The sequence below is a fragment of the Staurois parvus genome, unplaced genomic scaffold (genome assembly GCF_062004578.1).
Source record: "Staurois parvus isolate SC_StPar_1 unplaced genomic scaffold, SC_StPar_1.0 ptg000549l, whole genome shotgun sequence".
Classification (NCBI taxonomy): domain Eukaryota; kingdom Metazoa; phylum Chordata; class Amphibia; order Anura; family Ranidae; genus Staurois; species Staurois parvus.
In genome coordinates this window covers 10,317,192-10,432,135 of record NW_028318345.1, presented here as the reverse complement: position 1 = coordinate 10,432,135, position 114,944 = coordinate 10,317,192, and the positions used below count along the sequence as shown (strand labels likewise).

The 114,944-nt window shown below is 41.5% G+C and overlaps 1 protein-coding gene across 1 annotated transcript; it reads right to left on the bottom strand.

Moving 5' to 3' along the window:
• Window positions 1–13,706: 13,706 nt before the first annotated feature.
• On the bottom strand, window positions 13,707–112,569 carry CEP78 (centrosomal protein 78). The gene is made up of 16 exons (XM_089691102.1): window positions 112,429–112,569; window positions 106,751–107,023; window positions 104,948–105,123; window positions 102,768–102,840; window positions 86,908–87,011; window positions 82,615–82,789; window positions 78,686–78,799; window positions 77,873–77,937; window positions 68,720–68,816; window positions 62,638–62,770; window positions 61,370–61,409; window positions 43,591–43,728; window positions 38,468–38,545; window positions 22,863–23,029; window positions 15,366–15,513; window positions 13,707–14,657 (listed from the first exon to the last, which is right to left on the bottom strand). Exons 2-16 carry the CDS (start codon window positions 107,001–107,003, stop codon window positions 14,163–14,165), a joined length of 2,256 nt encoding a protein of 751 aa, XP_089547228.1. The 5' UTR covers window positions 107,004–107,023; window positions 112,429–112,569; the 3' UTR covers window positions 13,707–14,162.
• Between the last annotated feature and the right edge of the window lie 2,375 nt (window positions 112,570–114,944).

The window sequence follows — 114,944 nt, the reverse complement described above, 5'->3', positions numbered from 1 at the left end:
AGGGGTGATGTTTCTCAATATATATATGTGATTTTGCACAGCCCTGTTGCCCTGTAGCAGTAGTTCTCCTATAGGGCAGTCGGAAAGCAGTTAAAAAAGTCCCTGACCCTTTCCAAAAAATGCAATGGGTGAAAACGCAGAGATGTGAATGTGTCCCATAGGAAATTATGTTAAATGTACTGCTGTGAGTTTCTGCAAAACGCAATGGAAAACTCATAGGTGTGAACCTAGACTTAGGCTGCTTTTACATTGATCCATTTCTTTTCCTCTTTTGCATTAAGGCCCCCCATCCATCCGGCAGATCGGATCAGATGACAGTAGGGTGGAAACGGACATGCGGCCCGTGACCATCTGACCGCCCCATAGAAAATAGTGGTCTGTGTCTGCTCTGCAAAAATGGACAGGGACCTGTCATCTGCCTGCTCAGCAGGGATCAGCAGAGAGATCTCCCACTGAGCAGGTGGATTCGCTGAGATTTCCGCCCCATCTGAAAGGGGTCTAAATAGAGTGGAAGAAAAACGTGTGACCATGTAATCCTGTGGAACTCTTAACACTGATCTGTTATGGATCCACTACATTTTTTAAAATCCTGCTTGCTGCATTTTTGGTGCAATAAAAAACTGCACCAAAAATGCACCTCCCCATTGAAGTGAATGGAAAACACAAAAAAAATGCATGAAAAACATACCTGCATTGGGTTCTTGATGCATTTTTTGAGTCACATGTTCTTTAAAAACACACCACAAACGCAGTAAAAACACAACAAAAATGCATATGCGTTTTTGCTACGGATCAGTGTGAAAGCCTCAGAGCAGGGTTCATGAGCATAAGGCCTCATGCACACTGGACGTTATAAAAACGCCAGTAATGTTAGCTATAGAATGCCACGTTAAAAACACGAGTTGTGTCACGTTTATTCATTTTGGATTAGCGTGTTTTAGCAAAACTATATTCCCACAAAAGCTTGAGGCTCAAAAATGCTCATAAACGCCGGATAGCCAGGTTTTTTTAGTGTTTTTCTGGATTAGACAGTTAAAAATCTCCTCTAGAAACCCATTAGTTGTGGGGTTTTTTCCAGTCAGAAAATGCCCCTGCCAAAAAAAACACCGAATAAAGCCTATGTGTATGGACACATAGTTTAACATGCGGAGGAGTCTACTGACTGTAGAAAGAAAAACTCTAGAAGCCAAAAACAGCAGCTGTAAAAATGCCCAGTGTGCATGAGGACTAAAAAATACCCCAGACCTGTGTTTACATAGGAGTTTTCCAGCCTAATTTAAGCCTGTAGGTGCATAAATGATACTAATATGGGGCACGTCAATTTGTTCTAATGGCTAAAATATATTGATCACTTACCTACTGGACACTTTCACCCCCTTCATGCCAAGACCAATTTTCAGCTTTCAGCACTGTCACACTTTGAATGACAATTTGCACGGTCATGCAACACTACCCAAACCAAATTTTTTATCATTTTATTTTGAAACATACAGTGCTCGGAATAAATGAGTACACCCCTTTTGAAAAGTAAGATTTTTAATCAATATCTCAATGAATGCAAGAACAATTATCAAAATTTTGACAAAACTGAGTTTTATAGAACATTTGATTAGCTCATTACATGAAAGTAAGGTTAATAATATAACTTAGACTACAAAATCTTCAGTTTTACCAAAATTAGTTGATGCAAAAATGAATACACCCCACAACAAAATCTACTCCATCTAGTATTTTGTATGACCTCCATGATTTCTAAGGACAGCACCAAGTCTTCTAGGCATGGAATTAACAAGTTGGCGACATATTGCAACATCTATCTTTTTCCATTCTTCAAGAACGACCTCTTTTAGAGCCTGGATGCTGAAGAGTGATGCTCAGCCTGTCTCTTCAGAATTCCTCATAGGTGTTCGATTGGGTTCAGATCAGGAAACATACTTGGCCAATGAATGACTTTCACCTTCTTCTTCAGAAATGCAACAGTGGCCTTAGATGTGTGTTTTGGACCATTGTCATGTTGGAAAAGTGCATGACAACCAAGGTCACGGAGTGATGGTAGCCTATTCTCTATCAATATAGAGCAGTATATCTGTGAATTCATGATACCATCAATGAAATGCAGCTCCCCGACACCAGCAGCCCCATAGAAGGACACTGCCACCATCATATTTCACTGTAGGCACCATGCATTTTTCTGTGTGGATGGATCTACTCGTCACCTTTTTGACGCCATACCGTTTTGAAGCTATCAATTTCAGAAACATTTATCTTGGTCTAATTACTCCAGAGTACAGAGTCCCAGTAGTCTTCTTTTTCTGGATGGACCCTGGCATATTTTTGACAGGATTTTTTGTGCATGGGCTTTAGGAGGGGCTTCCTTCGTGGATGACACCCATACATATCATTCCTCTGCAGTGTACGCCGTGATGTGTCACGGGAAGCAATCACTAGTTTGGCTTTCTACTTTAGCTAACTGCAGTGACCTTGCATGGCAATTGTTATCTTTGTTAAATTTTGGTATCATTTTTGTTACAGTATTCTCACTGATCAGTAAAGCTTTGCTGATCTCTGAAAGGATCTATATAACCTCCATTGTGTTGGTGTACGCCATTTTAAGTATTAAGTTAGCTTTTTGCAGATATATTAGAAGTTTAATTAAACTGTTTTAGTTTGCTCAAGGATGTATAAACAAAAGATAAGATGACCCTGAAGTTTTCTTTGTCCGGCTAATTCTTAGAAAGATAGCAAAAACTGTTTATACCAAGAAATGTATATGTCATGTCTCATGTAGTTAGCTCATGATGGAAACATACAAGTTACAGTTTTGAAACTCGCTCCCCCCCCCCTTATTTTTCTGTATCCTATATAATCTTAGTAATGTCTAATAAACTTTGAACATCTTTGAACATAAGCTGCCTGCTGTTATTCCGTGTTCATGGGGTGTTCCCAGAATTCTGCTGATAAACCAGGAATCTCTCCACAGACCAGGGGTCTCTGAGGGGATAAAGAAAATCGATCCTTTCAATCTCCTTGTAGCCTTCACCTTTCTTGTGCAAAGAAATATTTTTCTTTCTCAGGCCTTGTCACATTTCTGTTCCATGTGGTGCCATTGCTGACAGCCTGAAATGGGAAGGGATTTTAAGTAATGCCCTATTATAATCAACTGTCTGCCAAACACCTGTTTAACAATAATTCAACTACAGGTGAGTCTAATTATTCATTAATTTGGATTTTGTTGTCTAAACTTTAGCTTTGCTCTTAATGCAGGCCATAGACTGTTCGTTTATCAGCCGATTTTTCTTCCAAAAAAACAAAACATTGGTCATTCTGTTGCCACCAATGATTGCAAAAATTGGCAAAGGGGTGAAAACGTGTGAGTACACGAAACATGTCAGGGGAATCCCTCTATGTGACGCTGACCTTTCCTATGGATCATCTACAAGAATTATGTGTTTGATGTGAGTGCCTCTTTTTGAATATTTTGGATTCTACCCAATAAAGGCTATATTACACTATTAGCATCATCTTGCTTCCCTGGCTTGTTATTACACGAGCCTCCTTAAGGTGGATCTACATCTAGAGTCTGAGTGACGTTGGACCCATTGGTGAGTCCTGAGGTGGAATGGGAGCGTGATTAATTAACACCTCTGAGAGTCCGCCAAGGCGTCCTGATGACATCATACCGGTGACCAGACCCTGATGTTTTCTACACATTACATACAATGCGCAGTTTGTATGTAGTTCTGGTAAGCACATTATAAAACCATTACTACAAAGGATTTGCTATTGTCTCACCTGACCTGCGGGGCTACTTGGTGGACTTTTATATCACCGTATAGAGCATTTCTAACATATATGAATTTTGGTTTCTGGAGGACTTCTTATCTGGGACTATATTAATCTCTTCTTATTATTCATGATTTTATATAATAACATCTAGCGCTGCATATTTAAATGTTTTAAATCACATGGTAGAGCCTACGTCATCAGCTTTTTATCATGATCGGTGATCTGCTGTGTCTGAGGGACACAGTGCACCACCAATCGTTGTCCTGCATGCGCAGCTAGAGAGGGAGAATGTCATATGAAGTGCTCCAAGAACAAGAGAACTCCCTCCTGTCCGTCATTTCCATATATGGCAGGCAGGAGGCGGTTAATTATTTTGGTCAGATATTCCCAAAAGGTTTATCACTTATCCTAAAGGCATGCAGACCTGCAGACAACAAACAGCTTTTTCTTCAGGGCAGAAACTGATAGGAATCTGCAACAAAGTTTATTAAAATCTCTGCAATGTACATTGATCACCCAGAGAACTTATTCCTCAACAAATGTGAAGTTACCCCTTGAGCCTGGGTTCACACTCTAGCTCGCATGTGAATTGCACAGGAACCACACCGCAATCCTGTGCAATTCACATTCAATTCTGTGCAGTGCAATTTGAGCCAATTCGTTTTGGAGTCTTTTTTGGAGTCACACTGGAACTGGATCACATGGTCATTTTGTACCATGTGATACGGTGCAGGCAAATGCACTACATTTGCGACCTGCATTTGGGGTGGCGTTAAGTTTGAATTGACACCTGCAGCAAACGGCAAAGCACAGTGTAACTACAGTGTGGTGAGCATTTCCAGTACCGCATTGCAGTTGCACTGTATTTTGCATATGTGTGAAAGAGGGGAAAAAAACGTACTGGAACACATAAAAAAACGCACATAAATGTGCATGCAGATAGGCATCCAAAATGCATCTGGGCTGTGTTTCTTTAGTGTGAAACCAGCCCTGAATCTCTGACAACTACGTCATTATGTCACCTTCCGGAGAAGCAAGGGAGAATGTAAACAGCACACCGAGGATCACCAATATGGGTCCAAAAGTTTTAATGAACGATCACATCGTTACAGCAAGGCAACGTTTCAGAGTCTCGCAGGACCCCTTCATCAGGCATGTGGTCACATGCCTGATGAAGGGGTCCTGCGAGACTACAAAACGTTGCCTTGCTGTAACTAAGTGATCGTTTATTAAAACTTTTGGACCCATGTTGGTGATCCTCGGTGTGCTGGTGATATTCTCCCTTGCTGATTCTGTTTGGTTCCAGGTGACGGTCGCTGCAGCACTCACTTATACACACAGCCATTTTTAACACAGGAATGTGTGCGTTTGGATTGTACACTTACCTTCAGGAGAAGGACACTGGGCACAAATAACAAAAGCACATCATAGGGGCAGTCCCTGACATTGTCAGGGTAGCCATCAGAAATTTTGGGGCCCCTTACACAGCTTTAGGCCTCCAGGCATGACCACCAACAATTCCCAGGGCCAGCCCAATCAATGGCTGTCCCACTGGCAGGGCTGCATAGTAGTATTTTAGGAGGTAAGGGATCATCAGTCCACCTGGGGCTATAGGAACATAAAGTGTATTACATGTGAATCTTCACCTTCTGGAACCCCAAATAAAATTTAGTATGTGATATTGAAAGCCCTGTAGACCAGTGGACTGGATATTAGTAGGTAATGTCTAGAAGTAATAAAATTCCTTCGGTAGCAAAGTGAACTTTATTGTGGCAATTCTTCCCATTAACAGAAGGGAGTGGACCACATGTCCATTTCATAAGACAATACAGTAAAGAGATTGGTACAATTTGTCTTATATAACATTGTGATGTTTGATGTGAGTTTAATCCCCAGGTATGATAAAGAATGAGGTTGCCAGGAGAAGAGAAACTAGATCTTAGGGTCCTTTCACATGGGCGGACCCGTTTAGTGGATCCGCTTGCTCAGTGGGGTATCTCCCCGCTGGGGAAGTGGATGACAGGTCCTTGTCCACTTTGCTGCTGCAGAATGCTCTTCTGAAAGAATGGTCAAACATTCCCATAGACTCACTCCTAAACCTTGTGGACAGCCTTCCCAGAAGAGTTGAAGCTGTTATAGCAGCAAAGGGAGGGCCAACTCAATATTGAATCCTACGGACTAAGACTGGGATGCCATTAAAGTTCATGTGCATGTCTGTAAAGGCAGGCATCCTAATACTTTTGGCAATATAGTGTACAGGTGCATCTCACTAAATTAAAATATCATCAAAACGTTAATTTATTTCAGTAGTTCAGTTCAAAAAGTGAAACATATATTGTATAGATTCATTACACACAGAGGGATATATTTCAAGCATTTCTTTCTTTTAATTTTGATGATTATGGCTTACAGCTAGTGAAAACCCAAATCCAGTATCTCAGAAAATTAGAATATTACATAAGACCAATAAAAAAAAAGAATTTTTAATATAGAAGTGTTGGCTTACTAAAAAGTATGTCCATGTACAGTATATTATCATAATCATCGAAATTAAAAGAAATAAATGCTTGAAATATATCAGTCATGAATCTATATAACACTTGTGCTTCACTTTTTGAATTGAATTACTGAAATAAAAATAGCTTTTTGGTAATATTCTATCTTATTGAGATGTACCTGTATGTTTGTCTATGGTGGCATATAATCTATCTCCATGGCTCATTATCCTGGAATAAGCCATGTACGTCTTATTTTTGGAAGTGAGACCGTACTTAGTAACGATGACCGATCTCCAGCACAACTGCTAAAAGTGGTAATACGGGGTCCAGCACCCTGTAAGCTCAGAGCCTGCCAGCTGCACACAGCTCTGATACACAGGGCCACTGATAAGGGGTTACCTACGGTCCTCCTGTACGGAGCCCAGGTTCCTGCAGTTCAGCATGGGGCCCATTGGCGGAGAGCAGCTTTTTACTTTAGGGCACAGCAAAGTAATCTCCTGTTTTGCAGAAACAACAAAAAACGTCTGTGGACCCCCTTTGTTCAGCTGGCGCCAGGGAAGGAATGGGACTTTTTAATGTTTTTCAGGCACAGGCAGCATAATCCTTGTACTGCAGTCCTGACAATTAAAATCCTGGCCTCTTCCATATCAATCCACTGGGGCATGTAATTGCCAGGAACTTCAGCAAAAAGATTACTCCACCTGTGACCAAAAAACATTAAATACTCCAGACGGAGTAATCCTTGTGCTATGGTTCACGGCAATTACATGCCCCGGCGGATTGATATAGAAGAGGGGACCGGGACTTTTTTGATATGGAGCAGTGTGATAGTAGCCTATCTTCCAGTGTTTGACAGGGCATTCCATAGGACTGTCTTTCCTTGCTTTTCCTTTATTCACACCAGTCCTGGTACTAACTGATGCTGCTATGATGTTGTAGCAAGCTCTGGTTGACTCTTCCTTTGTCACTTGATGTTGGAATCGAAGTGTGAGTCTGTCTTCCTGTTCTTGACAGGGTGTTCCATGGGACTGTCTTGCCTTACTTTCCGTTTAGTTACACCAGTCCTGGTACTATCTGATGCTGCCCTGATATTGTAAGGAGGTTTGATTTTGGATTTGGTCATATTTTGGCAGATTCTCCAGCCACTTGTGGGAAGTGTTTTGTGAAAGTCAAGAGATATGGGGGAAAAACGGCAAGCAAACGTATTAAAACGCAAACCACAGAATCAAAAACGTGACATAAAGCAGGAAAATCTCATATGCGTTTTTGATGCATTTTTTATAAAGCAGTATGAAAGTGAGTAGAGACAGGAAGTGAGAGCCCAAATAAATCCTCCTTTTCCAGCCTTGGTGTGCCAGAGGGTGCGGTGTTGCCAGAACAGTCATTGACATCTAAAATCAGGGGATCCATATAGCAGCGGCTCCTTCGTAGGAACATTGGAATGAATAACAGGGACTGTTTTAAAGTGGATGTTTATGAGAAAAATGATTTAAAGGGCCTTAATCTGGTAAGGTGCATGGAATGATACCATTGAACACCTGCATGGGGTGGAATTTAAGTGGTTAAAGGGATACACACTGTTTTGGTGGGATGGAAATGTGAGTAGTTTGATGTTTATGAATCACTGTGTATAAGCGTTATTAAACTGTATTAGTCTTTTGTCTTTCTGGGGAGCACTTGCACAAGGCACACTAGAGAGGAATGAAATGGAGTGTTTTTAAAGAAATTGTTCATTAAAAGCACAGAATTTTGGAAGTCCGGTAAGGAGCGTGCTGGGCGACACACGCCTGGTGGATTTTCTGTGGGTATTAATGGGAAATAAAGAATAAATATGTTATAATTTGAGTGACTTTCTGTCTGGAATAGGGAGATATAGAAAAACAATATTGCACTATATTGGTATTTTTTGTTTTGGGAACATCATTTGGAGTTTGCTAGAAGACGTCACATGAAGTAACATACACAACAGGAAGCACAGAGCTAAAGACACTTTGACAGTAATTGATTGAACACTTCCCGAAGAATCTGGAGGGTAAGGGTACATAAAGAAAGATAATAGGAGGAAACTTACATGCTTACACATTGACACTGATTTTTATTGATAAAGTAAGCACATAGAATGCGAGATCACTGTAAAGGCCAGTTCACACCCCAAAAAGGCACTCCGACTGCATTGCAGATACGTATTTGCTTACAGTTCACACCACACACAGTTCTGGTGCAGTTTTGATGCAGTTTGCCATGTTCCAGTAGAATTCTGTGCAGAACACATGCAGCATGTTCTACTTTTTTTTCTGCACCGGAAACTGACTGGAACTGACTGCACTGGTGTGAACTAGGGCTGTTGGAATACATAGAGCATACTGTGCATGCATTTTTGATGCAGAAAAAAAATGCACTGGACTGCATCTAGTGTGAACTAGCCCTAAAGGAGGATTGAAAGTCCACAGGGGGGATAAGAAGTGAAGCAACAGGAAGAAGTTGGAGGTTGCATTGCATCTAATCAGTTATACGGAGACAATATTGAACTGATCATTCTGGTTTATGAGAGCACTGTTCACTTTATTTATTGACATTTCTTACTGTGAGGGGAGCAGATTGAATCCAGCTGTTAAGGGAAGAAATATAGATTAATTACACATCGTTTGTGTTTAATGTTGAGTTCCAGTGCGCTGATAGGATATACACTACTGAACAAAATTAAAGGAATGCTTTTTAATCAGAGTATAGCATCAAGTCAATTAAACTCCTGGGATATTGATCTGGTTAGTTAAGTAGCAGAGGGGGTTGTTAATCAGTTTCAGCTGCTTTGGTGTTAATGAAATTAATAATAGGCGCACTAGATGGGCAACAATGAGACAACCCCCAAAACAGGAATAGTTTTACAGGTGGAGGCCACTGACATTTTTTTCCCTACTCATCTTTTCTGACTGTTTTTCATTAGTTTTGCATTTGGCTAAGGTCAGTGTCACTACTTGTAGCATGAGGCGATACCTGGATCCTACAGAGGTTGCACAAGCAGTCCAACTCCTCCAGGATGGCACATCAATATGTGCCATTGCCAGAAGGTCTGCTGTGTCTCCCAGCACAGTCTTAGGAGCATGAAGGAGATTCCAGGAGACAGACAGTTACTCCAGGCGAGCTGGACAGGGCCGTGGAAGGTCCTTAGCCCATCAGGACCCGTATCTGCTCCTTTGTTGAAGGAGGAACAGGATGAGCACTGGCAGAGCCCTACAAAATTACCTCCAGCACGCCACTGGTGTGAATATCTCTGACCAAACAATTAGAAACATACTTCATGCAGGTGGCCTGAGGGCCTGACGTCCTCTAGTAGGCCCTGTGCTCACTTGCCTGGCACCAAAGAGCTTGATTGGCATTTGCCATTGAACACCAGGAGTTGTAGGTCCTCCACTGGCACCCTGTGCTTTTCACAGATGAGAGCAGGTTCACCCTGAGCACATGTGACAGGCATGAAAGGGTCTGGAGAAGCCATGGAGATTGTTATGCAGCCTGTAACATTGTTCAGCAGGACCATTCTAGTGGTGGGTCAGTGATGGTCTGGGTAGGCATATCCATGGAGGGACGCACACACCTCTACAGGATAGACAATGGCACCCTGACTGCCATTAGGTTTCGAGATGAAATCCTTGAACCCATTATCAGACCCTCTCTGGTGCAGTGGGTCCTGGGTTCCTCCTGGTGCATGACAATGCCCGGCCTCATGTGGCGAGAGTATGCAGGCAGCTCCTGGAGGATGAAGGAATTGATACCATTTAATGGCCCTCGTGCTCACCTGATCTAAATCCAATAGAACACCTCTGGGATATCATGTTTCGGTCAATCCAACGCCGCCAGATTGCACCTCAGACTATCAAGGAGCTCAGTGATGCCCTGGTCCAGATCTGGGAGGAAATACCCCAGGACACCATCTGTCGTCTCATTAGGAGAATGCCTTGACATTGTCAGACATGCATACAACCACGTGGGGGGCCATACAAACTACTGAATACCATTTTGAGTTGCTGCAATGAAATTTCAGCAACATGGACTAGCCTGCTGCATCATTTTTTCATTTTGATTTTAGGGGTGTCTGAATTCAGTCCTCTGTAGGTTGATCATTTTCATTTCCATCAAAAGATGGGGCATCCTTACGTTCTTAACACATTACCCAGTCCATATCAGTATAGATATCCACCATGATATTTTTCCCCATTGAAATCTGATGTCTTTTCAAAGTGTTCCTTTAATTTTTTTTTTGAGCAGTGTATTTAATATTCTTAGTATAAGTGGACTCTAGATTCTTGCCTACACTGTCATCACAGATAGCAACATGGCAGAGTATACCCCTCTTCTACAAAGAAAGTTGGCACAATAGTACATGGCAGTGGAATGTAGGCTTTATTAGATAGAGGTAAAATACATCCAGCAAACATCAATGCATTTCAGCCATTATGGCCTTACTCAATGCATTGACATTTTCTGGCTGCAGTTTACCATTGTACTTAATAAAGCCTACATTTCACTGCCATGTACTGTTGTGCTGGCCTTCTTCATGGATTTAGCACTTTTTAGGCTTCAGCAACATGCAGCAGAGCACCAGTATCCCAGCCATTGAAAGATTTTGAGAATTGTAGCACTCCACTGCTCACCTGTCATGCCCTTCTTCTAATCTGAATGCCAGTTTTTATGATTCTGCATTAACTTTCAGGACAAAACCTGGTGCTAATGCTCCTGTGACCACTACTTATGTGTTTCATCCAGTAAGTGATAGTAATAGATTGATAACAGATAGTACTGGAGTGACTATAACCATATTGCAGAACAGGGAGAAATGTGTCAGTGGAGGAGTAAATGTAGATCATGTAAAATGTAGATCATGTATCGCAATACATTTTCATAAGTAAGAAATTCCTTATGTGTAGTTATTTCTCCTTTACCACCGGGAGGTTTGATGAACCATGTGGTTTAAATGCAGGGCAGAGCGCTCCTTAGTTTTATGGGTCTTGGGAGTGTCTCTGTTCATGTCATCTTTATCACATGCTTAGGATATGAAGAACCACGTGTGGTGTATGTGCACAGACATGACCTCAATGAACTCCACTTGGCTTTTTTTCTCAACACTAACTACCAAGTACTCTATTATACCTTTAGCTACAGGTTAAACATTACTTAAATACAGTACAGAGTTGCAGACTTTGCGGAAAGCATAAAACAGTTCAACCATTCACAAAAACTGCTATCTAGGAAAAAAGAAACCTTCTCTATGTACTTTTCAGGTTAGCCTGCTGGATTCAAGCTACATTTTTTTTTAAATTTAGATGTCTATAAGGAAAATGCTTGCTAAGGAATATCTGTATAATTGGTAAGATGGAAATTTTAAAACAGATTGAGAGTTTCAAAATACATTGGAGAATGCTCATCCAACTCCTACAGTTAGATAAGAGATTGATTGATTCCCCCAACCCCTGAAGCAATGTTCAGCCCTCTCCAAACCTGCTTGAGGAAACAGTCCATTGGTCTGACTGCATTTACGAGACCTATCTATATTGTTTATCCACTTGAAGCAAGCTAGAGCTGGAACCTTCCCTAGACACAAATATACACATTCACCTGGCAACCAAATTGTGCATTCATGGTTAACCACTGTTCACTGGTTTTGAATACAATTGGTTGAGTCCCAGATATTCTGGCAGGTTTCTTAAAATACACTGCTCCATTTTTAAAATATTGTTTAATACAAACATAGGCCTTTTCTGTCACCCATTACATATGGCCAAAATACTCCCAATGTTTATCTACCTGCGTGTTGACTTATTTTCTGGACATAGGCTAAAACAAAATGGCTATTAAGTTTATCTTTCTCTATCTATATGGGACCCCTTAGTGTGGAAACATGTAGGTGCTCCTTTCTTCCCAGAAATGTCAGATTAGACCAATTTCACCTGCATTACATAATTTTGGCTGTGTAAAAACAAAACAATTATCTCAACTGGCCACTGTATCCCAATCTGCCTGCAGTCACTAAACATTTATGATACAGCAAAAAAGTAGACCCACTATCTAAATGTATGCTGTGAGAAGGGAGAATTCCTCCATGTTTCTATATGCAATATATCTTCTCCAGAAAGGAAAATCTTTTATGTCTGGTCAAAAATTAACTTTAAAGTGGAATGGATTTTACAAAAAAATCAAAACAAATAAAACCCCCCCAAAAACTCCATAGACTACAAAGGGCTTCCTGTAGATCAGTACTGTAGCTTGCCAGCTACAAATAAACTATATAAACAATGCCAAGCTCCACAAAGACCTTGCTGTCTGAAACAAGGAAGCGACTGTGCTGATGTCAGTATATACACTATATGCCAAAAGTCTGTGAACACCTGTCAGGAATGGACTTGCCAATAATGGTGGGACTCACCTGCCTTGTGGGCTGCAGTACCAGGGCTGGCCAGCGGGTGCTCTCAGCAATCAGAGACTCACCCCTGCAATCAGCCAAACACCTGAAGCTGATTGCAGGGGTTGTATTTAAGGAATGGCCAGACTCACAGTCAGGGCCTTGGCGTGTGTTTTTCCATGGGCCCCTGTACCTTGTATCCTGTATTCCTGTTCCTGTCTGACTTGTTACCGACCCTGCCTGATCCTGACCTCTGCTGACTTCTCCTGCTTGATCCCTGGCTTGTGACCCTGACCATTCTCTGTCCGACCCTCTGTACCGCGCTGCACGTGAGTTACTGAACCCAGCTTGTGACCCCGACCACTCTCCCGCCTGTTCCTGGTACTCCGTTTGCCCGTTTGCTACTGACCCGGCCTGCCTGACTACTCTTTGTATTGTATGTATTGTTATCGGTGGGTGGTTTGGTTTGTTTGCACTGTGTTTATGTTTAGTCTTGCACCGCGTTTTGTATTGTTAGTCTTAATAAATTATATTGTTTATACCATATCTGAAGCCTGCGTTTCCCTGTGTCAGTCCACACACCTCTGGCCATACCTGGAGCCCTGACAACACCTGACCATCACACCTATATGAGCTTGTGGACATTTCCATTCCAAAACTCTGACCAATTATATGTACAGTAGTCATCACTGACACTCTTTTGTGGCAATACCAGCCTCTAGTCTTCTGGGAAGCTTTTCACAAGATTTTTGAAGTGCGTCTGTGGAAAATTGTGCCTATTTTGGTGCAGATCTACATAGAAACCAATCCGTTTTCAAGTTTTTTGTCAAAGTTTAATTGAACAAGCTGAATTTAGAAGTTGATTGGCTACCATGCACCAGATTTTGCACTCTCCAGTTTTAGTAAATCAACCCCAATATGTGGTGGAGAGGACAAGGGAAACCTTTGGGTAGGTTATTGCTATATGAACAAATTAAACCACACTTATTTGAAAATAAAATTACAATAATGTGATAACACAGACAAAATATAGAAATCATTTTATTTACAAGAAAAATATGTAATAAACCACAGTAATAAATATTTAAAAAAATACAATTTACCTCCCAATCAGGACTAGATCAAATACGTTTACAAAAATATAAAAATGGCAAGTCGTAAACAAGAAGATCAAAAAGGTTTGCTGAAAACAATCACTTTGACTTGTGCCACATTTAAAAAACAAAAGCCATCTAGTAGTCTTATTACTCCAAAACATTGTCAGTTGAATATGTACTCCGCAGCCAAATTTAATTTATTTTTGCCAACTCTATCAGCTGTTCAAAGCAGTCATTTTCAGGTTTTGTTTTTTTTTTTCTTGAAGAGTATTTTAACTGTGTGGAGCAAATCTGGGAACATCTTCAACATTTCAACATGGCTCATTCATTTTTAGTTACACATTCAGCAAAAGAAAGAGGATTAAACTGTAAGTCAAGGTTCGTGGCTTAATCTAAACCACTGTGGCTGTTGCTGCTGGAGTGAAGATTTTCTGGGATATCTGATTCTTGAACGCTGACATCAGAAAAAGGTGAACTTTTGTGACCGTTTTGATGCCCAGTTTCCTCAGAACAAATCTTGTATGAGCCCACGGAAGGATTTCTTTTTGAAGATTGCCTTCTGTCCTTTCCGCTAGATGATTCTTTGGATTTTTTACTTGCACTACTCTTTTTGCTTTTGCTGGAATCTGATGTTGAGCACTCGTTACCAGCTCCTTTCTTTTCCGACAGGTAGGCTCTTTTTAAACCATCTGTATTCTGCTGTTCAGAAGCAATCGTGCTGTTCTTGTGTGACTCCAAATCCTTTATAGGAAGATCAAACGCTTTGCTCTTCAAGCTGCTAGCATGAATTTCATCTGATTCACCAGGAGGAGGAAAGGCTGTTGCAGTCATGACACAGGGTTCTACAGAAAGTTTTGGGGGGGCATCTTCCAAATCCCGTTTCTAAGCCATGAAACAAAAATGAGCAAAAAAAAAAAAAAGATAAAGTTTAACTAAAGCAAAACATTTTTTACATTTTGGATAGAGTGCAGAGGGATTAGAACACCTGTCAAGTTTTTATTGCTGTCTGTGCCCCAAGTAAATATGATATGCTTTCCTATCTGTTTACTAATGCTAGCAGAATAAGGAATTAAAGTAGTAAGGGCATATGATTCATGTAGCATTTTCTTCCTGGAATCCATCTGCCTTTAGCTCATACATGCAGGCAGGAGTGTGTGCTTAGCTGAAAAAAACCCTCCTCCCCTCCCTAAGGCACCTGGGATGTATGATGTAATTTGCCTAGGCCTGGAAATCAGGAAGCAACTGAAGAAATGTAAAAAAAAAAAGTTTTAAACAAGTAAATATGATATGCTTTCCTATCGATTTACTAATTCTAGCAGCATAAGGAATAAAAATTGTCAATGTTGATCGAGAGTGAAGTTCCACTTTAAGACATACTGAATATGTGTCAGGGTTCACTCTCAGTATATGATGGGGGCAACAAAAGAATTACTGTTTTATCTGCAATTAGGATCACATGTAGCCAGTTTAAATGCAGTAGGATTAGAGCTTTTTTTCCAGAATTTCTAAAGAATGATGGGTAAGAATTATGGAAAGCGTAGTGAAAGAAATTATCAGCCATCATCTATGGATATTCTAATTTCAAATTACCTGATCAACTAGGAAGGTTTTTTGCAGGTCATTGTGGGTTTCAGAGGAGGGTGGTTGGGTTTTTCCAATTGTAGAAGACAGCTGTGGATCTCCTGGCAGAGCAAAGTCAGACTGTTCAATACCTGCCATACTGGCAAGCTGACCTAAGCTGAATAGAAAAAACCAAATAAGGATTTTTAGAATGCAATGAGCAAAAAATGAATCACTATATGAATTAATTTACTATTGCTATTGTAAATTCTATGCTGAACAGCAACTCTGATTTGAACGAAGAAGAGATAAAATAAAAAGATAGAAAGACAGACATTAAAGTCAAATTTTAGCCATTTTTTTTGTTAATCCGGCAAAAAATATAAAAAAATTGAGCACAGTTCTAAAAGTGTGTTTAGGCCTGGTTCACACAATGCAATTTCAAATGTGACTTGAGTGGCACAGAATTGTGTGTCAATGCAAATCACATTGTTTTCAATGGTGCCTGTTCACATGAATGCAGCAGAGCACATGGTAATTTTGAAAAAGGGTCCTGTGCTACTTTGGTGTAATTTCAGTGTCATCTTGGCCCCATAGAATATGCAAAACAAATCTAAAATGCAACCAAGTCACACTACATAATAGCACTGAAAATCAGATCAAATCTCAGTCGCAGTAGTGTAGTAGTAAGATAAAAGCGTTAAAAATGGGAATATAGGCAGCATAAGTGTTAAAAAAAACGTTATGTCTGTGTACAGGTGTGTGTGTGTGTATATATATATATATATATATATATATATATATATATATATATATATATATATATATATATCTGTATGGGGCAGCCATATGCAGGCTCTGCTTCGCGCAAAGTAGTGCTGCACAATGACTGTCCTTTAACTGCTTTACAAGTAAACCAGAAAGTTTTGAAAATTATACAGAAAGAGTAAACCGTTCCTGTTTGGTATTACAACATTCAAACAGGCAAACACCTGTTTCAGATCAGGCAGCCACTGACTTTTCCAGATGTGCCAAACATCTAAGAGATCCAGTTATTTGATGACTGGGCAAGTGCCTGGTATACAGGAGACAGTAGAAGTAGAGAAATATTGTTTAATCTTCTATACAGTACATTCCACATGAGAGCAAACACCTACAAGCACAAGGATCTGCCCACCGCACACCATGGCAGGTGAGGTTTGCCTAATGTTGAGCTGCAACAGCAAGTATAAGGCTGCTGTAATTACTCTGCCAGTTGCTTTTGTGTGGAGTTCCATTTTATTGATCCAAACACTCAATATACCAGTTTGAAAAGATCATAGCCATTGATAGAAATGCAAACCTACGGATTTCTACATCACCATTTACAGAAAGTTTATTTTCTATCAGCATAATCAAGCCGTGTAAATTTTACAGCAGAAAATAAAATATGATTTAGTTTTGGCAGATCAGCAGCTTTCAACATTAAGATCTTAGTGAAGGACAGAATCTCTGGTGGCAATAGCTCGGGTGTCTGTTGAAGCAAATATGGGATTCCAGAGGTGAATTAATGTTAGGCATTAGGTTAGCATAATAAGTGTTAAGGTTTAATAAATATATTCATGTTACATAGGGGGTCAAGTGTTTTTATTTCAATTAGTTCATTATAATAACTTTAAACCTTTTGCTCTGGTTCACATTGAATACGAATTTGAAATTGTGCAACTTCACTTGAAGTTGCACGATTTCAAAGTCACGTCAGTGTGACTTCAGGTGCAACTTGCAGGACATCTGTGCGACTTCATGCAAGTCACACCAGAATTCGGCAAAGGTAGCGCAGGAACTACTTTACAAATTGGTGTGACTCCGACCAAGTCGGAGTCTCAATGATTAGAACGATTCCATTGCCGATCATAGGGTGTGACTTGTAATGCAAGTTGACAGTGGCAGATCACATGACAAGTTACATCAGTGTGAACTAGGGCAGTGGTGGGCAACCTTTTTTTTCAACTGAGCCAAATCTCGCCAAAACCACGATTGAAATTTATTTTGAGAGCCACATTTTTAAAACTGAAAATACATAGGATGGTACACTGTTTTTAGTTTCAATAAGTTTTTATAGTAATTCATCCCCCATAGTAATTCATCCCCCATATAGTAATTCATCCCCCATATAGTAATTCATTCCCCATATAGTAATTCATCCCCCATATAGTAATTCATCCCCCATATAGTAATTCATCCCCCATATAGTAATTCATCCCCCATATAGTAATACATCCCCCATATAGTAATTCATCCCCCATATAGTAATACATCCCCCATATAGTAATTCATCCCCCATATAGTAATTCATCCCCCATAGTAATTCATCCCCCATATAGTAATTCATCCCCCATATAGTAATTCATCCCCCATATAGTAATACATCCCCCATTTAGTAATTCATCCCCCATTTAGTAATTCATCCCCCATATAGTAATTCATCCCCCCTATAGTAATTCATCCCCCCTATAGTAATTCATCCCCCATATAGTAATTCATCCCCCATATAGTAATTCATCCCTCATATAGTAGTAGTAAGTAAGTAGCAAGTAGTAAGCCAAGTCCCCCCTGTGTCAATTCACTTACCTTTGCTCCGCGCGTTCCTCTTGCCGTGTTGCCGCGCCGTTCCGGTCTTCAGGGCGGACTGTGAGAGGAGCCTAGCTCCTCTCACGTTCGTCACGCTGCCCCGCCTACACACATCCTGACAGCCAATCACTGGCTATCAGGATGTGAGTGGCAGCGAGACTGGCCAATCACTGCATTTGAGCGCGCTGCCCTGGCTGTTTTTTTTTTTTCATCACGCTGCAGAGTCCCTGCTGCCCGAGATGAGGGAGGGGAGCGGGCGCCCGGCACACAAGAGCCGCATTAAAGCGTGTAAAGAGCCGCATGTGGCTCGCGAGCCGCGGCTTGCCGACCACTGAACTAGGGGTTTAAGAAAAAATGGAAAGGGGAATTAACACTGTACAACTTCCGCATCCCCCCAGTACATGCTGTACTTCTGTGAATGCTGAGCTGTCAGCAACCACACAGTCAGTGCAGCAGTTCCAGTACTTGAAATCCACGTTCTTCTCCCTTTTCTCTGTGCAGTGCTTCTGGGACAGATCAGAGCATTTCTGATTGGTCAGCTCTGTCACAAAGTATCACTCTGATTTGTCCTAGAAGTGCTGCACAGAGAAAATGGAGAAGAGCGTGTTTTTCAAAACCCCAGACCACTGCAGCAGCGGTATGAGCACTAACAGCTCAGTATCTATGGAGGTAAGTACAGCAGGGACCGGGGGAAGCTGGGGTGTGGGTGGTGGGGTTGTGAAGCCAGTATGGTGTTAGTTCACCTTTTAATTTTTTTCTGTGAAGGTGAACTAATGCTTTAAAGACCAGAGTTACTAACCATACATACACTATATTGCCAAAAGTATTGGGACACCTGCCTTTACATGCACATGAACTTTAATGGCATCCCAGTCTTAGTCTGTAGGATTTAATATTGAGTTGGCCCACCCTTCGCAGCTATAACAGCTTCAAGTCTTCTGGGAAGGCTGTCCACAAGGTTTAGGAGTGTTTCTATGGGAATGTTTGACCATTTTGGTATAGGTATTTCCCTTATGTACAGCCCTGGCCAAAAGTTTTGAGAATGACACAAATAATAATTTTCACAAAGTCTGCTGCCTCTGTTTTTATGATGGCAATTTGTTTATACTGCAGAATGTCATGAAGAGTGATCAGATGAATTGCACCTAATTGCAAAGTCCCTCTTTGCCATGAAAATGAACTTCATCCCAAAAAAAAAAAAAAATCACTGCATTTCAACCCTGCCACAAAAGGACCAGCTGACATCACGCCAGTGATTCTCTCGTTAACACAGGTGTCAGTGTTGATGAGGACAAGGCTGGAGATCACTTTGTCATGCTGACCGAGTTAGAATAACAGACTGGATTCTTTAAGAGGAGAGTGGTGCTTGAAATCATTGTTCTTTCTCTGTCAACCATGGTTACCTGCAAGCAAACATGTGCAATTATCATTGCTTTGCACAAAAATGATTCACAGGCAAGGATATTGCTGCTACTAAGATTGCACCTAAGTCAACCATTTATCGGCTCATCAAGAACTCGAAGGAGAAAGGTTCAGTTGTGAGAAAGGCTTCAGGTTGCCCAAAAAAGTCCAGAAAACGCCAGGACCGTCTCCTAAAGTTGATTCAGCTGCGGGATTGGGACATCACCAGTACAGAGCTAGCTCAGGAATGGCATCAGGCAGGTATGAGTGCATCTGTATGCACAATAAGGCGAAGACTTTTGGAGGATGGGCAGCAAAGAAGTTACTTCTCTCCAGGAAAAACAGCAGGGACAGACTGATATTCTTCAAAAGGTACAAGGACTGGACTGCTGAGGAATGGGGTAAAGTCATTTTCTCTGATGAATCCACTTTCCAATTGTATGAGGTATCCAGAAAAAAAACTTGTCTGGAGAAGAAAAAGATGAGCACTACAATCAGTCCTGTGTCATGCCAACTGTTAAGCATCCTGAGACCATTTATGTGTGGGGTTGCTTCTCAGCCAAGGGAGTGGGCTTACTTACAATTTTGCCTAAGAACACAGCAATGAATAAAGAATGGAAAAAAAACATCTGCTGAGCGCAACCTCTCCCAACCATCTAAGAACAGTTTGGTGACGGACAATGCCTCTTCCAGAATGATGGAGCACCTTGCCATAAGGCAAAAGTAATAACTAAGTGGCTTGGGGAACAAAAACATTGATCACAAGTTCTCAATGGGATTAAGGTCTGGGGAGTTTCCTGGCCATGGACCCAAAATTTCAATCCTCAAGAGGCGAGTGAACAAAACCCCCCACCACAAAAACTGATAAATTACAAGCATTGACTATGCAAGAATGGGCTGCCATCAGTCAGGATGTAGCCCAGAAGTTGATTGACAGCATGCCAGGGCAAATTGCAGAAGTCTTGAAAAAGAAGGGTCAACACTACAAATATTGACTCTTTGCAGAAACTTAATGTAATTGTCAATACAAACCTTTGACACTTATGAAATGCTTGTAATTATACTTCAGTATACCATAGTAACATTTGACATAAAGATCTATAAACACAGAAGCAGCAGACTTTGTGAAAATTAATATTTGTGTCATTCTCAAAACATTTGGCCGTGGCTGTATTGGGGCCATAGGTGCATTGGTTCACGAAGGTGCTATTCATTTTGAATGACACCCCAAAGCCCCCAACAGCTGCGATGTGCTGCAAAAAATACAGCAACCCTTATTTTTCAATTCTTTGCAGCTTATTCATTTTAAAATGGGCTGCCTAATGTAGCACTATTCAATGCACGTAAATGTGTGCACTGTGGTGCGGGTTGTTGTAGTGTAAGTGGGCCCTTAGCGTTCAAACAAAAGTAGAATTACATTTTTGAATCAGGTTAAAAATACTAGGCAGTTTAAAGGTTAATGATACTTGCTTGGGCAGTTTTTTGTTTGTTTTAATTTTTAGTGCAGAAAACCATGCACTGAAAAAAAAAGAGGATGCATTTTTTTTTACTTCAGTCCTAGGGGATCACATTTTCAGAGTAATTTCCACATTAGGTATAACAGCCAATTGCCTGTAGATGATCAGGCCTCGTATTAGTAGCATTTTCCACTAGGCACATTAAATATTCATTTAAATAGATTACACAGAAGACCTGATGTGCACTGTAAACTGGCTACAGCACTATTATCCAGCAGAGCTAACAATTAACATAATCAGGCAGAGTCAGAAACAAAAGTATCAGGCTGGGTTATTTCTCATGAAGTTATTGCAGCCAAGCACTACCTGGCAAACAGCTCCCTAGCAAACATAATACAAAGTCCATTTATAATTCTCAATGTTTTATATATTCTTCAATATATAAGTTAATAAAATGGTGATCTTATAAGCTCACACAAACACACACTAGAAGGTATGCAGAACCACATAGCAGTGTGGAATGTATACATCAGGGCTGCATAAATGTAAATGACAGGGTCGATTAAACAAATCTGTTAGCTCTGGCCACTTCAGCCACCTTATAAAAAGGCAATACAGGAAATGAGACTACTGTTCTAAAACAATATAAAACAACAGTATACCACTCATTTTGATGCATCATTGGACAAATCATAATGGCACCATTCGGAGCCTAGGCCTAAACAATCACCTGAAGTCAGTCAGTACCCTCCCCCCTCAGGATCCTCCACTGCAACAACCAGCGGTGTATTTTAGTTTTGTGCTGCCATAGGCAAGACTAAAATCGGGTGTCCCCCCCCCCCCAATCTAAATTTGTCCCACCCCTTCCTGTTTAAGATCCACCCCTTCACCTGTAAACCCCACCTCTTCCTCTTTAGGCTCCACCTCTTCATATTAGCACTCCACCCCTTCATAGAAAGGGGTTATTGTTTAACCTCTTCGTGCCGGCTGCACGCAAATGTGCGGCCTCCCGACGTCTGGGCCTTGACGCCGAGCGGCTGCACATTTGCGTGCAATTAAGAAAAACATATGTGCTGAGAGCGTGCAACCTGCGAGCTCCCATAACACATCCGGTACTCACGGAAAGGTCCCGATTGGGACCTTTCCCAATCATGTGACCGCCGTGATTCTGTCACGTGACCCTAAAACCCCGCCCCGCCTCCCGGCTTCTGAAACCCTTAAAGGGCTGGGAGGCACCAGCGCCAAGGGGTTAAGGTGGGGAGGAAGTTATTGTTTAGGGTGGAGAGGCAAGGAGGGGGGTATTGTTTAGGGTGGAGAGGCGGGGGAGGGGGGTTATTGTTTAGGGTGGAAATGTGTTATTTGTTTAGGACAGGGAACAGCAAGTCGCTGGGAAGAAGCTCAGACTGAGCTAAGGGGGCAGGGCTGGCGTGGGAGGAGATGTGGCAGGTGTGGAAGGAGACACTGTATGTTGAGACACTTAACCCTTGCCGTAGCTGTAGCACCTGATAGCATCATCCATGGGTGCAATGTATGTCCGAGGCCCATGTTCAGTGAATACCCTGCACCCATGGACAATATGCCACTTGCCTGGGGGGGCGACACCACCCCCCTGATAAATGCCACCTTGTTTGCCTCAAGCTAGATACGCCTGTGGCAACAACTACATAGGTATGTCGGACTGACAAATTCCATTTGGCACATGGTCAGCTCCGTTAACATCCGCTACCATTAATGATTAAATAAGGTTTGAAATTTGACAGATGTGGGTATTCTGTGAAAACAACTATATTGTGTAAAGAGCAATTAATGTAATTACATATACAGTAACACAGACTTTATAAGAGCGTATGTATTCTAGCAGATTCTGTATCTGCATCCAGTGGTGGCAGTGGTCGGTACAATATTCCATTAGTAGTGGTGAAAGTCTAGAACGAGAAAGGTAATCTGCACACAAAGATAGACAATCATTCTTGTACACCAAATCTAGTGCATCAACGTTCCACAGTGAAATAATTAGACCCAACTGATGCCTGTATTATAAAGCACATTATACAATTACCCTGCGTCTTTTAAAAGATCCAGGAAAGCATGGAATTTACTGAAGGATTTTTCTATGCTGTCAAGAACTCCTTCATCCTCCAAAAGCACAGACGTTACCGTTCGTGTTTCAAGTGTTTCTGAAAGACTACGATTGATTCGCCTTAATCGAGTATTTTCAACTTCCAGCTGAAAAAACATACAAAACAAGAGTTAAAAGCTAATATTTTTTCTCATAAGTTGTTATGGATTTTAAGGCCTTTTTACTCCTTCTGGAACTTTTAGTTTCCTGGGTGTGTCAGAACTTCTGTGTTAGACTCAGAACAAGCATACAGCATTTAAAACAAGAGAAAAGTTGTAATTCTTTATCTCAGTGACCCTTCCACCACTATTCTTTAAAGTTTAGCAGCAGAAATATACTCAGCTGATCATTATCTCCCACACACCAGTAACAAGTCAATAATTCAGGTAAATGAGTGACTCCCTGGGGTGAAATTCACTTTTAGGGCCGTACACACCATAGAAATGCAGTATGGATGCGTTTCTGCATGCGCAATGTTGACACTTTTTTACCCATTTTGGTGCATTTTTGATGGGTTACAGATTATTTTTTTCCCTTTCTTTTTTGGGTCATTTGGGATCCAGTGCGTTTTTGATGCATTTTACAGCAATCCAGTACAGTTCTGTGCAGGGAACATGCAGCATGGTCTACTTTTTTTTCTGGATATGGAACAAATTGGAACTGCAAGCACTGGTGCGAACCATGTAATCTACTTTATGTGCATTCTGGATGCAAAAAAAAAAACAAACAGACTTACCGATAACTCCTTTTCTATAAGTCTTCCAGGACAGCCACCTTGAGACATAGAACTCCGGGACAGGAAACATACAAGTTAGGGTGGGAAATCCCACCTGTCCTGGAAGACTTACAGTCAGGTCCATAAATATTGGGACATCGACACAATTATAACATTTTTGACTCTATACACCACCACAATAGATTTGAAATGAAACGAACAAGATGTGCTTTAACTACAGACTGTCAGCTTTAATTAGAGGGTATTTACATCCAAATCAGGTGAACGGTGTAGGTATTACAACAGTTTGCATATGTGCCTCCCACTTGTTAAGGGACCAAAAGTAATGGGACAGAATAATAATCATAAATCAAACTTTCACTTTTTAATACTTGGTTGCAAATCCTTTGCAGCCAATTACAGCCTGAAGTCTGGAACGCATAGACATCACCAGACGCTGGGTTTCATCCCTGGTGATGCTCTGCCAGGCCTCTACTGCAACTGTCTTCAGTTCCTGCTTGTTCTTGGGGCATTTTCCCTTCAGTTTTGTCTTCAGCAAGTGAAATGCATGCTCAATCGGATTCAGGTCAGGTAATTGACTTGGCCATTGCATAACATTCCACTTCTTTCCCTTAAAAAACTCTTTGGTTGCTTTTGCAGTCTGCTTTGGGTCATTGTCCATCTGCACTGTGAAGCGGCGTCCAATGAGTTGTGAAGCATTTGGCTGAATATGAGCGGATAATATTGCCCGAAACACTTCACAATTCATTCGGCTGCTTTTGTCAGCAGTCACATCATCAATAAATACAAGAGAACCAGTTCCATTGGCAGCCATACATGCCCACGCCATGACACTACCACCACCATGCTTCACTGATGAGGTGGTATGCTTAGGATCATGAGCAGTTCCTTTCCTTCGCCATACTCTTCTCTTCCCATCACTCTGGTACAAGTTGATCTTGGTCTCATCTGTCCATAGGATGTTGTTCCAGAACTGTGAAGGCTTTTTTAGATGTCGTTTGGCAAACTCTAATCTGGCCTTCCTGTTTTTGAGGCTCACCAATGGTTTCCATCTTGTGGTGAACCCTCTGTATTCACTCTGGTGAAGTCTTCTCTTGATTGTTGACTTTGACACACATACACCTACCTCCTGGAGAGTGTTCTTGATCTGGCCAACTTTTGTGAAAGGTGTTTTCTTCACCAGGGAAAGAATTCTTCTGTCATCCACCACAGTTGTTTTCCGTGGTCTTCCGGGTCTTTTGGTGTTGCTGAGCTCACCTGTGCGTTCCTTCTTTTTAAGAATGTTCCAAACAGTTGTTTTGGCCACGCCTAATGTTTTTGCTATCTCTCTGATGGGTTTGTTTTGTTTTTTCAGCCTAATGATGGCTTGCTTCACTGATAGTGACAGCTCTTTGGATCTCATCTTGAGAGTTGACAGCAACAGATTCCAAATGCAAATAGCACACTTGAAATGAACTCTGGACCTTTTATCTGCTCATTGTAATTGGGATAATGAGGGAATAACACACACCTGGCCATGGAACAGCTCAGAAGCCAATTGTCCCATTACTTTTGGTCCCTTAACAAGTGGGAGGCACATATGCAAACTGTTGTAATTCCTACACCGTTCACCTGATTTGGATGTAAATACCCTCAAATTAAAGCTGACAGTCTGCAGTAAAGCACATCTTGTTCGTTTCATTTCAAATTCATTGTGGTGGTGTATAGAGCCAAACATGTTATAATTGTGTCGATGTTCCAATATTTATGGACCTGACTGTATAGAAAAGGTGTTACCGGTAAATCTAACTCTGGTTTTTAAAAAACGTCTTCCAGGACAGCCCCCTTGATACGATAATCAAGTACCTACCCACTGGGGCGGGGCTAGGAACTGGAGGGCTTTGCGCCCAAGTGCCTGATCTTTGCTAGAAGGCAGATCCTGGCGATAATGCTTCATGATAGTAGAAAAGCTGGACCAAGTGGCCGCCTTACAGATCTGTTCTGGCAAGGCACCGGCTCTCTCTGCCCAGGATGCTGACAAGGATCTGGTTGAGTGTGCATTAAATGGGGGTTGAATTTCTAATAAATTATATGATTCCGTGATAGCCATCCTAATCCATCTAGCTATGGTGGGTGTGGAAGCCTTGGAACCTTTCTGTGCCCCTGCAAAAAGAACAAAAAGAATCTGAATTTCTGAATTCTCTGGATCTACTAAGATAGACCAAAAGGCTCCTTTTGGCATCCAATAAACTTAATCTTTCCTCCTCCTTGCTTGCGGGAGCAGAACAGAAGGTCGGCAAAATTATATCCTGAGACCTATGAAAAGGAGGAGGAAACCTTGGGAAGAAACATAAGATCTGTTTTGAGCACAATTCTGTCCTCAAACTGTCAAAAAGGGCTCCCAAATGGAAAGCACCTGCAATTCACTCACCATATAGGCCGATGTAATTGCTACCAAAAAAAAACAAACAGTTTTTAGAGCTAAAAACGCTATTGAAGATTTCTCCAGAGGTTCAAAGGGACAAAGCACGAAAGCTTTTAGAACCAAAGACAGATCCCAAACTGGACAGGACCTGACTGCTGCCAGCCTGGACTTGGAAAGAGCCCTAAAAAAATCTGTTATAAAGGGGTCTTGCTGGAGGGGGACCTGAAGGAAACCACTAAGTGTCGAGGCCTGCACATTTAAAGTTTTAACCAAAAGACCCTGATCTGCCCATCCTGGAAGAAATATAACACCGCCGGGATATCCAAAGGGTTCCGACCCTTACCTAACAACCAGGAGTTTAATTTTGTCCAGACCTTAGCATAAATAGCCCTGGTAACTGGTTTGCGGCAGTTCACCAAAGTCCTTATTACTCAGTCAGAAAACCCCTGAGCTTTCAGGAGTTGTTCAGTAGCCACGCTGCCAACCTCAAGGTTCTTACCGGAGGATGTAGCACCGGACCCTGAGAGACCAGATCTTCCCTCTATGGAAGGGGGAATGGGGGAACAGAGGCCAGGCTCCACAGCAGAGAAAACCATGGCCTCTTCGGCCAAAACTGGGCCACCAGAATGAGGTTTGTCTTTTCTAACAGAAACTTCTGCAGGACTGCTGGGATCAGCCTCACTGGAGGAAACGCATAACAGAGATTGAACTACCACGTGCTCGTGAATGCATCTACACCCAAAGCTTGATCTTGCGGATTTAGGGAGAACTGTCTGACTTTCCTGTTTTCCTGGGAAGCAAAGAGATCAGCCTCCAGCATGCCCCACCTGAGAGTGATGGTCGCAAACACTGCCTGGTTGAGAGACCATTCACTGTGTTTGACTGGATGCCGACTTAAGAAGTCTGCTAGGGAATTCTGCGCTCCTTTCAGATGGATGGCAGATATTGAAAGCAAATTTTGCTCGGCCCAAGACAGACTGCTTGAAGAGGAGGGCTTTGTGTACCCCCCTGCTTGTTGATGTATGCCACCATAGCCATATTGTCTGAACGGATCTGCAGGTGACAATCTATTAGTTCTGCCTAAAAGTCATCCAACGCTCGCTGGACTGCCAGAGGTTCTCTCTGATTCGAGGATCTCTGAGCTTCCTCCATGGACCACGACCCCTGGGCCGCTCTGTCACCTAGATGGGCTCCCCAATCAAAGCTGCTGGCATTGGTCGTAATGATAACCGGACAAGGTGTGTTCCAGATTGGCTTGCTTCAGCTACCACCAAAGGGATCTCTTGACCCTGGACGGGAGCCGGATTGCCAGATCCAACGCAGATCTGTCCCCATTCCAAACTCTCAGAAGAAATGCCTGCAGTGGCCGATGGTGGAATCTTGCCCAGGAGACAGATGGGAAACATGATGTCATGAGACCCACTGCCCTCATGATATCCCTTATTGTCGTGGACAAACTGCTCTGCAACCCTGCCATCACCTGACCTATCCTAAGAAACTTTTCTCTTGGAAGGAAGATCTTTCTCTCTACCAAGGAAATCTTGTACCCCACATAGGTAACTCTCTGGAGAGGGAGTTAAGCATGACTTATCCCTGTATACGAGCCACCCCAGACTCTGAAGGAAGTCCTGAGCAACACGCAGATCCTTTGTCAACTGTTTGTGTGACCTGGCCATGAAGAGGAGATCGTCCAGATAGGGAACAATTGTAATAGACCTCATTCTTAGGGGAGCTAAGGCCCTCGCGAGCACCTTCATAAAAATTCTTGGTGCTGAGGCCAGACCAAAAGGTAGAGCCAAACACTGCCAGTGGCGGATCTCTGAACCCATCCTTACCGCTATTCTTAGGTATTTCTGATACGCATGTTGAATGGGAATGTGAAGATATATGCATCCCTCAAATCCAGCGTAGCTATGAAACAATCTGGGGAAAGGATGTTCCTTACAGAGAAGATCGATTCCATCCTGAAGTGTTTGTACCTTAGAGACTGATTGAGAGGGCGCAGGTTTAGGATAAGTTAATATTATTATATAGTATTTATATAGCGCAAACAGTTTGCTCAGCGCTGTACATTATAATGGGAGACAGTACACGAGACAGTACAGTAACAATACAATACACGAAGGGTTCGAGGGGCCCTGCTCCTTGGAGCTTACAATCTAGAAGGGAGGGGAGAGTGGTACAGGAGGAAATAGCTGTGGGGGGATGGAGTGGTGGGAAGAGCGGAGGAGATCAGCAATTAGCTGAGGGCGGGGTAGGTTTCTCTGAAGAGATGGGTTTTCAGGGTGCGCCTAAAGGTGAGGAGGGTAGGTGACAGTCTGATGGATTGGGGTAGTGAGTTCCAGAGCATGGGGGAAGCCCTGGAGAAGTCCTGGAGATGGGCATGGGAGGAGGAGACCAGGGAACTAGAGTAGGAGGTCTTGTGAGAAGCGGAGAGTGCGTTTTGGGTGGTAGATGGATATCAGGTCGGTAATGTAGTTTGGGGCAGTGTTATGAACCGCTTTGTACGTCAATGTTAATAATTTGAATTTTATGCGTTGGGCAATCGGAAGCCAGTGGAGGGATTGGCAGAGTGGGGTGGAGGGTACGGAGCAGTTAGTAAGGTGGATGAGTCTGGCCGAAGAATTCAGGATAGACTGAAGCGGGGATAGCCTGTGTTGAGGTAGGCCGGCGAGGAGTCAAGTCGTGATATAATAAGGGAGTGAATGAGTTGCTTTGTAGTTTCTGGAGTTAGGAACGTGCGTATTTTGGAGACGTTGTAGAGGTGGAGTCTGCATGAATTTGTCAGCGATTGGACCTGGGGTTGGACAGACAGATTGGAGTCTAGAATGACACCTAGTACTCTGGCTTGCGGGGTGGGGCTGATGGTGGCGTTGTTGGTCGTGATGGAGAGGTCAGGGGAGGGGACGCGGGCTGGGGGGAAAACCAGGAGCTCGGTTTTGGCAAGGTTTAATTTGAGGAAGTGGAGTTACATCCAGTCCGATATGTCGTTCAGAAGGCTAGTGATTCGGGCGGAGACTGAAGGGGTGAGGCGAGGGGTAGAGACATAGATTTGAGTGTCATCGGCATAGAGATGGTAGTTGAAGCCGTGGGAGTGTATAAGTTGACCAAGGGAGGAGGTGTAGATGGATAAGAAAAGGGGCCCGAGGACAGAACCTTGGGGGGCTCCAACAGAGAGGGGGAGTGAGGGGGAGGTGGCAGCATTATAGGTAACACTGAAGGAGCGTTGTGATAGATAGGAAGAGAGCCAGGAGAGAGCGGAGTCTCTGAGGCCAAAAGAGTATCGTTTTTTGAGGAGGAGGAGGGGGTGGTAACACTGAAGGAGCGTTGTGATAGATAGGAAGAGAGCCAGAAGAGAGCAGAGTCTCTGAGGCCAAAAGAGTAAGTTTTTTGAGGAGGAGGGGGTGGTCGACCGTGTCGAAAGCCGCACAGAGGTCGAGTAGTAGCACTGAGTAGTGGCCACTGGCTTTGGTGGTTAGCAGGTCGTTGGTGAGTTTGAGTAGGGCAGTTTCGGTGGAGTGTAGGGGACGGAAGCCAGATTGTAGGGGATTAATGAGGTTGTTGTCGGTGAGGTGGGAGCTTATGCGATTATATGCGAAGCGCTCAAGGAGTTTGGATGTAAATGGCAGCAGGGAGATGGGTCTAAGATTGTTTAGGTCGGTGGGATCCAGGGAGGGTTTTTTAGGTATGGGAGTGATGTGAGCGTGCCTAAGCGCTTTTTCACTACAAAACATGGAAAAAGCACCCCTCCCCTGCTTGTTCCAGGGAACTTGAGTAAGGACCTGCTGATCTACCAGGTCTCCAATTAGGCCACACAGAGCCTTTGCCTTTTCCCAATGCTTGGGAAGGTTGGTTACCAGATACCTGGCAGGGGGGACTGGAGTTGAACTCCAACCTGTACCCCTTTTCCTATCATATCCAGAATGTACAGGTTCGAGGAGATTGAAGCCCACTGAGGGAGAACGGTCCCTAATCTTCCTCCCACTGGGACATTCAAGTCATTGAGACTTGGCAGGGCCCTGAGCGGGATTGAATACGACCCCCCCACCCTTAACCTTGTCCTTGTGCCCTGTCCAAAGATTCTTGGGCTCAACATCCTTAACTTGCTGCACCTGCGTCTTTTGACAAAAAACCCTCCTGAGTAAGATCTCTTCTTACTCTCTGGAAATGCCCTCTTTTTATCGGCTGTACACTCCAGAGCCTCCTCGAGACCTGGACCGAAAAGGTTATCACCAGTAAAGGGTAAGGCACAAAGGCGCAGTTTGGACGCTGAGTCCCCTGCCCAGGTTTTTAAACATAATGCCCTTCCAGCTTAATTCACCAGGCAGAAGTTCTCGCAGCTAGCTTAACTGATTCAGCCGAGGCATCCGCGAGGAAACCTACCGCTTTAAACAGCAAAGGAAAGGATTTGAGAATTTGCTGCCTGGAAGTCCCTGCTGAGAGATGCGTCTGTAACTGGGTAAGCCAGCATTCCAAATTTCTGGCTAAACAGGTGGCCGATAAAGCCAGCTTAAAGCTAATAGAGGTGGAATCCCAGGCCCTACGGAGTAAGAATTCTTCTCTTTTATCCATAGGATCCTTTAGGGCCCTCATGTCTTCAAATACCAAGTCCATCTTTTTAGAGACTTTAGATAAGGGGGTGTCCAACTTTGTAATCTTGTTCCACAGCAAGGATCCGTCATCCTCAAAAGGAAATCTCCTTTTAAGATTACCAGAAAAAAATTGCTTCCTCTCAGGGTTTTCCCATTCCAGCTTAATGGTATCAACCAGGGAACTATGAACTGGAAAGACCCTAGTCTCTTTAGCATGTTGACTCTGATACATAAGGTCATGCTTAGACAGGCATATGTCCTTCTCCTCGATCTCGAAGGTTTCAGATAGCTTAAGGAGGTCGTCTAGATCATCAAGGGCCAATTTGTACCTGGAATCTCTGGAGGAGCAAGCTTCATCATCATCCTCTTCTGAGGCTGAACCTACCTGTGAGGAAGCAAGGGACATAGGATCCTCTTCCAGGTCCACCTCCCTTCTCAATGCTTCCGATACTGCCGTACCAGCTGACTGGGTCCAAGGCCCCAGCAGTGTCTGCATTCTATCCAGCAGGGATCTAAAGGACTGAAATGTAGTTGTCATGTCATCCTTAATGGAGGTGAGAACCCTATGGCAGGCTGTAAATGACTCATCCTTAACTAGGCTATCCACACAATTACGGCATAAGGGCTTTTCTCAAGCTGAACCCAATTTTGCCGCACAAACTGCACATTTCTTCTTAGGGGCCTGACTCTGTGTCTTGTCCTGGGTTTTAACCGATAACAAGCAAGAAACACAATACAGAAGTAATCAACCCGGGGTCCTCATCCAAACACCACTGTGCTGGGGGAGAAAAATGGAAGTGTACCCCACTGTCACCTGCAACTCAGAGAATGGGGAAAAGAAAACCACCCCCAGGAATCAGCAAGAGGGAAACACAAGTCCCCAAGCCTACCTAAGAGGAGCCGGTGCCTGAGGAACAAGGGTCCGCTTGCTGAGAGGGGCCGATGCCTTCCATCCTGTCCCTTGTGGTGTGGTAGCCACAGCCTCTGCTGAGTTTCTCACACCGCACTGGCCGCCTGAGCCTGATGTCTGCGCCGCTGTGGAGAAGACCAGAACCAGAAGTCACCCAGCGTCCACCTATGACGTCACCGCGACTGGAACTTCCGGTGCTTGGAGTGCAGCCGCTCCGCCTCCCGGAAATCACGGCTGCCTGGCAGTCTGTCTGCCTCCAACACCGCTGTGCTTCGGCCGCCACCCGGGGTGAACCGAACCCCCGGGGTTGCAGGGGAGGGATTGGGGGGTGGGGTTTGCATGCCACAAAAGCCTGAAGCTCCATCCCTGTTTTTATGGGCTAGACCAGCAGCACTAGCATCATCGGCGGTCCTCCTCCTCTGAGGACTGGCAGATCACCAGGAGCACAGCCTCACTCCTCTGCAGACATGGAGGGATAGCGCCGGGCAAGAGGAGGTACTGTACTCAAAATAAACAGGAGCCACCAGCACCCCCTTGAGACTAGGGCTCCAAAAAACAGGTTCCTTAGAATTGTACCCGTCCTTCCGCAGGAAACACTAAAAAATTAAGAGGGAGGCTTGGAGGTCCGCCTTTTAGAGTGCTATGCTTATGTGTTTGCTGTACTGGAGGGAGGAGCTCTACGTCTCAAGGGGGCTGTCCTGTCATGTTTTGAGAAAAAAAAAAAAAGGACTGCAATGCATGTAGTGTATACCAGCTCTAAGGCTCCATGTACACGAGGGTTTTTTTCTGCCCCTAGAAGCTAAATGGTGCTATCATATGTGTTCATGCACACTACTTTAGGATATTAGCATTTTTTGAGCTTCAGCGTCTAGGAGCAGAAAAAAAAAAGTGTTTTTTTGGAGCGTTTTTCCAGCAAAAAAAAAATGCTACACACTCCTAACAGCTTTTTTCTAGCTTCTTTTTTCCTCTACATGTACTGCAAAAACGCTAATAAAACGCTAGCACTCCTAAAGGCGTATGAACACTACTAATAAATGCGATTACCATTGGTTTTTATTCAGGTGCTCCAATCACCTCCATGGCCACAGGTGTATAAGATCAAACACCTAGGCATGCAGACTGCTTCTACAAACATTTGTGAAAGAATGGGTCGCTCTCAGGAGCTCAGTGAATTCAAGCGTGGTACCACGATAAATTGCCACCTGTGCAATAAATCCATCCATGAAATTTCCTTGCTACTAAATATTCCACAGGCAACAGTTAGTGGTATTATAACAAAGTGGAAGCAACTGGGAACAGCAACTCCGCCACGAAGTGGTAGGCCACGTAAAATTATAGAGTGGGGTCAGCGCATGCTGAAGCGCACAGTGTGCGGAAGTTGCCAACTGTCTGCAGCGTCAATAGCTAAAGACCTTCAAACTTTGTGTGGCCTTCAGATTAGCACAACAGTGAGTAGAAAGCTTCATGGAATGGGTTTCCATTGCCGAGAAGCTGCATCCAAGCCTTACATCACCAAGTGCAATGCAAAGCGTCGGATGCAGTGGTGTAAAGCATTCCGCTACTGGACTTTAGAGCAGTGAAGATGTGTTCTCTGGCGTGACGAATCACGCTTCTCTGTCTAGCAATCCGATGGATGTGTCAGGGTTTGGCGGTTGCCAGGAGAACGGTACTTGCTTAACTGCATTGTGCCAAGTGTAAAGCTTGGTGAAGGGGGATTATGGTGTGGGGTTGTTTTTCAGGGGTTGGGCTTGGCCCCTTAGTTCCAGTGAAGAGAACTCTTAAGGTGTCACCACACCAAGACATTTTGGTCAATTTCATGCTCCCAACTTTGTGGAAAAAGTTTAGGGATGGCCCCTTCCTGTTCCAACATGACTGCGCACCAGTGCACAAAGCAAGGTCCATAAGGACATGGATAAGAGAGTCCTGACCTCAACCATATAGAACACCTTTGGGATCAATTAGAGTGGAGACTGCGAACCAGGCCTTCTCTTCTGACATCAGTGCATGACCTCACAAATGCGCTTCTGGAAGAATGGTCAAACATTCCAATAGACACACTCCTAAACCTTGTGGACAACCTTCCTGGAAGAGTTGAAGCTGGTGTAGCTGCAAAGGGTGGGCCAACTCAATAGTGAACCTAACAGACTGTGATGCCATTAAAGCTCATGTGCGTGTAAAGGCAGGTGTCCCAATACTTTTGGCAATATAGTGTGTGTATATTATATAACGATCTATTAGGGATGCACCAAAAATTACCCCTTTCAGCTGTCGGCCAATATGAAAAAAAGCACCGATACAGATGCTGAAAAAACCCCGCCCGCCACCACCCCTTGCCACTCAGTAGTTCTCAGCCTTACCTGAGAAACCGTCTAATGATCCCGGCGCTGGGCATAGACATTAGTGAAGGAAAGATGGCCTCCATTCTATGACAGGAGCGATGTCACTTCCAGTTGCTGCCATTTTTTTTCTTTAAAGCACTACATCAATTCTTTTTTTGATTTAATGCTTTACATTACAAAGGAGAGATGTGGGGTCTTATTGACCCCACATCTCTCCATAAAGAGGACCTGTCACTAATTATTTCAATCACAAGGGATGCATGCATTCCTTGTGATAACAATAAAAGTGATTAATTTTTTTTTTTAAAGGGACAGTGGTGAATGCATACGTAGGCCATGCCCACATATGTAAACAGTGTTCAAGCAACACACATGAGGTATTGCCACGAACGTCAAAGCAACAGTAATAATTCTCTCACTAGACCTCCTCTGTAACTTTACACTACTAACTTGTAGAAATTTTTAAAGCATCACCCATTGAGATTTGTAAGTACCACAGTTTCACGCCATTCCACGAGCGTGCGTAATTTTAAAGCGTGATATGTTGGGTATCGATTTATTCACCGTAATATCCTTTTTCATATTTTACAAAAATATTGGGGTATATATTGTGATTTTTATTTTTTTTTTTTAAATATATATGCATATTTAAAAACTGCGCATTTCAGTTTCGGCTAAATGCACTTTCAATTTTCTTTTTCAGCACCAGAATTTTCATTTCGGTGCACCACTAAAATAAATAAATATATATATATATACATACATATATATACACACATATACACACACACATATACATACACACATAGTTAGTCCGGCTGAAAAAAGACAAAAGTCCATCCACTTCAACCATAGAAAAAAAAAAAGTTATAATCCTATACACACAGTTGATCCAGAGGAAGGCAGAAAAAAAATCCAGCAAAGCACGATCCAATTTGCACCTGCTGGGAAAAAAATTCCTTCCTGATCCCCCAAGAGGCAATCGGATATTCCCTGGATCAACTTTACCTATAAATATTAGTATCCAGTTATATTCTGTGTATCCAAGAAAGAATCCAGGCCTTTTTTGAAGCAATCCACTGAGCTGGTCAGAACCAACTCTGGAGGGAGTCTATTCCACATTTTCACAGCTCTCACTGTGAAGAAACCTTTCCGTATTTGGAGATTACATTTCCTTTTCTCCAGACGCAAACAGTGCCCCCTTGTCCTCTGTTCTGATCTCAGGGTGAATAGCTCTACACCGAGTTCACTGATGTATTTATACATGTTGATCATATCCCCCCTTAATCTCCTCTTCTCAAGATAGAATAAATTCAGTTCCTCTAATCTTTCCTCATTGCTGATCTCCTCCATGCCTCGTATCAGTTTAGTTGCCCCTCTCTGTACTTTCTCCAGTTCCCCAATGTTCTTTTTGTGAATTGGTGCCCAAAACTGAACTGCATATTCCAGGATGAGGCTTTACTAATGATTTGTACGGGGGTAATATGATATCTCTCTCTCTGGAGTCTATACCACTTTTAATACGAGAGGATTTTGCTTGCTTTAGAAACTGCAGCTTGGCATTGCATACCAGTATTAAGCTTCTGCTCTACCAGAACCCCCAGATCCTTCTCCACCATTGAGATATATATATATATATATATATATAAACACAACACACGCACACATGGTCTCTGAGACTAGAGTGATGTGATGGAAAATCATAGGTGGGGAATGTTTCGAAATGGGACAATTGTTCATGCGACAATGAGCATAAGAGTATTTTTTATGCAGCACTATTGTTTTTTGTTTAAACATGAGCAATAAACAAGCATATTCTCTACAGTGCTTATATCCTTAAATACAAATTAAACATGATTCAATAAAGTGTCTTTGTGCTTCAATAAAGTCTCTCCGTGCATATAGTGTCCAAGTGCTTTCAGTTTTCACAGTATAATGCACAATGCCTTCAAACTTATTAAAGTGTCCATGCTCAAAAACGTGCTCCATTTCCAACAATCAGAGCCATTGCGTTCTAGAAATCCTCCACCATAAACACAGAACATTCACCAGATTTATATGACTACCTATCACAGGTGAGTCACACAGAGCTTAGTAACATGGATACCCATCATCAGCCTTCTCTTTCTTGGGTCACCTGCACTCTATCCTTTTAACCACCTCCTGCCCACTATATAGTACAATGATGGGCACAAGGCGGTTCTCTCGTTCTGGGAGGACGTCATATGATGTCGTCCTATTCTAACTGCGCATGTGCGGCTTCGGGAGTGTGCAGCACGGCAATCGGTGGTGCGCTGTGTCCCTCGGACACAGCAGATCACCAATCAACAAAAAGAGCCAAAGATGTCGGCTCGGTCATGTGATCAGCTGTGTCCAATCACAGCTGATCACATGTAAATAGGGAAATGCCGGTTATCAGCATTTCTCTCCTCACGAGCTGTCACGCTGACAGCTCGAGAGGAGAGCCGGTAGTTGGCATCCCTCAGAGGGGACATATGCACTGATCATCAGGGCACTGATGATCAGTGTGCCCTGATGATCTGTATAGCCCCAGCAGTGCCACCTGTCAAGTGTCCATCAGTGCCAGCTGTCAGTGCTCATCCATGCCACCTGCCAGTGCCCATCAGTGCCACATCAATGCCACATATCAGTGCCTACCAGTGCACATCAATGCCACGTATCAGTGCCCATCTGAGCTGCCTTTCAGTGTTACCCATCAGTGCCAGTCAGTGCCACCTATCAATGCCAGTCAGTGCCACCTACCAGTGCTGCCAATCAGTGCCACCTATCAGTGTGCATCAGTGGCACCTATCAGTGCCAGTCAGTGCCACCTATCAATGCCGCCTATCAGTGCTGCCTTTCAGTGCACATCAGTGATGCCTGTCAATGCCCATCAGTGCCACCTACCAGTGCCTCATCAGTGCCACCTATCAGTGTCCATCAGTGCAGCCTATCAGTGCCCATCACTGCAGCCTCATTAGCACACATCAGAGAAGGAGAAAAATCACTTATTTACAAAATTTTATAACAAAAACTAAGAAAAAATGTTTGTTTTTCCAAAAATTTCAGTGGTTTTTGGTTAAAGAAAAAATAAAAAACCCAGAGGTGATTAAATACCACTAAAATAATGCTTTGTCACAAAACAATTATAAAAATTTCATATGGGTACAGTGTTGCATGACCGCGCAATTGTTCACGCTATCCTTTTAAATATCTCACACAACATGTAGGAAGAGATGGAGGGATACTACCATAGTGTGAAATCTTTAAAACCTTTTATTTATTAAAAACCATTTCCACAATGCCCACTCACATTGTTAGGTGCATACCCTTGCACCAGGATAAAAATGCATATTACATCATAAGCATAGGGATAACACAGATCTGGCTCTAGGCTCTCTCACCACCACGTTCTCCTGTATTAACCACTTCTGGTGTCGCTGTGTGGGATGATGTCCCTTCCTTTTAAGCCCCGACGCGGCATTTCGTATTCCTGACTTTCTCAAGAAGCACCATGGAAGACGAAACGCCACAAGTAGTATAGCACTTGGCACAGCAGCTGTGAACTAAGGGATCACATCCAAAGCACTGGTTTACATTATTTAAATTAAGAGAAGATTCTCCTTACTTTGGAATTTTTTTCTCACTTTTTGTTGTGTCTCTGCAAGGGGACACAGCAAACAAAAAAAAAAAAAAAAACAAGAGAAGTTTTAACTATTCCTAACTATATTTAAAAGTAAAATAGGGATTTGGACTCAGAAGTTCACCTTTGATAAAAACATTAATAAATGCATATATTTCAGCAAGAAAAAAAAACATGCATTTATTATTTTTTCCGCAGGAGCCTGCAGAGCATTGCACCTGCGATCAATGGATCATGGGTGCAATGTCAGGCTCCTGCAGACAAGCCCAACAGCTTTTTGTCCATATCTGTGTAAGGGCTGTCAGTTTGAAAACTGCATTGTCCTTGTCGCTCACTGAGAACTACAAGCTATCTGCTGCATTGGCAGACATGACTTGTAGTTTTCTCATTCACCGATACCTGTGAATGAATGACATAGCGGTGCAGGCAGAGCCCCACACAGTCTTTCCGTTTTCAAAATGACAGTGAGTGCAAAGAAAGGATCCTTCACCCACTGTCACAGAAAGGGCAATTCTGGCGGCCTAAGCCTTGTGAACAAGAACATGTGACATGTTACACCCTAAATACGGGTGTAACATGCTCCTAAAGGTAAACTTATCCTTTAAATCCGTAATAGGAAAGATCATTGCTTTTATATAGAATAGTCATTTATGATTTGTGAACCTTAGCTAAATATGGATCCAACTGTTTCAGAAACTCACAGAAGAAATCTCCATACAGAGAACAACCATGATTTCTCTGGTCACCCTCGTATCTGCTGTTTGAAAAACTGCTGTGCCAATAGAAATTTATCAGAGAGCAGCATAAACGCCGTGTTGTAAGCGATGGCAAATTTAATTATGTGACAAGACTAGAATATTTTTATGGGAAAACTATGACTTTTACTAATGATAATAATAAGTAATAATACTACTATATTACCTCCATTATCCTGTCATCAGCTCTTAACCTTGCTTTTCTTTCTTCTTCCAGTCTTAGCTGGCATTCCTCCAATGCAACCTTGTCAACAAAAGAAAGACACCTTTAAAACACTGAATTCATGAATTTACAATAATGAAGTAAAGTAGATGCCAAAGTTGTAGGCTCTCTAAAGAAAGGGTCAGACGTACTCAATAACAGTTTCTCAGTCATACACCAGGCAGCAGCTTGTGTTTGGTATACACTAATCCTACACAGCATTTTGTGGTTGAAAGTTTGTAAACTCATTTTTTTCTAATAGCAACAGGTTTCTATCAAGATTACCACCTCTATGGTCCACGTGGATCCAGTTCAACAGCAAAAATTATATGCAGGAAGATTTAGAATTATGATACAAAGCTGTAGGTCTCCCTACTGGGAAAGACAGGTCACCATTCTCAACTGAATACACATGACTGTATACTCAACAAAGGGAGGGCTTGACTTTTCCAATGTAAAAAGCTCAACAATCACATACCAATAGTTATTTAACACTTACTAGCTTACAGTATTTCTAAACAAGGTGGATTGTAAGAGGGTAACCATTCAAAAATAAAACCTCTTTATGGTCAATAATATATTAAATAACTGCAGGATCCACATGTAATTACAATGGTCTTTTAATATGTACGGGTCACTATGGTGGTTGTCCCTATAGTGGTTTTGAGCTAATTTATCTTGGGATTTCACACTGATAATTTTTTCTGAGAAAAAAAAAAAAGAGGAAGAAAAACACATGACCATTAAATCCTATGGAACTTTTCACAATGGTCAGTTGTGGGTCTGTTGCATTTTTCAAAGTCCTGCAAGCTTTTGGTGCATGCTTGGTGCACGCTTCCCCATTGAAATTAATGGAAAACACACCAAAAACAAGGCAAACACGCATCAAAAATGCACCCATGGCTGTCTTTTTGGTACATTTTATGAGTCACATAATTTTTCCCACAAATGCATCAGAATAGAGGGAAAACATGGCAAAAATGTATATATGTTTTTACTGCATTTTTGCAATGGAGCAGTGTGAAAGTAGCCTTAATCAAAGTCACTCTCCTGAATACAATTTCTAGAATAGCCCTAACAAACGTAACCCACTTGACTGTCAAACTTTAACAAGTACCAACATACTGTATTTTACGATGTCTCAAATCAATCTATGTTGACGCATATATAGACTATTTTTTTCTTGGATAGGCTTATGAGTAAATAGGAGACCCTGTCATTTCCCTATAGCTTTGTTATCGGTTTTTCAAATTTTTCATGCAATAATTTCTTTACAACAGTCTTATTTTTAGCAAATTGACTTCCCTACAAAAGTCTGCCTCGCCTGAACAGTTATGCCTCAGTTGTAGGTACTGATTATATAAAATAGTCTTGACTACAGGTGTGCAATGTGCAATGCCGTCATGTAGGATTGTGTTGTCAGCATGAGGTTGTCAGGTTTTCAATAGAAAGCACTTGCTAATCATGTACATAAATTTGAGTGTCCAAGAAAGAAATCCTACTCTGCTTACAAGTCATAGTAAGCTTTAAGTTACAATGATTAGAATTCAGACAATTCAAAAATTATTGTAATTCCTCTCATTGACCAGCCCACATAATGAATTTGTTGTCATGTGTCATAACACATTATGAACCATGTATGAAAAAAGGTACTTTTAAATGTGGATCCTGTAGTTTTAAGAAATATGTTGTTGACCAAAAAGAGGTTTTATTTCTGGAGGGTGACCTTTTTACAGTACTTCTAAACACTATGAAGACCATAGGACAAGTGAGTCTTAAATATAGATTATGTGATTGTGTAAGCGTATTTGTTGGAAAAAAGCACCCTTTTTTGTATTGCATATACAATCAAGTGTATTCAAAAGGACAAATGGTGACATGTATTATGTGTTTTTTTAATATTAATTTGGCAACAGTGTGTGTAGGTGATAATATGTAGGTTATGTAAAATAGTGATGGTGATGTTAATGGGATTGCCAAGAAATTGTATTTTGCTTTTAATAAGTTTTCCCTGCGATCACACATATTTTTCTATGACATGTCTGGTTGCATGAAAGGGACAGTATGGATGCAATAAAGTTCTAACTAATCTCTCCTAGTATCCTTGCCTTGGGGGGTTTAGAGTGGGATGGAGAATCTATGTGGAGTCTTTGTTCAATTTGTTGTTCCACTGTTGCCTCTCCCTTCTATCTGTCGAATGGTGTTCCCCTTGTATGCAGGTCATTCTTTCGTGGGTGAGAGTAGTCTTGCTAAGCATGGAGAATTGTTTATCTCCAACATAAAGGCTGCACTATGCTCCTGGAGTGCAGCTCTACAGTGCAACATCACCGTTCCACACCATGTTATCATGGCTGTGAATAGCATAGGGTGGGGCTTGGAGCATGGTGGTGGGGGGTTAAGGAGATGGCAGTCTAAATGATGTTTCTGTTCTGGAAGGATGTTTTGAGGGAGCCCAATTTGCAACCTTTCATGGAAGCCATGCTGCAAAATACGGTATACGGATATATTTTCTGATGATCTTCAACTATTTTCCTATGGGCCCTATATTTTAACATGAAGGCCATACTGATGCATCATTATCTATGTTTTTGCAAGTTTATAATATAACTAAATTACTTCTATCATTAAACTTTAGAAATATGGTTCCGTACTAAGGTGGTCTTTGATGTGTTAAGAAATTTACTTTTGGTATTATTTTGCCACCGACTGCACATGTATATGCGGCCTCACTGAAGCTTCTTCCGTGAGGCTGCATATACACTATATTGCCAAAAGTATTGGGCCTCCTGTCTTTACACGCATATGCATACACCCAGTCTTAGTCTGTAGGGTTCAATTGTGAGTTGGCCCACCCCTAGCAGCTATGAGTACAGTGTTGCATGACCGCACAATTGTAATGTAAAATGCAACAACGCTGAAAGGTGAAAATTGGCATAGACAGAAAGGGGGTAAACGTCCCGGTAGGCAAGTGGTTATTTGGTGAAACACCCCTTGGAAAAAATAACAAATCAATTGCTTCCTGTAACCAGCAATGAGTTTCATACACCTCTCTACTGGAATCATAGACCACTCTTTTGCCAACTGCTCCAGGTCTCTCAGATTGGAAGGGTTCCTTTTCCCAAACTGCTGTTTTGAGATCTTTCCACAGGTGCTCTATGGGATTGAGATCTGGAATCATTGCTGGCCAGTTCAGTACTCTCCAGCGCTTCATCTTAAACCATTTCTGGGTGCTTTTTGACGTGTGCGGTGAGCCAGGCCTTCTCGTCAGACATCAGTGCCTGACCTCACAAATGTGCTTCTGGAAGAATGGTCAAACATTCCCATAGACACACTCCTAAACCTTGTGGACAGCCTTCCCAGAAGAGTTGAAGCTGTTATAGGGGGTGCAAAGGGTGGGCCAACTCAATATTGAACTCTATCGACTAAGACTGGGGTGCCAATAAAGTTCATGTGCACGTAAAGGCAGGCGTCCCAATACTTTTGACAATATAGTGTATGTGGTATTGCTTCAATCACCAGGGGTGTAAGTAAGTTTATGACATTTTTGTGATAGCTGAAAACATTGCTGCACTTGATTCCATTATACTTATGTACTGTATATATCTGTGAAACTTCAGATATCTCTTCTGTATCCCGTGAAGAAGTGGACCTTTGGTCTACAGAAACGAACAGAGTATTGATATTTTTCTTATACAGTCCTGGAGACAAGGAATCTTAGTTAAGGCTAGGAGGTATTCAATACCTGTTTTAAGGCTTTGATACTTTTTTTTTTTTTTTTTTTAACTATACTTGATGCCTCCACATATTTTATACATGTGTTTTAACTTTGTAATAAATTAAACAAAAAGGCTTTGACTGACATTTTTGTAATTTTGTAATTTCTTAACTCCTTCAGCCCTGAAAGGTTTCCCCCCTTCCAGACTAGGTAACTTTTTGCTATTTGGCACTGCACTACTTCAACTGGTAATTTCATGGTAATGCAACGCTGTACCCAATCTAAATTTATGTCCTTTTACACACAAATAGAGTGTTCTATCTGATCACCACTGGGTTTTTTATTTTTTGTGATATAACCGAAAAAAGACCAAACATTTTGAGAAAAACCTATATTTTCTACTTTCTGTAATAAAAAAAATATCCAATAAACTCTAATTTATTCATACATTTAGGCCAGAATGTAGTCTGGTACATGTCTTTGGTGTAAAAAAAATCCCAATACGTGTGTATTAATTGGTTTGTGCAAACGTGCTACAAACTTTGGGTATATATATTGGAATTTATGCAGTTTTTACTTTCTGATTGCCTATCCCCCAAATGACCCCATTCTGGGAAGTAGACACCCCAAGGAATTTGCTAAGAGGCATGTTGAGTCCATGGAAGATTTTAATTTTTGCCACAAATTTTTGGACACAAAGTTGTCACTTATATTGCTCACACACACCACAGGAATATGTGGATTAACACTCCAAAACATATTCTGCTACTTCTCCTGAGTATGGGGATACCACATGTGAGACCTTTTGGCAGCCTAGCCACATACAGGCCCCCAATATCCAACTACCACCTTCAGGCTTTCAAAGGGCATATTTCCTCATGTCATTTCCTCACTACCTATCACAGTTTTGGAGGCCCTAAAATGCCAGGATTGAAGGACAAGACTCCACCTGACCAAGTTCCCTTCACCAACAATGTATCCAGAACTCCTCCCCAGCCCAGTAGACTGGCATCTGTCATGAGGCTGTTCCAAAGGATGAAAAGGAAGGAATTCCCAGATACCTGAGCAACCAAGCCAAGGACAATCTGGTCCTCGATGCCAAATGAATTGGTCTGTCCAGAAACTGGTCCCACAATGACAAACTATTGCATTGGGCTTGTAGAGGTCTGGAAAAGGTGATAATTATGCAACTCCTGAACTGGAGAGATCAGTCAAAAAAGACTGTGAAGTTGTGCAGTGCAGTAGGGGCATGTGACTCACTAGAGTGGCTGCACAAAATTACAAATCTTTAACAGGTGTATTTAGCTGAATAGTCCATTAAGTATAAACATATATGTTTGAAAAAAAAGTTTATTTACTAAAGATACCTTACCTGCAAACGTTTGTAGTTTATAGCATTCCTCTTGTTAGGCACCCCAGGTCTATCAATAAAAAGGTCTGCAGAGCCCTCAGATTCATCGCTGTCACAGGAGGTCTCACTATCCACAGACACTTTTACTGGACTACCTGTCTAATAAAACAAAATATAGAAACATCTTATAAAAGGCATGTGTAAATTTTAAACATAACAAAGGCTACAGCTCATGAAATGTACTCAAGACTGTTTTTAAAAAATATTTATATATACAGTATTTTTTTAAATTACTTTGTATTAAACAAGGGAGGCCTATAGGGTTTAAACAATCTTTTACTAACCATCTGAACATACACGTGATGAATAAATTCAGCCAAACTATTATGCTATGGCATTTTCAGACCAACACTGGTATATAAACCAACAAAAATTTTATTTTTGTACATACTTTCAATTTCTTGAAGCCATTAACTCTTTTGCTGCCAGAACCATTTTTGCATTTTTTTTTGCACACGTTTAAAAAATCATTTTATGCCTGAAGATTATACAAAACCCCCAAAACATGATATGTATGAAAGCAGACACCCTAGAGCAGTGATGGCGAACCATTTAGAGACCGAGTGCCCAAACTGCAACCCAAAACCAACTTATTTATCGCAAAGTGCCAACACTGCAATTAAACCTGAATACTGAGGTTTTAGTTTAGCGAAAACAACCAATATATTAACATCTTTTGTCTTAAAAGAAAAACAAAATAACAGAGCTTCCACTGACCACCAGAACAAGGGGGCAAAGTTCCACTGATCACCAACACAAGGGAGCAAAGTTCCACTGATCACCAGCACAAGGGAGCAAAGTTCCACTGACCCCAGCACAAGCTAAAATGTTGTGTTAATACAAAACAAATGTATTAAAACTCTAAAACTCACAGCCAGTCCAAAATATATATATATATATATCCTTGGCAACGCACTGGCCGGCCATGTGAAGGCTCGGACAAGTCATAGCTAATGAGTTGCGGCTTGTGACATCACCTGGCGCCACTACTCCTTTCCGAAGATGTGCATGGCCCCTATGTGTGCTGTTATCCGATGCTCAGCTGCTGGGGTGACTTGACTCGCGTGCTGACAGAGAGGGCTCTGCGTGCCAGCTGCAGCATGCATGCCATAGGTTTGCCACCACTGCCCTAGAGAATAAAATATTGGTAGTTCCAATTTTTTTTATGTCACACGATATTATTGCAAAGGTCTTGCAAACACAAAATTTCAGTAAAAATCAGACAAGTAAATTTTAGTGCAAATGAATACAAAATTACCCAAATTTTTGGTAAAATATAAAAGACAAGGTTGTGCCGAGTAATGAGATACCAAACATGCCAAACCTTAAATTTGTGTGCACCTATGAAATTGTGTCAAACTTCAGTACCCTATATTATCTGTAGACTACGCTTCAAAAGCCCTTACAGGTCATGAGTTTAGCGTTATGAAGGAGATCTGGTGCTAGAATTATTGCTGTCTCTCAGGCATGCACGACAATATGTAACATGTGTATTGCTAGCGACATTTTCGTGCGTAGGCGCCCCGACATGTGCATTTAAATTCATACATGCATATGTGGGGGTGGATGGGGCCTCAAAATTATTTTTTTTTGGGGGGGGGGGGGGGGGTCATGTGCTTGAGTGCAACTTTTTTTAACAAAAAAAAGTTTTTGGGTTTTTACTTAACTTTTTTCCCATCACATAGGGGACACAAAGTCCTCTATGTGATTATTATTTGGTGACAGGTTCTCTTTATTAAGACATTCATTGTCTTTTAGACCGTGCATGTCTCCTCTGGGCTCCATTAGATGTATTGCAATGCGGTTTGCATTGCAATACATCTTTACCCAGCTATTCCAGTCAGAAAAGTGACAAGAAGTGACGTTATGGACATGGTCACACAAAAAAGGGAAGGGGAGCAGACACTCGTCTGCTCTCCTCTCTCCCCTGCACCTGCCAGCACCTGCTATAGCTCTCGGACCTGGCAGCGAAAGGGTTCAGAGACAAAGGAATTTAAAGGGTACCTCCACTTTTGTTGTGAAAAAAAAAAATTCCCCTCTGGGTGATCTATGTACATTGCAAGGATTTGAACAAACTTTGCTGCAGAGTCCTACCTTTTGTCAAACAGATGTTTGTTGTCGGCGTCCGTGTATGGGAGTGGTTTTATAATTATCAGTCTGGTGCTGCACCTGCAGGGCTCTAATCTGGCAGAGCCTGCATCCTTTTAGATTTGATTTCCCATAGGGAAAATTACATTTTGTTGCAAGGGATGGCAAAAATTTGACTTGTATCTTAGTGCAGACTTCTGGGAAATATCAGTAAGCCAATCACTCAAGCAGGAAATTAAATTTTTAGGGGGTGTTCTGTACATATTCTGTGTACAGAACACCTCCAGGTAGCCATATTTCATTTTACAGAAAATTACAGCACTGCAGATAGAAAAGGAAAGGTAATTTTTAGTAACATTCAATTACAATATGATATGATTTGAGTCACAATTGTAAATTCTTTTTTTTTGGTAATTTTTTTCCACGAAAGTGGAGTTACCCTTTAAGTAAAGGCCTGTGGGCTAAAAGAGAGTGCACCTGAATGCCTGAGAATGAAACTACCCAGTAGGATGCACTGTCAGCATCCTCCACGTAGAAGTGTGGAAGCTCCTTCATACAGAAGGTTTTTCAGAGGAATTAGCTGACCTCTACATGCGAGCGTCATGGGCTGAGCCAAGCTCAGAGGACTTGGAGAGCAGTGGAATTCAGTCAGCCTCTCTCTAGACCTTCTACGCTGGGGCAAGAGCAAGCTCTGGCCTCCCATGACATTACTGATCACTATATTCAGTGCAGAGCTGAAGACGATGTTCTTTGAAGGCCAACTGACTCTCTTTGGATAGGTCATCAGCATTCCATCAGGCATAACCAGAGTGCCCTATGCATCTGTATTAACATGAGACCCCTGCAAGATATACAATATGTGTAGATGCTCTCAACAAGTTATCACAACTGAGTGCACCAGAGCTCAGGGTAGATCATTTTGATGGGATCTAACCAAATCTGACATGGTCTGACAGATTCTAACACAGGATGAAGAGCAGAACCAGGCAGTTCAAACTGGGATTTGAGGAGGGATTCTAACTGTGTCAGTAGAATTTTTAAGAGGTAAGCACAGCTTGCACCTTCCAAAACATCCTAAGTGAATGTGGAGGTCCCGGAATACAGGGAAGGTGGCTCAGCCCCAAATGATAGAGCTAAGGAATACTCTAAAGAAGAAGTCAACCCTATAACTATAGGGATACAGGGTTCTAGATTACAGGATACAGAGTAGACACACCTAGAACCACTAGAGAAGCATGGGTCCGGGTCATGCAAACCATCCCTCGATGTCCTTCTGCGGACATATTGAACCTAAGTAAAGGTAATGCAATTAGGCCCAAAGTGTGAGATAAGGCCTCAGTTACAAAACAAGACAACTGGTGCCAATGAGGGTTGGTCAGCTAGAGGTGACCAGGTTACTGTACGGGGGCAATGGGAAAAAGCCAGAGACTTGAGTTCCACAAGATGCTTGCAAGCAGCAGCAGCAGTGGGATGGTGCTTCCTCTTCATTGAAAGAAGGAAAAGAGTGCAGAGCTCATGTGTGTGACACTTAGCAGAAGGTCTCAGCTTTAAGTTCCTCACCAAGGAAACCAGTTGTGGGAGGAAATATGAACAGCGCCCAAATGGTATAGAATGTGTGATAGCTTCTGGTGCTGTAAACTGACCATATTCACAAAGGGACTTCCAGGGATGGGTTACACTCTGGGCCTGTGTCAAGACCCTGGATCCTGCAAGCATTCTGCAGTTAACATTTACCAGTACACTCCATTCTGGAAAGAAGCACAATGCAGAGCCCAGTGTCCTAAGGTCACATTTCAGGCTAGCCCCACACTTCCATTCCAGCGGGTTTCAAATAGAGCTGCCAAAACTAGGCTGAAGAAAAGCAGACTTGGAAAGCTGCTATGTAGGGACCAACTCAATCGGCAAATAAAGTCAATGGAAGTAGAATCCAGGAAAAAAAAAAACCATTAAAAAAAAAAGCTATCACAAAAAAGACACTACTGATTAAATAAATTGTATGGGGCTTGTGACGCCACCACGCAAGTTGGACCAGACCGCTTGCACTCTGCTGTATGGGAAAGTACTAATCAATATACCTGCAGGATTGTGACACGGGATACATGGCAGCCAAATGTACTTGCTTTTGAAAGTCTAATGCAACTCATGCTGTATGGAAATATGAACGTACATACGTGAAGCAGTTGCTCGGTTTTTAATAAAATCAGTAATGCACTATATGGATCTTTTATTTTATCTGAGTTCCTCATTTGATTTAAAATCATTGGAGAAGTTTATGCAGCCCAGCCTATTACGTCTATCTACCTGATTGATTACTATGAGATTGGCATGAGTTTTGACCTTCCTATAACATGAGGGTCAAAGTGTCTGGTGAGTGTAATTCCCATAGATGGTGGGTCTTACCAAGTGTTGAGTGCACAGGGATATTTTGGAGGAAGAGGGATATATCACTACATGTAGTGTTTGCAGAATATCTTGGATGAATTCTAAGAAACTCAAACTTCTTCTTTTATTATTACATGAAAATGGTGTAGTCTTATTGCTCATGCACACATACACATTCTTCCTTAAATCGTAAACACTTGCCTTTTTTGGTGTCTGGGAACCGGGGGCGCATGTGTGTGTCCTGTACCCGAAAGAGGGCAGCGATGCACAGGTACATCGCTTTGTCTGTACAGAATGTCCATCTGCAATAGCTTGCGGGTGGAAGGTCTGCAACTAGTTATATTATATAAGGTTCATTTGGATGCATGGAACATTCACAATATTGGGTGTTGTCTTTTTTATATATATTAGAACAAAAACTGGTTAGACTTTTCCCAGCAGAGATGGATAAAAGAAGTCCATCCTCCTAGGATGAACTGAGATATGCTGAGTAGAAAGGGTTTATATTTGGGCTGGCTTATGATTTTTTTCTGTCAGTGTCCAATCCTCCTGTAGGCGATAGTATAATCAAACTGTGCCCAAAAGCCTGTGTCCCTCAATGGGCAAGAAAATAAAAGCGTTATTTTTGGCATTTAAAAATCAACAAGCTATTTTTTCTGCTCACATACAAGCATACTGAAAATACATCAAACTACAAGGGATTACTTACTATTATGTAAGTTTCTTTTCTTTTTCTTTTTTAATCACGCAGTTGCAATTTCTTCACTACGCTGGCCAATAGGGCATATACAATCAAATCAAGCATCCTAAATAGGAATAAGGGCCCCCAAAGATATAGTGATCTTTAAATGCCCATATTTATATACTTTGGATATTTTTTATATCATATATACATATAGCTATAAAGATATATCAAGATCAAATAAAAGGATGCATATGCAGATATAGCAAAGGCACTTACCAATAAGAAAAAACACAATAAGCATCTATTTGTATGCTTATTGAGGTTTTACATATTTGTAAGGAACTAGGATATATCAGCAAAAGCATCTATCCCTATGTTCCCTGAGGCCCCTTCTACTTATGTGGGATGTTTAGTTAGATTGTATGTGCCCTATTGGCCGAGAGCAATAAACAAAGTTGTAAGAAGATTTATATATATTATCAAATATTATGAGATAATACAGTGACAAACGATGCTCTGTATATATTGACAATTATGCTTGTGCGGCTTTATAGATTTATTATCTTTTTTTTCCTAAAGAAGCAGATTGAATATCTGGGAAAAGTGATCTCTCTCAGCAAGTATCAGCTGGAAAATTAAAGGCTAACTTAGTACTCATCAGCAATATATAGATAATTTGTATAAGCTGACTTAGAGGTTTCAAGACAACTGAAGGTAAATTAATCTTTCGATCCATATACAGTATATATAAAGATAAAAAGAGAACTATGTCATAGCATACAGATCTTTGTACTGCAATTTATTTTTTAAATGTGAACAGAATTAAAAGTCTTTAGATTTTTAAATGCTGGAAAATATATTTTGCTGGATTATTTATAGTGGATTGTTGGAACCTTTAAAGTAGCATGAGTTATGTATGTCTAGATTGCAAATAGGAATGTGGTAACATGATTATAAATTAGTATATGTAACTGTAGACCTGTACTACTGTTCTTTCTGAGGCAACAAGAGCTAAAAGCAAGGACGACTAAAGCAAACCCCAGATGAAGGAATCAGCATCATCAGTAACACAACAATGCAAATTGGATGGGCAGGCAATGTTCATTTAAATTGACTGAATGAAAAAATAATTATCATGAGAGAATTATGGAGGGCTATCATTGCTGTCCTCCTTGTTAAAATGTGAATTGCCGGTCTTTGCCTTAAGTAAATACTATTCACAGACCTGCAACCAGCATGCTATATATTAGCACCAGAAAAGTGTCAGTGGGAGTCCTGCTGCAAGGTTGTTTTTTCATGTCTGTGTAGACCAGCTTAAAGGACAAATATAATGAATCATTATGCCCTCTGTATGCGTGTACTTAGAGGTTACCTGTGTTCATTATCTACTGCAGAAATCATAGGATGTTTGTACCATTAAATCCTTTTCTTCGAGGCTATTGAAGGACACAAGAAGTCTTTCACCTTTGGGTTATACTGCCATTTACAGTAAGGTTGGACACTGGCAAAAAAAAAACCCCAAAAAACTGTAGGCCAACTCAGGATTACCACTTTCTACTACCAGTTTGCCTCTATTTTGTACAGTAGCAAAGCAGTTCCAAGAGCATTACCATAAACAGAAGGGTGAGACCTGTGCCCCTGAATGGATTCCAAGAAAAGCACTTTGCGGCGAGTACAAAAATCCTATTTTATTTCCTGCCAATTGAGGGACATAGGAAGTCTTTCACCTTTGGAACATGCAAAAGCAGTTCAATTGAGGGGTGGGCAGCACAGAAAATGCTAACAGTCCCCCTACCCTCCCCTCCCTGCCCCAAAAATAAAAACAAAAGAGAACTGGGAACTGCTTGCAACTCAAGGAGCCTCATGAAGGACCATTTGACCAAAGACGGCAACAGATGAGTCCACAACATCCACTTGTGCACAATGACAGGAAAGGGTGGAACCCAATCCTTGAGCCCATAAGCTTACATAATGGTCTGCCAGAACAACATAGAAATGGTAGAACTATAAGCAAGAGCAGGGTCTGAAATAGAAATGGATGAAGGAAATTATCTCAAAAGACCAAGAGTAGGAGGACTCCTGGACTGCAGAGTGTGAGCCTGAGAACAGAAGGTCAAGAGTTTCTACTAAAGTTTAATATTTAAGTTTCTATTTCTTAAAGATGTGGCTGCATTTTCTTTCCTTTATTTTAACTTGATCACCCACTTCCGGTCCTAAAGTGACAATGCTCACTTATACTATATCTAGGGAACAGTGTTGTCACCCTAGGCTGCTAACCTCTGTTTTGGACTACAGAATTTTTCCTTCCTCTCATCCTAATATGTATTCAATAGTTCACAGAGGTTTACGAATCCACTGGACGTCTGGCAAGATCAACTTTTGTTTTGGCATTTGTTTATTTAACAAACCAAAAGGGAGCAAATAAGAAAAGTTTATTGTTAAGGGATTACAGATATGTTCATAAAAAAAGCAACATACTGTGATTTTCATCTATATAAAGGCATTAACACTAAATTACATCAATAATATTTACAACTAAAATGTATGTACAAACCCTAAATCAGTATTTCATAGGGCAGAGGGAGGCACTATGTTCCACAACCGGATGATTACACCGCATCTGATCCTTTTGGCAGGCTATTTTTTATTTCTGCATCCAAATCGCAGGTAAATAATATCTGGAGACCCCAGAGGTAAGCTTTCTTTCCATTATTCCAGGACCCCTTAAGGTAGCAAACAAGGGTCTTTTAAGATTTCTGGAGATGCACGGTTGCCCTCAGTGTATGGGAGTACACTACTGAACCTCATTTTGAAGATGGTAGGACTGACAACTAGTCTGCAGGATTGGTATTGCTTGACGCATCTAAATGTGCCTAAGCATTTAGCGTTCATATCAATGGCTAGAATAAATTATTCTGGCCAATTAAATTAATTAACGCCTGCAAATGCGACTAAATGCTTGTAAAAACATTAGACACATTTACAAAGGTCAGGTTTTTTTTCTGGGCCTTATATGTCCCAATACCAGTGCACCTTTATACATTTTTAAGCCAACCCTGGCTGGACCCTTTCTCCATTGTTTGTACATTACTACCCCCGTTTTGATGTAGTGGTAGAAGTGCTTACCCCTTATTTTTAGAAATGTTTCATAACAAAATAAAAATATCAGAAGAAAAAATCTAGGGGCATTAATAGTTTGGTTCATAATTTCAGCCCTGTTTTCCATTAGTGCTGGTGTTCATAAATCTAGCAAGTCCCAATAGCTATTACTGACCCTAAAGGCCCATTCATACCAGATGCAGCAGTATGTGCTTTTGAATGCATTCTCACTGCATAGCTATTCCAAAATCCATGTTAGCTTGTAAGCATAATTCACACCAATGCAATGCATTGCAATGCAGTGCAAGAAAGTACAACAAACTGCATTGTTTTCATAAAGCAAATGCACATACTTGCATGTAAACACAATGAAATACACATTAAAGAAAAAGTTTGGCTCCATTGAAGACCTGTCCTTCCACAAACCAAAAAAATGCATTCAAACACATGTCAAATGCATGTAAAGAAACATGTGGAAACTAATTCAAAACTTGCTTTTCCTGGAGTGATTGGGCCTTTAAGGAAACCTGTAAGCACAGAAATATAGAAGCTGATGATCATTTTATCTCAATTTTTTGAGTCACTGACTTGACACAGGTATGTGATATTAGCTGGTTTACCTGGTATGTGCATGCTTGTTCTAGGTCAGTGACAAAAAGGAAGTCTCAAATTTGGCACTTAAAAAATAGGCATTTTTTATAATTCCTTTATTTTAATAAAGTTTTGACAATTTACAGATGTGGGTTCAAAAACACATACCATAATTTCGTACAATAGGAAAAAACCATGTCATTAAAATGTCATCAATAGTCTAGGCAATACTGAATTAACCTAATTCCAATTAACAATAGTGTACTGAAACTTAAGCTGAAAACATAAAACAAAAAGTTTTACACTGAGCATGGATCACATTAACAGGGTTGAGGAAAGACATAGACTAACAGTAGTTGTAAACATAAAAACAGTATGGAAAGCACTTCCAAGAGCATGGGGGAAGAGTAAATAAGAAGAAAAACAGGCTGGAGCTTTCAGAAAAGAAAGAGAGAAAGGAGAAGGGGGTATCCCTCTACCAGGTAAGAGGCTGGGAGGTGTGGAAGAAGAATCACTGGAGAGCCATTTCCCTGAGGTAGGCATCTGTATACATGAAATAGTGTCAGGGTCTCAAAGTTTCATTAAACACGCCCTCCATATTGTGCAGTGTGGCTGTAAGGTCTTCCATGTGCCCGAGTTCATTGACTTTAGTAAACCATAGAGCTTTCGTCAGCGATTTAACCTCTTTCCAGCGGAGATGAATGCATGCTTTAGCGGCATTCAAAAGTTGTGGGGGAATGCTTGTATTTTTTTAGTAGGTCTCTGTCTCTGTCAGGTGCAACAGGCAGGCCGCAGGGTCATTGCGTAGGTCAAAATCAGTGAGCTGCTTAATGACAAAGAGCACTGCTTGCCAAAAGGGCTGAATTAGTGGGCACTGCCAAAAGATGTGGACCATGGATCCCTCACCCACGCCACAGCACCAGCAGGAGCCAGATATCTGATGGGACATGCGGCGGAGTATGGCGGGGACCTTATACCACCTGGTGAACATTTTGTAGCTGGTTTCCTGAACCCTTGAGGCAATAGCAGATTTGTGGGAGTAATAGAGAATTTTCTCCCTTTGCTGCGTCGTGAGTTGTAGGCCCAAATCCGCCTTCCATTTGGCCAGAAAAGGTGGGACATGGTCAGCTCCTGGGTGGATCAGGGACGCATATATCTTAGAGAGGGAATGGTGTACTGGTTCCCCCCTATGGCTGATGGACTCAAAACTTGTAAGGGGTCTGCATATGCCTGGAGTGAGAGAGCAGCAGCGGAGTAAAAAAAAAAAAAAACACAACTGAAGTCCTCCCCAGAAGTCCAAGGGAGGATCAGCAAATCAAGAGAGGTCAGTGGAAATGAGTGCACCCCCCGAAGTCAGAAAATCGGTCAGATGGGTGCGGCCAGAGGCCTTAAGGCGAAGAAATTGGGGATGGCAAAGACCAGGGCCAAACTCTGGGTTGCCCAAGATGGGAATCATAGGGGAGGGCTGTTGAGAGACCAGGGAGGTATGGAACATTTCCCTTGAGACTTTTAGAGTGCTACCTAAGGTAGGGTGAGCACAGAGTTCTCTGGGTTATGGAGAAGAAAGCCAGTGCCAACTCATGGCAGTACCCCCAGAGTCCTTCATTTCCTTGTCAACCCAGTGCTTGCCCCCCCCCCATGACAATGCTAGTCCACCAATCTGGTAAGATGAGTTGCTTTATAGTATGCCCGAATATTCATGAGGCCGACCCCCCCAGACATCTTGGGTAAGGTTAGGCGGTATAGAGCTAAAACGGGGTTTCCCTTGTGACCAAAGTTCCGAAAAAGAGGGAACAGAGTCTGTGGAAGAACGTTGGGGGGAAGTGTATCGGAAGGGCTTGTAGAAGATAAAGGACTCTAGGGAGTAACGTCATCCTAAGAGCGGTGGTGGTGCAGCAACCAAACCACATCCATGTTAAATGAGTGCCAATGCAAGAGGTCTTCCTTAAGTTTAAGAAGTGGTTCAAAGTTTGCTCCATACAATTTAGAGGTGTCAGGGGTGATGCTCGTGCCCAGGTACCTAATGGATTTTGCAGCCCATCTGTAGGGAAAGGATGGTTTAAGGACCTAGATAGTAGTTGTATCCGCAGAGATGTTAAGGGCGGAAGATTTCGAAAAGTTGACCTTGAAGTTGGACAGAGAGCTGTATGTCCAGAATGCTCGTAATATATTGGGCAAAGACGTAAGCGGATTTGTAACAAAGAATATCAGGTCGTCCGTGAAAGCTGCAACTTTGTGGCATCCTGAGGGTTTACAAAAAACGGTTATATTAGGATCTGAGCAAGTTGTGCACAGGAAGGGTTCCAGTGTTGAGATAAAGATGAGAGGAGAAATTGGACACTGATGCGTCTCATTCAAAATGGGGAAAACATTAGACCTGGTTTCATTGATTTTCACTGCCGCTGAAGGGGAGTAGAGAGCAGAAATCCATTGAGGCATGGGGGTCCCAAGACCAATATGTTCTAGAGTTGCTTGCATTAATCACCACTGGACCCTATCAAATGCTTTTTCTGCATCTGTGGAGAGCAGAACAAGTGGGCACTTACTGGTCCTAGCAGCATAGATTAGATTGAGTACTCGTATAGTATTGTCTCGTGGCTCTCTAAGAGGGACAAAGCCTGCTTGATCCTTGTGAATCAACTGAGGAATATGTGGAAGTAAGCGGTTGGCTATGACTTTTGTGAAAAGTTTAAGATCAGTATTGAGCAAAGCTATCGGCTGATAACGACCGCAAATAGCAGGGTCTTTGCCTTCCTTGCGAATCACTGAGATATAGGCCTGGAGGTAGTCAAGAGGCATGGCTTTCCCATTTCCAAAGGAATTCCAAGCGGTCACCAGATGAGGGGCTAGCAAGTCACAAAAGGTTTTATAGTAGGAGGCTATGAAACCATGTGGGCCCGGGGCCTTCTTTGGTTTGGATTGGGATAGTGCCACATCCAGCTCTCCTATTGAGATAGGTGCGTTCAGCTCCTTCAGCACTGATTATGGAAGTGAAGGCATTCTAGATGAGGAAATCTAGGACCGAATGTCCAAGGAAAGGTCCCGTGCAACCGCATTAGTAGATGTTGGTTGTAAATTGTATAGGCCATGAAAAAAGGAGTGAAATTCCGAGGCCATGGCATCCAAAGTAGTTAATTTGGTGCCAGAGGTGGAATTAATGTGTAAAATGAACATACGAGCACGGGTGCCATGGAATGCCCTGGCCAGGAGGGTGCCTGGCTTGTTAGAGAACTCATACATCGTGCGATGAGACCAGGCCAATTTCTGTTTAACTTTATAGAAAAGGAGGGAATTCAGTTCCTCACGTGTCTTAATAAGATCCCTATAAGTGATTCGTGCTAGGCTAGCTTTATGCACACTCTCAAGCCGACGTAGGCCAGGTGGTAAGGTATCTACTTGTAGAGTCCTTTCCCATTTCAAACATGTCCTATTCTCCATAAGGGAGCCCCGGATGACAGGTTTATGTTCCTCCCAGAGTAAGAACGGGTTAACTACCGAGCCCGAACTGAGAGAAAAGTAGTCTGTTATGGCAGTTTCCACCGCCTGACAAATATCCAGAGATTGAAGAAGGACTTCGTTAAGCCTCCAAGTCAGGGGGCTACGGACAGAAGAGCCCAAACGCAGGGCAAGATGGATTGGGGCATAATCGGACAGTAGTATGTCGCCTATGCTGGAAGAATGGACCTTGGGTAAGTCTTTTTGAGAAACTAGGAGGTGGTCCAAGCATGAGTAAGTTTGATGAACGGAGGAGAAAAAGGAGTAGTCTCTATCCTGAGGAAGTATTATACACCAAGGGTCCACTAACTGCAATAAATTAAGTTGCGCCTTAAGACGCTTCAGTCTGGCAAAAGAAAGGGGAGACTTGTCCCTTGAAACATCCAAGGTTGGGTCCATCGCAAAATTCAAATCGCCACCGAATATCAGAGTCCCCTCAGTGAACTCGAATAGAATCGGCACCAAATTGCACAGGAAAGGAGATGGTCCACATTGGGAAAGTATACATTTGCGAATGTGAAAATTTGGAGTACCAGTTTTGCCCTTGACCAAAATGAAGCGGCCCAGAGGGTCCTGCAGCACCGCCGAGAGATCAAGGGGCAGACCTAGCTATCAGAATGCTCACCCCCTTCGATATGGATATAGGCAAAGGACTATGATAAGCCGTCGGGAAAGCTCCATTGGTCAGTTTGGGGACATGGTCAAGTTTAAAATGTGTTTCCTGTAAGAATGCCACTTGTGTCCTCAACTTCTGCAGATCAGCGAGGAGTCTGGAGCGTTTTTCCAGAACACCCAGGACTCGCACATTGAAGGAAGTAAACTTGAAAACGTACACGGCCATCTCAGAACCCTGTCCACCAGTATGGGGCAGAAAGACACCCCGAAAGAGGAAAAAAAAAAAAAAACGAAAATGAAAAACCCCAAACCCAATCACAGAAAAGGGTGGGGGCAGGAAACCTAAGGAAAAGCAGAAGAAAGAGAAATGGGAGGGAAAACATTGAGGGAAGAGAAGGGGAGAAGGGGAAGAGGAGTGAGGGGGAGGGAAGAGAACAGGAGGGAAGAGGGCGGAAAGGGGGGGGAGCTCCTTCTGCCATCAGAAACAAAAGGTACAAACTGGGGAAACAAATAGGGGTAGAAACCGGGGGAGGGGAGAAGCCCAAGAGAGGGGAAGGTGGAAAGGATAAGAGATCTGAGGGGGTAAAAAAATAAGAAAAGGAGGTTGGAAAAGGAGTTTACTAATGGTACTGCGTACCAAAATCCCGTAACGTGCACGGTAGTGCACCGTAGGGGAAATACCCTGTTGTGAGACTCGGATTAGACAATCAGAGATGTTAGACCGGAGAACCGAGACAAAGCAATAAATGCAAGCATACCGCTGAATTCAGCATTTCCCAAAAGAGAAATATAGGCAAAATGATTAGACCAAAAAGGTCTATTTCAGCATGATATATAAATAACTATAACTAATTCGTACCTATGGAGACTATGGCCAGATCGAGAGGCTCGACTTGTTTCCGTGCCCGTCCATTCTCCAGAGAGGAAAGGAAATGCCTGCTAGGCAAGCCCCCCCCCCCTCGGCCGCCAAGTATGGAGCCATCGCGGGGGGCCCAGAATCAAGATGCAGCCCATAATCGTCGCCGATGACGGGGGGTGGGTCATGCCAGCCATGGGTAGCACGACCTACATAAAGAGAGGGGAGGGCACGCCACCATCAAAACACAGAACACACACACTCCAAATCAACCTCAACCGTATCAAGGCTATATGAAACAAATAACGGGAGAGACAGGGTCATCAGACACAATATCAACAGTGTGAAACCAGTTTCCCATTTATTCAAACAGGGTTAAAACTAAAGGGTTATCGATTCGCCTCTCACCAAGCCCGGAACCATTCAGGAATATGTCATCTCACAGAAGCAATTTGAACGGTAAGTCTTAGTGGTCAGTCCTCTGAAGACGTCGAAGTGCTCCTGGTAGCCATAGCGGTAGGGTTGCAAGAGTATGACCTGCAGATCCGTTGCGGTCTTGGTAGAGGAGGATTCTATGCATCTTCCCAAAGAAGAGAGTCCAGCCAATTCAGCACAGTGACAGCCGGACGGTCTAGGAACTGGAACAGCACTGGAAGCTGATCAGGTGAGTGCAGGTGGTATCAAGAGCCTTGATGTTGAATGACCAAGTGGAAAGGGTGACCACAACAGTAAGTAACTCCAGCTTCCCGGATAACCTCCAATAAGGGCCGCAGCAAGCCACGCATTATGCGATTCTGTCGGAAGACATCTGGATAGATCCGGACCTCAGCCCCGTTGAAGTTAAGGGCCCCTCTGGACCAGGCCCTGCGAAGGATCTCCTCCTTAATGCAGTAGAAATGTACCCGGCAAAGGACATCCTGATGGCAAAGTTATAAGACCAGCATGTGTTGGAGGAGGATGCGGGCCCTGGACCCAGTGCACCGATCGAGTTCAAGTTCTGTAGTAGGTGGTTGGTTGAGGATGGCAACCACCGTGGAACATAGGTCAGGTCCTGCCGTAGCTTCAGGGATGCCGATAGGTGAATGTTATTCCGCTGGTTCCCATTTCCACTGTCGTTGATTCTGAGCTGGATATTAATGAGATGGCAGTGAAAGAGCCTGATTGGCCTCCAGTGCTTCCATGCAGTTGTCTGCATGTGAAGCTGAAGATTCCAAGGTGTTTACACTCTCCTTGACCGTGTCTACCTGTCGTTTCAGGTCGTGGAGCTCTCAGGACAGTGCCGCTACTATAGAGGAGGCCATGGCTTGTATATCTTGCCTAGTAGGTAAATCAGCAATAAGGTCCCGGAGCTCCCCGTCTTGCCGGATGCCCAAAGTGGGAGAAGAGGATGAGCCAGCGGGGGAGTCTTCCCGAGGAAGCACAGGGGGGTTAGGATAGGCGAGACCGGGCGCGGGGTAGAAAGTTCATCCCCTATTTGTGGCGCATGGTGCTTCCTAGAGCCGGAGGGTCCAGGCATGCTGACTCTCGGTGGCGCCATCTTGGATGGAAGAGCAGGCACCGGAGAGGAGAAAATAGTGGGTAATCTCCGGTCCCCTCGGCTCACCGGCAGTAGGCTGTGGTTTCCACTCTCCTGGCATGTAAAGCAGTTCACTGCGACGGCTAGACTGGTAATCTCAGGGTTCGGATCTCACAGAGCTCTTACAAGTGCATGTTCACACCACCATGACCAAGCCACGCCCCCCCCCCCTCCCAAAATAGGCATATTTTTGTCCCAACAGATTTTAAAAAGTGCAATCTTTAAAAATGATATTGGCTTATACAACACTGCTAATAATGAATAGATTGTCTGCATCTGAAATACCTAGACATTTTGGTAAGCAGGGATAGAAGTACATATTACTTCCTTATAAAGGATTCTTTTTTGAAAAGCATATGAGGTCCTAGAAACTTTTCAAGGTATAATAAAGGTGTTAAAATGCACACACCATAAGCTCTGGTAGTCCTTAGATTTCTTCTAATGAAATGGTACTGCCCTCTAGTGGCAACAAATTCAATAATCGTGTTCAAAGATCAGTATATAACACAATGACTATCTAAGTGGAGCATGACTTTTAGTTGGCAATCTTCCAGCTACAGTAATTCACAAAAGTCGTCCTGATAAAGGTTAATTATTAAATGCCCTCTATAACATCACAGCATGTTGAGAATAGAATTACAACCGCTCAGCAGATTTTTGAAAGTAATGACTGGAAAATGTTTCACTTCTTTTTGCTACCTTATTTTCCATCTAAGGCTGAAGGGATGATTTTGATCTAGTGAACCCCTACTTTACCCATACTAGGCCAAGTTCAGGTGGGACCATTTACTACCTTCCCCAGACTATCTTGCTGCCTAAGAAATACCCAGTAATTACATATATGTGTGTGCCTCAGCAAACTCACAATGTAGCCAATCACCAGGCCTGAGCGCTGACATCTGGGGGCAGGGGAGCATAGTCCTGTGTAAGCCTCAACTTCAGCTGCTTATAGAGTGTATTTATAAACTTTCCTTTTATAACAGAAAAACTCAAAGCAAACCAAAATCAAAGGTTTAAAACCAAACACCAGACAAAACCTTTTAGTTTTGTATAGAATGGGGATAGGTTAGAACATCGTTGAAGTTTATTGCGGTTTTTGCCTTCCTACCCCTGCATTCTCAAGTTACCGTTGCTTCTTGTTCTGGAACAGGAAGTGAGGGTAAGTTTCTCCAGTGAAATCACAGTAGCAATAAAAATCTAAACAATGTTTTAATCACTCTATTCATAACTAGAAAAGTGTGTGCATTAATAGGTTTTAATGTTTAAATAAAGTTTTTACAACAATAAGTAGTATCCAAAACAAAACACATTAGGTCAGCGTGCGCCCAATACACGCCCCAGGGGGCGTGCGGGCGGTGCATTCTGGGAGGATATCCAAGAACGCTCTCCCAGAACTGGAGAACCACACTGTAGCTGTCTTTGGCCTTAGTGCAGTGAGGAAGCGGTTAAAGTATATGTATAGTGAAAATTTTCTTTTAGCTTTGGATAGTGTTGTAATGGGTTAAAACTTCTATCAGTTCTTTTCTTGCTCTCTGTGTCCCATTAGTGAAATTTTCCTTTAATTTCCTGAGCTAGATGCACAACAGAAAGTGAGAGAAAATCTATACAAATTGAGGTGAAATTCTACTCTTACACAGTTGTTACAGGAACATAAGTCCCCATTGGAAAATTTACACCTACTGTTCTGGTAACAGCTCTAAAAATGTGGATAGTTTTAACTAGCCTTAAGCTGGCAATACAAAAGTATATTTTATACGAACCTTCATACGAAAAATTCTCAGTACATTCGATGACTTGATGAATGTTGTTCAAAATTTAGTTTGCTTTTAACATTCGATTTTGGAATGAATGGGCTTTCTCAAACAAAAACCACATACACTCTTAAAAAGGTGTTCATTCAAGAAAACCATTCCATCCGGCACTTTTGAATTTTCTTGTCACTGTGGTCAAAAACAACTTGATTTGACCTCACCAATTGGGACGCCAATGGGGACCTTGATTAACAATCAGAAAACAATCTTAAAATGGAAAATGTCAACAAAATTCTACGAATGCATGGCAAGTTTAGGACACTAAATGAGTCAGCCAGTCATGAGCTTGAAAAGGAAATTCTGTTAAATGATCTTACTACAAACATGCTTCTTGGATGACAGATAACATCTCTATGAAGCATGAAAACAGCCACACTACCCTGATGTAGGCCTACGGAAGGGAAAGCCAGAGAAAATTCAACGTACCCAACTGTGTAGCTTCAAGATTTTACTAAATCTATATAAGCTATATGGTACCATCCAACAACATTTTCCTAATTGTATTGGCTGATGTATGTATAAAGGTAAGGACAATTACTTACCTGCGTAGGAGAATATGAAATACAGTCCATGGACATTTCTCTAAAGGATAAAGCAAAAGTACATATTATTGAATCTTTTTTTTTTTTTTAACGACATAGTAGACATAAAATGATATGGGGAAAAAAGGAAACTACTTCAACCCCAATAACAAAGGTTTGTTAAACAAAACCTGTCAGTACTGAATATACTATTATACAGTGCAGATGCTCTAGCAAACCTTCAGACATGTTCTCCATCTAAGCTGCCCAAATCCTGAGACACTGCAACCTGCAAACGTCAACACTATTTGATAGGAAAGAAGGCAAGGTGGCGCCACTACCAGGAAGCAATGAAATGTACATATTCCAAACTCCCATGATACTGGGGAAGCAAGATGGAGAGGCAAAGATGAAGACGTCTATAAAAGGTATGTGCAGGGGAGTTGACAAGTTTACTTTAAAGGAACAGGGCAGTTGCCATGGTTATGCTGATGTCCCAATACTAATAAATATATATATATATATATATATATATATATATATATATATATTTATTAGTATTGGGACATCAGCATAACCATGGCAACTGCCCTGTTCCTTTAAAGTAAACTTGCCATGATTATGCTGATGTCCCAATACTAATAAATATATATATATATATATATATATATATATATATATATAAATATATATAAATATATATATATATATATATATATACATACACACACACACACATACATACAGACAGACAGATAGATAGGACACAACAGTACACATGGACGCCAGTTCTGGACTGGTTGAAGTAACGAAAAATAACACATTAGGGGCTCGTTCATACCAGTCTGATCTGCTGTGATGCATTAAATGCAAGGGCATTCTGAGTTACAAACTGCATCATCCCAACGTGTAAAATGCATTAACGCAGCACATAGGCATAAACAGGTTCTAAAGAAAGGACAATCTATATGACGTTAATCTTGCCAGGGAAGGGTGAATTTGAGAATTTATTTCTCCCAAATCACATCATGGAGAGACCTCCTATCATGCGTTGTGAACATCTCCTCTTCAGCACATTCTTCCAACATTACATAAACTGCCACAAATACAACATACAAAATAAAACATAACTAAAAGGCAAATAGACCAGAATTAAGACTCCACTTTTTGTTTATACCGAAAGGCTCTTTAAAATCATTACACAGCTTTTGGTAACACAAGTGTTTAATACTTATTGCTGATTTTACTTTAGGAGAGTGGACAGTTTTCAAGATAAAGGCTTCCTCTACCTGTGTCTATTTGCTCTCTCTGCAGTTCTCCATGGAAGAAATCCTTTGACTCCTGCAGCCTTAGGTTCTGGAGCATATAGTTCCTTAGGTGTATATTTTCTTCCAGGAACAAAGGGCTTCTTAGTAGCAAATCCTGCAGAGAAATGCACAGCTATATAAGGGTATATAGTTCAATAACGTTAAAGATTAAAGGTGTATTATGGTAAAAACTAAGTAAAAAGAAACATTACACAACAAACTAGATAGTATTCTAAACATCTCTCAAAGTAGATGAAATCCAAAAAGTACATTCTTGTTTATATTCTAAAAAGACATGGTCAGAGAATTCAGGTATAGATGCCCTTTAGTCCCCTGCAGCTGACCCAGCTCTGCCTCCCAGCCCCCACCATACCCACACAAACACTGAAAATCAAAGAAAGTCCAGAGTAAGACTTGAGCCTGGCAATTTTTGGTAGTGGCTGGACAAAAAAATATCTGGCAGCCTCTGAGAAATTTTATTATTATATACTGTATCTCTGCTTGAGATATTAGGTACACCTTGCTAGTACGGGGTCGGACCCCCTTTTGCCTTCAGATCTGCCTTAATTCTTCATGGTATAGATTGAACAAGGTGTTGGAAAACATTCTTTACAGATTTACAGATTTTGGTCCATATAGACATGACAGCATCACACAGTTGCTGCAGATCTGTCGGCTGCACATCTATGATGAGATTCTGCTGTTCCATCACATCCCAAAGGTGCTCTATTGGATTGAGATCTGGTGACTGTGGAGGCCATTTATGTACAGTGAACTCAATGTCATGTTCAAAAAACCAGTTTGATGTAATCTGAGCTTTGTGACATGGTGCATTATCCTGTTGGAAGCAGTCATCAGAAGATGGATACACTGTAGTCATAAAGGGATGGACATGGTCAACAACAATACTCAGGTAGATCGTGGCGTTTAAACGATGTTCAATTGGTACTAAGGGGCCCAAATGTGCCAAGAAAATATCCCCCACACCATTACACCACCAGCAGCCTGAACCGTTGATACAAGGCAGGATGGATCCATGCTTTCATGTTGTTTATGCCAAATTCGGACTCTACTATCTGAATATCACAGCTGAAATGGAGATTCATCAGACCAAGCAAAGTTTTTCCAATCTTCTGTGGTGAGCCTGTGCGAATGGTAGCCTCCGTTTCCTGTTCTTAGTTGACAGGAGTGGCACCTGGTGTGGTCTTTTACTGCTGTAGCCCATCTGCTTCAAGGTTTGATGTGTTGTTCATTCACAGATGGTATTCTGCATACCTTGGTTGTAACGAGTGGTTATTTGAGTTACTCTTGCCTTTCTATCATCTCAAACCAGCCTGCCTATTCTCCTCTGACATCAACAAGGCATTTTCACCCACACAACTGCTGCTCACTGGATATTTTCTCTTTTTAAGAACATTCTCTGTAAACCCTAGAGATAGTTGTGCAGTAAAATCTCAGTAGATCAACAATTTTTGAAATACTCAGATCAGCCCGTCAGACACAAATAACAATGCCATGTTCAAAGTCACTTAAATCCCCTTTCTTCCCCATTCTGATGCTTGGTTTGAACTTCAGCAAGTCATCTTCACCACATCTAAATGCCTAAATGCATTGAGTTACTCCCTTGTAATTGGCTTATTAGCAATTTGTGCTACCAAGCAATTTAAAATATATATATATATATATATATATATATATATATATATATATATATCTCAACATAATTTTTTCTTCATTTGCTGAGAGAATACAGAGGGGTTACACCCTGCACTTAATGTCCAAGAAAAAGTGAGGGCAAGTCTTAAATTGCCCCAGAATGTCACTCTTAAACATTTGTCATCAGAACAGGTGTCCCCATTGGGAGATTTAACCTCCCTTTTGCCTGGTGACAACTCAAAAGTTTTGATTTCCCAGCACTTTCTGTCTTGGCAACAGTGGTCACCAGGGCATTTAGAAAGCGAGAAGCTCCCCAGTGGGAAAAGAAAGCAATAAAAATGTGACAAGGTTATAATCCTTCCCTAACTTATCAAAGCTATAGATACACTTCTCTACAGTTTGTATGATAAGACTATTGAGAACAATAAGGTATGTATTTTACAAACACTGGGTGGAAAACAAACCGCAGGATACATTTTGCTAAACTACCTGTTACAGAAACGCAAAGATGAAACTGTACGATTAAATACAATACTACATGCTTTTCTTTGCAGTTTGCCTTCTCGCCAAAAAAAAAAGGGTAAAACAGAACAGTGGAAATGGGTTCCAAGGCTGTTTAATACAGCACATTCAAATCACATTTACTTAAAAAAAAAAAAAAAAAAAAAAAAAAAAAAAGACATGTCTACTGAATATACAGGTGAAAATCGAAAAATTAGAATACCGTTCAAAAGTTCATTTATTTCAGTAATGCAACTTAAAAGGTGAAACTAATATATGAGATAGACTCATTACATGCAAAGCAAGATAGGTCAAGCCGTGATTTGTTATAATTGTGATGATTATGGCTTACAGCTCATGAAAACCCCAAATCCACAATCTCAGAAAATTAGAATATTGTGAAAAGGTGCAATATTCTAGGCTCAAAGTGTCCCACTCTAATCAGCTAATTAAGCCATAACACCTGCAAAGGGTTCCTGAGCCTTTAAATGGTCTCTCAGTCTGGTTCAGTAGGAATCACAATCATGGGAAAGACTGCTGACCTGACAGTTGTGCAGAAAACCATCATTGACACCCTCCATAAGTAGGGAAAGTCTCAAAAGGTAATTGCAAAAGAAGTTGGATGTTCCCAAAGTGCTGTATCAAAGCACATTATTAGAAAGTTATGTGGAAGGGAAAAGTGTGGGAGAAAAAGGTGCACAAGCAGCAGGGATGACCGCAGCCTGGAGAGGATTGTCAGGTAAAGGCCATTCAAAAGTGTTGGGGACTTTCACAAGGAGTGGACTGAGGCTGGAGTCAGTGCATCAAGAGCCACCACACACTGACGGATCCTGGACATGGCTTCAAATGTCGTATTCCTCTTGTCAAGCCGCTCCTGAACAACAAACAACGTCAGAAGCATCTTACCTTGGCTAAAGAAAAACAGACCTAGTCTGTTGCTCAGTGGTCCAAAGTCCTCTTTTCTGATGAGAGCAACTTTTACATCTCATTTGGAATCCAAGGACCCAGAGTATGGAGGAAGAATGGAGAGGCACACACTGCAAGATGCTTGAAGTCCAGTGTGAAGTTTCCACAGTCTTTACGAGGTCCTAAAAGGACCAAATAACATACATGGTGTCCCAAGTAATCCAATGGGATCCAATAGTGCTCCAAATCAAACAAGTAAGTCACAACAGGACTCAATGTGCTAACAAACCTCCCACCGGAACTAAAAATCAGTTCCCACCATATAACACAAAACACACGTGCATCCCAATAAACGCATAAACTAAGAACTGATCATGTTATTTGGTCCTTTTAGGACCTCGTATTGACACTTGTCACACGTGATTATTTATGAGTTTTTTGGCACTATTTAATATTGTGTCTTTATGTTATTTGTGTCACTAATTTTGCACTGTTTCACTTATTCATTTATGTGTGAAGAATTTTTATGGTAGTAGCGCTGCATCATTTGTGTTTCATTTATATTTTTTGTCTATGGGTATATGACTGTATGTAGCAGCTTTACCTTTGTTGGTAGGTATTAGTTTTTAGGTAGGAGCGCAGGAGTTTGTCACATTGTTCCACAGTCTTTGTTGATTTGGGGAGCCATGTCATCTGCTGGTGTTGGTCCACTGTGCTTCATTAAGTCCAGGGTCAACGCAGCCGTCTACCAGGAGATTTTGGAGCACTTCATGCTTCCTTCCACAGACAAGCTTTATGGGGATGCGGACTTCATTTTCCAGCAGGACTTGGCACCTGCCCACACTGCCAAAAGCACCAAAACCTGGTTCAATGACCGTGGGATTACTGTGCTTGATTGGCCAGCAAACTCACCGGACCTGAACCCCATAGAGAATCTATGGGGCATTGCCAAGAGAAAGATGAGAGACATGAGACCGAACAATGCAGAAGAGCTGAAGGCCGCTATTGAAGCATCCTGGTCTTCCATAACACCTCAGCAGTGCCACAGGCTGATAGCTTCCATGCCACGCCGCACTGATGCAGTAATTGCTGCAAAAGGGGCCCAAACCAAGTACTGAGTACATATCCATGCTTATACTTTTCAGAGGTCCGATATTGTTCTATGTACAATCCTTGTTTTTACTGCATGTAATATTCTAATTTTCTGAGATTGTGGATTTGGGATTTTCATGAGCTGTAAGCCATAATCATCACAATTATGACAAATCAAGGCTTGAACTATCTTGCTTTGCATGTAATGAGTCTATCTCATATTTTAGTTTCACCTTTTAAGTTGCATTACTGAAATAAATGAACTTTTGCCCGATATTCTAATTTTTCGAGTTTCACCTGTATGTCTTGCCCCACTTTCTGTAATGGTGATAATGGTCTCACCAGACAGGGAGTGAGGAAAAAGATCTACAACAGGGAAGCAGGTGGGAATTAAACAGCTGAAGGAGGTTCTAGGTTTTCCATGCTCTATTTTTAAAAAAAAAAAATAATAATTATTTGCTTCTCATACGGTACTTCTTGTCTGGTGAACTGCTGTCAGTGGGACAGAAAGCGAGTAGAAATCTATCTAAAAGGAGTTTCAAACTGCAATACAACTCCATGAAAACCTAAAACATTTTGGCTGGACATATACTTTAAAGGGTTACTAAACCCATCACAGTAAAATCAGCCTGTATATGCAGTAATGAAATTTAAATGGACCGCACTTCAGTATTAAACATATAATCATATGCATATATTTCAAACAAGAACATACAGCATAAGTTACCGTTAATAAAGTTCCAAATGGTGAAACAAGTGCACCTGCACCAGCCTACTTGAAGTGCTTAGTTTCTTCAGTCAAATCAAAGTGCTCCACTGTGCTCAACAAAGTGCCCCACATGGACTAGAACTCACCCTTAGCTGATGAACATCTATTTCTAGAGTGATCTATAACGCTTCTGGGGCATTCCACAATGGAACAGTTGTCTCCAGATCTCCGCAAGTTTAGGATAGGCATATCACCAAAAAAGCAAAGAAAGAGGATATCCCATAGTGTAAAACCAGAAAATATTTTATTGAGGGGTAAATGTAAAAAAAAATAACTTACAAATAAAGTGCCTATGCCCGGCACCTGGTGTACTCAGCCTTATTGATCCTGATGTATGGAAGCCGCTGTACTAAGCGCTGCTCAGAGAGACGTGCATTCCATAAGCTGGATGTGACGTCAGTAGAAGTTGTGTCATCAAACCTTGATGCATTTCGATCATAGGTTGTCATTCTGAAGATCATCTTCCTGAAGACGATCTATGATTGAAACGCATCAAGTTTTGATGCCCCTAGAAGCTGGAATTCTCTGAAAAAAATACCACTACTTCAGTGATCTTCATTTGCTTCCAGGTCCCAAGCTGAGCATGGGCGCTGTTCAAAGAAGGCATTTAACGTTGTAAGAAGGCATTTAGTCATGTGATCTTTGTGGAAGGGAAAAATCAGCTACTCCCCTTCAGCAGAGGTCATGTCACTAAAGGCAATATTAATTTATATTTTTTTTTTTTCCATTTTTGGATAAAGTAAGGGAGGGTTATGACCTCAGTTTTCTTTTTTTTAGCCATCTGTGTCCCATTGGGGAGATTTCCCTTCACTTCCTGTCTCATAGCCAAAACAGAAAGTGAGAGAAAATCCCTCCAAAAGTGAGGGAATCCCAGTGTGTCACTAGAACTAGTGCCCCTATTGGAGGATTCACCGCTATTAATTTTCTGATGTCAACCCAAAATTTTGGATTTTCTTTTACTTTCACTTTTGGTGATAACAGTAAACAGAACAAATAAAAAAGATGATTCTTCCTAATGGAGGTACAAACAGCTGTAAAAACCTGACAGAGTTTATAATCCCTCCCCATGCTATCCAAAACGGAAAAAAAAGGGTTTTGTGTTTAGTGACACTTTATGGCCAATGAAAAGTATGTTCATACCAATACGTATTATGTTCTTCCCTTTCAGACCATTTCGCAGACTGGAGGGTTTTCTGGGTTTTGGTCCTTTTGAAGATGGAGAAGTAAACCATTTGTACTGTCAAAAACAAAAATGTATAAATTATAAGTAAACCCAAAAAAGGGACAAGAGAGCACACCACAGATAATAATGAACACTCAAAATGCTGGATTGCAGACTGTATTACATTATATAGAAGAAATTAATAATACTGTCCTACTAAAATTCACGAATGATCTATTAACTGCTAAAACCAATGGCCACTACTCCATGCTCTTACTACTTGCCCTTTCTGCGGCTTTTGATACTGTTGGTCATTCCCTCCTCCTCAAAAAAACTCCACTCTCTTGGCCTCCGAGACTCTGCTCTCTCCTGGTTCTCCTACCTATCGCAGCGCTCCTTCAGCTTTACCTATAACTCTGGCTCCTCCTCTCCACTCCCTATTTCTGTAGGGGTTCCTCAAGGTTCTGTCCTTGGACCCCTACTATTCTCCATCTAAACCTCCTCCCTTGGTCACTTGATAAACTCCCATGGCTTTAAGTACCATCTCTATGCTGATGACACACAAATCTATCTTTCTACTCCTCACCTCACCCCTTCAGTCTCCTCTCACATTACTAACCTACTAAGTGATATATCGGCATGGATGTCACACCACTTCCTCAAACTCAATCTTTCCAAAACTGAGCTCTTAGTATTCCTTCCAGCCCGTGCCCCCTCCTCTGACTTCTCCATCAAGATCAATAACACAACCATCAGTCCCTCCCCTCATGCCAGGGTGCTAGGTGAAATCCTGGACTCCCATCTGTCCTTTCAGCCCCAAATCCAATCACTGTCTAAATCTTGTAGACTTCACCTCCGCAACATCTCCAATATACGCCCATTCTTAACCTCTGAAACTACTAAGCAACTTATTCACTCCCTTGTTATCTCTCACCTTGACTATTGTAACTCCCTCCTCATCGCAGGCTATCCCCTCTTCAGTCTATCATGAATGCTGCTGGCAGACTCATCCACCTTACTAACCATTCCATATCTGCCACCCCTCTCTGCCAATCCCTCCACTGGCTTCCCTTTGCCCAACGGATACAATTCAAAACAATAACATATAACGCCATTTATAACTCTGCCCCAAATTACATAACCAATCTTGTCTCCAAATATCACCCAATTCGTACTCTTCGCTCCTCGCACAACCTCCTGCTCTCTAGCTCCCTTGTCTCCTCCTCCTATGCTTGTCTCCAGAGCTTCCCCCATCCTCTGGAACGCTCTACCTCAATTTATCAGACTATCGCCTACTCTGCTCACTTTTAGGTGATCTCTGAAAACCAATCTTTTCAGGGAAGCCTATTCTGCCCTCAGCTAATAATGTAATCTTCTACTCCTCCTACCAGTCCATCCCCCACAGTTATTACCTTTTGTACCAATAAACCCTCCCTCTTAGATTGTAAGCTTCAAGGAGCAGGGCCCTCCTAACCCTCTTGTATTGAACTGTATTGTTGGTGTATTGTCTCCTGTTATATTGTAAAGCGCTGAGCAAACTGTTGGCGCTATATAAATCCTGTATAATAATAATACAAACTACAGACAGTGTAAAGTGCTGTGTGCTGAAAGTACAATTTAACAAGAGTTAAAGAAGCAACAACCATATGAATATAATGTTAGAACACAGAGAGAGCAAAAAAATAAAAAATTAAAAAATAAAAAGACGCACAGACCAGATTCCAAACAGAAGAGATAGACAACATATCAGGCAAGAATCCCCTTTCAGATGATGCCTACTCCACAGTGAACATTTCAATTTACAATTTTCAAGTGCAACCCGTGAAGACTGAGAGTGAACTCCGCAGTCACTTTTGCAGCAGTTGTTTTCTTGTTCCGCGTCACAATCCTGTGCAATGTCCTTTTGTCTCTTTCGGCAAGCTGACCATGTCCACTGAACTTATGCTTACCTGACAACGTTTTCCCGGAGCTGTATATGCGGTCATAACCTTTGATACTGCACCTCATTACACAGCAAATAAATCGGCAACTCAGTCACAGAGGCACCAGCTAAGTAGCACCAACAATTTGCCCTCTTTAAAGCTCAGTAAGCTCTGAGATGACTACGTATTACTAGCAGTATACGCAGTGAATGACAAAAGTGAGGCTTCCCACCTGTTAGCTAGGTGTCTCACCAAACAACTTATCCCCCCGGTCACATCAAGCCCGACTTTGAAATCGTGTGACTTACAGTGAAGTCGCACAATTTCAAAGTCGTGGTACATCCCGATTTCAGGTGCGATTTGCAAGACATCTGACACGGATGTCTATGCAAATCGCACCAAAAGTAGTGCATGTACGACTTTAGAAATTGGTGCGGCTCTGATCAAGTGGCACCGATATGACCACTGTAATTGCGGACAATAGGGTGTGACTTGGCATATGATTTGCAAGTAGCATGCAACTCGCATGCCAAGTCACACCCAGTGTGACCAGGGTCTTAAGCAAAAGAATGTTATGTCACTTCCGCTAGTCATCACTTTCACACCTGGAAATCATGTAGTGTTTGCATTTTTGTCAACCCCTTTATATGTTTACTGTTTTACCAGCCTTACTAGACCATATGTTAGCATCACCGCCTCTGAGCAAAAAGCAGTAAAACGTGTCTAACCCCTGTATATGTTTACGGTTTTACCAGCCTTACTAGACCATAGGTTAGCATCCATCAACGCCTCTGTTCAATAAGCAGAGAGTTAACCCAAGAAGCAGTAAAACGTGTCTTAAAAAAAATAAATAAAAATAAAAGTATGGCCAAAGCTTTTTTATAGGCTGTACTCCCCTTGAAGGTCACAGGAGTACATTTACTTTTGTTGTCCTGTGACCCAGTCAGCTGATAGTGGGCAATTTCCTGCTATAAGCTGCTGGGGCAGAGCTGCACCAGACTTGGAAGGAATCCCAACAATATTGCCGGGATGCACCCACCTGTGCCTGATTAAGATTAACAGCTGGCTTTGCCTTTCAGTGCATAGTTAAGATCCAGAACCAGCTGCCCCTGCCTTCTCCTCAGTTTGATGCTTTAGTGAGCACCAGAGGAGAGCCAAGAGCAGTCAGTGACCATTACTGCTCTCCCCTGCAAGCATTCCGACAGCTGACTGATTAATGGTCAAATAATTACTCAATTTGTGCGACAGCTGCAGTATGACACCGATATTGTACCATGGAGGAGAGTATGTAAGTTTATCTTTTTTTTCTGTTTAACTCCAAATTGCTCTTTTAGAGCAATGTTTAATCTGCTATATTTTGTTTTCCCTGGTTTCCCCCCCCCCCCCCCCCATCAACATGCAATCAAATTTTTATATTTTTCCATTTCATTACAGAAGTTATTTCAGACTCCGTGACTGGTTCTCTGTGCTTCTCTACACAACAGATTGTAGACCACAGCTGGTGGGAGGGTCCAGCAGGGTGCTGCACACAGCTTCCTTTAAACATCACGGCACCTTGCCTCAGCATTCCCCTCAAGAGTTCTTAACACTGATACAAGCAGTGGACTGGCTCTTGGGTGGAGTCCTGTAAATAATTTATCTCTAGATAATTCCACCATGTGATGCTGAATCTCCATGACAGGAACAGTCCGGCCGGGGAGCAGGGGTATGGGCTAGATGATGATGAATGTTCTCCAGCCAGGAAATAAAGCAGATTATATCCAATAAGTGTTAAGTGAAGGTAACAGTGTGCGGTAAAATCAGGGTAAGCAATTTTAGTACAAGAGATGAGCCCATACAATTGTGAAAGACTAAAAGGTAGGGTTGGAGTTTTTCTTTAGAGAATACTACTGTTAAATTAGGAAGTAACAGAGTAACCACCCAAGATGCAGAGCTGTGTGTATCACAAGAGTGGCTCTACAAAGTTACAAATCCTTTGAAAAGAGCAAGTATAAACGTATTTGAGCAGTGTATTTGCCTGTTGCCTACGAGTTCCAATTTAAGGTACATAAGGAAGTAACAAATATACAAAATAATCTGGTACTGCTTTAGCATCTGTTTATTGATTTGTCTGTAGCTCTGCTTTAACCTCGTGAAATTTATCTCAATTGCAACGTATTGATATTCCATGGTGCAGACAAGGCAGTCAGGGAGAGGCAGGAAGAAGTCAAAAAGCTTTAGGAAAGGTCATGCTCAGCCAACCAAAATATATTTAGCATGGCAATCTGCATTGCCATATTAACCTCTTGCCGACTATGTAACCTATACATATGCTGCGGCAAGGAAAGTGCGCTTTAATGGGTCCACAGTGACCTGAGATTGTTTGCCGAGAGTGCACTCACTGCCTGTCTGAGCAAAACACTTGTGTTCTTCTGACACTCTTGTATTGCTTCCCTAAAGAATAAGCTTTAGAGGATGAGTTCTACAAAATGAGCCAGTCTCCTCCTTCCTAGTCTGAGGAGAGTTCAGGACAGCTATAACACAATCAGCCTAAACAATTCTAAACCAAAAAGCACATTTTCTTTTAAAAAGAAAGCCAAACTCTGGTCATCCCAAACCTGTTGTGATACAAAGAAATTATTTGTCTTTATGCTAAGGAAGTACATTTAATAGAGTGCTAGCTGCAAGGTTGAGGTTTGCTGATTTTTTCATGATAGTTTAAAGTGCATTTATGTACTTCTAACTTTGAATATATGTACATGTAACAAATTTGAAACAAACAACCAATGGAATGACTCTGTACAACAATAAATTAACCAGGTAAAAATCATGTAATAAAAAACTGATATTCAAGTAAAATGGTACTCCTATGCTTGGTATAGGTTACCAAAATTAGTTAAAGGAAAAAAAGCAGCAAAGTGAAGCTATTGCCCAAGTCAAAAGGAGGCAGTAGTCAAACCAACAAAGAAGCGTACAACCTAGGAGCAGGTAAATGCTCTCTAAATGATCCTGTCATTGATGAGTTGCTGGCAGTGATAGGGTCACTAGTGTGACATGGTCTTAAGGTTTGTTCTAGTGAAGATCTTTAACCATAACCAATTTAGGTTTATTAATCTTATGATCACTACAAATACATATGAAATAAAATACATTAGTAAATGCATCTCATATCAGACATTACATATGGAATTATTTAATATTTCTTTTCAGTTTGTGGATTAGCTATCAGTGGAACAATTTATTAGAGAACCCAGTGAATGAATCAATCATCTGTCTAACACAACTCCTGCTGTTTCTCATAAAGGGTTTCTGAGTTTGTGACCCCTGTGCCTGCGATTCCTGCACATTTATTCCACACATTTGCTACATATTTACCAACACATTTCAACCTTTTATTCCATTACAATAGATGGACAATTAGTAAGAGGCATGCTTTCGAAGGGTATACTGCTCCTTCTAATCAATTACAGAGGAAATGTATAAATGGTGGCCATACATAGTGCAATAAAACTGAATGATTGATGTCCTATTTGTAAAACCACTATCAAACAGTGAATGAGTGAGACAAAACAGTGGCGTTGCTATGGGGGTGCAGGCCACACTCAGGTGACACCTGCCAGAGGGGTTACACCCAATTCAGATGCCAGCATTAGGCGGCTAGGGCACCAGATTGAACAGGGGGTGAGGTAAAACCACAGTCCCCAGCTACTTGCTGGAGATTCTGATTTTTAAAATACCTGTGTGTTCCCGAATGCTGCACCCTCTTTCCTACCAGGCGCAGAGTAACATTGGTGGAGTATGAAGGATCGCGGTCTCCCTGTCTAACACGTTGTGTTTGTTCTTAGATAAAGAGTGGAGGGGACACAGGTGGATTCCTTCTGGTGGGATGTGTGCTGAGGGTGGGGTCCAGGTCAGGCTCTCTGAGTTTCCTCTCTTACATACAAGCACACCGCTTCTACCCAGCACATGGGTGAAGCAGCGGGTATTAGTGGGGGGCCCCAGATCAACCTTTGGATTGGAGCCCAATAGCTTCAAGCTACGCCTCTGGCGTGGAAGTCTTAGCTTGCCTCACCTGCCAGCTGCCCATAGCCTATGAGGGGGAAGAGGGAATGCATAACCCTGCTCCCTCATTACACACTGATGTTTAGTGGTAACGGAGGGGGCGGGCATCTGTATAGACAACAACCCTTGTACCAGCCTTGGGGACACCATCAAGTAAAGAAGCGCAGATAAGGGGAGGCATCAGGGGAGGTTCAGAATGACCCTCCCCTCCACACACTGATATGCAGTGCAGCGAGAAAGCATACTTTCCACTTTGCCAGCTGTCCGACAGCTATGTACCGGTAACCGAGCCTGAACGCTCTCTGTATTCCAGCACCCGACAGTGAAGGGAACACTGTACTGTGGGTGAAGATATCTCCGCCCACAGTACAAGCAAAGCGCCAGCCTGGAGGGATAGAGAGCAGTGCGGGAACCTCTGGTCAGGTAAGTGATCAACAACTGGGCAGTGGAGGAGGCTAAGATTCAATGGCATTTAAAATTTAACCCCCCCACGACCAACAAATCTGGGGGAGGTGTGTTAGCTGACCACAAATGCAGATGGGGGGGTTGTGCAGAAAGGGGGATTGGTGGACTAAAATGTCACTGCCTTGATCAGCAATGCAGGATGGGGATGGATGCAGGATCACCCATCCACTAAGCATTGGTGGTCATCTCAGTGAAATTTTAACCCACCATTCTTCCTTCTGCATTTGCGGTCATGCATAAAAAGTTAACCCACTTCCCCCTGCATTGGTGGGTGGAAGGAAGGAAGGGGGGAGGTGGATGGAAGGATGGGAGGAAGGAAGGAAGGGAGGGAAGGGGGGGGGGTTTAGACTCCACTGATGCCCCCCCTTATCTACACCCCTGAGATAGTGGCAGTGTTGACTGTCTCAAGTCATGCAGATTTGCAAAAGAAAAATTGAGCAATACCAATTTTCATGCCCTTACATATACAGGAGAAACTCGAAAAATTAGAATATCATGCAAAAGTTCATTTATTTCAGTAATGCAGCTTAAAAGGTGAAACTAATATATGAGATAGACTCATTACATGCAAAGCAAGATAGTTCAAGCTGATTTGTCATAATTGTAATGATTATGGATTACAGCTCATAAAAACCCCAAATCCACAATCTCAGAAAATTTGAATATTACATGCAATCAATAAAACAAGGATTGTACATAGAACAATATCGGACCTCTGAAAAGTATAAGCATGCATATGTACTCAGTACTTGGTTTGGACCCCTTTTGCAGCAATTACTGGCTCAATGCGGCGTGGCATGGAAGCTATCAGCATGTGGCACTGCTGAGGTGTTATGGAAGACCAGGATGCTTCAATAGCGGCCTTCAGCTCTTTTACATTGTTCGGTCTCATGTCTATCATCTTTCTCTTGGCAATGCTGCATAGATTCTCTTTGGGGTTCATGTCAGGCGAGATTGCTGGCCAATCAAGCACATTAATTCCACGGTCATTGAACCAGGTTTTGGTGCTTTTGGCAGTGTAGACAAGTGCCAAGTCCTGCTGGAAAATGAAATCAGCATCCCCATAAAGCTCATCTGCGGAAGAAAGCATGAAGTGCTCCAAAATCTCCTGGTAGACGGCTGCGTTGACCCTGGACTTAATGAAGTACAGTGGACCAACACCAGCAGATGACATGGCTCCCCAAATCAACACAGACTGTGGAAACTTCACACTGGACTTAAAGCATCTTGCAGTGTGTGCCTCTCCATTCTTCCTTCATACTCTGGGTCCTTGGTTTCCAAATGAGATGCAAAGGTTGCTCTCATCAGGACTTTGGACCACTGAGCAACAGACCAGGTCTGTTTTTCTTTAGCCCAGGTAAGACGCTTCTGACGTTGTTTGTTGTTCAGGAGCAGCTTGACAAGAGGAATACGACATTTGAAGCCATGTCCAGGATCCGTCTGTGTGTGGGGGCTCTTGATGCACTGACTCCAGCCTCAGTCCACTCCTTGTGAAAGTCCCCAACACTTTTGAATGGCCTTTTCCCGACAATCCTCTCCAGGCTGTGGTCATCCCTGCTGCTTGTGCACCTTTTTCTTCCACACTTTTCCCTTCCACATAACTTTCTATTACTGTGCTTTGATACAGCACTTTGGGAACATCCAACTTCTTTTGCAATTACCCTTTGAGGCTTTCCCTCCTTATGGAAGGTGTCAATGATGGTTTTCTGCACAACTGTCAGGTTAGCAGTCTTTCCCATGGTTGTGATTTCTACTTTACCAGACTGAGAGACCATTTAAAGGCTCAGGAACCCTTTGCAGGTGTTATGGCTTAATTAGCTGATTAGAGTGGGACACTTTGAGCCTAGAATATTGAACCTTTTCACAATATTCTAATTTTCTGAGATTGTGGATTTGGGGTTTTCATGAGCTGTAAGCCATAATCATCACAATTATGACAAATCACAGCTTGAACTATGTTGCTTTGCATGTAATGCGTCTATCTCATATATTAGTTTCACCTTTTAAGTTGCATTACTGAAATAAATGAACTTTTGCACGATATTCAAATTTTTCGAGTTTCACCTGTAGATCGATCTTCAGGATTGATTCACAAGTATGTCAAGAACATTATAGTTTGACCCTGAGCAATCAAAAATTTTTCCACCACAACCAATCGACTTGAGTTGATCAAAACCATCACTATCTATTGGTCATTGCTCAGTCGTTGTATTTTTGTCTTGCTTGAGCGATAGCCATTGTTTTGTCAAATCTGACATCGCATGCTAGCACACTATGACAGACTTCCCTTAAAACAAAGCCTTCCAGCAGTGCTGTCACCACTGACTGGGCTTCCATTTTCCTTACAGATTTGTGCGCTCCAGCCATGGCCGAGCTGCAATTACAACACTCCCGCGCATGCATGTGAGTGTTTTGGCTGCAGCACAGCTCTGTTAATGGTTGGCACACCATCCATTGACAGCACAATGCACATGCACTGGTGATGTTACCAGCTGCTACAAAAGTAAAAATCTCCTAAACGGTGCACATTAAGGACATATTTACTGTACCTACAGGTAAGTCTTACAGGCTTACCTGTAGGTATAAATTAAAAAAAGCTGACTTTACTACTACTTTAAGTGAATTTTCAGGATTCATAAAACACAACTCAAAAAATTAAAGAGAATCTTGTTAAACTGTATTTTATTTATCTAAGATGCATACCTCTGAATTTGTGTCATGTGAATTCAGTAACACTCTTTCAATAACAGTCTTCAGTAGTTCATGATCTAAGAAAAAAAACAGAAATAGACATGGAGTATGTACATATTTTTTTTTCTTTATTCTTAAAAGTAAAAGTCCGGGATAGAAATAACTAATCTTTCAACTGCTCCCACCCAAATTTTAACACCTATACTAAGTATCCTGTAGAAGGAAGATACTTCTACTTTTTTTGTGAGATACCTATACTATGCCAGCACTAGGAGCATTAGAGTCCGTTATAATTACAGGTTTCCCATACCGCCTCTTGTAAAAAGCCTTTTACAGAGCTCTGTAGCTAAATCTGAAATTTACACACACAAAGAAATGAGTCAGAGCAGCAACTCAACTCCATTCTTTCTGCACAGCTCCGTACAGAGATTCAATCGGAGAAAGAATGTCTGTTTGGAGACAACTACTGTGCTTGAGCATTAGAAGACTCAGTGCTATGGAAACCTTTGTCGTGCATGCAATGTTAAGCTTAAACATAATAAAAAAAAAATAAAAAAAAAGTTGACATGAATATAGCAGAGTCCTACTTTAAAGTTAAACAAAAGCTCCATATTAAAGCATATACAAGCTTGGTAAGAACAAACTGAACAAACTAATTAAAAACTAATTTTCAGATTACAAAGCTGGATTCCCAATTTAGTTTGGTTATAACTTTTGGAATTACAAACTATAACCTCTATATTTTGCTTTGAATTTTTTTACCAATTGAAAATTCTTTTTTTTTTTTTTTCTAATTTGTTTATACAAGAGACTAAGTTGCCATACCGATCAGTGGGTTTTTTCTTACATCCAAAACCATCAGAGTAGTATTGGTTTGCAAGGCGTGGAGGAAAGCCTTTGCCCCTTCATTGGTTATTCCACATTGTCTGATATCTAGCGCTAGAAGAGAGAAAGGGGCATTAAAGAAATAATTTAAATAGAACAAATATCACTTTCTTATATTAAATCACACAGATGAATATTAGAGATTTTACTTGAAAGCCACCTCAAAAATAAATTACCAAAAAAACCTTAAGATGACTACGAACTATAGGTAAAGAAGTAAAACCACACAACCTCATCCTTATCAACAAAGATCAGAGAAATAACAGATCCTCAATGGGGCTCGTTTAGGGTGCATTCACACTTGCAAATGCACCCTGTGTATGATCAGCTCCAAGAACCACTGGTGGGGGTTCCAGATATTAGCTGCGAGTAGGCAGCCCCATTGAAAGCAAAAAGGAGGCTGCTGGCTCTCACAGCCAATTGAGCCATGTAATCACTTCAGCAGTAATCTTATTTGAGTGATCGACCCTGAATGCAGGTAAGAGAATCCACCCTTACACTGGCAGCAGCACTTTCCACCCCTATGAAATGCGATCTGCAGTATGTTGCCTCCTCACAGCCCACAGCACAGTATCACAACCGTGTGCATTGCACCCACTTACAGGATGGTTGAAACATTGGCCTCATTCACTTTATTAAGTCACATTCAGCAGAAGTAATGTTTGCTGCAGCATGTGCACAACCCCCTGTGGCCACTGTGGTAGGTTAAGGCGGCGCTCAAACCCAACTCCACTGCCAACAACCACTGCGCTCAGCCAAATGTGTGAACAAGCCCTTAATAAAACCAATCTTGGCTGCACTTCTTTTCAGCCTATGGCATATTTTACAGTCTTGAACAGAGCACAATCAGGGGTGAATCAACTAGTCTCTTATCTTTGCAGTATATCTGGCTCATATTGGCTCTGGCACATGGCATACAGAAAAAACACAACATGTTCTACTTTTGTTGACAGAGTTGGAACACACTGAACTGGTGTGAGCTAGGGCCACTGGAATCCATGTGTTTCTGATGCAGAATAAAAACAAAGTCCTTAGATTCCCAGCGTTACTCCCTAACTTTTTTATTTTTTATTAGTGGTTCACATACATAAATTCTCATCTCTACTCTTCTGGACTTCCCTCAACTCTTGTCAGAAGAGGAGCTGGATTCAGGAGGCCACCTTGGGACCCTTTCACACTGATCAGTTTATCAGTTAAAAAAAGTGGAAAACAAAAAAAGGCATGAAAAAAAAAAAAACATCCCTGTAAATCCTTTTGAACTCTTAACACCAGCCAGTTGCATTTCAGTTGCATTTTTGGCTGCTTTCACACTGCTCGGTTACATAAAACACAGTAAAACGTATAATCTTCTGTTTTGTAACCAAAAAACTGATCAAACACTAATCAGTGTTAAAAGGGCCCTAACATGCAGCAAAACTCAACTGACCAGTGTGAAGAGTTCCATATTATTTAAAGGGATGAATTTTTCTTTTGCTTTTTTTTTTTTTACTGAAAAACTGATCAATTTGAAAGGGCCCTTTATCAAAAGAATGATGTTTGTAATCACTGAACTCAATCAACTATTCTATTTTAAATTGCTACTTTAGGTATAACTATCATGCCAAAATTTTCAGAATACTATAAAAGCACATTAATTTTTCAAGATAGTGTCTTTTCAACTTCAGCCCACTCCTTCCATTACTATTGTTTCTGCCCCAATATACAGTCATATATTTACATCTTAAGGATAAAACGTTTGCGGTGCTGCTAAAGTGATACTTTATTTTATCATAAATACATAAAGTAATTTTAAAATAATCATAACATACTGCTAAAAGGGTCATGATAATTTTTAAACAAACATCAGTTATCGTCTAAGTCCCTTTTCTCATACATAAAGATAAGTCCATGCAAAATGAAGAGACCCTACTGGTGTTCAATATCTACCCCAGAGGAAAAGCCAATCACTAACTGGACCACTGAATGGCAAGTCTTTCTACTAGACCAAGTTTTGGATTTCAGTAATGCTTTAATACACAATGCATGTGGATTGGCCAGGAAGATAGAATATCTAAAATGACACTAAACAATATCCTTATTCTATCAAAATGGATCCATACAAATCTACTGTTAAATGGCCCTGTAATCTATTTTCCAATAACAAAAAATTCTTACAGTATTCTTTGTCCTCCATGTAACATCCTCTATGAGCTCTCAAACATCTCATTTTCCCCTTCACTTCTGCTTACTGAAATGAGTAGTGCACCTTAGTTGAGGTCACAGCCAACCTCTAACAGGAAGTCTGATTACAGCAAGAAAAAAAGAAAAGAAAAAAAAAAAAAAGAATATGGAGATTCGGAGGAGGCTGGGAGAATTAGAAGGCACTTTTTTAAATTAAGTGTAATTCCAGTCAAAACCTAGCTAAGCGAAAATCTACTCTTACACCTATTTGAAGCCTATTCTACCTACCCTGTAAATGGAAAGATGTCTATACTTACATATTCTGAAGTTGGTCCAGTCCAGTCACATGATCGGGTCCCAGCGCCGGCTTCAGTGTTGAAGAGGGACAGCCGACAAAGGAAGCCCCATAGTAAGTCTAAGGGTGATTTCATCGCCCAGGTTCTGCAGCCATTGTCTATGCCTCTCCTCTGCACTGAAACCAGCACTGGAAATGTCATGTGACCAGACTGGAGCAACTTCTGAATAGGCAAGTATAGACATTTTTCCTTTACGGCACATGTGTCAAACACAAAGCCTGCAGGCCTAATCCAGCCCCTCATGTTATTTCTTCTGCAGCTGCAACACCCCCTCGTCTCTGTCCCCACCTCTCAGCAGTCAGAAGCAGAGAGGACAGAACTCCTCCACCACATTCTGCGCTTCTTTATGCCATCAAGAGGGTTGTGTCTGCACCCCCACTTCAGAAGTCAGCAGGAAAGAGCAGGACAGAACTCATCCTGGGCCTCTCTGTGTAGCCACAGCACCCCCTCATTGCCGCTTTCCCTGGTCTTCGCAGCTAACTCCAGCCCTCCTCTGGTCCTCCTCCAGACCCTGCACTGTCAGCTTCCCAGCTCCGACTTAAGCTTCTTCCCGGAAGCAACACAAGGTGTGCTGTGATGTAAGGGAGGGTGGGGGGGGACTCTTGACATCTGATGTAAAGGGGGGGGGTGCTCTGATCATCTAGTCTTACAGATACAACCAGCCCTTCGAGGGCAGATAGAACAGGCTTAGAATAGGGGTGAAAGTAGATTTTGGCTTAGCAAGGTTTTGACTGGGATTATACTTTAAGACAGTGTTTCTCAACATTTTTTCAGTCATGGCACCCTTTAAAATGATGGACAGTCTTGAGGCACCCTGTTGTAAAATATAAAAAACAATCCTAATAGTTTTATATAACACAGCAATATCCACACATGTAGGATATCCAGCATTAGAGGTGATTTAGTCTTCCAAAGCAAATACACTTTTGCACACTGGTACTGATTAGTATTCCAATGTTTCTCTATCACTGAGCTAATGTGACCCCAGCGCTGACAGAGAGGGGCAGGGGAGGGGCAAACAAGGATGCTGTGCAGGCAACCAGCATCCTTATCTTATGATGTCATTGGTTGTTAGGACGCTGGTGGCTAGAAGGTCGCAATGGTGCACAATGAAAACCTGTGGCTTTGTGTAAATAAAAAGGCAGGCTTGTTCCACCCGCTGGCTTGTATACAAGTTTTGGGCAATTTTTAGACATTTTGCCAAGGCACCCCTGAAGAAACCTCAAGGCACCCTGGTTGAAAAAGGCTGCTTTAAGAATACATACTTGAATATTTTTTTTTTTTTTTTTTAAACAGAGTTTACTGTCACTTTTAGCTGTGACTTCATATTTATGTTATTACATTTACCCTTACCTTTTAACCAAAGATCCTCTCCCAGTACTTCTGCTAATGCCTTTGCTCCTTGATCACCAACAAGAGTATTACAGTTGAGAGAGATTCGCCTCAATCCATTCATACAGTCAAGGTCAGGTCTTCTATATCTCAGGCTCTCTGCCCAGGCCTCACTGTGCCTCCTTGTTGCCTGATGCTGACAGAATACCAGAAATATATAATACAGCTCTACATCATACATTGCACTTTATAATTAGAGGACAAAAATAATAACCTGGGCCACATGCCCAGTTTAATCTTCAGTGAAGTCATGCCACAATTCAATTTTTAGAAAGATGATTTACAGTAGAGCAGTTATATAGCAGGGAAGGAACGTAAAAGTATACACTGCTTTTCTTTACTTCCCTGCTAAACAATCCATACAAAAATAGTATACTATTGCATGGAAAATGGAGGGTCTCTGGTTATTTTACTGTACTATGGTTTATTCCCAACAACATACTGAAGTTGGGACTGACAAACGCAGCTGATCGCCTATTTTTAGGTTTAGAAAATATAATATTTAAAGTGGAAGTAATGACTAATATAAGTCTGCTTAAAACAATGCCTCCGTCTCCTCACATCTATGCTGCATACCATTTGTGAAGAGAGATCAGTGTAAATACCTTTTTTTAATCAAGTTAGGTGCAGTCAAGTGATCGAGAAGCTGCAGCTCCCTGTGTCAGGGAGCGCTTGACAATGGGGCTGAATTCACAGAGCTGTGTCATCACCCACTGGCTTCCACTGAACCTCATTGTAGGAGTTTCATCCCATCCCCTACAGCAGCCACTGGCTGTCACAGGGAATCCACAGCTTCTTGATCATGTTACCGCAGCAAAGCCAATTTAAAAAATGTATTTACAATATTCTCTTTCTATAAATGGTAAGCACCATAGAAAGGAGGAGGATGGATAATGTTTTTAAGCAGAAGTATATTAACCCTTACTTCCACTTTAAAATTAACCTCTCAGTCAGTATAAACATTTAAAAGGTAAAAAGTCTTCCAAAGAGGATATTACAGTGAAGGAAATAAGTATTTGATCCCCTGCTGATTTTGAATGTTTGCCCACTCACAAAGAAATGATCAGTCTAAAAATCGACTGGTAGTTGTATTGTAACTCTGAGAGACAGAATAGCATGTATTTCACACCAGAGTATTTGCCTTGGTGGAGAGTTTAGTTTTTGTTTGTTTGATTGCTCCTGTGGACAGGTGTCTTTCATACAGGTAACAAAAAGATTAGCAGCACTCCCTTTAAGGCTGGCCATACATTATACAATTATCTGGAGATTTTTGGTTTAGATTTACCAAAAACCATATAATAGGAGGACAAACCTAAACAACACTTTCAGTTGTATCCAATTAGGCAGGCCCTTGCACTAAACAGTTGAAGGTAAATCTAAAGGAAATTGGGCAGAAAATTGGAAGATACAGTAATTGTATAATGTATGGCCAGCCTGAGAGACTGCTTCCAATCTCAGCTTGTTACCTGTATGAAAGACACCTGGTAGCCAGCAATCCTGCTGAATCAAATACTGATTTCCCTCATGAACATGCAAATCAGTGCATAATTTGTTAGACATGCATTTCTTTTGAAATTCATTCATTCAAAATCAGCAGGGGATCAAATACTTATTTCCTTCACTGTACGGATAGAACCCCAAAAAATCTGCGTTCAGAAAGAAAAAGATGTTGATACTAAAACAAATAGCAGCTGAACACTATACCCTGATACCAGGCATTACAGATATTGTTTAAAACAAACAGTGCAGCGCTCAACCTATGAAAACCAAACTGATAATAAACAGAAAAATCACACAAGTGAGAGTTATACAATGAGTGAAATTAAATAATTAAACAGTGTTTAAAAGTCTGTAATGGAGATCAGATAAAATCAGTCCCACATGCTGTGATGAAATCAGGAAACTTCCAAAATAGCCAGTGTCACACTATCCACTCGAATGCAAGGCTTACCGGAAGGATTGTGACCCCATAGTAAGAATGGTCAATCAACACTCTTTAATCGGATATTGGTAACATCATGGGTATAAAATGGTCCTCCAAAGACAGTCGGAAAGAGTGACAGAGATTGTTGCATGTCTAAACTGCCTCCTAAATATTGATTTCAGACCCTCCAATATGAAATCAATTAAGCCGTAAAATACGTGCAATAGAGAAATGTTCCAAATAGTGTAAAACCACCAGTATTGAAAAAATGTATTGGATAAAATTGCACTTGCATGATAAGAAATAAATTCAGCATGTAAAAAACGCCAGAGGAGTGCTTTCCAGCATCAAAGATGGCCACCGGTTAGTTGCGCATGCATGGTAGCGTGTGTGCATGACTCCGCCCTACACATTTTGTCATACACGACATCGATCATGGGCACGAACACACGTTGCTCCATGCAAATAAATGGAGGAAGCGGCCAACGAGGAATGCTACCATAGGTTAACAGATCACAACGGGGTGCAACCAAACACCTTAGGCCTGGTACTCAATCATTCACAAATGATGCTCACAAGGCATGTGTCCTCTTCAGTGCCATCTTGTGATAACAAAAATCAAACTAAAGCCAATGCTAATATTTAAATATCCCCAATAATATACCCAACCCCCAAATATACCCAAGCACGAACCTGTGGCCAAAAATATGTAAGTGCATAATGGACATCTTATGAAAAAAATACATATATGAAAATGAGAATAAAAACTAAAAATTAAAATATAAAATGTAAATAGAATTAACCTGGCAAGGATTAATAAAAAAACCTATTACATTTAAAATTAATAATAAAACAAAAACATTCATTTATAACGATCCTCCTTGCCCAGATCCATCCTTAATAAACATAATATATCATAAATATACAGATACATAAATTAAAATCTGACACCCATTAAATGCAATAGGCACAAAAATATATAATTAACTGGTGTTAATAAAGCAGTTAATATCCCACTCTATATTTAAACCCAAAGGGGGTATAAGTTTTAAGTCGATAAATCCAGCTAGTTTCAGCTTTAGAAATAGTTCTCTTGGCATTACTGCCTCTCCAGTTAGGTACATATTTCTCCAATGAAATGAATGTGGTGCCCACAGGACTGTTATTATGCTTCGAAGCATAATGTTTAGACACACTTTGTAGCCCTTTTTGATGTTGGCAATATGTTCACCCAATCAAACATATAGGGTCCATGTGCTGCGTCCAACATATTCTAAACCACATGAGCACCTCAACATATAAACCACATTTTTTGTTGCGCATTAGATGAAAGAATATATTTCATATGTTTTACCAGCCTGTGATGCACATATAACTGCACATCTAAAGATGATTATATGAAGGAGTTTCTAATATTGAAATCGAGATTTTTGGAAAAAGGGTATAGAGCGAAGGATTTTCAGAAATTAATTTATAAAGCAATTTATTAGAGAATTGACATGTACAAAGAATATAAGTAAGAATTGTACTCCCATTTTCTAGTGCCCAATACAATCAGCCTTGGGTATCACCACAGCTCCGCTATCTGGAGCCGGCGTGCATGCCAATTACCGGAAGGATCTCCAATACGTAAACTGGATATGGTGGACATGTTGACTGCCTCTATATGTTTCGCTGTCATGGCTTTCTAAGTAATCAACCTGAGGATGCTTTCACTTTGTCAAAATGTTTTTTAAAATTTGAACGGTATATGCGTACATGAGGGGAGGGACTTTGTGGTGGCAAGTGATACATAATCTGCATACTAATTCAGCGTCTACAGCTCCTGATGATATCCCATAGGACAAGATGCACAAGGTGTAACTTAGGCAAAGATTTGGAAACAGTGGTGTCACATGCTGCCATCACCGGTGATGGTGGTTTTTAGATGTATATAAATTTTCTGCTTGAAAAAAGCCTTTTAAAATATTACTTAGACTATTAGAGTCCTCCTAGTCTCTTTATTTGGATGTTTCTGTGCAGGTTAAACAAAGGTTGCTGGTCTGTATATGAGTACACTGCGAAATCTACATTATACATGCTGGTACAGCAGGATTCCCTAGGAAGGCATTTCAAATTTGATACGTTATATTATCAAGTGCTTTTTTTCTCACGAGGGCCAACCCATTTTCACTTTTGTGTGACATTTGTCTGCACTTTGACCTTCAGGGAGGTGTTTAGACGTTCATGTTTGCTTTAAAAAATGTCTACAGAGACTATCTATCTATGTCTTATTTGTGCTGCTTGTTGATTCTTCATTGTATTGGCGCAAACGTTTACATTTATTTCACCTTGATAATACTGGCAATAAATTGAGCTCCTCGCCACGTGAGATTGCATCCAGTGAAATTAATCATTTTGATGGTTGGTGAATTCTTCACACTTTGACAGATAACTACAAGAAGACAGAATATTCATAATTAGAAAGAGAAAGTAAAATGAATGTCATACATGAAACAAACATGAAATGAAAAAGGTTATAAGGAAAAAATAAGAACAAGATACTGTATATTTTTTCTGTGGCACAAATGGAAAGTCTGGCACACACAGCCATTTTTTTCCCCATTTTTGAATATAGTAGGAAAAGATTGGAACCCCTGTGAAGTTGTTATTGTCTATTTGTCTTGGTAACCTCTGTCACCAGGACTGCAATTTAAGAAAAATCCAAAATTTTAATATTGTGCCCAGAACAAGAATAGAGGTAAAATCTTCCAATGAAGATACTTTTTCCAACAGCTATAAATAAATGAGGAGTTTTAGTTCTTTTGGTTCTCCTATCCTTACAGAAAAAAGGTTTTGGAGTTAGATATAATTAAAATTTTCTTGAAGGAACATGAAAATGAACAGGATCTCGACAGTTCTATAAACAGAAATAATGCTATAGGGTGGCACGGGTGCACAAAATCACATACATATACGTGATTTCGCATTTCCGGGTAGGGGGCACGTGCCCTACCTGCGCTGCCATTTGCGGCCGGTGATTACTCGCCCGCGCCCGGTGATTACCAAGGATCTCCGACGGGGAGGAGAACTGCTTTGTTTACTTCCCTGTCAACTCGGGCACACTGCTTTGAATGGCTGTGCACAGCACAACCATCCAAAGCAGTGTGCTTACAGTGAAGCACACAGACACCACCGCACAATAAAACACACCCAGCACACAGTTAACCCTTTGATCACCCCTCATGTTAACCCCTTCCTGTCCAGTGCCATTACTACAGTGTCAGTGCTTTTTTTTTTTTTTTAGCACTCATCACTGTATTGGTGTCACTGGGGATGTCAGTGACATCAGTGACAGCAAGTCAGTTCCCCCCTAGTGACAAAATGTCCGCCGCAGTTCTGCAGTCCCACTATAAGTCGCTGATCGCCGCCATTACTAGTAAAAATTAAAAAAAAAAAAATCCCAGTATATATACACTTCCATTTGTAAACGCTATAACTTTCACGTAAACCATTTAATTTACACGTATTTAGCAAAGACATGTAGCAGAATACATTTTGGTCTAAATTTATGATTTTTAAAAAATTTTTACTGGACATGTTTAATAGTAAAATGTCAAAAATATAATTTTTTTTTCAAAATTGTTGGCCTTTTTTTTTTTTTTGATAGCGCAAAAAATAAAAACCGCACAGGATATCAAATACCACAGAAAGAAATTTGTGGGGAAAAAAAGTCATAAATTTAATTTGGTTGCAGTGTTGCATGACCATGCAATTGTCAGTTAAAGTAACGCAGAGCTGTAATGCAAAAAATGGCCTGGTCAGGAAGGGGGTGGGGGGGGTTAAATCCACAGAAGGGTAAGTGGTTAAGAATTGTTTTGAACTTCATAGTTTAATCTTTTTTTCTTCCTCTCACCCCACCCACACTTAGCATCACAAAGTATCTTCAGTGTCCTACTGCAGCAAACATCTCAAACCACAGACATTTGCATTCTCCATAATACAAAATATGCTGCAAGTAACATCTATCATAGAGAAGGAGACCAGCTTCTAATGATCATGGCAGGAAGGCAGCACTGAAAGATCCTAATGTTGGGGTCCCTCACTGATGGCTGATTGAGCCTTCTACCATCTGCCCAAAACTGAAATATTCGTTTAGATGGACTGGCACTTTAATACCATGCTTAACGCAAAGGCAGCAACTTGACAACATTAAAGGTTCTTAAAGAATTCTAGAAATGGACAGATGAGAATGCATTAGAAAGATATGGGATTAGAGTTCACAGATGGGAGACTGTGCTGTTCTTTACAGAGTGATTGCTCCATTTAAAGTTCATTAATTCACATACTGCAGTACATCAAACAGCTGATTGTACAAGGCGTTGCAGATTCAAAAATACAATTTTAAATTTATACTCCTCTGATCTCCATGGAAACCGGGAAACTGCAGATATGAATTCCTCAAAATAAAAGCAGCAAGTCACTGGAGGAAATACTGCCGAGAATGACTCACTGTGTCCATTGCTTGTGCAATCTACAGCTCAAGCTCTTTTTAAAACACAAGCAAAGCAGCTTGTGATGATCAGAGAGTGTACATAAAATATCTCTTTGTGATGCCAAGTCATTTTGATTGAACCCAAAGTCAATTAATGTACTGCATAATTAAGTAGAATCAAATTATTCTGGACATAACTTTCCATGAACCTTCTCAGACAGGTGAGGTCAGAGGCTACTGTGAAACAGATTTGTGCTGACAGGTGGTATAAGAGTTAAAGCTGCAGTACATCCATTTACTAGGCTATAGGAAAAAACAGATTCGCAAACATACTGTTGCAAAAATTATTACCCAACTTCTATTTTATCATAATTTTAAGAATTTAGCAAAGACAGGAGGAATACAAGTGTTTGCTGCAAAATGGCAGACCCCTGGGACAACCTGCAAGCACATTCATTGTTCAATTTATGCCACGTGACCTCCTTTGCTGCTCTAAATAGTATAATGCAATGCTTGCTCACCTACTTAACCAACTGAATTTATTTTCCAATCAAAAGTGTATTTTTAGACCTACCAAAAATTTTAGGTACCCATGCTTGAAAAAGATCATATCTGAGGATCAATACCTTAGTGCTTGGTAAAAGAATAATAAAAGAGCTTTAGCCCCAGTTCACATCAAGACCGGCTTTGAAATCGTGCGACTTACAGTGAAGTTGCACGATTTCAAAGACGGGGACCCGCCAATTTCAGAATGCGATTTGCAAGACATCTGATACAGATGTATATGCAAATCGCTCCATAAGTAGTGCATGTACTAATTTAGAAATCGGTGCGGCTCCAACCAAGTAGGAAACCGCACTGATATGACCGCTCTAATAGCGGACAATAGGGTGCGACTTGGCCTACGATTTACAAGTCGCCTGGCATGCAAATCAAATGCCAAATCGCAACCGATGTGACTGGGAGCTTAATAAGCAAGTTTCCAGAGACATGTCTGCGGTGCAGATCACCTTGTGAAAGACAAGTTAGTGTATGCCTAATTAAAGCCAACTGGCTAGTAGTCCTAGTAGTAAGCAATATAAAAAGTGGATTGGTGTGTGCTGTGAATTTGTTACACTTAAATGATTCAGATCATCAATCACATTTTTCATATTACACAAAGATAATCTGAATAAATACAAAATGCAGTTTTTAAATGATTTCATTAAGGGAAAAAAGCTGTCCAAACCTGCCTGGCCCTATGTGAAAAAGTAATTGCCCCCTAAAACAAATAAATGGTTCTGCCACCCTTGGCACGACTGGCAGTGTCTTTCACATCACTGTGGAAGAATTTTGGCCTACTCTTCTTTGCAGACTTGTTTTAATTCAGCCACATTGGAGGGTTTTTGAGCATGAACGGCCTGTTTAAGGTCATTCCACAGCATCTCAATTGGATTCAAGTCCGGGCTTTGACTAGGCTACTCCAAAACCTTAATTTTTTTTTTTTTCTTGAGCCATTCAGAAGTGGACGTGCTGGTGTATTTTGCATCACTGTCTTGCTGCCCAAGTGGGCTTGAGTTTGAGGTCACGAACTTATGGCCGGACATTCTCCCTTTGAATTTTCTGATGGAACCATGAATTCTCCGCTCTATCAATTATGCCAAATCGTCCAGTTCAACTTTTATCAGTCCACAGAATATTTGCCCAAAAGTCCTAAGGAGAATCAAGATTTTTTTTTGGCAAATGTGAGACAAGACTTTGTGTTCTTTTTGGTTAGCAGTGGCTCTTACCTTGGACCTCTCCCATGGATGCCATTTTGCCCAGTCTCTTTCTTATTGTTGAATCATGAATGCCGACAGTAACTGAGGCAAGTGAGGCCTGCGGTTTTTTAGATGCTGTTCTGGATTATTTTAGGTCTTCCTGGATGAGTCGTCGTTGTACTCTTGGAGTAATTTTGGTAGGCCGGCCACTCCTGGGAAGGTTCACCACTGTTCCAAGTTTTCTCCATTTGTGGATAATGGCTCTCACTATTGTTCACTGAAGTCCCAAAGCTTTAGAAATGGCTATGTAACCCTTTCCAAACTGATATATGTCAATTACTTTGTTTCTCTTCTATTCTTGAATTTCTTTATATCTCAGCATGATATGTTGTTCTTGAGATCTTTTAGAATGCTTTACTTTGTTAGACGGGCCGCCTGCCTGCAATGTACTGTAGACAGGCGGCAGCAACAGGACCAGCGATGTACCCATACGTTGCTGGTCTGGTCAATCCTAACCCCCCATGTGTGCTGTATCCACCAGACACAGCAAAATGAGAATGCCAGTAATCAGGACCCGCTGATCACGTGATCGCTATGCGATCACATTGATAAACCTTTTATGAATCAATTTAATTCATAAATGCTTTGCTTGTTTCTGGAGAGCTGCGATTGGTCCACAGCTCTCACATGACACATGGGGCCAATCGGAGTACCCTGTACCATGCGACCAGCTGGAGCCAATCACAGATCACAAATGTATTGAACTGTCATGAACTTAATACATTCATGACAGTTCAAAGTATGTTCTGCGTTGCAGAGCAACAATCTTCATTGCTCATGCAATGCAAGTGTAAAAAAAAAAAAAATAAAAATAAAATTCCTGATCACCCCCCAAAGTAGTACAATGTTACTATGGTAACACTGCATTACTCTGATGAAAGTATTATTATAAAAAAAATTATGTTTTAAAAGAAACAGAGAATTTTTTTTTCTTTTGTTAACTACTTGCTGCCCACCTGCCAACAATGTACAGGCGAGCAGCATCCCTGGGCAAAGCAACAATCTTACACAGCTCTCTATTTCCAGGTGTGTGTGCGCATGCATGCCCCCCCCCCCCCCCCCCCCGCTGCTCCCTATGCTGTCCACGGAGAGAACAAACAGGGCACTGAGTAAAAGCACATTTAAATGCACACATTAGATTAGCACATTTAACTCTTTGATTGCCCCTATTAACCATTTGATTACCCCATCACCCAGCCAGTGCCATTAGTACAGTGTCAGTATATAGAATTTTTCACTGATCACTGTATTACTGCCTCTAGCGACATCATCACATAGCGTCAGGGTCAGTTAGCACCCCTCCCAGCCAGGGTCAGTTAGCGTTAAATTGCCTGTAGACAATTGCACTCACACTAGAGGTTGCTAATCACCGCCATTACTAGTATAGTGTTTGTACGGATTAATATATTGATCACCAACAGAACTATACTAGTACCTTCTTTGTATAGTGTCCCCAAAAATGCAGTGTTAGCAGGATTGGCCCCGATCCCTGCCAGCACTAGCGTTTAGCCCCTTTTCATGGAAAATTTGTATGAATGGATTGTGGGCCAAAGCAATTTATATGCACAGCAATACATCGCCACCCATCTAAATTCAGCTCTTGCCAGACAATTCACATGGAAACTTATAACAGTTTCTGAATTTAAAACCTTTTTGGGCCTAACCCTCAACAGTGGCATTACAAAAATGAATGAACTGCGGTCATATTGGTCCACAGACCCAATTCATCATTTGCCCATGTTGTCTGCTGTTACATATATGCCCAACATGGACCAGCAACATACAGGTACTTCACTGCACTTTGAGTGGTTATACCGGGATGATGCCTGCAGCTACAGGCATCATCCTGGTATTGTTTTTTTCAGCTGGCAGTCGGCTTTCAAGTAAAAACAATCCAAGCCACTAATTAGCCGCTGGATAGCTTTTACAAGCAACGAGAAGGGACTACCCCACCCCTCCTGCTGCCTTCCAAGGTTTTCTTGGGCTCCCCCATCCCACTGGGGAACCCAAAAATGCAGCTGGCTGACAATAGAGCCGATCTGAGACTGGAATGCCTCCAATCATCTCTATGGTCTAAGACAGGGGTCTCCAAACTATGGCCCTCCAGCTGTTGAAGTATCACAAGTCCCATCATGCCTCTGCCCTGTGGCTGTCGTCTCATGGGACTTTCAGTTCCTCAACACCTGGAGGGCCATAGTTTGGAGCTGGGTGGATTTGATTTAAATCAAACTGATTTAAATCACGATTTAAATCACGATTTAAATCACTAGTCAGTAAGGCTTGATTTAAATCCTAGTTTTCTACATGAAAAAAAAATTAAACATATACAGCCTTATTCTACATAATTAAAAAACTAATCTTTATTTCATGATGGAATAACCTTTGGATGGTAATATTTTCCTCAAAAAGCATTTTATTTAAAAAAATCAGATTTAAATCAAAAAATCCAATTTAAATTAAAAAAATCCGATTTTTTTTTTAAAAATCATTGATTTTTATCCACCCTGGTTTGGAGACCCCTGGTCTAAGAGACCAGAAACTACAAGCATTTCATCATTTCCGTTTTGCTGGATATATACAGCGCCATTTTAAAATTGGGAAAGCATCCTTAGATTGTACACCCCTTGAGGGTTAGGGACTGATGTGAATGTACAATATATATGTAAAGCGCTGCGTAAATTGACGGCGCTAAATAAGTACCTGAAATAAATAAATAAATAAATCTGATCACTCCGATCTTGGTAAGTATTCTCATAAAAGAATACCTGTCACTGCCTATTGCTATCACAGGGGATATTTTCATTTCCTGTGATAATAAAAGTGATTGTAAAAAAAAAAAAAAAAAAAAAAAAAAAATTAAAAAGAAAAAAAAAGTGTACAGTGTAAAAATAATAAAAAAAAAATATTTCACCCCCACCCCCCTGCTCGCGTGCAAAGGCAAATGCAAGCAGTGGTCCCAGGGCAGTATGTAAACAGAGATTGCACCATGCATGTGAGGTATCACCACAAACGTCAGATCAAGAGCAGTAATTCTAGCCCTAGACCTGTGTAAATCTAAAGTGATGACCTTTAACCACTTCAACTCCGGATACTTTTACCCCCTTCCTGTCCAGGCCAATTTTCAGCTTTCAGCGCTATCACACTTTGAATGACAATTGCGCGGTCATGCAACACTGTCCCCATATTAATTTTTTAGCTTTTTTTGAGACAGATAAAACTTTATTTTGGTGGTATTTATTCACCACTGGGATTTTTTTTTTTTTGCTATATAAATGAAAAAGTCCAAACATTTTTAAAAAAGTGTTTTTCTTATAAAATTTTGCAAATAAATAATCTTTCCTCATAAATATTGGATAAAATGTATTCAGTTATCTGTTTAGTAAAAATAAAATGTTTCTTTTATTATTTATGTTTTTTTTTTTAACATACGGTCACCATAGTGACACTGTACTACTTGTGGGGGGTGATGAAGGTTTTGTTTTTTTTTTCTTAACACGGATTGCTTTTACACCCATAAAGGCTGTAAAAGCAATCATTTCTCCTTCTCTCTGGCTGCATTCTTGCAGCCATTGAGAAATACTGTGTGAGCTGTGATTGGTCACAGCTTGTCACATGGTATAAGGCTGTTGTGAATAGCGTTGTACCATGTGAGCTCTGTGATTATTCACAGATTTCACAAGTAGTAAGCAATGATTTCAGAAGTGATATTTTGCTTGCTACTATTATGTGATCACTGATTGGCCAATCAGTGATCACATGATTGGGACCTCACACAGAGGTCCCGTACAGCGATCGGATTGCGGTGCCACGCGCTCCTAGGCAGTGCGCACAAGCAGGGAAGCGGGAGGACGTTTATAAACAGCCACCCGCCCCTGCACTGCTCCCATCTCGCCGTTTATATACATGGGCTTACGGGAAGTGGTTAAAGGCTTTTAAAGCGTCACCTATGGATATTACAAATTCTTGAGGAGATTAAGGGGAGATATGATAAACATGTATAAATATGTCAGCGATTCATATAGTGAACTCTGTGTAGAGCTATTCACCCTGAGGTCAGAACAGAGGACAAGGGGGCACTCTTTATGTCTGGAGGAAAAGAAATTTAATCTCCAAAACACGGAAAGGTTTCTTCACAGTGAGAGCTGTGAAAATGTGGAATAGACTCCCTCAAGAGTTGGTTCTGGCCAGCTCTTAAAAAAGGCCTGGATTCTTTCTTGGATACACAGAATATAACTGGATACTAACATTTAAAGGTAAAGTTGATCCAGGGAATATCCGATTGCCTCTCGGGGGATCAGGAAGGAATTTTTTTCCCAGCAAGAGCAAATTGGATCGTGCTTTGCTTGGGTTTTTTTGCCTTCCTCTGGATCATCTCTGGGCATAGGATTATAACTTTTTTTTTTTTTTTCTATGGTTGAACTGGATGGACTTTTGTCTTTTTTCAGCCAGACTAACTATGTAACCTAATTTGTTGCCATTGCACAGACATGCGCAATTTTAAAGCATGTCATGTTTGGTATCCATTTACTTGGCATAACATCATCTTTTATATTTTATCAAACAATTGGGCAGTATATTGTGTACTTTTCCAAAAAATTTGCATTTGAAAAATCGCTGCACAAATACTGTGACATAAAAAATTTCAACACTTAGAATTTTATGTTCTAGGGCCTTAGCTTTTTTTCAAGCACACAGAAAAAAATGTCAGAAAAGGCTTGGTCTTCAAGTGGTTAAGGGGGGTAAATCTTCCTGAGGACAAGTGGTTAAGTGATTTTTTGATTCAACAGGTCTGGCAGTAATTAAGCCTGGGTGTGGCAAGTGAAATTTAACTTCACTTTCCAAAAAATGTGGTTAATCACAGTTCATTCATGATTTAGCAACGGGGTGGGAAAAATACTTTTTCACATAGGGCCAGTCAGGATTGGACAGCTTTTCTTTTTTTTTGTATTTACTTGGGTTATCTTTGTGCTATATTAAAATGTGTTTGATTTTCTGAATCGATTAAGTGTGTCAAGTATACAAAAAAGAAAAAAAAAAAAAAAAAAAGGGGAAGGGGACAAATACTTTTTTTACAGCACTGTATAGATCTGCTTTAAGACCAAGCCTTTTCTGGCACTTTTTGTTTACATGTAACAATCAGTATTTTTTGCTAGAAAACATCTTAGAACCCCCAAACATTTAAAATTTTTAAAGAAGAGGCCCTAGAAAATAAATTGGCGAGTAGTGCAATTTTTATGTCACACGGTATTTGCACAGCGGTTTTTAAAACGCAATTTGTTTGGGGAAAAATACCGTTTTTTTATTTTTCATAATACATAACCCAATTTTTTTGTAAAAAACTAAAAGTTCCTGTTACACCGAGTAAATAGATACAAAACATGTCACACTTTATAACGGGGCACGCCCGTGCAATGGCGGCACACAGTGTAATTTTACGATCCATAGGAGGAGCTTTAAAAGAATTTACAGGTTACCACTTTACATTAACAGAGGAAGCCTGGTGCTAGAATTACTGCCCATGATCTGACGTTCATGGTGATACCTCATGTGTGTGATGATCACTGTTTGTGTGCATGCGGGACCAACGTAGAAGCACAGGCTGGTCGGTGGGACAGGCGATTCCGTTAGAGCTGCGGAAGGTGGCAAGAGGGTGGGGGACACCCCCTCTCACTGCTTGTATTAGCAATCGGGCTGCTAGTTAGCCACACTGCTTGCCATTACAAGAAAGCCAACCATCGGCTCTAAAAAACAGTACTGGGATGATGGCATCAAAAACAGGTACACACACAAACATGCTCTCTGACATGGGGTAGTTAGCTCTCGTGGTAGATGCGTTTATATAGTGAGTCCGTGGCAGACAGTAACTATTTTTAAGGGCTTAGTAGCCCACTTTTATTTAAAAGGATAGCAAAAGTTCACAGACTTCGCACATGGGATTTTCTCCAGCTTTAGCAAAAAAAGGCAAACAGTAGAAAATGCCAAGCCTTCTGGCTCATAACCTCACTCAACTTTAATTGGCAGTACCTCTCCTGGATAACTAGCTCTATAGGCTTTAGTCACAGCACCCTGTTGCATGAGCATCCTCCGGCCTATGGATGGGGGGGGGGTTCTCTTGACACCCTGATAGGAGCAGACCTAACGCCTGGAACAGAGACTTCTGTCTCTTGGCTTCTGGCTGGGTCCTCTGACCCCCAATGAGACCTTCTGCCCTCCACACTGGGAGCTGTCTCCAACTGGGACCCCTGAGCTATTCTCAGACCTGAGTATATAACGACACCTCACAGCTGTGTACTCAGCCAGACTGCAAGAATCTGAACAAAACCAGATCCACGGCTTTCTCTGCCCAGAACCACTAGTCTGGAACAACACATTTTGCGTAGAATCCTGTGTCACATTTTCCTATCTCCTCACAGTGACAGTCTCCTCCTGTCATAACACACACACACACGTTTAACTTTCCATCCAAGCTGGCAATTGCATTTTCAGCTTGAGAAATTCACCTTGAGAAGAGCTGAGATTCATACAGCGCCTTGAAAAAGTATTCATACCCCTTGAAATTTTCCACATTTTGTCATGTTACAACCAAAAATGTAAAATGATAGACCATCATGTAAAAAAGTCTATATGATAGACCAACACAAAGTGGCACATAATTGTGAAGTGGATGGAAAATGAAATGGTTTTCAACATTTTTTACAAATAAATACCTGAAAATTGTGGCATGCATTTGTATTCAGCCCCCCAGAGTCAATACTCTGTAGAACCACCTTTCACTGCAATTACAGATGCAAGTCTTTTTGGGGATGTCTACCAGCTTGGCATTTTTGCCCATTCTTCTTTGCAAAATAGCTCAAGCTCTGTCAGATTGGATGGAGAGCAACTGTAAACAGCAATTTTCAAGTCTTGCCACAGATTCTCAATTGGATTTAGGTCTGGACTTTGACTGGGCCATTCTAACACATGAATATGCTTTGATGTAAACCATTCCATTGTAGCTCTGGTTGTATGTTTAGGGCCGTTGTCCTGCTGGAAGGTGAACCTCTGCCCCAGTCTCAAGTCTTTTGCAGACTAACAGGTTTTTTTTCTGAGATTGCCCTGTATTTGGCTCCATCCATCTTCCCATCAACTCTGACCAGCTTCCCTGTCCCTGCTGAAGAAAAGCATCCCCACAACATGATGCTGCCATGGTTTACGTTGAGGATGGTGTGTTCAGGGTGATGTGCAGTGTTAATTGTCCGCCACACATAGCGTTTTGCTTTTAGGCCAAAAAGTTTAATTTTGGTCTCATCTGACCAGAGCACCTTCTTCCACATGTTTGCTGTGTCCCCCCTCATGGCTTCTCAAAAAATGCAAATGCTTTTCTTTCAACAATGGCTTTCTTCTTGCCACTCTTCCATAAAGGCCAGATTTGTGGAGTGCACAACTAATAGTTGTCCTGTGGACAGAGTCTCCCACCTGAGTTGTGGACCTCTGCAGCTCCTCCTGAGTTACTATGGGCATTCTTGGCTGCTTCTCTGACTAATGCTCTCCTTACCTGGCCTGTCAGTTTAGGTGGATGGCCATGTCTTGGTAGGTTTGCAGTTGTGCCATACTCTTTCTATTTCCAGATGATGGATTGAACAGTGCTCCGTGAGATGTTCAAAGCTTGGGATATTTTTTTATAACCTAACCCTGCTTTAAAACTTATCCACAACTTTATCCCAGACCTGTCTGGTGTGTTCCTTGGCCTTCATGATGCGGTTTGTTCACTAATGTTCTCAAACAAACCTCAGGGCTTCACAGAACAGCTGTATTTATACTGAGATTAAATTACACATTAAATTATACAGGTAGATGCTATTTACTAATTAGGGGACTTCCAAAAGCAATTGGTTACACTAGATTTTAGTTAGGGGTAGAGTAAAGGAGGCTGAATACAAATGCACACCACACTTTTTGGATATTTATTTGTAAAAAAATGTTATAAACCATTTATCATTTTCCTTCCTCTTCACAATTATGTGCCACTTTGTGTTGGTCTATCGTATAAAATCCCAATAAAATATATTTACGGTTTCGGTTGTAACATTTAAAGGGGTATGAATACTTTTTCAAGGCACTGTATGTCGTGGGAGACCGTTAACTGAAACTCGCGCTTCCCATCTTGGCAGGTTAACAGTTTATTGAGCAGTGGTTCTCTCAGGACCCCTTTCATGACAGGAACAGATGTAAGACTGCAGGCTCTGGGAACAAATATTACACCCCCTGGAAACCCCAAGGGTATATAAATTTTTATTCCATGTACAGAACCCTGTTCACTGTCATCACTCTCCCACTTAACCTACTGAGGAATTGCGTGATTATAATTAAACAGTAGGTGCATTTACAATGAGTTGCACTAGTCCAAAACTGTATTTTAGGGCATGGAAGCCCACTTTTATTCAAACGAAAAGTTCACATATACATCAGTTGCTCATACAAGGGTTTCTTCTACACAATATGCACAAACAAAAATACAGAGCCACCTGGCTCACTTATTGGCAGCACTGCTGCTTCTATCACCAGCCCCTTTGACTGTGTTGTCCAGCTCTCCTGGAGCTCTAACCTTTAGTCGCAGCACCCTGCTGCACAGCCCACCTCTGGCCTATGGGTTGGGGTTCTCCTGAAACCCTGAGAGGAGCCGACCTGACTCCTAAAACGAGACCTGTTGTCTCCTGGCTTCTGGCTGAAGCACCTCTGACCCCTCGAAGAGACCTACTGTTTCTTGGCTTCTGGCTGGGGCACCCCTGACCCCTGGTTGAGACCCTCTGTGTCTTGGCTTCTGGCTGGGGCACCCCTGACCCCTGGTTGAGACCCTCTGTGTCTTGGCTTCTGGCTGGGGACCCCTGACCCCAGGTGAGACCTTTCGTCGCCCACACTGGGAGCGGTTTCTAAACTGGAAGCTGTCCTCAGGAATGGACAACTTTTATATTTCTTACAGTTTATATCAGAGGTTGTCCTTCAAGGTTAAAGAGTCCTCAAACTAAATCTTAATTTAAGCTGTGTTGTACCACTATGTTTGTATTTTAAAAAGTGTATTGAAATGATACCGACTCTATGTTCCAGGCATCACAGTGAAGCACGAGACCACTCTTTTCCCATTTGTGATGGCGAGGGCTATATTCATCTCCACACTTAGATACCCAAATGTGGAATGCCCATCAGGCCAACTGAACTATTAATCCTTTACAGTGGGGACATGGTATGAAATTACTGTCTTATACTACCTCCCACCTTTAGTCTTGATCCTCATGCCTACCATACTTCATCCATGTTTCCTTACTCACACCCCCGACGGGGGTTCTGATTTATATTAAAAATAGTTAGCCAGCTGGCTTTCTCTCTATCTCAGAGGTCTCCAAACTTTCTAAACAAGGAGTCAGTTTACTGTCCTTCAGACTTTAGGGGACCAGACTGGCCATTGCGAGTAGAAAAGGTCCCGATGTCAGTGGGGAAAAACAATGCGCCGTCTTTGGTGTAATTCATTCCAATTGCTGGTGTCATTTGGAGGAATTGTGCCCCTTCATTGGTGTCAGTGGGCAGGAATTATTCCCCATTGTTGGTATCAGTGGATGAAATAGTGCCTCAAGGGTTGGATAAAAGTAAACAATGCGTCACAGTTTGGAGACCACTGCTCTAGCTTACTGATTCCATTTTGTTCCTTGTTTCATAATGGTTAAGGATTACATTTTACTCTCCTCATGCCCAGGCTCTAACAACTGATGTTATATATCTGGACATTTTCCCTTTCTGTAAGGTCTTGTGGGTAGGGACCCCTCTCTTCAGGGGAAACTCTCTGCCGTGAGACAGAGCCTCCTTGTGTTAAGGAGATGTTGCCAGCAGTCTCACATTTAGCAATTTTGGATACCGGCTCTCAGCTTATCCAGTATTAGTATTCTCCTAGGTATAATTTCAGTCTGGGCAGTAACTGTGCTTCCAAGCCCACCTCTGCAAATAGAGTTACCTATATATTGGCCATCCCACTCCCTGATGTTTTGACTCCTCATCCATGTAGGCCATCCCTGGTCAGCAGCTGGTCTAACCAGGGACAAAGGCTTTCCCCTCTAATACCTAGTTCACCTTCCCTTAGGGTTGCAACCTATTCAGAGACACAGAACACCCCATTACCTTTAAACCTACTTTCTGTCCCGCAAGCATTTAACTTCCCTATTCCTACCAGTTCCTTACCTCATCTCCTTCACTTACCCACACCCAAGCCCACTTCAACCCGCCTCCTCCCTGTTGACTAGTTGGTACACTAGGTATTGTCGATCGGCCCCCTGCTCCGCAATGCTCTCCATATCCAGACTCTATCATTTCCACATTATGTTTATCAACCCTTAACCTCCAACCTGAACCCTCAAAATATGATTAATCTTAACAATATTTCCAGGATGCAATATTTGGAAAAAAAACACAGAATGATTTTAATTGACATTCATAAACATAATGCCCACATGGCTTTTCTCCAGGAAACACATTTTGCTCAGGATAAGGCTCTGTGGACCCCAGTAGGGGGAACATGCAGGCCATGGAGTGCTGTGACGTCGCCTATCTGGCCAACTGAACTACTAATCATTTACAATGTGGACATATGCAATTACTGTCTTATTTTACTTGACATTCATAGGCGTAATGACCAAGTGGCTTTTCTCCAGGATACACATTTTGCTCAAGATGAGGCCATGACCCTTCAGGAAAACCACTTCCCCGCATCATTTCATTCCTGCTCCTTGGACATAAAAGATCTAGAGGGGTAAGAAGCCTCCAGGCTCATATGGTACTTACAATGTCATATAAATCCTCCAAAAGTAATACACTTCAGGAATCTGGCTATAAGATTGTCACTCTCTGGTAACATACCCCAACAGTATCCCATGCTATCTACCCTGCTTCACCAGCAACATGCTGGAAATGTGTACTAGAATCTTCTGGTCTTGCATGGCCCAACAAGATTTCTGGACAGAAAGACCATGAGATAACACAAAAATTCACAGATAGGACAATACCGAAAGCACCAATGCTTTTCCTCCGCCACAACTTGTTACCTGTAACCCGTAAACATTAGTGCAAAGACACTTAGGGGTCTATATATGGGCTTGATGAACCCATGTTTTGGTCTACTCAATCATATATATGGATTTATGAGATATTATGTGATGACAGAACTTTAAAGTTTTCTATGCATGAAGGTAAAAAAACCTTCTGTGTGCAACAGGTCCCTCAGTCCCCTCAAAACTTACCTGATCCTCATCGAGATCCAACAATGTGAATAACAGCCTCAGCTATCCCAAGCCTCTGCCTCCTCATTGGCTGAGACAGCAAGTGGGAGCTGCTGTCAATCACAGCCAGTCAGCCAATGATGAGAGAGAGGGGGCGGGGCCAAGCTGCGGCTCCCTGTGTGAATGGAAACATGGGGCAGCGGGTGCCCCAATAGCAAGCTGCTTGCTATGGGGGCACCTGACAGATAGGAGGAGCCAGGAGAGTCTGTGGGGGGATTTAAGAAGAGGAGGATCCAGGCTTTCTCTGTGCAAAATCACTGCACACAGTAGATAAGTATACACGTTTGTTGTTTTTACAAAAAAAAAAAAATTAACCTTAAGAACCAATTTAAGATTCACAACCTGTTTGAAAGACATATTTTTGATGTGCTATATCTGGGCTCTCTTCCTTATGAACCTTTCAAACCCATGATATTATTTCATGAGACTTGTATTGCTGCTAAATGTTTGATGTACCAAATGTGCCTTATACAGCCCTCTCGTGATATGTTCTTGTTTTGTACCATAATAAAAATGATAAAACAAAGAGTGCAATAAAGAAAGAAAGAATTTTATATTAAACCAAAGCCAACTTAAAAAAAAAAAATACTGATCTGGTCATCAAAGTAAATACTCACTTTCTAGTCCTTCATCTCCACATGATGAATATGGCAATGACATGCTCTCCAAAGATTTTGAGGCAGCCAAACCCTTTAGCAAGAAAAAAAAAAACATTACCTATCATTACCATTTAGGATTCAGGTAAACAGCAAAAGAAAGCCTATTAATTAATGTTTTGCTCTCAAAGAGGTTCTACGCTTAAGCACACATAACATTTAATAGTGATGAAAAAATCAACCTGCGAATAGCAGGAACATGCCTATCTCCAAATCTGGATGTATAAAACACTGGTTACTCTAGCAAAAAAAAAAAAAAAAAAAAAAAAAAAAAAAAAAGATGTTCTATCCCTTTCCAAATCTAGTCAAAACTAGAAAAATAGCCTTTATCCACTTAAGAATACCTGGGGCCCCATTCAGTCTGAATCTTTAAACCATCTGAAAGCCACAAAGAAGACTTGAAAAGGTCTGCATGAGGATCAGTACTGACTCTGCAATCACTACCTCCCTCAGTCTAATATACAGCGCCTTGAAAAAGTATTCATATCCCTTGAAATTTTCCACATGTTGTCATGTTACAACCAAAAATGTAAATGTATTTTATTGGGATTTTATGTGATAGAAGAAAAGCATCCCCACAACACAATGCTGCCACCACCATGGTTCACAGTGGGGATGGTGTGTTGATGTGCAGTGTTGCTTTTAGGCCAAAAAGTTTAATTTTGGTCTCATCTGACCAAAGCACCTTCTTCCACATGTTTGCTGTGTCCCCCACATGGCTTCTCAAACTGCAAATGGGACTTCTTATAGCTTTCAACAATGGCGTTCTTCTTGCCACTCTTCTATAAAGGCCAGATTTGTGGAGTTCACAACTAATAGTTGTCCTGTGGACAGATTCTCCCACCTGAGCTGTGGATCTCTGCAGCTCCTCCAGTTACCATAGGCCTCTTCACTGCTTCTCTGATTAATACTCTCCTTGCCCATCCTGTCAGTTTAGGTGGACGGCCATGTCTTGGTAGGTTTGCAGTTGTGATATACACTTTCCATTTTTGGATGATGGCTTGAACAGTGCTCTGTGAGATGTTCAAAGCTCGGGATATTTTATTAAAACTCAACCCTGCTTTAATTTCTGCAAAATGTTAACCCTGACCTGTCTGATGTGTTTCTTGGCCTTCATGATGCTATTAGTTCACTAATGTTCTCCAACAAACCTCTGAGGGCTTCATAAAACAGATGCAATTATACTGAGATTAAATTACACACATGTGGACTCTATTTACTAAGTAGGTGACTTCTGAAGGCAATTGGTTCCACTAGATTTTAGTTAGGGGTATCAGAGTAAGGGGGGCTGAATACAAACGCATGCCACACTTTTCAGATAGATTATTTGTAAAGAAATGTTGAAAACCATTTATCATTTTCCTTCCGCTTCACAATTATGTGCCACTTTCTGTTGGTCTATCACATAAAATCCCAATAAAATATATTTACAATTTTGATTGTAACATGACAAAATGTGGAAAATTTTAAAGGGGTATGAATACTTTTGCAAGGCACTGTACACCATGCAAATGATACAAGGGGAGCTTTATACCAAAACCAGCTTCCCTCCAGGGCCAAACTGAAAAATACAACTAAAATGCCTTAAATGGTTCATGTGGTGGTCCAGCCTATTTTATGGCAAAAAAAAAAAAAAAAACAGTAGTCTTGCCCCTTATAAAATTTACTAATGCTGCACATAATATAAAATCTAATTTGAAAGAATACATCTTTATTATAAATATATATCAAAAAGAAGTATACCGTGTACATGTGTGCAATAAGAAAATAAGAAATGCTCCCAGTCCCAAACAGATAAAGAACAAAGAACAGACATACTAGGACAGAAGTAGCCTGGTAGTCATTGCAGCACCAAACACAATTGTGGCAGGCTATCAAAATATGGCAAAAAAAATGTGACATAATTTGAACAAAAAATATTAAAAAGTACTATATTTTCCCAACTTTAATTAAACCACAGTCTTTATATGTCTAAGCAATCCCTCTATTAATTATAATGTGCCAAATTTGGCCCAAGCTAGTTTATAAAGGGTGAAGGAAAGAAAAACAGAACAAAACTGGAACACTTTTTTAAAACAAATATTTGTCCAAATCTTTGTATTGTGGAGATAGATGTACTCACTAGTATTTAAAATACTTGCCTTAGCCAACGTTCGCAAGTCTCTTTCCCTTAATGGCAGTCCATGGAGCTCCACCTCTTTCAAAGAGTTTGACACACGCAAACATGCTGCAAGGGCTCGGCATAGCTGAAAAGTCATGTCCTTTGATCGAATAGGTGGAATACGTCTTCGAAAGTGGATTCCATATTTCTCAGAATCTGTCAGTTCAAATCATGAAAAAATTTAAACTTGGCATTAGAAAGTCTGGTGCTGAAGAAAAAAACTCACACAGCATTCTGGTAAGCAAGGACAAAACACATGTGATTATTACTGTGCTGACAACACTACTTCGATACCAAATTATATCACAAATTATTTCTTAAAATTCATTGGACCAAAAGTGCTGAAAGTCTCATTTAATTTGAGTATGAGGTTCTCTTTTTGCATGTTAATGTTATATTGTCTTTAGACTCTTGCATGCACTCCGTGCTGCAGTGTGGTAGGCACTCTGTTGTTCCATAATATATTATTACTACAGGTACTTATATAGCACCGTCAATTTACACAGAGCTCATCAGATCTGTTTTATCTTCATCCCCCACTGTATCCTGAAAAACAGATTTTTTTTGTACTTACCTTTGAATTATCTTCTTGGAGTCCACTGAAGTACACAAGTATTCAGAGACACAAAAATTCAGATATTGTCAGGACTTCTTAAAGCAGTCCACATGAGGTGCAGGTAGCACAACAACAACCACTAGCAGGCTCCCAAATGCTCAAGACCAGGATAGAGAAGGACACCACCAGATTCCACACAAAAGGGAACATTGAACCTGAAGCAGGAAAAAACTGAACAACCAAAACCCACCAAAAAGTTGGTGGAACAACAAAAAATTCCCAAATAAGAAAGAAAAGAGCTCAAACCTGATGTGATCAACAGAACACTGGGGACAACCCCCAAGAGTGAACTATGGACAAAAATTAGGTTCAGTCATAAAAGACCAGTCAGTCTACATAAAAAGGGGCCTTAGGACCCATGATAACATGGATTGCCCATCAAGGGCAAAAAAAAATATACCAGAGAGTATGCAGTATCAGCATCACACAATAGTGAGTGAAGGGACTCCTAAGACCACTACAGAATGCACAAAGTTGACGTGACTGATGGGGTAGGGCGCTGGAGGCACCGCCACAAGGTTAGGCAGCAAGTAAAATTAGAATTTAATCCCAGACTGGTGAGATACAACAACCAGAAGGACATAAGAATGAAACAAACATCTTTTCTGACACCTATAAATGTCGCTGGTGACTGGCAGAAGAATTCTGTGAAGCTCACCTAACCGCAACCACAAGTCATGAGTCTAAGAAGCCCCTATTCCCCCAGGGCTCACTAGCACTCTCGTAGTCCATTGAGAACTACAAGTCGTCTGCCGCAAGAGTGGATTCTACTTGTAGATCATTCATTCACAGAACTCTGGCTAGTGCTATATTGTAACATGTTACATGTTAAACACTAAATACGGCTGTAACATGTTACAAAAGGTGAACTCATCCTTTAACCAGTGCTCCCAATCTAGAAAGAATCACAAATCATTTATTTTCAACTTCAGAATGAAATTACAAAACATCTAAAACTTTTCTATTTGCTTTAGATTAGTGGGGGAAGCTTGAGTCCCCACTGGGAAAATCCGTTCTCTGTAAGAGATTTCCCTCAGAGATTTTTTTCCCACTTTCTCCAGGAAAGAGAGATGTATTATTTCATAATATACAAAAAATGTTTCTATAAATATACAGTACTTTTTGAAAAGATTATATTACAGGAAGCAAAATGTGACTTTTTCTAACCTGATTCTCCAAGTCCTGGTTGATGGCAGCTTTTTATAGATACGCTTATCAAGCTTTTATTAATTTTCAAGGTATTTAGAATGGGCGGCCAGTCAGCTAATCGGATCCGATCTGCATTGAAGTTAAGGGCATCTTGTCGTAGATTCACCTTTACAGCTTGCAGCGGGATGGAATCTTGTAAAACACACATATATTCATAATGGGACTTAAAGTCTATAGGCCCTTGGCGGCGTATTTGAACTGAATCAATCATCTTTTCCTGTACACAATACCCTGTAAATTAAAAAACAAAAGTAATTAAAAAGGTAGTTTTCCAGCACTAACTCTACTGGTACTTACAGCGGTATTAAACCCAAAAACAAAAATTTAATATATTGAAGCATATCAATTCTTAAATGGTAGCTGCATTAGTTCTCTTTTTTTTTTTTATTTCACCTGGCTTTGCCTTAAAAATTGAAGCCAAACTCCAGCTAACACTTTTTAAGTAGCTACAGCAAAATTTTGTTTTACCTGGTTCAGTGTTTTTTTTTTCTGCATCAAAATCGCATGGACCATGTTTTCCATGTATTTCAATGGCCTTAGATCACACCAGTGCAGTCAATTCCAGTCAGTTTCCTGTGCAGATCTGTGTACTGGCCCCGTTGCCAGTACCATGTGACCTGCTGTGACCAATTGCAGTAGGTCACATGACAGTTGTATACAATGGATGGCTTCCTTTCATGCCATCAATTGTATACAAGGATGTCTAGCTGTGAATGGTCACAGCGATCACATGCACAAGCTGGGCCAATCACAGCCCAGCTGTGTCATGTGATTAGCCGTGGCCAAATCACAGCTAATCGCAAAAAAAAAAACCTGAATGAATCGATTTCATTCAGGTAAATATTTGCTTGCTTATAGCAAAGTAATTCTTTGCTATAAGCAAATTGTGTAAAAAAAAAAAATTCTGATCACTTCCCCAAAGTAGTACAATGTTACTATGGTAATATTATACAAATTTGGTCATAGTGAAATATGAAAAGAAATCTTAAAAAAAAAAAAAAGAGAAAAAAAATGTAATAAAAAATAAAAAAAAAATCTTTTTTTTTTTCGTACTGTCACCATTCAGTGTCCCTTATCACCACCATGCCTTTTATATGATGACGCTGTACTGCACTGGTGACAGTATGTAAAAAAAACTGAATAATTTTTTTAATTTCTTCAGCTTCTGAAAAATTATGACAAAAAATTACAACGCTGTACTATTCTGACATCAAGAAATTAGATTGGCTGTCAGTACTTCAGGATTGATCAATTTTCAGATATATCCCATAGTTTGTGAACTCTAAAAACTTTCCTACAGACTAAATAATAAATACTAATTTGGGTTATTTTCACCAAAGACATGTAGCAGAATACATCTCGGCCTAAATTTATGAAGAACAATTATTTATTTGCAAACTTTTATAACAGAAACACAGAAAAACTTAATTTTGTTTTTCAAAATTTTCGGTCTTTTTAGTTTAATTGGACAAAAAATAAAAACCCCAGTGGTGATTAAATACCAACAAAAGAAAGCTCTAGTTGTGTGAAGAAAATGATAAAATTTTAGTTTGGGTACAATGTTGTATGACCGCGCAATTGTCATTCAAAGTGTGAGAGCGCTGAAACCTGAAAACTGGCCTGGGCAGGAAGGGGGTAAAAGTGCCTGGTATGGAAGTGGTTAATTATGAACATCTTGTCAGTGTTAAATGGCTTGTCTTAACTTTCTAACTGCCACTTTTGCTGGACAGTTTGGTGTGAAAGAAATTTGAAATATAACAGGCATACTGGCTTGATCACCACATGAAAATAAATAGAAAAAAGCTCAAAAAGAAAGCTAGAGCAGCCACTACATCCAAGATCTTGTAAGCTGCAATATATCTAAAATCATATTCAATTTTTGGGGGGTTTAATAAAGTTCCAAGTGCATACAGTATCTCACAGAAGTGAGTCCACCCCTCACATTTTTGTCAATATTTTATTCTATCTTTTCATGTGACAACACTGAAGAAATGACACTTTGCTACAATGTAAAGTAGTGAGTGTACAGCTTGCATAACAGTGTAAATTTGCTGTCCCCTCATAATAACTCAACACACAGCCAGGGGCGGACTGAACATTTAGGATCTCGGGCACTGCCCGAGGGCCTGGGGTCAGTAGGGGGCCCCATGAGATGCCCCTGGTACCTTTTCATAGGCTTTTTTGGGTGTGGTTTGAGTGCGGGCAAGGACACAGGGGCCCCATGATCCCCTGTTGCCCAGGGGCCCCATGAGTTGTCAGTCCACCCCTGCACACAGCCATGAATGTCTAAACCGCTGGCAACAAAAGTGAGTACACCCCTAAGTGAAAATGTCCAAATTGGGCCCAATTAGCCATTTTCCCTCCCTGGTGTCATGTGACTCATCAGTGTTACAAGGTCTCAGGTGTGAATGCGGATCAGGTGTGTTAAATTTGGTGTTATCGCTCTCACTCCCTCATACTGCTCACTGGAAGTTCAACATGGCACCTCATGGCAAACAGCTCTCTGAGGATCTGAAAAAAAGAATTGTTTCTCTACTTAAAGATGGCCTAGGCTATAAGAAGATTGCCAAGACCCTGAAACTGAGCTGCAACATGGTAGCCAAGACCATACAGCGGTTTAAAAGGACAGGTTCCACTCAGAACAGGCCTCACCATCAAAGAAGTTGAGTGCACGTGCTCAGCATCATATCCAGAGGTTGTCTTTGGGAAATAGACATATGAGTGCTGCCAGCATTGCTGCAGAGGTTGAAGGGGTGGGGGGGTTCAGCCTGTCAGTGCTAAAACCATACGCCACACACTGCATCAAATTGGTCTGCATTGCTGTCGTCCCAGAAGGAAGCCTCTTCTAAAGATGATGCACAAGAAAGCCCGCAAACAGTTTGCTGAAGACAAGCAGATTAAGGACATGGATTACTGGAACCATGTCCTGTGGTCTGCTGAGACCAAGAAAAACTTATTTGGTTCAGATGGTGTCAATCGTGTGTGGCGGCAACCAGGTGAGGAGTACAAAGACAAGTGTGTCTTGCCTACAGTCAAGCATGGTGGTGGGAGTGTCATGGTCTGGGGCTGCATGAGTGCTGCCGGCTTTGGGGAGCTACAGTTCATTGAGGGAACCATGAATGCCAACATGTACTGTGACATACTGAAGCAGAGTATGATCCCCTCCCCTTGGAGACTGGGCCACAGGGCAGTATTCCAATATAACGACCCCAAACACACCTCCAAGACGACCACTGGCTAAAGAAGCTGAGGGTAAAGGTGATGGACTGGCCAAGCATGTCTCTAGACCTAAACCCTATTGAGCATCTGTGGGGCATCCTCAAATGGAAGGTGGACGAGCGCAAGGTCTCTAACATCCACCAGCTCCGTGATGTCATCATGGAGGAGTGGAAGAGGACTTCAGTGGCAACCTGTGAAGCTCTGGTGAACTCCATGCCCAAGAGGGTTAAGGCAGTGCTGGAAAATAATGGTGGCCATACAAAATATTGACACTTTGGGGCCAATTTGGACATTTTTACTTAGGGGTGTACTCACTTTTGTTGCCAGCGGTTTATACATTAATGGCTGTGTGTTGAGTTATTTTGAGGGGACAGCAAATTTACACTGTTATACAAACTGTACACTCACTACTTTACATTGTAGCAAAGTTTCATTTCTTCAGTGTTGTCACATGAAAATAAAATATTTACAAAAATGTGAGGGGAGGATTCACTTCTGTGAGATACTGTATGTTAACAAAGTAAAAGAATATTAAAGATTTCTTTTTAAATGCGAAGAAATGCATGCTTTCACCAAACTTTAAAAAAAAAAAAAACGTTAGATCCCTTTCACATGGTTTGAAAAACTAACAGACGGACCTGATCACAAGGTCCATTCCTCCCACAATGGGCAGGTGGGTGTAAACGGACACAAGTCTGCCTAACTGTGGGTCCAATTGGGTCTGCTGAAAAAAAAAAAAAAAAACATTGAAGTGGGCCTGTCCTCTTTTGTTTAGGTGAAGAAGGTTGGAGGCAGTCGAGTGTAAATGGACAGCGGACTCCATTTACACCCAGCCACCCATAGAGCAGACTGACCCTGTCCGCTTGGAACGTGGACTTGGACCTGTCATCCGCCCACTCTGATCAACAGGGATCTGAGCTGATCCCCTACTGATGGGAACAGAATCTGCCCCATGTGAAAGGGGTCTTATGCTTAAAGTGGTTCTCAAGGCTAAAGGATTTTTATACCTAATATGTGCCTGCTGTATAATGTACTTGTATGAAAAAGTATCCTGTTCTCTTTGTATTGCTTCCTTTGTGTGAAATCCCCGGTGTTCTGTCCAGTCCCTCTGCTTTCATATTTAAAAACTGACCACACTAAGCAGGAGAACACAGTTGCCCAAGAGAACACAGGTGCCAAGCCACTCTGTGTGTGTCAAAGGACACACAGAGTGAGGCTCAGGAGCGAGTTTGCATGAGTGCCCCCATAGCAAGGGGTTTAGTAAGGGTGCACTCGGCAAGGGGGAGATTCCAGTTGCACCGGTTGGGTACCTGAGAAGAGGACAACCGAAACCACTGTACAGAGCAGGTAAGTATGGCATGTGTATGATTTAAAATTTTGTTTGGAATCACTTTAAGATATATGGGAATTCTCACTAAGTAAAGCAACCCATTCAATAGATATGAAAGTTAAAACATTGTAAATACTTTTTCTTTTTTTTTAACCCCTTGGTGCCAGTTCCTCCTGGCCCTTTAAGGGTTTCAGAAGCTGGGAGGCGGGGCAGGGTTTTAGGGTCATGTGACCACCGTGATTCGCTGTCACATGATCAGGAAAGGTCCCGATGAAAAGAGGAGATCGGGACCTTTCCGTCAGTACCGGACATGTGGGCTGGGAGCGCACAGGGAGCTCGCTCTCAGCACATATGTTTTTCTTAATTGCACGCAAATGTGCAGCCGCTCGGTGTCAAGGCCCAGATGCCGGGAGGCTGCACATTTGTGTGTGGCCGGCGCAAAGAGGTTAATAAGTATTCATAAAGAACACTGATCTTCCCAGTCAATGGTTGTGCAGTAGAGGTGTGTCTGCACAAGATCATTGGAGGACAGGTAGGCTGAGTTACCAGCACAGCCAGAAAACTGACCAAGCTGTACTCTCCCACCTAGTGTGGTCAGTTTTTAGTATGGAACGCAGAGGGACTGGAAGGAAGACTGGATATTTCACACAAACAGGGGCGGACTGACAACTCATGGGGCCCCCAGGCATTAGGGGATCATGGGGCCCCTGTGTCCTTGCCCAAACTCAAAAAAAGCCTATGAAAAAGGTACCAGGAGCATCTCATGGGGCCCCCTACTGACCCTGGGCAGTGCCCGAGTTTCCAAATGGTCAGTCCGCCCCTGCACACAAAGGAAGCAATACAAAGAGAACAATATACTTTTTAACACAAGTACATAGTAGAGCAGGCACATATCTGGAGTATGAAATGGCCAAGATTTCATATCTAACCATGCAGATTGGTTGACTGAACCATAATGCAGGTAAGTATTGGCAATAACATGGCAGAGACTCCCAGCTCGTGTAAACAGCCGGAGGTACCTATCTGTAAGAAGCCTGAGTAAGTAATGAAGGTGCACAGTACATAGCGGAGGGAGCTGTATACTTACACGTGCCGTATTAGTGCACAACAAAGCTCAGGATGTATTGCTGGCTCTGTCACCATCAGCACAGGTCAGATCCCATGTCTACAAGTCCTCCCGCTTCCTCCACAGCATTGCGTTCCCTTGGTTTCCAACCGCCTGCGGAAACCCGCCCCTTCCCCTCCTTCCTGGCCCCACCTCCCTCTGACCCGTCTTCCCCTTCCTCACACAGCTGACCTAGACCTTGCCCCGCCCCACTCCTCTCAGTAGCGGGCTGTCCGCTGGTTACAATGGTGTTCAGTGCTGTGACTCGTGCTATGGCCGTTACAGTCAGCTTGTCTTGTGTGCTGTCAGAAAGGAAAGCAGGCACGGAATCATTCCGAGAGCCTTCCTACAGAAGATCAGTCTGTCGTCCTGATGCTGAAACAGCAGAGTCACGTGAACAAAACGTCTGTCTGAGCATGGACACAAAGGAAACAATTGCTTCCTATTTGTCCCATTCACACTGTGACTAGGGTTGTCACCTCATCCCTTTAACCACTTCAAGTCTGGACATTTTACCCCCTTCCCGTCCAGGCCAGCTTTCAGTGCTTTCACACTTTGAATGACAATTGCGCGGTCATGCAACACTGTACCCATATGAATTTTTTAGCATTTTTTTGAGACAGATAAAGCTTTATTTTGGTGGTATTTATTCACCAGTGGGATTTTTATTTTTTTTGCTATGTAAATGAAAAAGTCCAAAAACTTTTTTTTAAAAAGTGTTTTTCTTATAAAATTTTGCAAATAAATAATATTTCTTCATAAATCTTGGCCAAAATTTATTCCGTATCTTTTTAGTAAAAAAAAAAAAAATAACCCAAATTAGTATATAACCAAATATTATAATTTTTAAACATTTTTTTTACATTTTTATTTATATTATTATTTATGGGTTTTTTTTACATACTGTCACCCTAGCAGTACAGTGTCACCATGGTGACACTACTACTTGTGGGGGGGGTGATGAAGATTTTTTTTTTTACACTGATTGCTTTTCCATCCATAAAGGCTGTAAAAGCAATAATTTCTCCTCTCTGGCTGCATTCTTGCAGCCATTGAGAACTACTGTGTGAGCTGTGATTGGTCACAGCTTGTCACATGGTACAAGGCTGTTGTGAATAACCTTGTACCATGTGACCTTTGTGATCATTCACAGATTTCACACGTAGTAAGCAATGATGTCACAAGTGACATCATTGCTTATTACTCTGCATGTGATCACTGATTGGGCAATCAGTGATCACATGATCAGGACCTCGCAGAGAGGTCCCGTGCGACAATCCAGCAGGCACTGGATCGCGGTGCTGCGTGCTCCCAGGGAGCGCGCACAAGCAGGGAGCGGGGAGGCCGTTTCTAAATGGCCACCTGACCCTGCACTGCCACCATCCAGCCGTTTATATACATGGGCCGGACGGGAAGTGGTTAACACCAAACACATATTACTTACACAGCTTGTGAGGCAAATGTATTGCAGATAAGGCACTAAGTGAATTTAACCACTTGCCCTCCAGAGGCTTTACCCCCCTTCCTGACCAGGCCACTTTTTGCGTTACGTCGCTGTGTTACTTTAACTGACAATTGCGCAGTCATGCAACGCTACACCAAAATTAAATTTACATCTTTCTTTTGGTGGTATTTAATTGCCTGAGTTTTTTATTTTCAACACTATTAAAAAAAAAAAAAGATCAACAATTTTGAGAAAAAAAAACAATATTTTTGACTTTTTGCTATTAAACATTTAAATACATTTTAAAAATCAAATTTCATCATAAATTTAGGGAAAAATGTAGTCTTTGCTAAAAAAAAATCCCAATACGTGTAAATTAATTGGTTTATGTGAAAGTTATAGCTTTTACAAATGGTAGTGTATATATATATTTTTTTTAATTTGTACTAGGGACTGCGGTGGGCATTCTAACACTGGGGGGAACTGACTTGGTGTCACTTACATCCCCAGTGACACCAATACAGCGATCAGTGCTAATAAGAAGTACTGACACTGTAATAATGGCTCTGGCTGCTCTGCGATTTCACGACTGACAAGTGGGAATTCTCCCTAATGCAGGCCATAGACGGGTCGAAAACCAGCTGTTTTTAAAAAAAAAAAAAACAGTCGTTCAATATTCCGACGTTACCACCAACAGTAAAAAAGAAAGCGGCCAATTTTCGTCCCATCTTTTGCCAGCATTCAATTACTTCTGTCCCTGCAGAGAGCTCCGCTATTATATTTGACATGAAAAAGTATTGTGGTTGCAACAATGTATCTATTTGTATCCATTTTGGATACAGATGTTTTTATTTGGATACAAATAGATACATTGTTGCAACCGCAATACTTTTTCATGTCAAATATAATAGTGAACTGGAATTCTTCTTCTTCTTTTACTTTTTTTCTTCTTTTTCTTTTTCTTCTTTTTTCTTTTTATTCTTTTTATTCTTCTTGCAGGCCACGGCTCATGCGCAGCTTTTTTATCGGTAAAAAGATCGGCTGATTTGCCCAT

What these genes read in the sequence shown, in the direction of transcription:
- CEP78 (XM_089691102.1), bottom strand. Translation starts at nt 107,003, where the DNA reads ATGATTGATTCAGTTCAAATACGCCGCCAAGGGCCTATAGACTTTAAG. An exon ending in ACTTGCGAACGTTGGCTAAG is followed by an intron (nt 102,841 to 104,947) that starts GCAAGTATTTTA and finishes TTCTTGCTAAAG; the next exon opens with GGTTTGGCTGCCTCAAAATC. An exon ending in CTGATGACAGGATAATGGAG is followed by an intron (nt 23,030 to 38,467) that starts GTAATATAGTAG and finishes ATGTTTTTTCAG; the next exon opens with CTGGAAGTTGAAAATACTCG.